This window comes from Capricornis sumatraensis, chromosome 2 (genome assembly GCF_032405125.1).
Source record: "Capricornis sumatraensis isolate serow.1 chromosome 2, serow.2, whole genome shotgun sequence".
NCBI lineage: Eukaryota > Metazoa > Chordata > Mammalia > Artiodactyla > Bovidae > Capricornis > Capricornis sumatraensis.
In genome coordinates, this window is record NC_091070.1 from 90558471 (window position 1) to 90680366 (window position 121896).

The following is a 121896-nucleotide window of genomic DNA, read 5'->3' on the forward strand; positions in this document are numbered from 1 at the left end:
TGGTGACATAGAAATGGGGCCAGCTTCTAAGTTTCCTTTGGCAAGGTCAGCGTTGTTTGTTTTTTAATAGAATGTGGGTCCCTTTATGTGGCGCCTTCCTGTTTGCCAGTCTGTGCCACACCTGATTATCAAATATATGTGAGATGTCCTTTGGCCCAGGTTCTCCCAAATAGCCCCCAAACTGAAAGTTTCACTTTCCTTACATTTTTTCGTTGCCACTAATCTCAGTTGTTTTTTTGTTGCCACTGCTGGGGATCATCATAAAGTTTTGATGAAAGTGGGCTTTTTACCTAAAACTCTCTTCCCTGGGTACACAGCCATTCCTCATTTTATCTTTTCTGGTAGTCTAGCTGGTGCCAGGATAACTCAGGAATTAGGGGAGCCAATCCTCTGCTCAGTTGAAAATCTGCCTCCTGATCAGCAGTTCCTCTGTATTCATGATTCAGCATCCTCAGATTCAACCACCAGCAAGTGGAATATTTGTTGTTTAGTTGCTAAGTTGTGTCTGACTCTTTGTGACCCCATGAACTGTAGCCCTCCAGGCTCCTCTGTCCATGGGATGTCCCAGGCAAGAATACTGGAGTGAGTTGCCATTTCTTTCTCCAGGGGATTTTCCCAACCCAGAGATGGAATCTGAGTCTCCTGCATTGGCAGGTGAATTCTTTAACACTGAGCCACCTGGGAAGCCCGAAATTCCATATTACTGTAGTATTTACTATTGAAAAAAAAATCCATGTATAAATGGACCTGTGCATTTCAAACCCATGTTGTTCAAGGGTTGTCTGAGCTTCATTCCCTCCGCCCATTGCAGTGGCCACATTCAACATGATCCCAGCACAACAGGCAGTTAACCCACATCACACAGTTCCTCCCCTTCTAAGGGCCCTGTTTATTTATGTAAAATTCAAGTCAAAGCCAGGTGACTTTTCAGATTCTTTTCTTGCAATTGGCTTAGCATATGCTTAGAGCAAAACCCAGCCTTTTCCCATGTTCTCTCTCTCTCTCTCTCTTTTTTTTTTTTTTTTTTTGCATTCCTCTTGTAATCAGCAAGCACTTCCTTGAGCTGGCTAGGAGGATACCTCTGGCTCCTGTTCCTGCCTTTAACTTCTGCGCATTCCTAGTTTCTGGAGAAATAGTGGTTTTCATTTTTGCTGGACTGTTCAGAACTTCTTTCCACCACAGGTAAAAATGCTTTTCTCAGAGCTCACAGTTCTGCCAACTTGTACAGTTTCCTGGATTCCACAGAGAAAGCCTGTAGCCAAAGTTCCTATAAATTCTGGACACCCCCAGTCTCTCAGACTGTCCTCCCAGTATGATAATTGCTTCCCAAGTTCTATTTCTAGCTCTGAACTTTTCTCTCCTCCCCTGCCTTTCCTTCAATGCCTTCTAACGGCATAATTAGCCAGTCTTTTTCAGTCAAGTGCCCTTTTCCCTCTTTTTCTTTAAAAAAAGAAAACCCAGAAACTATAATTTATGAGCACTTACTATGTGGAGTTGGCTGTGCTAAGTGCTTCATAGGCATTGTGTAATCTTTACAGTAACCCCAACAGGTAGGTACTTTGCCATTCCCATTTTATTGATGACAATACTGAGGCACACAGGTTAAATGCGAACCTTCCCGAGATCATGCCAATAGCAAGCACAGAACTGAGAGGAGGACTGCAGCCCAGGCCAAATGACAGCGGAGATCATGGTCTTTAAAGAGACTTTATTCTTCCATTTTAGTAAACTGTTTTTCTGAAAATAACTCCCCAAACTCTTTATAACCTCATCCAACTCATGGCCCTTCCCACTCACCTGACCCAACACAGAGGTCCCTTCCTCTGATCAAAAGAAGTTTAGATTCTCTGGACATACAATTAGTTACCAACAATGAGTTACTGACAGAAAACGGTCTGCCCCGTTCAGGCCATCATCCACACGGCAACTCTTAGATTGTGTGTGATCCCTGGCTTGTCCAGTCATCCTGAAACTGTGATGTTTTAAGTGGGTACGGGAAAAGGAATACCATAATTCCTGAAATAGGCAGTTTGCCGGGGTCCAGCCCCGGTGGATCCAGGGTGATTCGAAGGTGGGGACGGAGTCGGTGTCTTTGGAAAAATACATATTTAATCACAGATATAGAGAGATTAGAAATGGATAGCGTAGTAGGAAGATTAGTGGAGAAAAAGAAGCTGAATAACTTGGATTACGTGGAATAGCATCCATGCTCCAGATGGGGATTCAGCCAGAAAAACGGGAGCAAGAAAGAAGCGACATGGGGGAATCAGTCTTTCCGGAAACTGATCCGATTTCTTTATTTTTAGGTTTGCTTATATACCTTTTGTTACACATAGGGATGAATATAGAGTCACGCGGGAGTCAGCAGTCCTGACCTTTATCAAAATCAGGTGCTTCACATAAATGTATAAAAAAGGTACATCATCTTCTGGCCATGAGTGAGACCTGCTGACATTTTATGATCCTTTCTTTCTGATAACCAAAAAACTTATTCCTTCCAGGGGTGTTTTTTCTTAAACCAGGCACCACCCTCCAAATAAAGTTACATTCCTATAGGGTGAGGGTGTAGTGAGTTACAATCAAGAAAGGAATTTATTTAACCCAAGGTTAACATGATTAGTCTTAAAGGTTAATACTTCTTTCTCCTATATGCTTAAAGGTTAATGCTTATTTCTTCCTATATGCTAGTTATATTCATTATAAGGGTAGGGAACATGGAGATTTAGCAGCAAATATCAGCCCAACAAATGAAAATCCTTTCACCAATGTTCCCCTTAAGATCTATTTGGTCTTAAGATATGATAAAGTTACGTTTTTACATAGCAAGGACACAGTGATTTATAACAAAGTAAGTGATCTATTACAAAAGAGAAAATCCATTAACTCAAAAAGTCTAGTATTGCTAACATCAAAAACAACTGTATTTCCTTTTCTATATTCCAAATACATTGATTAATATATTCCCAGGTGCCTAAGGATATGGAGGCCTGGCGGCAATCATTGACTCAACAAGAAGAAAAAGCCCTGTGCTAATTAAGACTCTCAAAATACTCCAAAACTCTCTGTGCTGTTTATGGTTGAGAGGTAGTAAACAATTATGTGGCAGGAGTATGGATAATCCTGTCACACAAGCTAGTCTGTCAGCAGAGAGGTTTGACCTGAGACATCCTTGTCCCACCCAGAGCAGGGAATTAGCAGCAATTATTGACACAACAAATGAAAAACCCTTCACCAATATAATTCCTAACCAACACACTATACTAATAATTTCTAACTCCCCAAAAGAATTTGCCTTTAGTAAGTCTAAAACATCTCGTGCCTCTCAGATTTGGAGGCTGTAAACAATCACATGTGGCTGGACGAACCTATACAGGCGGGCTAGATAACCTTCAGAGGAGTCCATAAGCTGAAACACTCTTGTCATGCCCAGGAATTTTTATTGCCTTGGAGCTGCGTGTTTACTCCTTCTCTGAGAGAAATGGTTATGGGGGAGAGCCCCCCGTAAAGTCAGAGGTGTAAGTGAGAGCATAAAACAGACTCTGGTTTTGGGGTTAGATGCTCGGGAACAGGGGGTTTCCTGAGGCTTGAACACGCCTTTCCGTATGCCAAGCCTCCTTCCTCATGACCTTTGCCGTGGGCGGAGTTCCTCACGCTGGCCCCCGGCAGCAGTCTAACCTTGATTTCCTTCATCTTTGAAAGATCAGTAAGACTTCATTTGCTTCTTTGACTGGGAGAAGGTGGAGCAGAGGCCAAAGATCCCCTTTTCCTGAGGGGCTGGCATGTGATGTCTCTATGGCCCATCAGCTCCCACACACAGTTCCTGATTTAGGAGTCATACTCTGGGGACAACCCTGTGTCTTGGTCTAGACCCTTCAGGGGAAATACTCACCAGGTTTTTGGGTGTGCGGCATGAGAAGGGAGAGATGGTGGCATAAAGAAAATGTCGTGGGTGGTGGGGTGAGAGTGGTATCCAGCCCAGGAAGTATTAGACATGAGGACCTCGCTGAGAAGTTTCTATTTGATGGGAAACTCTTTGGGGCTGGACAGAAAGATTCCCCTCCCTTTTTATTTCTTACAGAAAAGCATGCTGTTTTCTCATTTCTGTTTCCTATTGGTTTGCACATCACTGTTTTATTCATCAGTAGATTCTGAAGAGGATTTGGTAAGGGCTTTTAGCTTGGTGATGATAGTAGAAATCTTTGTCCATGTAAAGCATTTTTTGGGTACAAAGTGGTATGTGACTTTAGTTTAAATGCAAGAAGGTAAAGTGGTTGTCTGAGGAGGCCTTAAAAATAGCTGAGAAAAGAAGAGAAGTGAAAGGCAAAGGAGAAAGGGAAAGATTTACCCATTTGAATGCAGAGTTTCAAAGAATAACAAGGAGAGATAAGAACACCTTCTTAAGTGAACAATGCAAAGAAATAGTGGAAAACAAAGAATGAGAAAGACTAGAGAGCTTTTCTAGAAAATTGGAGATACCAAAGGAACATTTCATGCAAAGACGGCCACGATAAAGGACAGAAATGGCCAAGACCTCACAGAAGAAGAGATTAAGAAGAGGTGATGAGAAATTAGAAAAGAATTGTACAAAAAAGGTCTTAACGACCACACATGATGGTGCGGTCACTCACCTAGAGCCAGACACCCTGGAATGTGAAGTCAAGTGGGCTTTAGGAAGCACTGCTCCAAGCAAAACTAGCGGAGGTGATGGAATTCCAGTTGAGCTATTTCAAATCCTAGAAGATGATGCTGTGAAAGTGCTGCACTCAATGTGCCAGCAAATTTGGAAAACTCAGGCCTGGAAAAAGTCAGTTTTCATTCTAATCCCAAAGTAGGGCAATGCCAAAAAATGTCCAAACTACTGTTCAATTGCACTCATTTCACACGTTAGCAAGGTAAGTGCTTGCTAACTTACCTCAAAATCCTTCAAGCTAAGTTTCAACAGTACTTGAACCTCTAGATGTACACAATAGGTTTAGAAAAGGCAGAGGAACCAGAGATCAAATTGCCAACATCCTTTGGATTATATAAAAAGCAAGGGAATTCCAAAAAGACATATACTTCTGCTTCTGCATTGATTACATTAAAGCCTTTGATTATACTACGTGAATCACAAAAAACTGGAAAATACTTAAGAGATGGGAATACCAGACCACCTTACCTGCTTTCTGAGAAACCTGTATGCATGTCAAGAAGCAAAAGTTAGAACCAGACATAGAACAACAAACAGGGTGAAAATTGGGAAAGGAGTATATCAAGGCTGTATATTGTCACCCTGCTTATTTAGCTTATATGAACAGTACATCATGTGAAATGCTGGGCTGAATGAAGCACAAGCTGGAATCAAGATTGCCAGGAAAAATACCAACAACCTCAGATATGCATCTGATATCACTCTAATGACAGAAAGCAAAGAGGAGCTAAAGAGTTTCTTGATGAGGATGAAAGAAAAGAGTGAAAAAGTTAGCTTAAAACTCAATGTTTAACAAATGAAGATCATGGTATCTGGTTCCATCACTTCATGGCAAATAGATGGGAAAAAGTGGAAACAGTGACAGACTTTATTTTCTTGTGCTCCAAAATTGTGGAGGACACTGACTGGAATGACAAAATTAAAAGATGCTTGCTGCTTGGAAGAAAAGCTATGACAAACCTAGGCAGTATATTAAAAAGCAGAGACATCACTTTCCTGACAAAGGTGTAGTTTTTCCTGTAGTCATGTATGGATGTGAGAGTTGGACCATAAAGAAGGCTGAGCACTGAAGAACTGATGCTTTCAAATTGTGGTGCTGGAGAAGACTCCTGAGAGTCCCTTGGACTGCAAGGAGATCCAACCAGTCAATCCTAAAGGAAATCAGTCCTGAATATTCATTGGAAGGACTGAAGCTGAAGCTCCAATACTTTGGCCAGCTGATGCAAAGAGTCGACTCATTGGAAAAGACCCTAATGCTGGGAGAAATTGAGGGCAAGAGGAGAAGGGGTTGACAGAGGATGAGATAGTTCAGTGGCATCACCAACTCAATGGACATGAGTTTGAGCAAACTCTGGGAGATAGTGGAGGACAGGGGAGCCTGGCGTGCTGCAGTCCATGGGGTCGCAAAGAGTTGGACATGACAGTGACTGAACCACAAAAATATCAGTATCAGTGCACAGCCCTCAGTTAACTTAGGGAAGTAGTAACATATTTCTAAGTAGTAAAAGTCTTCTCCTCCAGTTTCTGAACCTCGGGATTATAGGAACCTATATGTTTTTCAAATTAATATGTGCATATAATAGGAACCCAAAAGAGTAAAGCAAGGGACACATTACAAATAAGGTTCTCTCTAATTTATTCTTCCCCAGTTTCCACTTTTCTTGGTTTTTATAACCTACCCAACTTAAAGAATTTTTAAAAGAAGCTGGCACTTTCAGAAACGAGCTCCCAGCCATACAATTACCAATCAACTAGAGTAACTAACAAGAAAAATAGAAAATGTTGGGAAGGATGGGGGAACCCCAGAACTCTCATCTCTGCTGGTTCAGTTCAGTTCAGTCATTCAGAAGTGTCCAACTCTTTGCAACCACATGGACTGCAGCGTGCCAGGCTCCCATGTCCATCACCAATTGTCAGAGCTTGCTCAAGCTCATGCCCATCAAGTCAGTGATGCCATCCAACCATCTCATCTCTGCCATTCCCTTTTCTTCCTGTCTTCAATCCTTCCCAGCGTCAGGGTCTTTTCAAAAACTCAGCTCTTCACATCAGGTGGCCAAAGTATTGGAGTTTCAGCTTCAGGATCAGTCCTTCCAATGAATATTCAGGACTGCTTTCCTTCAGGATGGACTGGTTGGATCTCCTTGCAGTCCAAGGGACTCTCAAGAGTCTTCTACAACACCACAGTTCAAAAGCATCAATTCTTTGGCACTCAGCTTTCTTTATAGCCCAACTCTCACATCCATACATGATTACTGGAAAAACCATAGCTATGACTAGACAGACCTTTGTTGGCAAAGTAATGTCTCTGCTTTTTAATATGTCTAGGTTGGTCATAGCTTTTCTTCCAAGGAGCAAGCATCTTTTAATTTCATGGCTGTAGTCACCATCTGCAGTGATTTTGGAGCCCCCCAAAATAAAGTCTCTCACTGTTTCCATTATTTCTCCATCTATTTGCCATGAAGTGATAGGACTGGATGCCATGATCTTAGATTTCTGAATGTTGAGTTTTTAGCCAACTTTTTCACTCTCCTCTTTCACTTTCATCAAGAGGCTCTTTAGTTCTTTGCTTTGTGCCATAAGGGTGGTATCATATGGGTATCTGAAGTTATTGATATTTCTCCCAGCAATCTTGATTCCAGCTTGTGCTTCATGCAGCCAAGAATTTCGCATGATATACTCTGCATATAAGTTAAATAAGCAGAGTGACAATATACAACCTTGACGCACTCCTTTCCCGTTTTGGAACCAGTCTGTTGTTCCGTGTCTGGTTCTAATTGTTGCTTTTTGACCTGCATATAGATTTCTCAGGAGGCAGATAAGGTGGTCTTGTATTCCCATCTCTTGAAGAATTTTCTACAGTTTGTTGTGATCCACACAGTCAAAGGCTTTGTTGGAGACAATAAAGCAGAAGTATATATTTTTCTGGAACTCTCTTACTTTTTCAATAACCCAACAGATGTTGGCAATTTGATCTCTGGTTCCTCTGCCTTTTCTAAATCCAGCTTGAATATCTGGCAGTTCTAGGTTCATGTACTGTTGAAGCCTTGCTTGGAGAATATTTAGCACTACTTTGCTAGCATGTGAGATGAGTGCAATTGTGCAGTAGTTTGAATAGTCTTTGGCATTGTCTGTCTTTGGGACTGGAATGAAAACTGACCTTTTCCAGTCCTGTGGCCACTGCTGAGTTTTCCAAATTTTCTGGCATATTGAGTGCAGCAATTTCACAGCATCATCTTTTAGGATTTGAAATAGCTCAACTGGAATTCCATCACCGCCACTAGCTTTGTTTGTAGTGATGCTTCTTAAGGCCCACTTGACTTTGCATTCCAGGGTATCTGGATATAGGTGAGTAATCATATGGTTGTGGTTATCTGGGTCATTATCATCTTTCTTATGTAGTTATTCTGTGTATTCTTGACACCTCTTCTTAATATCTTCTGCCTCGGTTAGGTCCATACCATTTTTGTTTATTATTGTGCCCATCTTTGCATGAAATGTTCCCTTGATAATCTCCAACTTTCTTGAAGAGAACTCTAGTCTTTCCCATTGTATTGTTTTCCTCTATTTCTTTGCATTGATCTCTGAGAAAGGCTTTCTTATCTCGCCTTGTTATTCTTTGGAACTCTGCATTAAAATGGGTATATCTTTCCTTTTCTCCTTTACCTTTAGCTTCTCTCCTTTTCTCTGCTATTTGTAAGCCCTCCTCAGACAACCATTTTGTGTTTTTGCATGTCTTTTTCTTAGGGATGGTCTTGATCAGTGCATCCTGTACAGTGTCAAGAATCTCCGTCAGTGTTTCTTCAGGCACTCTATCAAATCTAATCCCTTGAATCTATTTTTCACTTCCACTATATAATCATAAGAGATTTAATTTAGGTCATACCTGATTGGTCTAGTGGTTTTCCCTGCTTTCTTCACTTTAAGTCTGAATTTTGCAATAAGGAGTTCATGATCTGAGCCATAGTCAGTTCCTGGTCTTGTTTTTGCTGACTGTATAGAGTTCTCCATCTTCAACTGCAGAGAATATATAATCAATCTGATTTTGGTATTGACTATCTGGTTATGTTCATGTATAGCATTGTCTCTTGTGTTGTTGGAAAAGGGTATTTGCTCTGACCAGTGCATTCTCCTGGCAAAACTCTGTTAGCCTTTGCCCTGCTTCATTTTGTACTTCAAGGCCAAGCTTGCCTGTTGCTCCAGGTATCTCTTGACTTCCTACTTTTGCATTCAAGTCCCCTATGATGAAAAAGACATCTTTCTTTGGTGTTAGTTCTAGAAATCTTGTAGATCTTTATAGAAGAGTACAACTTCAGCTTCTTCGGCCTTAGTGGTTGGGGCATAGACTTGGATTACCATGATATTAAATGGTTTGCCTTGGAAACTAACAGAGATCATTCCATCATTTTTGAGACTGCACCCAAGTATTGCATTTCAGACTATTTTGTTGACTATGAGGGCCACTCCATTTCTTCTGAGGGATTCTTGCCCTCGATAGTAGATATAATGGTCATCTGAAATAAATTTGCCCATTCCAGTCCATTTTAGTTCACTGATTTCCTAAAATGTCAATATTCACTCTTGCCATCTCCTGTTTGAGATGTCAAACACTTCCAATTTACCTTGATTCATGGACCTAACATTCCAGGTTCCTATGCAATATTGTTCTTTACAGCATCGGACTTTACTTCCACCACCAGTCACATCCACAACTGGGTGTTGTTTTTCCTTTGGCTCCATCTCTTCATTCTCTCTGTAATTATTTCTCCACTCTTCTCCAGTACCATATTGGGCACCTACGGACCTGGGGAGTTCATCTTTCAGTGTCATATCTTTTTGCCTTTTCATACTGTTCCTTGCTGGTAAGAGTACAAATTGGTACAACTCTTTAGGAAAAATGTTTGGCGGTATCTTTTGGAGCTGCACATATCTGTATCAAGCAATTTCGTTCCTGGCTGAAACATGTATAATTGTTCCTCAAAAGAAATGTACCAAATGTTCACAGCAGCCCATTCATAAAAGGCCCAAACTGGGAACTGCCCACTGATAACAGAGTGGATAAATGAATTATGACACACTTACACTGTGGCATTCTATACATAATGTGAATGATTCACTTGTAACTCCGTGCAACAAGATGGATGAATCTCACACTGTTGTGTAAAAGAATCCAGACACACAAGGGCATTACTGTAAGACTACATTTATATTACATACAGAAGCAGGAAAAGTAAACTGTGCTCTTAGAAGTCACGATATTGGTTACCCTAGGGGAAGCGGGGAGCGACAGGAAAGGCAGGGAGTGCTTTTGCTGGTAATGTTTTACTTCTTGGACATTAGTGCTCTGGGCACCATGAACTTTGCCCATACAAAATGACAACCTTGATAAATGTTGTGTGTTCTGCCTATTACAGCTGATTGGCCGTTACCCATCTCTCTCCCACGCCTTGGGCTTCTCTATTCCCTGAGACACAACAATACTGAAATTAGGCCAATTAATAACCCTGCAATGGCCTGTAACTGTTCAAGTGAAAGGAAGAGTCACACATCTCTCCACTTAAATGAAGTGTCTTGGTTTAAGCAGAGATAGGCTGAAAGCTAGACCTCTTGCATTAAACAGTTAGCCAAGTTGTGAATGCAAAGGTAAAGTTCTTAAAGGAACTTAAAATGCCCCTCCAGTGAACTCACTATAAGAAAGTGAAACAGCCTTATTTATTATAAGATATGGAGAAAGTTTTAGTGGTCTGGATAGAAGACCAAACCAGCTACAGCATTTCCTTAAGGGAAGATCTAAGCCAGAGCAAGGCCTTAATTATTTTCAATTCTATGGAGGCTGAAGTTACTGATCAGGTGTTTTGTAGAGTATCTGTCCCCATCCCTTTCTAGGACCATCCCTTCCCCTCACCTTCATTGCAAGCCAGGTCAGCTTGTTCTAGAGTTATTATTATGACACAGAAGGCAGAAATCCCTGGAAAATTTCAATCTCCAAATAGCTTCACCCATCCAGTCTTGTCTTCTTCTGGAACAAAATGAATACCACCTCTCTTGCTTTTCTGCTTTGAGCGTCCATCAGTCTCCCTTCAGTACCTCTGGGGTGGTAGAAGACTTGGTCTTTTGATCCCAGGCAACTTGCGTTTAGAAATGCCTATAGTTAAGTCTTAAAGAGCTGTGTGACTATATGGTTGGGTGAGAAGCTCAGACAGTTTTCTCTTCTTCACTTTTTCCACGTATGGTTCTTCTGTCCTGTGCTCTTGGTTATTCTGTAAGTTTCAGGCCAAAGTTTTGCCTGGAAAATCCTGCCCTGACCACCTCTTCCCATTTGACTTTAGAGTAGGAACTTTGTGCTGGCTTGGGAAAGGTCAGAAAATGTGTTTCATAAATGTAATCTTACAGTAATGCCCTTGTGTGTCTGGATTCTTTTACACAACAGTGTGAGATTCATCCATATTGTTGCACATAGTTACAAGTGAATCATTCACATTACATATAGAATGCCACAGTGTAAGTGTGTCATAACTCATTTATCCACTCTGTAGAGTAGATTGTTAATATACTCTAGAATACAGCTAAGAACTGCTTATATCTAAAACACAGTTAAATTATAAAATGTTAAAGAAACTGATATAAAATTAAGAATCATAAAAAATATTAAGGACCATAGTGTTTTTAACTGGCTTTCCTGAGATCTGGATTTGATTTCAGGTAGTTTATCTGGGATGTGACTCTGGGAAATCAGAGTGAAGAGTGGGAACAGTGAGACAAGGATGGGGTAAAGCCCAGGTGTGGTCCGCTAAGAAAGTCATTAGCTGGAGGCGGTGGGATTGCATTGCTTCTGCTGTGGGACCTCCTGCAAATCACCCAGAGTGTCTATGAGACTGTTTACTTGGAGGGACAGGATGTGGAGCATTAATCCACTGGGTTTGTTTCCCTTTGACTGAGGGCTGCCCTGAGGCTGTTTGATTGTTTGCCTCACACTTTGGTTGTTGCCCTGTGTGAAGAGAGATTTGCAGCCCATATGGGAGAGGGCCCTGGGCCAGCAGGCAGGATGACTCTGGCACCCCTCAAGGAGGGCACTGTTAGGGCCAGTAGAGTCTGAGTCACAGGTAACTGGCCTCAGTAGCTACAAGTGAATTCAGTCACGGGTATGGCGGGAATGGTACCCAGGGCCCCAGAGCTGTCTGCTGGAGTTACATGATGGACTGAGGATATGAGACAGGAGACACTGCTGTGGCTTGAAATTCTGGTCTGGAGCTCTCCACAACATCAGATTAGGGAAATTGTTCTGGGAGCTTATTGCTATTAATTCATTTGTACAAGGCCCCACATTTGATTGCATTACAGCTCTGTGGGCTATTCCAGGCAGGTATCGTTCTCCTGACTCTTTTTTTTTTTAAATTGTGGTAAGATGTAGATAACACAAAACTTACCATTTTAACTGTTTTCGTGTGTACACTTGGGTGGCATTAAGTACCTTCCCTTTGTCGTGTACTCACTACGACCATCCCTTTCTAGAACTGCTAGACCCTTTAAAAATATCTTCCCAAACTGAAACTCAGTACCCATTAAACAATTAATCCCCATTTTTGACCTTCCCTCATTTCCTGGACCATTCTATTTTCTGCCTCTGTGACCTTGACTACTCTGGGAACCCTATATAAGTGGGATCATATAGCATCTTTTTCTTTAATGACTGGCTTATTTCACTTATCATAATGTCTTCAAGGTTCATTCGTGCTGTAGCATATGAGAATTTTCTTCCTCTTTAAGGCTAAATAATATACCATTTTGTGTATATACTACATTTTGTTCATCAATCCGTCTGTCAATTTACACTTGGGTTACTTCTACTTTTTCGCTATTGTGAATAATGCTGCTGTGAACACAGGTATACAAAAATATGTTTGGGTTCTGCTTTCAATTTTTGGGTATACACCCAGAAGTAGGATAACATGATAATTCTTTTAGGCAAAAGTAAAAAGTCAATCTAAAGGTGAAATAGAGTATTTTGTTCAAGCCAGTCTGACAGATATAACCCAGGAGGCAGTCTTCAGAAAACTCCGAGGACTATTCCTTTTGTTAGAAATCAAAGGCGCAGTCTTACACATTTTCAAGACAAAGGATTATACATCAGAATGACACACTGACATTTTACATAGAGTTTACCAAAGATACATCATCCAGATAAACTTGTGCTAAGCAAGCAACAGGTCACCATGATCCTTTACAGAGCTAGGAAAGGAAAAATTAGTCTTCTAAGGAGTTACACTGACGTCATCAGAAGAAGTCAAAAGAACTCATTGATCTTAATGATCTGACAGGGATTCCTGGCTTTGATTAGTGGTTAATGTCAAATGAAGATACACATCACACATAAGGGAGCAGTGAATACAGACAGGGAATATGTTATGCTAAATTTTCTTGTCTTGCCTTAAAACTTATATTTTCTCCCATCAGTTCTATTTTTAATTTTGTAAGGAGCCACTGTACTCTTGTCCTTAATGGCTGTGCCATTATACATTCTTGCCAAGAGTGTGCAAGTGTTCCAATTTCACCACATTCTCACCAACACTTGCTATTTCTAGTGGGTATGAGTTGACATCTCATTGTGGCTTTTGTTTGCTTTTCCTTAAAGTGGTGTTGAGCATCTTTTTATATGCTTGTTGGCCATTTCTATATCTTCTTTGGAGACATGTCTATTCAAGTCATTTATCCATTTTTTTAATCAGACTTTTAAAACGTGTTGAGTTGTAGGAATTCTTTATATATTCTGGCTATTAGCCCTATTCAGGTATATGAAAATTGTCTCATTCCTTGTTGTTATTGTTTAGTTGTTAAGTCATGTCTGACTCTTTTGCAACCCCATGGACTGTAGCCCACTAGGCTTCTTTATCCATGGGATTCCCCAGGCAAGAATACTGGAGTGGGTTGTCATTTCCTTCTCCAGGGTATCTTCCTGACACAGGGATCGAACCCACATCACCTGCATTTACAGGCGGATTCTTTACCACTGAGCCACCAGGGAAGCCCTCTCATTCCTTAGTTTGTCTTTTTTCCTGACTCTCTTGTTTGCTTCTAAAATACTGGGCTGAGAGTGATTTAATGGTTTGTGAAGGTCACACATATCTTTGTTGGAGCCTTTATTGGACTTGAACATGGGTCCTTACTCTTTCCCTAACCTCCTTTTTTCACTATCTCACCCCACTCTCTATCATTTGGTCATATCAACATTAACAGTAGTTTGTCCTATGGCAATCGATACTGTATAGGCAAAGAACCAAGCAACAGAATTTTAACTGGTCCTTTGGATGACCCAGCCTCTAGTGATCCTCTCCCATTATCCACTGGTGATGCTTATAGAGATATAGAATATAGCTGGGTGCCTTTAGTTACATTAATTAGCTAATTAATTAAATTTGTTTTCAGCATCATATCTTCCTTAAAATGTTCTATTCTGTTCCTTAAAAATGTTTCTAAGAATCAGAACATGTTCTTCAAAGGCTATTTATTCACTTTAACAACTGCTCACTATTTCATGGTGATGACAGCCAATAGGTTTTTCTCCCATATTTTAAAGAAGAGACTAATTAGATGGAGTGAGCTTCTGTGCTCTCCAAATTAATCCCAAAGCGCTAATGCTAATAGATTCAGACCATTGCCTTGTATGGTGCTTGACACAAAATAGGCCTCTGATAAATATTTGTCAAATAAATGTCATGATGCTACGATGAAGGGAGAGGATTTGCAGGGAAAGCTGGTTCAATTGTTTGATTTAGCAGGGGAGACTAAGCAGCATTTTCCACATTATAGCCTCTGTGGAAATTGATTTTATTGGTCTCATTCTTCGTGTCTGAGGCTTTGGGATGCAGCATCCTTGGGAGGAGACGGGGATAAATCTCTCCAAAAGAATGGACACGGCTAGTGTAAGCAGCCTTTCTGGTTGGGTGTTGAAGGGAGCCAAGATTTGGGCTCTTTTGATCAAAGCAACTTGCTTCCCCACTCTACTGTGGGAGGCTCTGAAAAGGAGTTCTTCAAACAACAGGAAACTATTTGGCCTTTCAACATCATTTCTTTTCAACAGTGACCCTTGAGTAAATCACTGAGCTTTCCTGGGCTTCAGCTTCCTCTCATCAACAACAGTAGAGTCAAACCAGAAGAGTTATTCTCCCTGGGCTCTAAGATGTTATATTTCTATTTTCATTGGAAAGAAAATCTGGAAAAATAAATTGAGCAGATTAAGAGTTATATGTACACACTCTATTTTAAATCAGATCCTCACAGTCATTAAAGTTAATGGAAAACTTGAATAGATTTCCCCCCTCTTTTTAGTTTTGACTTCAATCATTATCTCTAACTTGAAATTTCACTTTACAACCTCAATTAGAAAGAAAGCTGAGTGCTGAAGAATTGATGCTTTTGAACTGTGGTGTTGGAGAAGACTCTTGAGAGTCCCTTGGACTGCAAGAAGAGCCAACCAGTCCATCCTAAAGGAAATCAGTCCCGAATATCCAGTGGAAGGACTGATGTTGAAGCTGAAACTCCAATACTTTGACCACCTGATGCGAAGAAGTGACACATCTGAAAAGATCCTGATGCTGGGAAAGATTGAAGGTAGGAGGAGAAGAGGGCAAAAGAGGGTGAGGTGGTTGGATGGCATTACCGACTCAATGGACATGAGTTTGAGCAAAATCTGGGAACTGGTGATGGACAGGGAGGCCTGGTGTGCTGCAGTTCATGGGGTTTCAAAGAGTTGGACATGACTGAGTGACGGAACTGAACTGAACTGAACCTCTATTATGCAGTAAGCATGATATATATATCATATGTATGGTTAGATTCTCATGTGAGAGTACCATAAAGATTTTTTATTGCTGTTTTTCAGTCACTAAGTCATGTCTGACTGTTTGTGACCTCATGGACTGCAGCGTACCAGGCTTCCCTGTCCTTTGCTATCTCCCAGAGTTTGTTCAAATTCATGGCCATTGAGTTAGTGATGCTATCTAACCATCTCATCCTCTGCTGCCCCCTTCTCCTTTCACCCTCAATCTTTCCCAGCATCAGGGTGTTTTCCAATGAGTTGTATCTATTTCTAGTCCACTGAATATTTGATTTCTCTTGGTTAATGTGGTCATGTTATCTGGCTGCCTACCAATCTTTGACTATCTTTCCTATGTTTGGGGGTAATTTCTCATTCTAGAAGTCTTGCCTCCTCAAGTTAACCACCCCCCACCAATTCACTTTCCCAGCTTACCTGACTGCTAGGATTAGCAGGCCCATGACTGAGGCCCTGCTAATCAGATACATCAGCTTGAGAGTATGAGTGAGAAGCAATGGGTGTATTGAAGCAGGCATCATGTAGACCCCTTATATGAAATGAGTGTGGCCAAAGCAGCAGTGATAGAGGGAGGTGGTCCTCATATTTAGTGTCAGCAGTGGGCTCACCCATGGACTGGTTTGAATGTTCCTTGTTAAGATCAATCTGACTCTAGTCCTCCTGAAGGTTCTTTGAACTTCTGAATAGTCTTTAATAAACCTTTCCCTGCTTCAACTTGATAGAATGGGTTCTGTTGCTGGCGCACCAGAACACTGGCTGATAATAGAATTTATTTCTAAGATAATCTCTCATGTGTCCAGGGTTTAAATATTTACTTTCCAAGGCAAAAAATAATCTTTAAATTATCTGTTCTTAAACTCAATTTTTTAAGTTCATAAAATAATATAACTGTTCTTTTTCCCTGTTGCTATATGTGTAATGTTGGGGTGTCTATTTGATGTTTCTCTTTGTTCTTGAGGTAGGATTATATTGGTGTAAACTTCCCTCTTAGAACTGCTTTTGCTACATCCCATAGGTTTTGAGTCATTGTGTTTTCATTGTCATTTCTAGGAATTTTTTGATTTGCCCTTTCATATTTTTAGTAACCTGTTGGTTATTTAGAAACACATTGTTTAATCTCCATGTGTTCATGGTGTTTTTTTTTTTTTTACAGTTTTTCCCCTGAAATTGACATCTAGTCTCATAGCATTTTTGTCTGAAAATATGCTTGATATGATTTCAATTTTCTTAATTTTCCAAAGCTTGATTTGTGACTCAAGATGTGATCTATCCTGGAGAATGTTCCATGTTCATTTGAGAAGAAAGTGTTATTTTTCTGTGTTTGGATGGACTGTTGTGAAGATATCAGTTAGGTTCATCTGATCTAATGTGTCATTTAAGGCTTGTGTTTCCTTATGAATTTTCTATTTTGATTATCTGTCTATTGGTGTAAATGGGGTGTTAAAGTCCCCTCCTATTATTTTGTTACTGTTGATTTCCCTTTTTATGTCTGTTAGTGTTTGCCTTATGTATTGAGGTACCCCAGTGTTGGTTGAATAAATATTTACAATTGTTGTGTCTTTTTGGATTGATCCCTTGATCATTATGTACTGTCCTCCCTTATCTCTTGTAATCTTGTTTTTTTCTAAAGAAGACACACATATGGCTAGTAAACACATGAAAATGCTCAACATCACTTATTATTAGAGAAATACAATGAGGTATCATCTCACACCTGTCAGAGTGGCCATCATCAAAAAAAGTCTACAAACAATAAATGCTGGAGAGGATGTGGAGAAAATGGAACCCTCTTATACTGTTGGTGGGAATGTAAATTGATACAGCCACTATGGAGAACAGTATGGAGATTTCTTAAAAAATTAATAATAAAGCTACCATAAGACCCAGCAATTTAAACTGGGCATATAGCCTTACAAAATCACAATTCTGGAAGACCCATGTACCCCACTGTTCATTGCAGCACTATTTACAACAGCCAGGACATGGAAGCAACCTAGATGTCCATTAATAGATGAATGGATTAAGAAGTTGTGGTATATGTATATATACACACACACAATGGAATATCACTCAGCCATAGAAAGGAACAAATCTGAGTCAGTTCTAGTGAAGTGGATGAACATGAACTGTTATACAGAGTTAAGTATGGGTCAAAAGAGAAAAATAAATATGATATATTACATATATATGGAGTCTAGAAAAATGGTACCATTTGCAGGGCAGCACTAGAGACACAGACATGGAGAACAGACCCGTGGATACAGCGGGGGAGGAAAGGGTGGGACAAATTGGGAGAGTAGCGTTGAAACATATACACCATGTGTAAAAATAGATACCAAGTGAGAATTTGCAGTATGATGCAGGGAGCTCAGTCGGGTGCTCTGTGATGGCCTAGAGGGGTGGGATGGGGTGGGAGGTGGGAGGGAGCTTCAAGAGGGAGGGGATACCCATGTATACCTAAGGCTGATTCATGATGATGTATGGCAGAAACCAATACAACACTGTAAAGCAATGATCTCCCAATTAAAAATAAATTTTAAAAATATGATGCTTTAGTATCAGTTTTTTATTCATTTAGCAAATCTTGTGCTCAGAGCTAAAAAGGATATGGGTGATTAGTAAGTCACAAGCCCTATCTTTGAAGGCTCACATCTGTTTCAAAGCTGAGCCTCTGTTGCTGGATGACTTAATAATTATGAGAATGCATAACATTAATGAGCACTTACACTGCTCCAGGCACACATGTTAACTCATTGAATTGTCCCAGTAACTCTATAAGTAAGTACAGCTCTTATTCCTACAGATGAGGAGAACAAGGAATGTCTCTAAGCTGAGCCACTTGTTCAAGGCCAGATACGCAGCAGAACTGAGATTCAGACTCAGGTGGTCTGTCCCCAGACCGCACATCCTTAACAACACTCCATGGCAATAAGCTTGTGCTACTGTGAGACTTTCAATTTAGATAATATTGTTAATGTTTATCATGTTTAAAACTGCTTCCCTCATTATAAAAGTGAGAATCATCCATCACGATTAGAGCAGGAAAGAGTAAGGACTCCTCCCCCGACCTCTTTTTCTTAAAGATAAAATTGAGCCCCCAGATGGGCGATAATCTTTCCTTCAGTTTCCGTGGGTACAGCTAAGAGGAATCAGAACTTTCAAAAAGATGATTTAAATCTTATACCTCTCTTTCCTTGCTCTGACATCTTTGTGGTTTATTCTCAATGCAGCAACCAAAGTAATCCCATTCTCTCTTGGTTCAAAACTCTTCTGTGTCCTCTCATACGATTCAGAGTAAAAGCCAAAATCTTTGTTAAGACTGCCAAGTCCTGACATAATGAGACTTTCCTAACTTCCAGATCTCAGCTCCTGTGACTTTCTCATTGTGTCTCCCGGTTCCTCGGCTGTTCCTCGAAAATGTGGGGCAAGCTGGCTACCTTGGGCTTTGACCTCTTTGGACTTCTCCAAGATATCCATGTGTTGCCGTCCTTATCTCCTCTAAGTTTTTTTCTTGAAAATAACCTTTTGAGTAAGGGGTCTCTCTATTTAAAATTTCAATCTGACCAGGCTCTAGAATGACCAACTTTAGCCTAGGAGAGAGGGGTTTCCCAGGACGCAGGACGTTCAGTGCTAAAACTGGGTTTGTCCCAGGCCAGCCAGGCCAGTTAATCACACTGTGAATTTCTAGAACAGTGTCTGACTTATAGCAGCCTTAATAAATATTTATTGAAGAAAATGAATGAATGAATGAATGAATAAGTAGGTAAGAGAAACATGTACTTTTAGAAGGGAGTGAAAAGGATTATTTATTGCCCTTGAAGTCAGAAAATATAGGTATATCTGTTCATCATAGCCATGTTTAAGGCTTCTTGAGCATGGAAAGAAGCCCGCATTTCATGAATGGGGAACCAATATTTCTTAATCTACTAAACAGAAAGATTTATCATTTTGCTGTTACCAAAAGTAGTTTGTGATCGTGTGTTCCACACTCATCTTCTCCAGAAACAGTTAAAATGGCTACATTGGCTTTACTTTTTTATAGACTTCAAAATGGTTTCCACATTTTAAAAAATATTTATGTATTGCCTTTTGGGTGCTCTGGGTCTTCATTTCTGTGCGTGGGTTTTCTCTAGCTGCAGGGAGTAGGAGCTGTTCTCTAGTAGCAGTGTGCAGGCTTCTCATTGCAGTGGCTTCTCTTGTTGTGCAGCACGGGCTCTAGAGGCTTGCCGGCTTCAGTAGTTGTGGCGCAGGGGCTCCGTAGTCGAGACTCGCGGGCTCCAGAGCACAGCCTCCATAGTTGTGGCGCACAGGCTTAGTTGCTCCCTGTCATGTGGGATGCTCCCAGATTAGGGATTGAACCAGTGTCCCCTTCATTGGCAGGTGGATTCCTAACCACTGGACTGCCAGGGAAGTCCTGGTTTCCACATTTTAAATGGCAACGGTGTATTTTTATAGGTGCAGCTTTTTCCCATTGGTAATGGTCCTGAGTGCAAACTGCCCCCTCTACCCTAACACTTCTTCTAGCTAGCTACTCCAGCCAGAACCTGCCTGGGGTTGCTTCCTGAGCCATTCTACTTGTATAATGTGCTGTTTAAATCCCCAATGCCTCTTATTTTCTTGTGCCAGTCTCTCCAACACCAGCTTCTTCAAAGGAACACAATCTGATGCTGGTCTGTCATATACCAAGTACTTGCTCCTCAAAATATTTTTGGCGAAGTGAAATGAAATTTGCTCAGTCATGTCCAACTCTTTGTGACCCCGTGGACTGTAGAGTTCTAATAATTCTGTATTAGACTGTATAGTTCCAATAAAATTCTCCAGGCCAGAATACTGCAGTGGGTAGCCTTTCCCTTCTCTAGAGGATCTTCCCAACCCAGGGACTGAATCCAGGTCTCCTTCATTGCAGGCCGATTCTTTACCAGCTGAGCCACCAGGGAAGCCCAGGAATACTGGAGTGGGTAGCCTATCTCCTCTCCAGTGGATCTTCCCGACCCAGGAATTGAACCAGGGTCTCTTGCATCGCAGGCGGATTCTTTACCGACTGAGCTACCAGGGAAGAGAACTCAGCAAAGCAATATAAAGACAGTGACTTACTCATCTTTGCATCCCTTGACCCTAGCATGGTTTGTACATTCGCTCGCCCACTCATTCATTCATTCCACGTATCTTTTTTCAGTTCTACAATATGTCAGGTACTGGGAATACATCAATTAACAAGACATCTTCTCTGCCCCCTCTAGTGGGGATAGGTAAGCAAACAGAAATGATCAGCAGAGTGTTAAAACTACATTGTACTTATTCATGATAAATATAGGGTACTACAGAAGCACATAGAAGCAGGGGCCAGTAACTATCAGAAGTCAAGTACTAGGAAACGTTTAACAAATGGATGAGTGAGTGATTGGTGAATGAATGAATGAATATAACTGGTATGGGAACACAGAATCTTCAAGGTGAATAGTCACCATCACATGGAAAGATGCTTCTCCAATTTCAGTATTTTGAAAAGGTCAGCTCACATGAATCCATATCATGAAAAATACAACTTTTATTTCCCCCTCTCTCCTCTTCTCTCCTTTCTCTTCTGACCAAATATCAGAATGGAATGACATGTGATTGTCAGAATGCCAGCAATGCCCGAGTCAGCAGGCCCCCATCTATTTAGCTCAAGACTCTAATTAAACTCTGATGTCAGGCAAAATTGCACCCTTCTGAAACTCTTTTCAGGGTTTTCATTATTGATTAGACAGAATATCTGCTCGTCTTCAAGGCAGCAGGCTGTACAGCCAAAAGGAGTTGCTTAACTTTGCTTGCGATTTTGCTCTAGGGTATCAAATTCCGGCTGTGTTCACTGCAAAGCAGGAATTGTTTTTCCAGCTGAACTTCGCCTCTTAGCTTCAGCACATCTCTTCGATCCCCTGTGATTGTTTCCATGCCAGATATTTGCAGGTCGGCATTGCTGATTCTACACACAGCACAGCAGGGTTTATCCAAGGGCCATCTACGGTTCCTGGTAACTCCCCAGTAAGGTAAACATCTGCTGTGGAACTGGAAAGAGCTGGTTCAAACCAGTTGTTCTTAGTTCCACTGATCATTTTTAACTTTTTACAATGAACTTTTCTTAATTTCCCTGTACCAAGTCTGAACCTGTAAGAATTTTGCTTTTGAAGAAAAGCCTCATTTTTTCTAATTTTAAAAGTTGCTTTTGATTGGAGAATAATTGCTTTAAAATATTGTGTTGGCTTCTGCCATAAAACGTCGTGAATCAGCCACAAGTACACATATGTCTGCTCCCTCCTCAACCTTCCCTGCCCCCGCACCCCATCCCTCCCCTCTAGGTTGTCACAGAGCACTGGGCGGAGCTCCCTGTGCCCGTACAGCAGCTTCCCACTGGCTCTCTGTCTTACACACGGTAGCGTATATATGTCAATGCTGTTCTCTCAATTCAGCCCACCATCTCCTTCTCCCGCTGTGTCCAAAGTCTGTTCTCTATGTCTGTGTCGCTCTTCCTCATTTCTATATGTTAAAATAATTAAAGTGAATTATAAATAGTAATTTAATATTTTAGAATGTATCAAAAATTTCATATGCATCTTTGAAAAGTAAGGACAAAATTAATTCAGATTCCTTAATACCCAGTCCATATTAAATTTTACCCAATTTGTACCTAATAGGCCTTTTATCGTATGCTTGTCAAATCTAGGATCCAATCCAGAACTATGTTGCATTGGTTTGTTTTGTACACGTGTGTGTGTCAGTTGCTCAGTCATGCCCAATTCTTTGTGACCCCACGGACTGTAGCTGGCCAGGCTCCTCTGTCCGTGGGATTCTCCGGGCAAAAATACCGGAGTGGATTGCCATTCCCTTCTCCAGGGGATAATCCCAACCCAGGGATAGAACCTGGGTCTCCTACACTGCAGGCAGATTCTTTACCATCTGAGCCACCAGAGAAGCCCTTTATACATGTCAGCTTTCCCAATACACTGACCTGTGGAATGGACCAGGCCAGCTGTCCTGTAGAATACATGATTCACCTGATTGCTTCCTTGCGGTATTATTTACCTTGTTCCTAATCATCTATATTTTCTCTAAATTGGAAGTGAGATCTAAAGGCCTGATTAAAGTCCAGTCAGGCACCCTTGGCTGGTACATCATTGATGATATAATGTTTCTCATTCTGTATCATGACAGGAATCTCATAATAACTGTTTTTCCCTCTTGCAATCAGAAATCTTGATATAAACTTTAAGATTATAAAAAAATAATTTTTTATTTCATTGGAAAAATAGTAACTACCCATATTAACATATTGGAACACTAAAAATGGTATCAGAGAAAAAAGAAGTCTTCTTCTACACTAAACTTTCAATCACAAGTTTCCCTTTCCTAAGAGGGAAGGAGTCCTCCCAGAAATATTCTACACACACGTAATGGGAGCATATTTTCACTTAGAACTTATCTTGGGGATCCTTCCATTTCCATACATGTTGAGCTCATGTATTCTTTTTCTTTTTAATTTTTGAATATTTTTTTAATCGAAGTATAGTTGATTTACAGAGTTGTGTTACTTTCAGATACACAGCAAAGTGATTCAATTATACACATGTATATATGCATATATATACATATATATTCTTTTTCAGATTCTTTTCCATTATAGATAATTACAAGATAAGTGCAAGATATTGAATGTAGTTCCCTGCGCTATCCAGTAGATTCTTCTTGTTTATTTTATATATAATATTGTGTGTATATTAATCCCAAACTCCAAATTTATTCTTCCCCAGTTCCCCTTTGATAACCACACTTGTTTTCTATTTCTATTTTGTAAATAAGTTCATTTGTACCATTTTTTAAGACACTACATATAAGTAATATCATATGATATCACAGCATGTATTCTTTTGAATGACTCCATGGTCATTATCCTGTACATGGTCCATAAATCATGTAACTAGTATTTCATTGATGGATATTTCTGTGATTTCCAGACTTGTGTGACTAAGTAAGTGAAAGTCGCTCAGTCGTGTCCAGCTCTTTGTGACTCCATGAACTGTACAGTCCATAGAATTCTCCAGGCCAGAATACTGGAATAGGTAGCCCTTCCCTTTTCCAGGGGATTTTCCCAACCCAGGGATCGAACCCAGATCTCCCACACTGCAGGCAGACTTTTTACCAGCTGACGCACAAGGGAAGCCCTTCCAGGCTTATGTGTTTTTGCACAAATATGAAAATAATAGTAGGTTACATTCTTAGAAATGACATCGCTCATCAAAGGGTCTCAGTTCAGTTCAGTTTGTTGCTCAGTCATGTCTGACTCTTTGCCACCCCATGAATCGCAGCACACCAGGCCTCCCTGTCCTTCACCAACTCCTGGAGTCCACCCAAACCCATGTCCATTGAGTTGGTGATGCCATCCAGCCATCTCATCCTCTGTCATCCTCTTCTCCTCCTGCCTTCAATCTTTCCCAGCATCAGGGTCTTTTCAAATGAGTCAGCTCTTCGCATCAGGTGGCCAAAGTATTGGAGTTTCAGCTTCAACATCAATCCTTCCAATGAACACCCAGGACTGATCTCCTTTAGGATGGACTGGTTGGATCTCCTTGCAGTCCAAGGGACTCTCAAGAGTCTTCTACAACAGCACAGTTCAAAAGCATCAATTCTTTGGCACTCAGCTTTCTTTATAGTCCAACTCTCACATCCATACATGACTACTGGAAAAACCATAGCTATGACTAGGACAGACCTTTGTTGGCAAAGCAATGTATCTGTATATGCTGTCTAGGTTGGTCATAGCTTTTCTTCCAAGGAGCAAGCATCTTTTAATTTCATGGCTGTAGTCACCATCTGCAGTGATTTTGGAGCCCATAAAAATAAAGTCTCTCACTGTTTCCATCGTTTCCCCATCTATTTGTCATGAAGTGATGGGACCGGATGCCATGATCTTTGTTTTCTGAATGTTGAGCTTTAAGCCAACTTTTTCACTCTCCTCTTTCACTTTCATCAAGAGGCCCTTTAGTTCTTCTTCACTTTCTGCCATAAGGGTTTCTGTCATCTGCATATCTGAGGTTATTGATATTTCTCCCAGCATTCTTGATCCCAGCTTGTGCTTCCTCCAGCCCAGCGTTTCTCATGATGTACTCTGCATATAAGTTAAATAAGCAGGGTGACAATATACAGCCTTGAAGTACTCCTTTTTCTATTTGGAACCAGTCTGTTGTTCCATGTCCAGTTCTAACTGTTGCTTCCTGACCTGCATACAGGTTTCTCAAGAGGCAGGTCAGGTGGTCTGGTATTCCCATCTCTTGAAGAATTTTCCACAGTTTGTTGTGATCCACACAGTCAAAGGCTTGGCATAGTTAATAAAGCAGAAATAGATGTTTTTCTGGAACTCTCTTGCTTTTCCGATGATCCAGCAGATGTTGGCAATTTGATCTCTGGTTCCTCTGCCTTTTCTAAAACCAGCTTGAACATCTGGAAGTTCGTGGTTCACATATTGCTGAAGGCTGGCTTAGAGAATTTTGAGCATTACTTAACTAGCGTGTAAGATGAATGCAGTTGTGCGGTAGTTTGAGCATTCTTTGGCAATGCCTTTCTTTGGGATTGGAATGAAAACTGACCTTTTCCGGTCCTGTGGCCACTGCTGAGTTTTCCAAATTTGCTGGCATCTTGAGTGCTACACTTTCACAGCATCATCTTTCAGGATTTGAAATAGCTCCACTGGAATTCCATCACCTCCACTAGCTTTTTGTAGTGATGCTTCCTAAGGCCCACTTGACTTCATATTCCAGGATGTCTGGCTCTAGATGAGTGATCACACCATCATGATTATCTGGGTCATCAAGCTCTTTTTTGTACAGTTCTTCTGTGTGTTCTCGCCACCTCTTCTTAATATCTTCTCCTTCTGTTAGGTCCCTACGATTTCTGTCCTTTATCGAGCCCATCTTTGCATGAAATGTTCCCTTGGTGTCTCTAATTTTCTTGAAGAGATCTCTAGTCTTTCCCATTTTATTGTTTTCCTCTATTTCTTTGCTTTGATCGCTGAGGAAGGCTTTCTTATCTCTCCTTGCTATTCTTTGGAACTCTGCATTCAAATGGGTATATCTTTCCTTTTCTCCTTTGCTCTTCGCTTCTCTTCTTTCCACAGCTATTTGTAAGGCCTCCTCAGACAGCCATTTTGCTTTTTTGCATTTCTTTTTCTTGGGGATAGTCTTGATCCCTGTCTCCTGTACAATGTCACGAACCTCCATCCATAGTTCATCAGGCACTCTGTCTATCAGATCTAGTCCCTTAAATCTATTTCTCACTTCCGCTGTATATAGTCATAAGGGATTTGATTTAGGTCATACCTGAATGGTCTAGTGGCTGAAATTCTAAATTTAGATAGATATGGCCAAATTATTTTACAAATAGTTCCTACAAGTTTACAATAGAGATGTGTATGATAATATCTTTTCCTTTACATCCTCATCAATGCCAAGTATTATCAAAAGTTTTGTTTTTGTTAATATAGAGGAAAAAATGGCTTATTCCTTTCATATGCATTTACCTAATTTTGAATGTGTTGCATATCTTTTCCTATATTTAATAGGTTTAGGAAATCTTTTTTTCTAATTTACAGGTTAAGGAAAATATCCTTTGTTATATCAACTGTATGTAAATATTTGTGGCAGGATATTGGATTGCCTTATATACAATAACAATTTATAGATTAAAAATAAAAAATTATTGTTCTTTCCCCCATCTTTTTCCTGCAATGGAAAGATGAAGAGCAAATACATTCCACACTTCCAATAAGGGTGCCTTTTAGGAATGTGGACCTTGTTTCTCCATTATATTTTGTCTAATATACTCTTATATCGACAGAGCAAGAGGGAAAGAGGTTTTCCAGAAAATCTTAAAAGATTATAGACATTGGAGAATGTAGAGAGGAGATGAGATGAGCTGCATGTGGGCTATGGGAGCTGAGAGTTAACTCCCAGAAGTTTCCCAAGAAAGGAGAGGCCCTGCTGCCTAGGAAGGAAAGAGTTAAGTTGGGCCCAGGAGGTACCACATTAAGGGATACTGTGTCAGCACTCAGAAGTTGCCTGAATTCTCTGTCAGTGCCTGCAGACTCACTACCTCATATCATCACTACCAGGTGCCCTGTGCTTCCAGGGGCACCTACCTCACAGCATCAGGCAAGGGTGATGATGCTAGCACCGACGCCAAGGCTTTGCTTGGTCCCTAGCTGTGTACATTTCCCTGTCATAACACTTGTGTGCCCAAGAACCCAGGGTGGAATTCTGAAAGCCAACAACATAGGCAGCCCCTCACAGCATCTGCATGGATGGGAGGATGCTTGAACTAAGACAGCTCAAGACCCCTAACTGGAATCGTGGTTAAGCCCTTGTTACACATTATTCCCACTTGACTTTACCTTTGTTTAGAGTATTTCAGGTTTTGTGCACACATTAAAATTTTTTATATGGTGAAATTTATGTTTTTTAATTTTATTTTCTGGCTTTTCTTTTACAGATTTATGTTTCAAACTTTGATCAACCTTGAAATTGTTCCAAGAGATCCAATTTTTTCTTTCTAGGTGATTGATCAAATGTCCAATATTATTAAACAATCCGGCTTTTCCTGACTAAACTGAAATACCTCCTAACCAATCCAGTTTTTCCTTACTGATTATCCCTTTCTCTCTCTCTTTCTTTCTCTCTTTCACTCACTCACACACACACACACACACACACACACATATAGGCTTCCCAGGTTGTTTAGTGGTAAAGAATCTGCCTCCCAATGCAGGAGATGCAGGAGATGTGGGTTTGATCCCTGGGTCAGGAAGATCCCCTGGAGGAGGAAATGACAACCATTCCAGTATTCTTGCCTGGGAAATCCCATGGACAGAGGAGCCTAGCAGGTTATAGCCCATAGGGTCACAAAAGAATTGTAGGTGACATTCTATTATCTTTCAAAAAAAAACAAACTATGTTTTAAAAACAAATTCCATATATATATATATTTTTAATTTTTATGATTGATTTTGTTCTGTATTTTTATAATGTATTTTTGAGAGTCTAACCTCTATTCTAGGTTTTTAATCTTTGCTTTTTGGTATTTGCTATCACCTTTATGAATCTAATCTTCAGTACCCATTTTCATTTAGGGATTTGATTACTGGCTTGATTGCTCTCTCCCCTTTTGACTCTCCCTTTCCTCCTCCAGGTCACCTCTATCTCCTTCCTCCCTCTCTCTTCTCTACATAACTCTGTGAATCTCTCTGGGTGTTCCTGGCTGCAGAGAATTGCTTCACCATTAATTTAGGGGTTTTAATCTTCTGTGTGGTAAGGATGGAGAAGTCCTGAGGCTACTGTAAGAGAAGGACTGAAAGTCAGAGGCAGGAAGCTTAACTCCAAAACTTTAGAATATCAGAGAACTCCTGATTCCAGGAACATTAATAGACAAGAGCTCACCCAAAAGTCTCCATACCTTTGCTGAAACCAAGCTTCACTCGAGAGCCAACAAGTTCCAGCGCAAGATACACCACACTAATTCTCCAGCAAACAGGAACACAACCCTGAACATTATAAGATGGGCTGCCCAAAGCCATGCCAAACCCATAGACACCCCAAAACTCATCACTGAACACTTAATTGCACTCCAGAGAGAGGAAATTCAGCTCCACCCACCAGAACATAGACGCGAGCTCCCCCAACCAGGAAACCTTGACAAGCCACCAGTCCAACCCCACACACAGGGAGCAGACTCCACAGTTAAGAGGAACCACAAACTTCTAGCCTGCAGCAAGGGCATCCCAAACACAGTAATCTAAACAAAATGAAAAGGCATGGAAATATTCAGCAGGTGAAGGAACATGATAAAAACCCACCAAACCAAACAAAAGAGGAGGAGACAGGGAGTCTACCTGAAAAAGAATTCAGAATAATGATAGTAAAGATGGTCCAAAATCTTGAAAACAAAATGGAGTTACAGAAGAATAGACTAGAAACAAGGATTGAGAAGATGCAAGAAAGGTTTAACAAGGACCTAGGAGAAATAAAGAAGAGTCAATCAACAATGAATAATGCAAGAACTGAGACCAGACGCATTCTGGAGGGACCCAACAGTAGAATAATTGAGGCAGACGAGAGGGTAAGTGAGGTGGAAGATAGAATGGTGGAAATAAATGAAGCATAGAGGAAAAAAAGAAAAAAGAAAAGAAATGAGGACAACCTCAGAGACCACTGGGACAATGTTAAATGACCCAACATTCAAATCATGGGCGTCCTGGAAGAAGACAAAAAGAAAGGGCATGAGAAAATACTTGAGATAACAGTTGAAAACTTCCCTAAAACGGGGAGGGCAATAGCCACCCAAGTCCAAGAAACACAGAGAGTCCCAAACAGGATAAACCCAAGGTGAAACATCCCAAGACACATATTAATCAAACTAACAAAGATCAAACACAAAGAGCAAATATTAAAAGCAGCAAGGGAAAAGCAACAAATAACACAAGGCTGACGGTTGATCTTTCAATAGAAACTCTTCAGGCAAGAAGGGAATGGCAGGACATACTTAAAGTGATGAAAGAGAAAAACCTACAACCAAGATTATTCTACCCAGCGAGGATCTCATTCAGAATTCAGATATGAAGGAGAAATCAAAAGCTTTACAGACAGGCAAAAGTTGAGAGAATTCAGCACCATCAAACCAGCTCTTCAACAAATGCTAAAGGATCTTCTCTAGACAGGAAACACAGAAAAGGTTTATAAAAATGAACCCAAAACAACAATGGGATCATACTTATCAATAATTACCTTAAATGTAAATGGGTTAAATGCTCCAACCAAAAGACAAAGATTGGCTGAATGGATACAAAAACAAGACCCCTATATATGCTGTCTACAAGAGACCCACCTCAAACCCAGGGATACATACAGACTGAAAGTGAAGGGCTGGAAAAGTATATTTCATGTAAATAGAGACCAAAAGAAAGCAGAAGTAGCAATACCCATATCAGATAAAATAGACTTTGAAATAAAGACTATGATAAGAGACAAGCACACTACATAATGATCAAGGGATCAATCCAAGAAGAAGATAGAGCAATTATATATTAGAATCCAACATAGAAGCACCTCAGTACGTAAGGCAAATGGTAACAAGTATGAAAGGGGAAATTAACAGTAACACAATAATAGGGGAGACTTTAATACCCCACTCACACCTATGGATAGATCAACCAAACAGAAAATTAGCAAGAAAACATAAGCTTTAAATGATACAATGAACCAGTTAGACCTAATTGATATTTATAGGGCATTTCATCCCAAAACAATGGATTTCACATTTTTCTCAAGTGCACACAGAACGTTCTCCAGGATAGATCACATCCTGGGCCATAAATCTAGCCTTGGTAAATTTTAAAAAACTGAAATCATTTCAAGCATCTTTTCTGATCACAATTTTAAAAAATGATTAAAAATATATTCCCACTATATATATATTCCACTGATCTTTAAAAATTCATATCTAGTGCCTTTAATCACTAGGTTATATATAGAGATTATCTGGCAAGGCCACACCTTTCTAACTAGCTCTCTTTTTCTAATTTTCTCATGAGCCCTACAGTATCTGCCCCCATGTGAACTTGAGAGTTTGCAAGTCTATTTACCCTCAATCTTCATGATTTTTCCCCTGGGATTTTATTACATTTATTAATCAATTTAGAATAACTTTGCATCTTAAAATACTGTCTTTCTCTTTATGACCATGTATATAGATTTCATCATCTTATTTTGCAACTTCAAATTTACTTCAACAACTCTTACACACTTTTTGTAATATTGTTCCTATTTAATCCTTTTGCTGAAAATATAAAATAGATCTTTGTGTCCACTATACTTTCAAAATAGTTGTTGAATGTGTATAGAGAAGTGATGACTTTTGTACATAACATTTTCAACCAGTCACTTTACTGAATTCTACTGTTGTTTGTAAGAATTTTCCAGATCATCTTGAGATTTCTAGCTATATAATCATTTCATCTACATAAAATATAATTCACTTTTACATTATTTTAAATCATCTAAATGTATTATCTAGTATTGCCAGACCAAGGTAATAACAGAGAGAAACTGAGCATACTTCCTTGAATTTTTTGGGGGGTACTTTATTGAGCTTATTAAATTGGAGTTAAAACCACATGGTTTGAAATAATTTTTCCCAACTTGTTTTTATTATTACCTAAAATTTGGTCCAATTATTATATAAATTTTCAATCTTTCAAAGTAGGAAATCTATTTTTTAAAGACTTTATTGGCTATCTGTTTGTCTCTTGGAAGTTTTATCAATGTCCATCTCATCAACATTCTATTCTGAACATTGTACTTATTATACCCAAAATGAAACCTGTGTGTTTCATAAATCTAGGCTGACTCCTGTCATCAGTTCAGTTCAATTCAGCCGCTCAGTCATGTCTGACTCTTTGCGACCCCATGAATCGCAGTACGCCAGGCCTCCCTGTCCATCACCAACTCCCAGAGTTCACTCAGACTCACATCCATTGAGTAAGTGATGCCATCCAGCCATCTCACCCTCTGTCGTCCCCTTCTCCTCCTGCCCCCAATTCCTCCCAGCATCAGAGTCTTTTCCAATGAGTCAACTCTTCACATGAGGTGGCCAAAGTACTGGAGTTTCAGCTTTAGCATCATTCCTTCCAAAGAACACCCAGGGCTAATCTCCTTCAGAATGGACTGGATAGATCTCCTTGCAGTCCAAGGGACTCTCAGGAGTCTTCTCCAACACCACAGTTCAAAAGCATCAATTCTTCGATGCTCAGCTTTCTTCACAGTCCAACTCTCACATCCATACATGACCACAGGAAAAACCATAGGCTTGACTAGACGGACCTTAGTCAGCAAAGTAATGTCTCTGCTTTTGAATATGCTATCTAGGTTGATCATAACTTTTCTTCCAAAGAGTAAGCGTCTTTTAATTTCATGGCTGCAATCACCATCTGCAGTGATTTTGGAGCCCCCAAAAATAAAGTCTGACACTGTTTCCACTGTTTCCCCATCTATTTCCCATGAAGATATCCTGGAATGTGAAGTCAAGTGGGCCTTAGGAAGCATCACTACTAGTGGAGGTGATGGAATTCCAGTTGAGCTATTTCAAATCCTGAAAGATGATGCTGTGAAAGTACAGTACTCAATATGCCAGCAAATTAGGAAAACTCCGCAGTGGCCACAGGATGGAAAAAGGTCAGTTTTCATTCCAATCCCAAAGAAAGGCAATGCCAAAGAATGCTCAAACTACCACACAATTGCACTCATCTCACACGCTAGTAAAGTAATGCTCAAAAATCTCCAAGCCAGGCTTCAGCAATACGTGAACCGCGAACTTCCAGATGTTCAAGCTGGTTTTAGAAAAGGCAGAGGAACCAGAGATCAAATTGCCAACATCCGCTGGATCATCGGAAAAGCAAGAGAGTTCCAGAAAAACATCTATTTCTGGTTTATTGATCATGCCAAAGCCTTTGACTATGTGGACCACAATAAACTGTGGAAAATTCTTCAAGAGATGGGAATACCAGACCACCTGACCTGCCTCTTGAGAAACCTGTATGCAGGTCAGGAAGCAACAGTTAGAACTGGACATGGAACAACAGACTGGTTCCAAATTGAAAAAGGAGTACTTCAAGGCTGTATATTGTCACCCTGCTTATTTAACTTATATGCAGAGTACATCATGAGAAACGCTGGGCTGGAGGAAGCACAAGCTGGGATCAAGATTGCCGGGAGAAATATCAATAACCTCAGATATGCAGATGACTTTTGTCATACATACATACATATATATATATTATAGAGAGAGAGGAGAGAGAAAAGGAGAGGGAGAGAGAGAGAGAAGTAAGAGCCTGGAACATAATAAATGCTTGTTGTTATTACTTTCCAAAAATATGCATGAAATTTAAATGTTCAAACACTCTAAAAGATAAATTATTTTTAAGTTTATTAATTATTACAAATTGATACACTGTTTTGAAAAAATAGAGAAATAAGCACATAACAAATAGCTCAAACATATCAAGAAAATATTAGACTATGACAAATTTGAACTCTGACTTTTATAAATGTCTTCTTCAGCTGCTAATCTATTTTTACTTATTTTATTTATTTACTTATTTAAAACAATCAACAATAAGTGTTTCACTGAGCATCTATTACTATGCCTGGCACAATGCTAAATACTTTGAGCAAAAATATAAGAAGCATCTGACATGGTCCTTGTCTTTAGTGGTGTATAATCTAGCTATTTATGATCTATAGAGATACATTGAAAAAATTCTGGGACCTAATACCTTTAAGTAAAATTATCTTTGAACCCAATCACTTTGGAAGGTTATATGATTATTTTTAAAAAAATCCTAAAATATTTTATGCATCTGTTCCTTTGGGATTGCCTTTGGAGTTATTATACAAATCACTCAAAAAAGGCAGACTCATTAATTTTAGTTTAGAATGCTGCTCTATCCTTCTGTACCTAGTTTAGTCACCTGAATTAATCACTGCGTTTGTTGCTCACTAACTTTGGGTTATTTTAAAATCTCACATTCACTCTAACTGACACATTTTACTGTTCTTGATGCCCTTCCAAAGCATGTCCTACAGCACCACTGGACACTCAGTACCTGGAGGACGAGAAGCCTTTCTCATCAGCTTTGCATCTCGCGCAGCATCCAGCTCTTGCTTAAGCACAGCAGGACTGTAAAACAAATCCTATGCTCAGTTGTCAGCACATAAGCTGACACTTGTTCAACAGCTGGAGACATCAGGGTGGGCTGAGGATAGAGGCACGGAAGGGCTCCAGATGGGGCTTGAGGGGGATTTCTTCCCATTCTGCTGTTTCAGTATTTTCTCTCATTACTCCTCAGGCATCTGGCTTTGACAATGAAGGACAGAGAGGTCTACCAGAAGCTGGCCACAGATTCTCCCAATACTCCCTTCTAGCCCTGTGTTTGAAAAGATATATAGTTAATCAATTAAAAGATTCACGTCTATTGTATAAGTCCATATATTATGTGTGTGTGTGTGTGTGTGTGTGTGTGTTTGTAGGCTAAATGCACCTAAGCTTGGTGGATGATCAGGCTAAAGTAGAATTTCAGTTTTAACATATACACAGAAAACCTGTGCCCATATCCATTAACTTCAGGAGTCTTTCTATATTTCTATTCTCAATAACAATCACTGGGTTTCAAATCACCTTTCAGAAAAAGACAATGTGTTTGAATTTTACATGTTTCTGTGAATTTTATTCATCCAGAAATATCTATCAGGATCCTGCTAACTCTATTCAATATTTTAACATAATGACAAGTATATGAAGCCAGTTTTTAAAATTTTAATCAATTTACTTTTGGCTGTTCGGGGTCTTCCCTGGTGTGTGGGGTTTTCTCTAATTGCCGTGAGCGGAGGCTGCTCCCTAGTTGCGGTATACGGGCTTCTCACTGCAGGGTCTTCTCTTGCTGGGGAACACAGGCTCTAGCGTGTGCAGGTTTCAGCGGCTTCAGTTCTCGGGCTCAGCAGTTGCGGTCTCCGGGCGCAGAGCGCAGGTTCAGTCGTCGCGGCGCCTGCCTTAATAGCTCTTAGGCACGTTCGGTTCTCCCTGACCACGGACTGAACCTGCGTCTCCGGCACGGGCAGGTGGAGTCTTTACCGCTGAGCCCCCGGGGAAGCGCCTGAAGCCAGTTTTTCACATAACGAGACAAAGTAAAATTCTTCAGAAACTAACTAAAAAAAGAATACAGATTGCTCAGTATTTGTATCTTGTTTTTAGAAAAAGAAAGAACATAAGGTTCCTGGTCACAGACTTTTGTGTTGAATATATTTTTACAGTTTTTTTCACTTTACCTATGAAACAACTAATAAACCAGTTTTTTTTTTTGGATGATGAAAATGTCAGAGGTCTATAGGTTTTTGGGTAATCGCAAATTTTTGTGAACATCAGTATGTTTGGGAGTTTAGGGTACAAGAAATGTCTGCCTTTAGTCTACAGAATAATGTTTTAAGTTGCTAATAAATTTCAAAGATCCTTGGACAATGTATATTAAAATAAGCCATTTTTCACTTATCTGAACTATTTTAATTATCATCAAAGTATGCTTTCCTCACCTTTTAATTATATTTCTATTTAGTCTTTTTTTTTTTCTATGCATGAGACCTTTAAAAAAAATCTTTCTGGATAAATATCCATACATTTCAGAAGAAATATTTACCTAAATAATTTCTTGCCTACATCTACAATCTAAACATATTTGCATTCAGAAAATTGTCCCAGTTCAAAAATGAAGACTATTCTAAATCTCTTCCCCACTGAAATGGATAAAGTACAAAAATGGATTAAAGACATAATAGCACTGATTAGAGAAGATGGCAGAGAAGATAGCTGGTTTATGAAAGATGGAAAAGGGATGGCATTGTTTGACAGGAGAAAAAGAGGGAGAGGGAGATGGGAAGAGGATAATTCAAAACCAAACAGTAATTTAAGGAGCCTCCCAGAAAAAATGTCTCCAACAATAAAGTGACTGATTGTAACAAACAGCATAATTTAGATACTGTAAAACCTTAGAGAAGAGGGAGGCCTGTTATTCTTCTTTCAAAAATAGAAAAGAAAGTTAATTAGACTTTCCTGTAAAACCAAATGTTGTATAAAGGAAGTTGTAGTCCATCTATGATGTAAATTAAAATATCTGAATTTGGACTATGAATGAAATGTAAAAGGAAAGATTCAATTTGACCTCGATGCTTGGAACATTCTCCTACACAGGGCTCAGGTTCTGTGAAATAGATTTATTTCTATTTCTCTTGGTTCTGTAATGAATAATGTTTAGAAAATCATGACATAGTACCAAGATATTAGTTTGGAAATTTGATTAGTGGCACAAGATACGGTAGAGATCAGATGTTAAAGCAAGACAGACATTGCAGAATTTTCAGAGTAGGTGGCTAAGAGCCAATCAGCTGACTCACTCATTGACTCAACACTGGAAAATCAGATCACAGAGACCAATGAGTTGGATACTTTGCTTGTGGTTAAATTGAGATTAGACCACACTCTTAAAGAGTTCGTCTCCATAAATGAAGGGTGAAAAGTCTTATAGCCAGTTTTGAGCCTAATAGGAGAGCGTGCGCCTAAAATCAGGCTCAAGAGAAACACCAAGAAGGAAAATAAGACTCTCACAAATAGGGTGTATCTGTAGTTGACCTGTTGAGAAAGTCAGGATCTGAGGGTGAAGCAGAGAAAAAAATTTTACAGAAAAATGCAATGCCTGTGGCATGAGAAATAACAGAAGTTCCTGGTGGAAACCTCTGAAGAGCTGTAAATACACTCATAAGGACCTGCCAGGCCCAGGGAGCGTGGTCTTATAACAGTGTGCCCGTCAGGCAGTAGCAGTTTATTGCTTTTCCAGCCTCTCTCCTCACTCTTTGAATCTGAAGAGGTCAGAAACAGTGATCAGCAATATGGGAGAAGGGAGGGATGGAAGCACAAGACAGAGAAAGAGAAAGATCAGATGAGCCATCCCAGTTTTCCTACATTTTAAAATCTTCTGCCAGAAAAAAGGAGAATTTTAAGCTTGAAACAAGTTCCAAGTTTTGATTTCACATGGAATTGAACACTTAATTACTGAATTGCTGTTGTGTTTTCTTACACTGTGTTTAGTTATAAACACTGATGATCTAAAAGGAACGGTATACCATAAAGAGGAGGAAAAACGGAAGGAAATAGAGGAAGTCAACTCTTATTTTACAGAGAATGGAATCAAGAGATACTGCCTCATATTAATGGATTAAAAAATAGGTGGTTAAATATGAAATTCCACCTTGTAAAGATAACTAAAAGAATAAGCAAAAATGTAACAAGGCAAAATTGGCCAAAGGAGAACAGGGAAAGTGGAAAGATGATCTGATTTAAATTTCTCAGCTTTCATAATTACCACTTAAAACTGACGAAACAGAAGTTAGAGGAACAAGACTTCAAAATATAAATGGCGAGTAGGTTATGCCTGGGATAGGATGGATGTCAGGAATGGAGTGGCTTTTACCCTTCATTTTATACATTTCTATACTTAGGAATTGTTATTACCATGTGCATGCCTAATGTTAATAATAAATGAGATTAGAGGAAAATAGTAATGTTAATTTAAAAATTCCTACCTGGCTCTAATCCAGGGTTTGGTATGCGTATTGAGACCACTTCCCCAGCTGCCATGTTTTTCTGAAGCTGGTGGCAAAAATCCTCTCTCCGGGGTCAGCTCCTCTGCAATCGCTCTAATGTGATAGAGCTCAAACCCACAGCACCCGCCTCTGTACCTGACCCCCGGGCTGTAGGCTTCTCTGGTGTACTTTTGAATATCCCAGCTGGTTGCAACTCTGGGCTCCAGTGCTGTAATACAATAGACATGGTACTTCTGTTACCACCTCTGTTTTCAATTTTTTTTTTTTTCAATGACAAAACTAAATTTTAGAGTATGAGTTCTTCGGATAGCTCATTTTTGGTTGACATTGTATGCCTTTTTCTTATGCAATCTCATATCATAAATCTGTATTGTATTATAGTTGTTCCTTACAGTCATTTCTATTTTGTCACAAGAAATCACAAGGTATCCAATACGTTCCCGAGCTCAGCAAAGGGATAGTCAGGGATATCCAGAAACCCTCTGTTGCCACAGTCAGGCATGTGGAACCCCAGGGACTGCACCATCAAGTGTTCTTTCAGCCCTGCAGCCTGGAGGGCTTCCTTCATGAGGCTCATCGTCTTCAGGCTGGTCCAGGGCCCAAATCAGCAGTTCACACCAACAACTGAAGCCCCTGCGCAAAGAAATACATTTATTTACTTGTTTTACAGTTTATTTACTTGTTTTACAGTTTATTTGTTTATTTTTTAAAATTGAACTCTAGTTGATTTACAATGCTGGGTTAGTTTCAGATGTACAGTGAAGCGATTCAGTTAAACATATATGCTGCTAAGTCGCTTCATTCGTGTCCGACTCTGTGCGACCCCATAGACAGCAGCCCACCAGGCTCCCCCGTCCCTATATATAAATATATATATATATTTTCAGATTCTTTTTAATTATAGGTTATTACAAGATATTGAATATAGTTCCCTGTCCTATACGGTAGATCCTTGTTGTTTATCTATTTTATATATAGGAATGTGTATCTGTTAACCCCAAACTCTTAATTTATCTCTCCCTACTTCCTGTTCCCCTTTGGTAACTATAAGTTTGTTTTCTAAGTCTATGAGTCTTTTTCTGTTTGGTAAATAAGTTCATTTGTATTATTTTATTAGATTCACCTATAAGTGATATGATATGATATTTGTCTTTCTCTGTCTGACTTCATTTCTGTAGACTAACAACAAAACATCAGAAAGAGAAATTAAGGAAACAATCCCATTTACCACTGTATCAAAAAGAATAAAATACCTAGGAATAAACCTACTTACCTAAGGAGGCAAAAGACCTGTACTCTGAAAACTATAAGACACTGATGAAAGAAAATGAACATAACACAGACAAATGGAAAGATATATAGTGCTCTTGGATTGGAAGAATCAATATTTTAAAAATGATCATACTACCCAAGGCAATGTACAGATTCAATGTAATTCCTATCAAATTATGAATGGCATTTCCCCCAAAACTAGAACAAATAATTTTAACATTTGTATGCAAACACAGAAGACCCTGAATAGCCAAAACAATCTTGAGAAAGAGGAACAGAGCTGGAGGAATCAAGCTCCCTGACTTCTGTCGGTACCACAAACATACAGGTTGGTACAGTTTGTACCACGTACAGTTTGGTGAAGTGAAGTTGCTCAGTCGTGTCCAATTCTTTGTGACCTCATGGACTGTAGCCCGCCAGGCTCCTCCCTCCATGGGATTCTCCAGGCAAGAGTCCTGGAGTGGGTTGCATTTCCTTCTCCAGGGGATCTTCCCGAGCTGGGGATCGAACCCCAGCTCGGGAATGGGGTCTCCCACATTCCAGGCAGATGCTTTAACCTCTGGGCCACCAGGGAAGCCCCTGTACAGTGCAGCTTGGTACTGGCACAAAAATAGACCCAGAAATCTTTTAATAGTTGGAAAGTGCCTTAGAAATTAGCTATCCCCCTCCACTTCTTAAGGTTTACTGATAAATCAATTCCAATTAATGATTTTATTTCCAAACTGTTCTCCCAATCTTAAGAAACATTGTTAAATTTCATAAATAATAACTGAACTGTTTATCACATCGTGGGTCCACATTACCTGCCTTTACCAGCTTCACAGCACATTCTCCAGGTGTTACACCGTGCATGTCTCCCTCTGGGCCTATGCACACAGTGGCTGCCACAGGCTTTCCAGATTCTTTTAAGACTTCTACAGCCCACACAGCTTCTACAGCATGTTCAAAATACTAAGAGAAATTTAATGTTTTTCTATTGGTCCAAATAGAAAGCAGACTTTAAGTGGTAGACCATAAATGTTGCAAAAAACAGTCATAAAAATTACCAAATATATGTAATAAAATGTGCTAAGAAATGTGTCTCTACCAGACTGACTAAAGAATATTTTTTCTGAGTAAATTTTAATTCTTTTAACAATAACATATAGATTTTCATTCAGATATTATACCACTAATAAAAAAAGATTTTAAAGTAATTGAGTACTTAAAATTATGATTTTGAAGGAACAAAAGTTTTGCTTATAAATTTTGGACTCTTTTTTTTTAATGTAACTAGGGTGGTCTCTGAAGAATAGTGAATAGTTTTTTATGCTTTACACTTCAAAATACTCTTCTATTCACTTCTAGTTGGGTAGTCATATGCTCATGACCATGTTCAGTCTCTAAGTCGTGTCCTACTCTGTGTGACCCCATGGACTGTAGCCCACCAGGCTCCTCTGTTCAGGGATTTTCCAGGCAAGAGTACTGGAGTGGGTTGCCATTTCCTTCTCCAGGGGATCTTCCTGACCCAAGAATTGAAACCATGTCTCCTGTGTCACCTGCATTGGCAGAAGGATTCTTTACCACCGAGCCACCTGGGAAGCCCTGTTATTCATAAGTGCTCCATAAAACAGGAATGGAAATATGATTATTTCCCCAGGTGAGAATATTAAGGCACAGAGAAGGGAGGGGTATCTATTGAGTGTCTTTGCTGATGGTGGAGAGGACACCTTGTGTCCACCTGTGTTGGTAAACCCAGGTCATTTACTGGGGTGCTTCTCCTGGACTTAAGGAACCCCCTTAAGTGCCACAGTTGAAGAGCTGATCTTAGTTTAAGTAGGTGGAGAAAAGCTAGCAGAAATCTCTGTGTTTCTTCCTTCTTGACTTAGATTCTGCAGTAGCAATGGAATCGCGCAAAGGAATCGTGGAGAAAGTCAAAAGAGAGGCTTTTAAAAAACAAACTTATGTTCTCACCCATGTGCAGAACGTACAGGGTGGAGTTTGCCTTCATTTTTGTAGATGACTTTCCAGGTGCATTAGCCAGGCAAGGGTAGCCCTAAGCCTTAAGAAGGATGATGAAGCAAAGTTTCTCATAAATTCAGTAGGATGACTGGGGAACTAGCAGTTGGGAGGCTATTGTCTTTGTCAAGGGTAAAACCTGGGTTGAGACCTTGACTGGGGATCAGACAATAGCAATCATGATGGGAAATAGGGAGATGGGAGCAAGAGACTACTCCGGGACTTCATGTGTAGTCAGTGACAACTTTTATTGATTCTAACTTCAAAGTATTGCTCATGTGTTACAACTTTAGTGAAAGCGGAGAGATGAGGTGAGCAAGGCATGGACGGAGGTGGGCAAGTAAACTACTGCTTGGCCCTGAGTGTTACTAGGGGGCTTGGAGGAGCCCCGGCAGCTGCCTATCCTCTAGGTTTTGCTCCCCGACAGCGTCGACTCCCCAGCCCCCAGCTCCTTCTTGCCCTGCCTCTCCTGTAGGAGAAGATGTTCCCAGAATCCCTGTCCCCGTTCGCTTACCCTACATTGTAGGGTCCCCCAAGAGTCAGCTGCTACAACCACCCAGAATAAAACCAAAGGCTACATACAGGTAGGCCTCTCCTGTCTCTGTTCTTTGTCTTCACAGAGAATCTAGCACACAAGCGAGAGGATGTTGGCCTTGACCATAGCGCATATAAGCAAACCTTTGACCATGCACAGGGAGGGAATGAGGGCACAGGGCAGTCCCATACTCTTATGAAAGTTGAAGACTATGCAGTTATATCAAAATAGAGTTCATTTTTTCCCTATAACATTGGCTTACCTCTGCAATCAAGAAATCTACATTTTTCCTGGCAAAAGTCTCTAGCTGTAGTTGAAAAAGCTTTTTAATTCTAACTTCATCCTTGTGGTGTGCGTACAATGATGTCTGGCAGATCCCCCCTGCTACCAAAGCATCCCCTTTGTCAGCTACTTCTCTGGCGAGGTCACAGGCAGCGGTGTTTACAGCTTCCCACTGAAGTTAGAGAGCAAGAGTTCACATGGGGAGCCTGGCATTTGAAAGGTGGAATGTAATAAGTAACAAAGAGGGCAATGAGCAAGTGGCATGAGTACAAGTGACTGGTTTAACCTGCAATTCGAGAAGACCAGCAGAGTTGGGTACCATCTCCTGTACTCCCAATGAGCTTATATTTCCATTATTGTACTTACCACACTGGACCTTGGTGAATGCTCATTTTTGGAGAATCCCGTGGACAGAGAAGCCTGGTGGGCTACAGTCCGTTGGGTTGCAAGGAGTCAGACACGACTGAGTGACTTAGCACACATGCATGTGCCTCCCCACTGGGCTGTGAGCCACTTCAGAATAGAGTCTATGCCTTTGTATCGTCCCTGTATTTGGGACAGAGAATGGACTATAACAGGTACTCAGTAAATGTTGGTTGGTTGAATGAATAAATGGGCATTAACGTTGCAAGTATTAATACTTTCCATTTGCAGAATATCTCGCAATATTTCCATATCCTTCACCTTATCTGTTTTCCCCAACAACCCAATGCATGCAAGCATCAGTTATCACATAGATAGTAGACGGCAAAGTTGGGTGTCAAACCCAATTCTCCTCATTCCTAGCCAGTGATGCTGTCTTTTCTAGAACCATCCTGTCTGCAGATGTCAGAAAAAAAAGAATGTGAAATGAGAAGGTAAAGAGAGATCTGTAGTGTCCTTTCTCAACAAAAACATAGCACAGAGGATGGCCATGCCCTTCCAATAGTCTGTTTTCCCCCAGTCCCATCCCCTGCCCTTCCCCTAGATAAACAGACAAAAAATAATTATTTTTTACATAAGTTTACATATGATGAATTACTTAATGAACATTCTATGTGGAAGAATTTGTAATAAAGCATAGTACCACATCAGGTCGGCTCTATGGATTCTCTTCAGGAGGTTATCTCTATTATAGGCGACCCCTCTTCCCACCCTGCCCCATCCCCAGCTGCCACGCTGTAGTCTACCTGGCTTTCCATATTGTCTTCACTGGCAGAAAAGGTGAAAGTCTGCATGACATCTGATCCTGCCCTCAAGAATTCCATGTGAAGCTGACAAACTGCAAAGGAGTTGTTTTTTTATTTTCCATTGAAATTTTTAAAAAGTAAAAAATCACAGAAACTCATTTTTAGCAGCAGCTCATCCACTCACATCTCTTTCAATCATACACACTTCCAAACCAAGTACTTATACAGAAATTGCAGACTTAGGTCAGTAGAATTCAGGGATGGGAAAAGGCAGAGTCCACACCAAACGGGGGCTGTTGAGAGTAACCTCATGTTGACCTGCCAATGGGCCTCTTGGCCTGGTGCAGTCACAGGCAGGCCGCAAGGCTGGGTTGGCCCACTGATCCTTGGCCTAAAGAGGGTCTATTCATTCGCCAATGTCAAGAAGGATGTAGCTGGTCTACTTATAGTCAGCAGTGGGAAGCCCTCCAAGTAGAATGAGGGAATTCTCACAGTGGGCAGAATGCAGATGGTAGAGCCCCCACCAAACGGGGTCAACTCGAGCAGCTGGGAGACGCGGCCAGAGAGCTTTCCTTGTCCATCAGACAGACATGCCTTCCTCTCGCTCTTCATCCCTCTCTCCCCCACTTCAATCTCCATCCTACTATTGCAGCACTTTCTTCCTGAGAGCGCAAAAAAGATCTTCTAAAATTAAGAATGAGTTCTTCTTGGGCCAGATGAAGTCTCCCTGCTAACACCAGAAAGACAGAACTTTGTCCTACCATCTAACTCTCTGAGTGTCTGATGGAACAGTAATTGTGGCCATTGGGCATTTCATGTGGGTTAACTCATGAGTCCTCACAAGCAGCCCATGCCATGCTCCCATGTGACAGATGAAGAAACTCATTCTCAGAGGTCAAATGACTTGTCCAGGGTCACTCCGCTGGTCAGTAAAACCCACATTTGTCTGATACACTCTGCATGTATGAAGAAAGGAGAACAAATCAAAAGTCCCATCACAGCTAGTATCCTGTTTCACCCATTTCTTCTTTGGCTGTATTTCCCACTTAAATTTAGGAAGCAAATACAAAAAAGAGCAAACTTTACAGGAATAAAAGTTTCCATTTGATGTTACCAACCAATTCTATCACAGTTTCTACCTCCAACTCTTTTTGTTTTTGTTTTTGCTTTCAGCCAAGAGGACGAAGTGTTTATTTTTTTACCCCTCTTCTCCCCACAACAGAACCTGGCTATCTGCTGTCTAAGCTTTGTTAAGTGCCGGGGGCCAGCGTGAGGAGCTCCGCCCATGGCAAAGGTCATGAGGAAGGAGGCTTGCATACGCAAAGGCGTGATCAAGCCTCAGGAAACCCTCTGTTCCCGAGCATCTACCCCCAAAACCAGAGTCTACCTACTTTACTGTTTCATGCTCTCACCTACACCTCTGACTTTACAGGGGGCTCTCCCCCATCACCATTTCTCTCGGAGAAGGAGTAAATGTGCAGCTCCAAGTCAATAAAAATTCCTGGGTGTGACAAGAGTGTTTCAGTTTACGGACTCCTCTGAAGGTTATCTAGCCAGCCTGTATAGGTTCCTCCGGCCACATGTGATTGTTTACAGCCTCCCAACCTGAGAGGCACGAGATGTTTTAGACTTACTAAAGGCAAATTCCTTTGGGAAATTGTCAGTATAGTGGGTTGGTTAGGAATTATATTGGTGAAGGGTTTTTCATTTGTTGTGCCAATAATTGCTGCTAATTCCCTGCCCTGAGTGTGACAAGGGTGTCTCAGGTCAAACCTCTCTGCTGACAGACTAGCTTGTGTGACAGGATTATCCATACTCCTGCCACTACGCACATGATTGTTTACTACCTTTCAACCATAAACAGCACAGAGAGTTTGGAGTATTTTGAGTCTTAATTAGCATAGGGCTTTTCCTTCTTGTTGAGTCAATGATTGCCGCCAGGCCTCCATATCCTTAGGCACCTGAGAATATATTAATCAATGTATTTGGAATATAGAAAAGGAAATATAGTAGTTTTTAAGGTTAGCAATAAACTAGACTTTTTGAGTTAATGAATTTTCTCTTTTGTAATAGAACACTGTACTTTGTTATAAATCACGGTATACTTGGTATGTAAAAAGGTAACTTTATCACTATCTTAAGACTAAATAGATCTTAAGGGGAGCATTGGTGAAAGGATTTTCATTTGTTGGGTTGATGTTTGCTGCTAAATCTCCATATTCCCTGTCCTTATAATGAATGTAACTAACATATAGGAGAAATAAGTATTAACCTTTAAGCATATAGGAGAAATAAGTATTAACCTTTAAGATTAATCATGTTAACCTTGGGTTAAATAAATTCCTTTCTTGATTGTAACTCACTACACCCTCACCCTATAGGAATGCAACTTTATTTGGAGGGTGGTGCCTGGTTTAAGAAAAAACACCCTTGGAAAAAATAAGTTTTTTGGTTATCAGAAAGAAAGGGTCATAAAATGTCAGCAGGTCTCATGGCCAGAAGATGATGTAAAACCCCTAAGACCTTTTTTTTTATACATTTATGTGAAGCACCTGATTTTGATAAAGGTCAGGACTGCTGACCCCCGCATGACTCTGTATTCATCCCTACGTGTAACAAAAGGTATATAAGCAAACCCAAAAATAAAGAAATGGGATCAGTTTCCAGAAAGACTGATTCCCCCATGTCGCTTCTTTCTTGCTCTCCGTTTTTCTGGCCGAATTCCCATCTGGTGCATGGGTACCCACCAAGTCTACTAATTTTGCCTGGGCTTCTAAGATCGGACTGGGGGGAGGCCTCAGTGCCTCCTCTCCTTCGGGAGAACGGGAAGACGCCTGCAGCCTACGTAGGTGGTGATTGGTATTCCATGTGAACCAAGTTATTCAGCCTCTTTTTCTCTGCTAATTTTCTAATCCCTCTCTATCTGTAATTAAATAAGTTATTTCCAAGGATGTCGACTCCGTCCCCACCTTCGAATCACCCTGGATCCACCAGGGCTGGACCCCGGCAGTTAAGTTTAAAAGTGAAAAGTGAAAGTTGCTAAGTTGTGACCAACTTCATGACTCCATGGACTGTATAGTCCATGGAATTCTCCAGGCCAGAATACTGAAGTGGGTAGTCATTCCCCTCTCCAGGGGATCTTCCCAACCCAGGGATCAAATCCAGGTCTCCCACATTGCAGGCAGATACTTTACCAGCTGAGTCACCTGGAATTACCATTAATCATCCCTATCAAACATACTGTTTTAATATCATATGCAAATTAGCCAGATGGATGACTCCAAAGCAATAATAGTTTTCTTGTGTTACAGAAACTCTTGAATATACATAAGGTAAATAAATATTCATGGAACAAATATTAGGATATATATTTTAGCACTTCCTATACATACAGATGCAAGTGTGTGTGTGAGAGAGGGAGAGAGCTCAAGCACACAAGCACGGAGTGGGGAGGATGGGAGAGAGAGAAGCCATTTCTTCTATTTGATTCATTTACAGCCAGTATCACCATATCTTTGCAATTCTGGCAAATGAAACAGTCCTTAGAAAACACTCGCTGTTTAGCTTCTCTCAGCCAGATCTAAGCAATTGTCACCCAGGTAACCACTGAGGGTGATGCTGGCACTGACCTGCATTTGGATGCTCTACTACGGCTTCTGGAGTCCAGAGCCCGGCCTTCACGTAGCCCCTCTTCTCCAGGGTTAGGAGATAGCTGCCATCTCCAACCGCAACCTCCCCACTATCCAGACGTTCCAAAAGGCCCTGAAGAATAGAAAGAAAAACCACGTTCCTTTTATTCTTCCTAAAAGCAGTTCCCAGGTGTAGGAAAGGTGGGTACAATGGTCTCACATCTCCAGTTTTGTGAAAATCATCTGTGCCTGATAGTATTTCAGAAAACTTGAGTAGACTCTATTGGACAATCCAGGTACTTGTTTTGCCCCAAGTTCTGTGAGTATTTTTTCTTAAATACCATTTAATCTGAATCAAATTATAGTGAAAATGCTGATTCCATGATATTTTGGTTTTTCAAGATGTTTGTGGTAGACACTGCTTATCGCCTAACGTGCATTTTTTTCTCCTCGTGTTTGCTAATGTATTTTGTTTGGGGAGACAATGTCCCAAACTTAAAAAAAATTCTCGGGTCTCAGGCTCCTTTGCTGTGGGGGACTGGCCATGTGATACAGTGGTGGCCAATGGCTATAAGTGAAAGCCTGCTGAAAATTCCTGAAAGGGATTTGTTTTCCTGATAGAGATGCCCTCACCCTTCTATCTTGTCCCTTTTTTTCCTTTCTGTCTGGAATATCAGCTTAAGTCCTGGTGCCACAGCCATCATCTTGCAGCCATGCCATAGAAAGCCACGTGCTAAGGCCGAGGGCACAGGCTAATAACTGCAGCCTGGTATCTTGACGACAGCTTAGAGGGGCTGCAGAGGCCATGGACTGTGACTGCATTTTTTAGGTGAGAAAAATAAACCTCTTTTTTGTGTGAACCATTGGACATAATCCTACTAGACACAGCATTTCATAGTTCTGCCTTGCATTTTCCAGCATATTATCATCTGGTACTCTTAACAAGTCTGGGAGCTAGGCAGGGCAGACAGTTTTTATTGCAATTTTATAAATGAGGAAACTCAGGTTCAGAGAGGCTGAGTGAATTGCTCAAGATCATAGAGCTCAGTAGATAAAACAGTAGACGTCAGACCTTCTAAATTTCTAATCTAGTCTCTATTTTGCCACCTTTCTAGTCAGCCCACCTATAACCTGAATAAAAGACTGCATCCAGAGCAGTTATCCAAGGGCTAATGGCGTCCACTGAGTACAAAGTACATCCCCAGATACCTACACGGTTCATCCTCTCATTTCCTTCAGGTCATTTGTCAAGTGTCATTTTCTTTCAGAGAGATCTTCCTTTTGATTTATAAAAACTGCAAATACCCCCATGGGAATCCTTATCCTTCTTACATAGACTACGTTAGTTGAAGATATAACCTTTTCTCTTTTTCTTTTTTCTTTTCTAAATTTTGAAAGTATGATACCACATTTACAGGAGACTTGGAAAATACAGAACAAAGTTATGTATAGTTTATTTTTTAAGTAGATAAATTAATATTTTTAGTTGGGGTTTCAATATCAAATTCTCAAAAATTAGTCGAATGAATATACAGAAAGACAGAAGAATATAGCAGATCTAAAAGGCACCAAGTGTCTCCTAGTTTACAGTCTATGGGAACTTGAATAAAATTTGTGCCCTACTGTTGTGTGAAAATTGTATGAATCTTAACTAGGTTGAATTGGTTTGAAGATACAACCTTTTAGTGAAAATATCAGCCAGTTCATCTCAGCTCTGCCTATAGCTGGACATAGAGCAGTGCATGAATAGGGGAGCTGCCCCTCGGACCCAGTCACATCTGCAGCTCAGGAAGGGACGTCAGAAGTGGCTGCCATGAGGCTAAACACCAGGCCTCCTTCCTCCTCCATTTTCCTGTGGAGGGAAGTGGAACGCAGCCCAGCTCTGTCAACCAGAAACACTATTTTGGCAGAGAGAGCTCCTGACTCTGGTTACTTTTCCATACTTCATATGGAAGATAAATTTTAGCTGAATGTAGAAGAAACGTTAATGTATTCTGATTCTCACCCCTCTCCCTACTCCCTCCATAGAGTGGAGTTTGCTCCTTTCATTTTGTACTTTTGAAACATAAAAAGGACTTAAACTTTCACTGAGACCTTCCTACATACTCGATCCAGTTTCTAGGCCAGAGGGATAAACATTGGAATAACAGTCACTGCCCTCAAGAAGCTCCAAGTTCTGGTTGCCTTGGGGAAGGCCATTATATCAACAGACCATCATAGTACAGGGTAATGACTAAATGCTGTGGAGGGACGTGGAAGAGAGAATCAAAGTCATCATCATTTGTCTAAAATTCCAAATTGAAAATCTAACACATTTCAATGAAGCTAACTTTGTTAAGAGTTGGATTGAATATTACACATTCAACAATTCTAGAGGGGAAAATATTAACACACAATCTGGCTGTTATAGGTTAATCTCTCACCTCCCACATCCGATCTGTCATAGGGTTACACCAAGCATATCTATTTAACACACCTCACATATGCCCCCTCCCCCATCCTTACTGCCCTGGACTATTATAATGGTCTCCAGTTCACTCCAGCCCACTCTAAACTATCTTCCACTGCTGCCAGAACAAAGCCTTGTCGGACCTACTCTTATTTATGATTACATCCCCTTTTGTCTCTTGCTGAAGTTCATATAGCTTCCATTCCTCCATCCATCATCTGTGTTGCATATCTGGTTACTTACCTGTTGCCTGTTTGGCTGTAAGATGCTTGAGGCTCAGGTGACAAGCCTGTCTTATCACCTTCTTATCTCTCCACCTCATACAGCACCCAAAGTGAAGTGAAGTGACAGTCGCTTAGTCGTGTCCATTCTTTGGGATCCCATGGACGGTAGCCTGCAAGGCTTCTCTGTCCATGGAATTCTCCAGGCAAGAAAACTGGAGTGGGTTGCCACTCCCTTCTCCAGGGGATCTTCCTGACCCAGGGGTCGAGCCTGGGTCTCCTGCATTGCAGGCAGATTCTTTACCATCTGAGCCACAGGGGAAGTAGGCCCTTAATAAACCATGCCAAGAGTTAGGAGATGACTGGACTGTTTTGAAAATGTCACGTGTCTCATATGTTACAAGTTTGGTCCTGACAAGGAGGGAAAAAATAATATTCTAATAGAAAATTAGCTAGGGTTTTAAGAAAATGATGGTGGAAATTTGACTGTTGCCTTCATGATAACAAGTAAGACATTTTGATCTGTCCTCTGGATGTTTGTCCAGTATTTTAAAATTTCGCCAGTTTTCTAAACAGCTATTAGCAAAATCAATGATCAAGATATGCATTCAGAGCATCTTTTAGACCCTCGTTCACTGCTAGACTTACCACCTCAGTTAACTGCTACACCTTTACAATCTAAATATAGCTCTAAAATGACAGAGGACTGTGTAAAATAAAGAACACTGTAAATTATTTGCACTATGTCTATATTTTCATTCCATCCTCCCTTTCTGTTTGGCAGTGACTCCCTGGGATCTGAGTGGCTCTGAGAGGCACTGATGCCCTCTTCTTGCAGATAGCAGTATCTAGACCTCTTGGATTTAAGATCTGGCTTCAGGGCACCTTTATTCATATACAGAGTAGGGCAACTTCACTTTGGGGCAGGAAGCTGCCAGAGGTCCAGTCTGCTTAAAATATCTCTCCATCTGCCTGAAATTGCCACTGGGACGGCTCATTTGCATTAAAGAAAGCAATTGGAGCTGTCCTCTGTGGCAGTTAAATGACTACTTAAGATGCACCTGTTAGCTGAGAAGAGTGGTGAGCTTAGCTGTACCCTGCTAACATTTAACTCCCAGGCCCACATTAGCATGGACTCGCATATGAAAATCTTGGTGTTGCAAAGAGCAGAGGCCAGCAGGGAATAGAACAGGGAAAGCCTATTCAAAAAAAAAAAGAAAAGAAAACCTTTAAAGAAATGAACTAAAAAGTAAACATAATATTAGAGAAAGCTTAGAGAAAGAAATCAGCATAAGGTTCTTCTTTTTACCATGCTTATTTCCTTCAATGCCCGTATTTTACTTTTATAACCAGAAAAATATATCCAAAATATGTTTTTGTTAAGTTTTTAAAACTCATATTCCACATCTTACGTAATTACTATCATTATTGTGTCTTTCTGTACAGTGTGTGTATAAATATTTTTATGTAGCTGGGATCAGTCTGTGACATTTCATATCTCCTTTTGTAACTTATTGCCAAAGCACTTTGCCTGTTTCCACACTCAACTTTTTAATTGGCTGCCTAATAACTTATTAAGTGAATGATCTTTGTTTACAGAGCCCAGGACGGTGGGGCATCTTGATTGCCCCTGTCTTTTTAGTATAAATGAAATGGTGGTGCACTTTTCCACTTCTATACTGTCACTGCCTTGCACACCCTCTCTTCTGAATTACCTGGCACAGGTGGCTTGCTTTAAGGAGTGTGGAGATGCTCCGCACCCAAGTTCACGCCCTTCCTAATTGTGTTTTGTCACCTCTCCTCCCCACCACACGCACGTCTAGTATGAAAATGGGGGAACAGGGCGACAGCTGGCAAGCACATCAGGAAAGGGGAGCTAGGAATCCGGTACTGCAGGACTACACGAGGTGGAGCCCCTACCCCTCCGCCCAGCACACCCCCACCCTCCATCCCCGCCGTGTCCGAGACCGGTTTCAGGCCAGTACCGGGCTTGGGGGGTTCAGACAACCGCCCTTCCTCAAACATGAGAGGAACGCGCTCTGGGACAGTTGAGTAGAAGAGCTGTGGCTGCAGGTGGGCTGAGGGTAGAAAACGTGAGCGCCACCTAAGTCTGAAAGGCTGTATTTCAAATACCTGCTCCACCTGGATCCGATCTGTGAGCCTGAACTAGTCTGCTGACTCTGAGCTTCAGTTTCCTCACCTGTAAAATGGGAATAAAAGTGAAGCGGAGATAATTTGCATAGAGCACTACCGCGGTGCAGGTACCGAGGCGAGGCTCCATAACTGGTACCCAAGATTGCTGTCGCATCCTGACACCGAGGCGGTACTGTAGTCCTGGCGTCTCGCGAGGAGGTAAACGGAGGCTCAGAGCCCTCCAGGTGCCTCGCCCAGGCCGCAGAGATTGGCCAGGGACTGAGGTGGAGTCCCCCGGCCAGGAGGGCTGAGTACCTCCCGGGCTCCCCGAAACTCACCTTCTTGACTCTGGGCCCCTCGATCGGTGCCATCGCGCCTCTCGGTGCTGCACGGGGTGGCGGGAGCGCGCGCAGCCAGGAGCCCGCCTCTCGCCCGGGGGAGGGTCCCGCCCGCCTGCCCTTTAGTCCGCTGGCTTGGGAGGCGATGCCCGCGCCCTCGCCCTCAGCCTCGCCATGCTCCGTCCGGGCATACGGCGGCTGCGGGGCCTCAGGCTGCTGGGCTTCTCGCTGAGGGGCTTCCCCGGCCGCCCGCGCTCAGTCTGCAGCAGCCAAGGGTGAGTGGGGCCCGTCTACGCGGAGATCCGCGCCTGGACAGCTGCGGGGTTGCAAGCGAGGGGCTGAGACGTCCTCCGGCTATGCGCACTTGGGCACTTCTGACCTCCAGAAATGGGCATTTGGATTTCTTCTTGAACTATGTATGTTTTTTTTTTTTTTCCTATGCACAACCGTCCAGAGAGAATCAAAGGGTTTCTACTGCAAGGACTCTCCTACCCTCACCTTCTTCAGTCAACCGTAGTGTCTTCTGTATTTACCCAGAGATGGTCCGTGGGAAGGCAAACACAGGGGTATATCTGGTCTTCCTTGGCTTATTGTACCTTGTTTCTTTACAGTTCATCCTGGAGAAACTCATGATCTAGCTAGCTAGGAAGACAGTCATGCATATAAACATATCCAGCCACTGAGCAATAATTATAATTAGAGAAGCAGGTACATGGGGAGAACACCTTAAGTGAGGAAGACCATTGCACTCCTGGCTTTCTTCAACCTGGAAAACACTGGAGAGAGGAGGTGATCCAAGATTTATAGATAAAGGACCTCATGATGATTATGGTTTTTCATGGAATAAAATGATAAGTGTGTTTTAAAAGTAGATTGAGACAGATTATTCTCTATGTTTCTTTACAAAAAAAGAAGTCATCTGCTCAGTTCTTTAGCTCTATTAGTTATCTATGATTGGTCAGAATTACGGGAAATGGGGTTCAGATCCATCCTTCTCCCTTTCCTGGCTAAGTCAGGTTGAGGCTCCCCAAATGATTAGATCAGTAAATGCAAATCTCCTAGACACTAGATGTTAAGTACTAGAAGGATAAATAAGGAGACTCACACTAGTCAGAAAAAGAAAAAAACAAACAGAAAACTGTAAGTATCATAGCCTAGTAAAGCTATTATTAAATGAATTGTCTTCCAGAGAGGAGAACCCACCCTTATCTGCAGAATCAAGATGGAAAGACAGAGCAGAAACAGTGATCATTGGAGGTGGCTGTGTTGGTGTGAGTCTGGCTTATCATTTGGCCAAAGCAGGCATGAAAGATGTGGTCCTTCTGGAGAAATCAGAGCTCACAGCTGGATCCACCTGGCACGCAGTAAGGAAACACCTCAGCACTGTCACAGGCACCAAGTTATACACTTTGCACGACTGGTTTCTTTTCCATTCACAGCTCCCCACTGTGAGCTCGTTAGAGTGAGTTCCCTTTTCATAGTGTTGGAAAGCGCAATCGCAGCTTAGTTGATGGACTTCCAGGTGGGTGATCAACATTTATGATGTTGGTCATCTTGATAAGATCATCTTGAACATACGGCTTCTGGATTCACAACCTGCTTCTGTCCTTTTCTACTTATGTGACTTCCAGCAAGTTACTTAAGCTTCCATTTTCCAATGTGTGAAATGGGAATATTAATAAGTGAAAGTGCAAGTTGCTCAGTCACGTCCGCCTCTTTGCGACCCCATGAACTATACAGTCCATGGAATTCTCTAGGCCAGAATACTGAAGTGGGTAGCCTTGCTCTTCTCCAGAGGATCTTTCCAACCCAGGAATTGAACCTAGGTCTCCTGTATTGCAGGCAGATTCTTTACCAGCTGAACCACAAGGGAATATTAATGGTCCCTACCAAATGGGGTGATGATGAAGATTGAGTTGATATGTGTAAAGTTTTTATGGTGAGTGATTAGTAAATGTTAGCTTTTGTATCAAAGGATAGTGGCTGAATATAGGCCTAAGACCTATGTACCCTCACCTGGGTTTAATGCTAGGTGACAACAGCTTGGCTTCATGAGGGCTTAACTATGACAGCTGAGAATGTGTGACACAGCTCTCGTGTTAATTAAGACACACAGCCAAGTTTATCTTGCATATTTAATGGTATGCACGATTGTTCCAGTTCTGTACAATAATTGGGCTTACATGGAAAGCCACTCAAGTAAATGAGGTGATTGACACTGCTTTCATACTGCCCACCTAGTTATTTCTGAAGTCAGGATGGGAAAGGAAGTTTTTAACAACATTAGATTCCATTTTTGTTTGGAGGAAGAGTTGGGATAAACAACAAGGTCCGACTATATAGCACAAGGAACTGTAATCAATATCCTGTAATAAACCAAAATGGAAAGAATATGAAAAAGAATATATACATGTCTATTTACATATATTTGAATCACTTTGTTATACACCAGAAACTAGCACAACATTGTAAATCAACTATCAGTTCAGTTCAGTCGTTCAGTCGTGTCTAACTCTGTGATCTCATGGACTGCAGCATGCCAAGCTTCTCTGTCCATCACCAACTCCCAGAGCTGGCTCAAACTCATGTACATTGAGCTGGTGATGCCATCCAACTGTCTCATCATCAACTATACTTTGATTAAGAAAAAAAAGTTGGGTAGTGTTAGCTTCTGCCTGTCATCCGATTGTCATTAGCTTTCCTCCACTGAGACAAGAGGAAACGCAGCTTTTAGAGGCCTTTTGACACCCAGAACGTGCTCATGGTATGGGATATAGTTGGATCTCCTTTCTCTAGCTGAGTTTGGGGGAGGACACTGCCCAGACTCAAGCCTAGTTTGCTCCAGAGTCCCCATGGTCACGTAGTCAGACTATACCTGCCCACTGGATGGAGACTTCTAGAAAAACAGCACCAAGCCCAGCTTCTCTCCCTTCTTTCCTTTCCTGCCAGCCCCCTCACCCCTCAGTCTGGGCTGGAGGCCTGGTCCTCCTTGAGTGTCTCTCTGTTTTTTCCCGAGTATCTCTTCTGCGCCTCCGCTGGCACACTTGCCTCTCGTGTCACTGGTCCTGCCTCAGCATCTTTCCTGCTACCTGGGGAGATGGTCCAGGAAGCTGTGGACACCGCTGGCTCTTCTCCCCTCCCTGAACCAGACTTCCTAGGCAGGCTTCCTGTTGTCATGTAGTAGAAAGGTTGTATTTTCCCCCCACCTTTCTCTAACTTCTTTTTAGCAGATATTTGGTTATTCTTTCAACAAATATTTATGAAGAGCCTGTATTGCGTCGGGGCTTCCCTGTGGCTCAGTTGGTAAAGAATCCGCCTGCAGTACAGGAGACCCCAGTTCGATTCCTGGGTTGGGAAGGTCCCCTGGAGAAGGGATAGGCTACCCACTCCAGTATTCTTGGGCTTCCCTGGTGGCTCAGCTGGTAAAGAATCTGCCTGAAATGCGGGAGACCTGGGTTCAGTCCCTGGGTTGGGAAGATCCCCTGGAGAAGGGAAAGGCTACTCACTCCAGTATTCTGGCCTGGAGAATTCCATGGACTGTACAGTCCATCGGGTCACAAAGAGTCGGATACGACTGAGCGGCTTTCACTCACTTGCTGTATTGTGTCAGGCCAGAACTGTTCTAAGAGATGAGGACACAACAGTGCCCAAAAGAAAGCCCTGCTCTCATGGAGTCATATTCTGATGGGGCAGATGGAAACCACATCAGTGATGCTCTTGAGTAATCAGTGACAGAAGAGTAGAGTGGGGTAAAGGGATTAAGAATGATGGGGGCTGAAGAGCCTGAAGGCTACTTTGGAAAAGTGACACTTGAGCAGAGATGGGCAGAGGTGAAGGAGTGGGCGGGCCGTGAGGCTGTCCTGGTGAGAGCAGGTAGGCAGATGGAAAATTTTAACGAGTGGGAATACCCGAGAGGGTAGGCTTACACCTTTGTCACACTTCTGGATTGTAAAAGGAAGGTGTGCATTTTAACATTTTAATTACTAATTTGTTCATTTATAGTTGATTGATTTGATGTAACCTGCATTTTAGTTACTGGATTCCCTGCACTATCACTTCTTAAACATCTCATGCATAATAATGATGACAATAAAATGGCATATCCTTAGCCTAAGATCTTTTTAAGAAAAGTGGGCAAAATTTTTAAGATGAAAGCTTCTTGTTAAAAGTTGACTGTGCAAAATAATTTCTCCTTAAGCAGAGAGATACCAACATGAGTTGGAAAGGCATTATCTGCTTTGTGAACAAAGTTGTAGACTCGGCTTCACAAAATGAGGTTCATACAGTATAAACTGAAGGTGGACTCAGGCATGAGAAGCTAGGTTATACGGGTCCCTGCAAATACAGACAGCAAAAACAGAATTGCCCTAGGAAGCTGATTAGAGGAATTCTTGCAAATCAAGGGGTCCCCCACCAAGAAGCATCATGAAGATATCTCACGTTAGAATTTTTTGAGATATAACTGACATATTAGTTTCAGGTATACAGCATAATGATTTGATATTTGTATATATTGAAAAATGATCACAATAAGTCTAACTAACATCCATTACCACACATAGTTACAAAACTTTTTCTTGTGAAAAGAAAAACGTTTAAGATTTACTCTCTTAGCAACGTTCAAATATGCATTACTGTGTTGTTAGCTATAGTCACCATGGTGTATGGTACATCCCCTGGGACTTATAACTGGAAGTTTGTGCTTCAACTTCACTTTCACTTTTCACTTTCATGCATTGGAAAAGGAAATGGCAACCCACTCCAGTGTTCTTTCCTGGAGAATCCCAGAGACGGGGGAGCCTGGTGGGCTGCCGTCTGTGGGGTCGCACAGAGTCGGACACGACTGAAGCGACTTAGCAGCAGCAGCAGCACCCATTTTACCCATCCTCCAACCCCTGCCTCTAGGAACCATCAATATCTCTGAGTTCTGCTGTTTTGTTTGTTTGTTTTTAGATTCCATATGTAAATGAGATCATTCAGTATTACGTATTTGTAGTTCTTTGCCTGTTTTATTTAGCATAATGCCATCAAGCTTCATCCACATTGTTGCAAATGACAACATTTCTTTCTTTTTTATGGCTGACTAATATTCCATTATATATATATATAATTATATATGTGTGTGTGTATACATATATATATCTCCATTCATTTTTAACACAGAGAAGTTTTGGAGGAGATACGGAAATGTGGAAGTTTGAGGGGCCAGCTGGAGGGACAGACTACAAAAATAAAGGTGGTTTCACTGAAGTACAAACATGGGCTCAGGACTAAACATTTCTGGAGCAAGGGGAATCAGATGCTTTGGGAGGAAGGCGCAGCTTGTGTGACTCCATATTCAAAATGGAGTCACAAATCCCCAAAGTCTTCAGGTTTTGCTGTATTTTAATGAGACTGCTTTGTCAGCACCTGATACTACTATTGATACTAATATAGAACATTTCTTGTAGGATGGAAGGAAAGGGGAGAGTATGGCTTAAGAAGTGGTTTTGGTCCAAGGGGTCCCTGGGAGGGGCTGCCCCTGGGAAAGGTGCTGAAGAGGATGTTTTGGAGGGCTGAGAACTAAAGATGCAAAACTTTCCATTTAGGGTATAAGAAAACAATATCAGGCCTTTCTATTTATTTTATGTAAAATATAAGAGAGAAATTAATCTTTATAGATCTCTATAAGAAGCCCTTGCCTTTGATGTGGTTGACATATTGTGTATGATGACAAGGTCGGCCAGGGAGAGGTCGACACTCCACAATGGAAGCACCCTCATTCTCTCGTTTGTCTTCAGTCAGCCAGGACATATTGCAGATGGCGTGTTGTAGGATATCGACAGGATACTGAGCTCCAGGATATTGTGATTGATTTTATAGAAACAAGGCTTTAAATAATATTGTTTGTGATGAAAGGGAGAGTGAATGACTTTGAGAGTATTGTACTACACAGAGATTAATTGGTCATGCTGTAACAGTAATTAAAAGAGTTGTAAAACTTAAAGTTTTTCTTTTGAAAAAAGACAAATGTCCCCAGTTTGGTGATCTTTGTAGTGATGGAAATAGCTGTCAGGCAGTCTATGTAGTATAAACATATAAAAAAATAGACATAGCCTATTCCTTCAAAGTTAAGGTGATGTTCACAATAAGTGGAAAACAACGAATTTTTTGCAAAATAGTCCTGTTGGAAAGAAAGCATTTTGAGAAGGGATGCTTGGAAATGTTGATATCATGATTAGATTTTTTTCTTACAAAAATGATATATCACCTAGAAAAATTCTCATGTATACAAGAGATACATTTAAATTTAAATACATTTAATATTTTCCCAAATAAGGAGTTTCAGTGGGGTTTGTATCCGTTTGTTAAAAATATAAAATGTGAAAGTGTTAGTCACTCAGTCGTGTCTGACTCTTTGTGACACCATGGACTATAGGTCACCAAGCTCCTCTGTCCACGGGATTTTCCAGGCAAGAATACTGGAGTGGACTACCATTCTCTTCTCCAGGGGATCCTCCCAACCCAGGAACTGAACCCAGGTCTCTCACATTGCAGGTAGATTCTTTACTTCTCACTGCCCTAGCAGCAGGGAAACTAGGCTAGTGTGAATTGTTCAATGGAAATAGTTATTCTAGTTCAGTAAGAAAGATTAACTTTTCCTTCACCAGAAATGCACAGAAGGATTTTTTCCCTAGGCAAAGGATATTGGGCTAAATATATTGAGTAAAAATTTTACAAAAACAAATCCATGTGACTCTTCCAGAAGAGAGATCATTAACTCATTCTGTGAAAATAGCTTCCTAAGGTAGGGAAGAAAAAGACTTTCTGGTGGCCTGACTTAACCTAGGTTACACTTAGAGGATGTTGAGGAATGAATGATGGGCAGAATCCTAGGCCCAGGCTCATGAATGAATATACATTTTCTCAACTGACACAAGATTTAAGGGAGACAAAATTGAGTTCTCTAGAAGATACCCGAAAGCCAAAGATTCTCTATTATTGAACTAGAAATGTTCATATCATACTAGATACCAATCATGTAAAGAAGGATGAGATGTTTGGCTAAAAGTTAGGGAGTCTGACTCACAGTTACATCATTGTGGGGCTGGACTATGAGAGAACTTGTACGTTGGGGCAACATTGTTTTTAGAAAAGTAGCCAAACACTTGAACAAGTACTTGATAGACACCCCAAGATTCTGGTCCATAAAAGATGATTGATGAGCTTTAATGGTGTTTTTTTTGTTTTTGTTTTTTTCAATATAAGTAGAGTTGCTTTACAATGTTGTGTTAGTTTCAGGTATACTGTTAGGTTGGTACAAACAAACTTGCAGTTTTGGACCATGAATTTTAAATCATTATAATTAGACTTAAACACATCCTTATTAATCAAAATAAAAACCATTACAATCAGAACATTTTTGCCAACAAGAAATAAGTATGTTTTTTCCTGTAGCATAAAAGTCTGTGCTTCAGGGTTCAGTGAACTCTTGGAAAGCATTTTCTGCTTACTGCCAGTTGTAGAAGTGTTTTCCCTGTAAAAAGCTGTCAAGATGCTTGAATAAGTGTAGTCAGTTGGCAAGAGGTCAGGTGAATATGGCAGATGAGGCAAAATGTTGTAGCCCAGTTTGCTCAGCTTTTCGAGTGTTCGTTGTACAATGTGTGGTCAGTCATTGTTGTGGAGAAGAACTGGGCCCTTTCTGTTGACCAGTGCTGGCTGCAGGCATTGCGATTTTCGATGCATTTCATTGATTTGCTGAGCATACTTCTCAGATGTAATGGTTTCACCAAGAAAGCCGCAGTGGAGCCAATGGGCAGCAGACCATCAGACGGTGACAATAACGTTTTCTTGTTGCAAGTTCAAAGTTCGGCTTTGGAAAGTGCTTTGGAGCTTCTTGTCAGTCCATCCTCTGAGCTGGTCATGACCAATCGTCATACAAAATCCACTTTTCGTTGCATGTCACAATCCAATCAAGAAATAGTTCATTATTTTTACATAGAATAAGAGAATATGACACTTCAAAATGATGATCTTGTTTTTATTTTCAGTCAGCTCATGAGATGCCCACTTATCAAGCTTTTCACCCTTCCAATTTGCTTCAAACACTGAATGGCCATAGAACAGCTGATGCTGAGTCTTCAGCAAGTTCTCGTGTAGTTTTAAGAGGATCAGCTTCAGCAATTGCTCTCTATTGGTCATTGTCAACTTCCAATGGCCAGCTACTACGCTCCTCGTCTTCAAGGCTCTCGTCTCCTTTAGAAAACTTCTCGAACTGCCACCGCACTGGGCCAAATGCATTGTTTATGTTGTGAGCTGTCTCTGCTGCTTTACGACCCATATTGAACTCAAATAAGAAAATCACTTGAATTTGCTTTTGTCAAAATCATTTCCCTAATCTAAAATAAATATAAAATACATAGCAAGTAGTAAGTCATTGGCAAAAAAACATAAAGTGAGAAATGTGCATTGGAATGATGTATAGCATAACCACACTTATTTCAGAATGTATTCCAATATCAAACGGCGAAGTTCAACAATGCAAAACTGAAATTACTTTTGCACCAACATAATACAAAGTGATTCAGATATATATATATATTTTTTCAGATTCTTTTCTATTACAGGTTATTACAAAATATTAAACATAGTTCTCTGTGCTAAACAGTGGATCCTCATTATTTACCTATTTTATATATAGTAGTGTGTATCTCGGAGAAGGCAATGGCAACCCACTCCAGTACTCTTGCCTGGAAAATCCCAGGGACCGGGGAGCCTGGTGGGCTGCCGTCTATGGGGTCGCACAGAGTCGGGCACTACTGAAGTGACTTAGCAGCAGCAGCAGCAGCAGCAGCAGCAGTGTGTATCTGCTCATCTCAAGCTCCCAATTTATCCCTCCCCCAGCCCTTTCTCCTTTGGTAACCATTTGTTTTCTACATCTGTGAGTCTGTGTCTGTTTTGTACATAAGTTCATTTGTATCTTTTTTTAGATTCTGCATCTAAGTGATATCATATGATATTAATGGGGATGTCTTTGAGTTCAAGAGAACCAAATGCCCAATATAATCCTAGAAGAACCTTATAAATACTCCTAAACAGATTGTGTTTGGATGAGCCTTCCAGGGTAAATTAGCTACAAAATGGGGCCCCAGACATTTAATTGAGAGAATCTGCTTTATATCCTTGCTTCAAATTCTTTGTCTGGATGCTATATCATATCTGCTAGAATTGATAGAAGAGGTTTTGGAATGTAGTATGTAGATATTTTCTTGAAACAGATTATTCAGTATTGACTCAGGAAATATTTGTGGGGTAGAGTCTACATGCTCATTCATGAAACTGATTAAGCTATGACCAAAGCCTGTTTACCATTCAACAGACTCTAGTTCTTGGGAATGTTCTAGTTCTTCAGTTTTGGAAATTTTAAGAAAGGAACCAGGAGGGCTGCTCGATTCAAGGGAATGGTGGGGACTGGGCCCAGGAAAACTCTTTGCTTGCTTGTTCATAGTTCTTCTCCTTAAGGGAAGGCACATGCTTTGTTAGTTTGAGTCCACATTTTATGTCACCCCCCATTCTTCCTAATAGTGTATATTCCTAACCTAAGTGATTCCATCTAAGTCATCCCATTTCTGAATCTGCAAACAACTTTCTCTAATAACTTTTATGGACTTAATGTATATGTTTGTTGGCCGGTTCTTGCATTATTTATGTGGTTCAGATGGGTTCTTATAACTGTCATGAGCCTTAAGCAATGTGTGTTCAAACTGATTCTGATGTATTTTCACCCCCAAAGGACTGGCTGGTACGTCTCAGTTTCTGACCAACAGTAATTTAATTCTTAACAGATAAACTATTAACATTTTGAAAATGTTAATTTTTTTTTTTTTTTTTTTGTATTTCCTTTCCTTCCCACTTTTAAGGCAGGTTTAACAACTTACTTTCATCCTGGAATAAACTTAAAGAAAATACATTACTATAGCATCAAACTTTATGAGAAACTGGAAGAAGAAACTGGACAGGTAAATGCATTTAACTTGAACTTATCTTTTAGGTCAGTTTCTGAAATACAGAAGATTACTGAAGGATTTTGATATCATCATGTTTCACTGTCTGTAGTGACATCTATGGCATGTGAAATGTCTAATGTGGTAGAAGATTCTGATGAGAGTTTAAGATGAGAACCTCTAGAGCTTGCTTTTCAATCGATTGAATTTCTTGAAGTATATTACCCATGTAACTACCTGCTCTTCTTGATTTTTTAAATGAGAAGAGAATAAAAAGCAGTCTTTAAAAATATCTTTGGTCAGCTACTATATCTGGAAACTAAGAGATCAGAGCCTTTCAGCACTGGTTTGCAAAGGATCTGATGATTGTACAGGCCAGATTGTCACATGACTTTGAAAAGTGCTTCCCTTAAAGCCCCTTACTTTTATTTTCATCTCATCTCATTTGTCTTAGTACTTTCAAAATAAAGTGGCAGGCAAAAAGTATCCATAGACTAAGACTGAAGTCTACTTAAAATTTTCATGCCATTTCCCTTTCCTAAAACCATTACACGGCTCCCCACAGTGTACAGGACAAAAGCCAAAGAGGGACCTTTATAAGCTAAGCCCTGCCTGCTTTCCCAACATTTTCTCTTGCCACTCTTTGCTCTGCTTATATGCTTCAGCTATTTTTAATTATATGCAGTTCTAGAACGAGCTGATCTCTGTCCCTGAGACGATATTCCCTCTGGTCCCCGTTTCAGCATCACCCTCCACCTTCCCGGGAGTCGTCTGCTTTGAGAAGCCATCCCTAACTTTCTTCACCCAGCAATCAGATGGGACTGAGCGTGCATCTCTTGGCTCTAAGACCATGAGTGCACAACCCCCTTATAACATGAATCTCTCTCAATTGTGGTTGTTGTTTTATTTACTTTATTTAATTGGTCTTTCCTACAGACTCTGAGCAAGGCCAAGGACAAGGACCACATCTCTGTGGCTGTTCTGGGTCTTCACTGCTGCGCGGGCTCTCGTTGCTCCGGGCAGGGGCTGCTCTCTAGGCACAGTGTGCAGGCTTCTCAATGCAGTGGCTTCTCTAGCTGCCGAGCACAGACTCTAGGGCACGTAGGCTCAGCAGTTACAGCTCATGGGCTTTGCTGCTCCACAGCGTGTGGAAGCAAACTCATGTCTCCTTCACTGGCAGATGGAGTCTTAACCACTGGGCCACGAGGGAGTCCAAGGACTTCATTTTTGATCTCTGTCACTCAGGGCCTCACTGAGTGCTTGGCCAAGTAAAGAATAAATGCCAAATGAACGTTTCTTTCAGTTCATACTTATTCTCCTTGTTGCAACATTCGAATTCTTCATGTTCCCTCTTCAACTTTTTCTTTTTTCACATAATTTTCTTCCACTCTGTAGATGAACACTATCTCATGTTGTAATTATGCATTTAGCTGTCTGTCTTTACCTGCAGACTGTACGCTCCCTCCAGGCAGGGTCTTCCTCTCTCTTGTTCAGAATAGCATCTCTAAGGGCTTAGTATGGTGCCTGGCACAGAGGAGGCACTTAGTGCACACTCCTTGAATGAATATCTTTTTGTATGAGGCAAACATGGTGTATAGTTCTCGCTGTCATGCATAGGGAATCTCTTTTCTGGCACACCTGCATTTTCACTGTGCTGGAGAAGAACCATGGTTGAGTGCCAAATCATCATTTACTTATGAGTTTTTATTGGCATCATTGTTGCAGGTGGTGGGATTCCATCAGCCAGGTAGTATCAGAATTGCTACCACTCCTGTAAGGGTAGATGAATTTAAATATCAAATGACTCGGACTGGCTGGCATGCAACAGAGCAGTACATTATTGAACCTGAAAAAATTCAAGAAATGTTTCCTCTACTCAACATGAATAAGGTATTTATCTTAAGGGCATTTTCACCATTTGTTAATTTTAATTAAGATTAGAAAATGTTATTTTAGAAAGTTAATTAAAAATAGAAAAACTTTGTGCATACATTTTGAATGACAAAATTAGATATTTAATGCTGAAATTTGGGTAAATGAGAAGGTGGGATATTATGTATGTTAAATAAAGTAAAAGTAACAAACAATCTGATTAGTTTTCTACCTATGACAACCAAGGAAATATTTTCAGTACCTCTCTATTACTGTGTCCCTCAGCTCTAGAGATTTTTATAATAAACCTTCTGTTTGAGGCATGCAAAGAAAATAACTGGGTGTGATAAATGTGTGTGTAGAAAGAATGTATTATTAATTTTTAAAATAAAATCAAAGATAGAAATACATGCTATACCTAATATATATTGCTACACAAATATCCCCTAACTCAAATAACTAGCTTGACAATCTCTGTATCAGGTTATTGATCTAACCAAATTTGGCTGAGAAAATCCATTTGGATATTTAGTGTCTTTTTGCTGAGTGATAATCCCTTTTGAATAATAGTAAAAATAACTAATACTGCAGTACCTAACACTACAGCACACAATTATATACTGGGTATTATGCTCAGCCTTTTACATATATAATCTCATTTAATCTTCACAATAAAAATAAGAAGCATTTGGGCTTCCCAGATGGCTCAGTGGTAAAGAATCTGCCTGCCAAAGCAGGAGACACACAAGAGAGGTGGGCTCATTCCCTGTGTCGGAAAGATCCCCTGGAGTAGGAAATGGCAACTCACTCTAGTATTCTTGCCTGGAAAATTCCATGGACAGAGGAGCCTGGCAGGCTACAGTCCATGGGGTCACAAAGAGTCATACTGGACTGAGCGACTGAACCTACCCACACCCACACACCCACATACACACATTATCAAGAAACAGGAAATTGCAGCGTGGTTCACAGAGTGGGCCCAAGACCATGCAGTGAGAAAGCTGGAGCAGAGATTTGTGCCTAGGCTCTCTGACTTCCAGATCAAAGCTATGAACCCTCTTGGATCAGAGTCACTGACTCCTTAATGCGTACTGCCTCAGGGTATCGGATAGGGCTGTTCAGGCTTGTGTTTCTCCCTGATAAGTCCGGCAGTGTCTCTGCCCAGGAGAGTCCATAGCTTTGATCTGGGAGCTGGGGTTGTTTGCCTCTGGGAGTCTACGGGCTGCTGCACTGCCTTGTCTGCAGTTTTGTGTGATTCCAGTGTGACAGCAGCTTGGTGTTACATCGCATCGTCTGCATTAACATTCTGCCACCACGACTGGGAAGCGTATTCTGTTTATATGTCAATCTTGGGGTGCTTTGCTGCAAGGCCTCACCTTCACAGATTTTTCTCAAGAATATTAGGCTGTGGAAATATGTGGGAAGAGTATTCTCTGCATCTGGGCAGGGATCCCAATCAAATAGATACAGGATCACTGCATAAGGACATATCCATTATAAAAGACCAGTGTGATGTTTGCGTGTGTGTGTTAGTCACTCAGTCCTGTTTGACTCTTTGCAACTCCATGGACTGTGGCCCACCAGGCTCCTCTGTCCATGGAATTCTCCAGGCAAGAATATTGGAGTGGATTGCCATTCCCTTCTCCAGGGGTTCTTCCCGACCCAGTCTCCTGCATTGTAGGCAGTTTCTTTACCACCTGAGCCACCAGGGAAGACAAGTGATATTTAGAAGTTTACAATAATACAAATGCTATTGAAATCAAAATTCTCTTGCACTAAACCTGTAACCAGAGATTGGATTAGTAATCCAAAACTTCCCACAAAGGAAAGCTGGGTCCCAGATGGCTTCACTGGGCCCAGACATTTAAAGAAGAATTAGTACAATTCTTCACAAAGTCTTCCAAAAATAGAAGAGAAGTGAACCCTTTCCAACTTATTCTATGAGGCCAGAATATATACCAAAACTAGACAAAGACATCATGAGAAAAGAAAGACCTGTATCTCTTATGAATACTGATGTAAAAATCCTCAACAAAATACTATCCAATTGAATTCAGCAACTTAAAAAAAAAGATTCTTTAGCATAACCAAGTGGAATTTATCCCTTATGCCGGGTTAGTTTTAACATCTGAAAAATCAATCAATGTACCATTGCATAAATAGAATAAAGGATTAAAAAAATACATGATCATCTCAACAGATGCAGAAAAAAGTTGACCAAAGCCTCTTGCCCATACTTGGTGCTTAATAGATTTTTGCTGAATAGATGAGAGCTAACTATATATTTCACTGCTCCCTCCTTGTTCCATCTGAGTTGGATTCTTGTTTGTTTCTCCCTCAGTATCTCAAGCCCTAGCACAAAGTAGGTACTTAAGAACTAGTTGTTGAATGACTGAATCAAGTACACATTTCCCCGATACCAGTTACATATTTAGCACGTGAATTTACTAATAGTATTAAATAATTAAATATAAATAATTGATCAGTTAGTGTTAGATTTGACTACAAATGTCAGAAACCAAAGTAATAATGCTTAGACAAGATAGGTGTTTACTTCTCTCTTATTTAGGTAGTCCAGGGCTTGAACGGTGACTCCTCCATGAAGGCTTCAGGGACCCGGTTGCCTTCTAAATCACTGCCCTGCCATTCCTAGGGTGTGGCTCTTTTGTTCTTATTCCAAGATGGCAGCTAGAGCACCAACCATCATGTCTGCATCACAGACAGCAGGGTGGAGCAAGGGACAAAGAGGGGACGAGAGGCACATGCCAGTTGTCTTTTTCAAATGATTCGTGTGACCATGATACTTTCATTTGCATTTCATTGACCAGAATTTAGTACCAGTTTTAGTTATCAGCTGGGACTAATGGCTGCCAGCTATTGGACACTCTTTGTTCTTAGTGGTTACGTGTCTAAGAAAACATGTGTCTTCCCTTGCTTTCTGGGGGAGGGAAGAATGAATGCTGGAGACAGTTGCAAACTTCTTTCAAATAGCTTGTTTACTTGGCTCTAAATGTGACTCCTACCTAGGTCTGAACTTGGACAGGGAAAATAAAGCGAAGATGGAGCAATCTGATGCCATGATGCGTTTTTAAAGTTAAGCTTTACTGAATATTTGCTGGCAGGAGACTGAGTGAGTATATATATAAATTCATTTGACTATTGACTCTTGTATGATCCATTTAGATTTTAGCTGGACTGTATAATCCTGGAGATGGTCACATTGATCCTTACTCTCTAACTATGGCCCTGGCGGCTGGGGCTAGGAAATATGGTGCCCTTTTAAAATATCCTGCCCCAGTGACTTCTTTGAAACCAAGGTCAGATGGAACATGGGATGTTGAAACACCGCATGGATCTATGAGAGCAAATAGAATTGTGAATGCTGCAGGTAAGCGTCTTTTCTAATAGTGGGTTTTTTTTTTCAAGCGGCAAAGAAATAAGATATTTAGCTATAAAGTAATGTTTTATACTCTAAACATTGTTATGAAACACTGTGATGCTCTCATGTTGAACATTTTGTCTGTTTCTGAGCTACAAATCTCTCCCTCCATCACCTTGTTCTTCATATGTGAGATATGACGCTGCCCTTGGTTATCCATAAGAAGTTGGTTTTCCATCTTATTCTGTTCCGGGTCATATTTTGCCAAACTATGCTTCTTCTTCCTTCCTAAATTTTTGCCTTCTTTACAATAATAACCAAATTCTAATGTTCAAATTCATGAGCATTGTCTTTTTGCTTTTTAGAGCAAATTTGATCATTTGTATCCTTTCTCATCCATTTTGATTACTTGACTCTATTCAAAAAACTTTTAACTCGTTAAACGTATTGGATAATCTTTTCTCTAGTATGCTTTGTTACAATTTAGACTCAGAATGTTGAAGCCAAAAGGGATATTTGAGATAATCTAACAACTTGCTCATCTTCCATTTGTGAAGATCAAAGTCCAAGAAGTTTATGTTTATTGCAAAGTGACAGTTATGCTAATTGGCAAAATGACAGTTATGTCAAAACCAGGACTTGAACCTGGGTCTTTGGAGTCTTGAGTTAACACACTTTCTATCAGGTCCTTCGCCTATGAAGTAATTTTCAAATAACACACTAAAAATAAATTCTTGTGCAAATGAAACTGCTTGTGCAGTCTAACCTGGGATAATAATTTATATTTACCTATGGTACATAATGGTTAATTTAAAACCTAAAATAAGCATGAGGCAGCTGTAGATTTTCTCGTGGTCTGCTCTTTGAGTCATTGCTTATATTTACAAAGTGAAAACAACCTTTATATTTATCAGATCAGATGATATGCCATGAGAACATGCCAGAAGCAAGTACTCTTGGGATTCTTTCCTTTAGATTGTATCTTCTGTTTGATGTTATTTTTTTAACAAAACATTTTGAGTGACCCTGGAAAAAGTAATATCTTCAATATTTAAGAGTTTATGTTAGTATTTCTGACTCTTTCTAATCCATGCTCCCATTTGTAAAGCATAAAAATCTCATTCTTTGACATCATTTGAAATTCTAAATAATGTAAGATGACTTGCCTGAAAAATAAAAGCAAAAGCACTGATTTGTTTTTGAACTTCACTTGCCCCGCCCCAAGGAAATCTCCATCAGGAACTCCCTCCAACCCCCCCCCCACCCCCACCACTGTCCTTGGGCACACCTGGTCTAAATTCTGCCATAAGATCTAAGGCAATAAAACCGTTCCTTCTCTTTTTCCAAGTAGGAAAAATTCTTTGTCATCTTGCAACTTTCTTTATGGTCTCAAGAATTCAGCCTCTAAAAGCATTTGACAGTTTTCATAGTGATAGTAAATACTAAACAGACATTCTCTGACTTCTTATCCAGCACCTGTGACAGACATTGCTCATTGATCACTGAACTCATTTCAGAGAGACTTGGACAAACCCCATGATTTTTCTTACACAATGCTTCAGGCAGCCACATCCTCTCAACTGTTTTGAGAAATAACATAGAAGACCTTAATTTTACACATTTATCTCTTATTTTCCTAAAATGGATAAATATTTATTCATACAATTCATTGCCATCATAGTCTTTCTTTTTTCAAAAGCACAATTTGTGAGGAATAAGGAATCATTGAAGAGAAAGAATAATTTCCAAAGAGATCTGACCTAAGTCTAGGACACTGGTTACCATATGAGGTATTCTGTGCAGCTGTGCAATCTTGTGGGGTGGCCTGGGCAGAGGAGAACAGGGGCAGGAGGTCCTGGAGAAATATTTCTGGTGCTGGCCTCAAAAAACAAATCCCAGAGCAGCATCAGGAAAACTGTTCTTCAGATGTCCTGCTTCTGAATGCCTTTGCTCCTGATGCCTTTAACTCAGCCACATCTGAGTTCCATCCTCAGGTCTTGATAACTCCAGGTAGCTCCTTGTTCACAGTTGTATGAAGAACTGTGTGCTTGTGCACTTGGTTGCTCGGTTGTGTCTGACTCTTTGCGATCCCTTGGACTGCAGGCCACCAGGTTCCTCTGTCCATGGGATTTCCCAGGCAAGAATACTGGAGTGGGTTTCCATTTCCTCCTCCAGAGACTCTTCCCACCCCAGGGATTGAATCTGCCTCTCTTGCTTTGGCAGGCAGATTCTTTACCACTGAGCCTCCTGAGAAGCCGTACAAAGAACTGTGTTGTCTCAATTCTCAGTTCTTTATGCCATTCAGATCACATCTCAGCCCCATATCATTTTTTTTCCTTTTTATTCTCCATCTCTTTTCTTCCATTGGCAAACATTATTGGAGAAAATCTAACTTATCACATATTAGTAGTCTGTGGAAGGTATGGAGGAGTGTGTGCTTATTTATGTCTGTTTTTTTAAAAAAAAAAAACCTTTTTAAAGTATGAAGGTTCCCCTAAATGTAAGCCTTAGTCATTGTGGGTGAAGTTTTGGACAAATCCTCTTCTATTCTTAAAGCTAGCAATGATTAATTTTATGAATAAAAGCAACCATCTGCAGAAGGCATTGTGCTGACGTGATTTAGAATGTGTATCTGATGGAATGTTTCCCAGAATTATTTGGTGAGACCAAGATGTCTCATAAATTTCAGAGCTAGCCTTCTGGCAGCTCTGAAATCTAATTAACATCACTGGGATATAAACTTGGAAATATAACCAAAACGTAAATGATGTAAAGGCCACTATTAGTTACTCAACTGTACCATAACCTGCTAAACGTCTCTTTACATGGAGTCATAACGAAAGGCTGCTGAGTCTTCAGGATACCACGAAAAGGGAAGTCTAAAAGCAAGAATTTGTTAGTTTTCTGATGTATCTCCAGCACTGTCCAGGGCAGTGGGGCTCTCTTGACCAGAGACATGCTATTGCCAGCTGTGTGACCTAGGCAAGTTACCCATTTGTAAAACAAAGATGTGTGTGAAAGTGTTAGTCATGTCTGACTCTTTGAGACCCCATGGACTGTAACCTGGCAGGCTCCTCTGCCCATGGAATTCTCCAGGCAAGAAGACTAATTGCCATCTCAACAAGTTATTATGATCAGTAAATGAGCTAATAATGTAAAGTACCCAGATAAGAGACTTCCCTAGTGGCTTAGTTGGTAAAGAATCTGCCTGCAATGCAGGAGACCCAGGTTCCATCCCTGGATGGGGAAGATCCCCTGGAGAAGGAAATGGCAACCCATTCCAGTATTCTTGCCTGGAAAATCCCATGGACGGAGGAGCCTGATGGGCTATAGTCCATGGGGGTGCAAAGAGTTGGACACAACTTAGCCACTAAACCACATAGAAAGCACTAAACAAATTCAGTAGAATAATGATAATGTTGATTATTATAGTTATTTCCTGGAAGGCCTATGCCCTGGTCTGGGAAACACTAGCAGTGGGTGTATAGGTTCTTGGTAGCAGCCTTGAGATTTCCCTGCTCCTTTCAGTTGCTCTGTGATCACCCAGCACACATTCTGCTGGTAACCCGACTTCCCACAGAGCTTGGTTTTCAAGCTAGGTGCAGAAGAGTCACCATGAGAAGTTTCCCAGGTGGTCTGGCTGGGAAGCTGCATTTTAAACAAGGCTCCAGGTAGTACTGTACTGTCTGCACCAGATGGACTGTAAATATCTTTGGAGAAACACTGGTATATCAGTGTTTCCTGTATATCTTGTTCCTACAGATGAGGGAACGTGGGAAGCTTTTAGCTGAGCAAGCAGAGCTGAGGAACTGTTTCTCACCCTGCTGACCTCTTGGTGTGCAATAGGCTAACCTGCCTTTAGTGTTGCTCTGAACACAGCTTTGCTCATCCTTGGGGAGCCAACCTGAGCTCCAGAGCAGCTCAAGGGCGAGGGCAGGAGATATTTGCTGTGATGCCTGATGATGAATGTTTCTCTTGACCTCATTTCCAATCTACTCATTAAGCCCACGTTAACTCTGTAAACTTTACTTCAGAATTTTCCTAATATGGTAAGTCAGAAATGTGACTGGGTCATGCCAACATGAAGCCCAATATTCAGCCGAAAAGAAGTGCTTAATTTTGTGCAGGCTTTGCCTCAGAGAATGTCACTGTATAAACCATCTACTGGAAGTAAACTTGCCCACAAACCCGTACTGTTCATTTAAACTCCATTTCTATTAATCACTGCATTTTAAAATCGGAAGCCATTTCTAATGATCATTTTTATTGACTTGTCTATGTTTTTCAGATGATGTTGGTAGATTATAGAAGATTCCTCCACACTTGTTTCTCTTCCCTTTGAACTCGGTTAGTGGGTGATCTAGCAAGGGTGAAAGTGTAATCCTGGCAAGATTTAGGTTAACTTGATTGACGTATAGAGGAAGAGAATGCCAACAAACACCACCACAGTGTAGCGGAAAACAGTGTAGGGCTTGCTATGGGGTTTGGAGTAAGATAGTTGTATGATGCTTATGCATACGTTTCCGCTTTATTATAATGATGAAGTGTATTAATAAGCAAACAGTTAGGTTCAGAAATTTGTAAATATGTTTGAGTAGGACAGAATTTGTACAGTTCTTCTGTGTATTCTTGACACCTCTTCTTAATATCTTCTGCTTCTGTTAGGTCCATACCATTTCTGTCCTTTATCGAACACATCTTTGCATTAAATGTTCCCTTGGTATCTCTAATTTTCTTGAAGAGATCTCTAGTCTTCCCCATTCTGTTGTTTTCCTCTATTTCTTTGCATTGATCGCTGAGGAAGGCTTTCTTATCTCTTCTTGCTATTCTTTGGAACTCTGCATTCAGATGCTTATATCTTTCCTTTTCTCCTTTGCTTTTTGCTTCTCTTCTTTTCATAGCTATTTGTAAGGCCTCCCCAGACAGCCATTTTGCTTTTTTGCATTTCTTTTCCGTGGGGTTTTTCCAGTGGTCATGTATGGATGTGAAAGTTGGACTGTGAAGAAAGCTGAGCACTGAAGAATTGATGCTTTTGAACTGTGGTGTTGGAGAAGACTCTTGAGAGTCCCTTGGACTGCAAGGAGATCCAACCAGTCCATTCTGAAGGAGATCAACCTTGGGTGTTCTTTGGAAGGAATGATGCTAAAGCTGAAACTCCCATACTTTGGCCACCTCATGCGAAGAGCTGACTCATTGGAAAAGAGTGTGATGCTGGGAGGGATTGGGGGCAGGAGCAGAAGAGGATGACAGAGGATGAGATGGCTGGATTGCATCACCGACTTGATGGATGTGAGTTTGAGTGAACTCCGGGAGATGGTGATGGACAGGGAGGCCTGGCGTGCTGCAGTTCATGGGGTCGCAAAGAGTTGGACACGACTGAGCAACTGAACTGAGGACAGAATTTATTTTCTTTAATTTTTCTTTTTAATTGAAATGAGCTTATTAACCACTACAGTGGTTTGAAATGCTAGGCTAAATATTTTGGCTTTTTATATTTTAAAACTGCTCCAGTGCATATAACTAGAACATGTGGCTTTACTATATCATCCTGCAAAGTCTTGATAGTGATAATCTACATCTTTCTATTAGCAAGAATAAATTAAATCTTTAAATGATTCAAAGACCAGCGGGCAGCTCTAATGCCCCCAGGTAAGATTTTTGGTTTGCAAATGGACACCCATTTCTGTTATCCAAGTGTGACCAGCTTAGCTGTTAGGCTAAAACAAAACAAGAGAATCCAAGAGTGATGTTTGGATGTCACATAAGAGAACATCATCAGGGTTCTCAGATTCGATTGATAATTTGTGTCTGGTTCTGAACTTCATAGTGACAGAGACTTCAGGACTCCTTACCAGGTTGCCCCCCACCAAAAAAATAACCAACAATACCACCCAGAAATGGTTAAAAGTTTAGAGAATGCAACCTCTAAAGAAATAACTTGGGGAAGATTCCCTAATCATTAGAATGATCGTTCAACATTATTATGAAACAAAGAAGCAAACAGGACCTACCATCCCCCCAATAAATCATTGGTGGGTCAGGTGGCCCTGTATCCCTGACAAATCATTGTTTTTGTCATTTTAGGTTCTAAAATACCTTTATGCAGTTGAATATGTCTTGGATTTTTAGAATAGTCTTTCTGTAGCCAGAAAACCAATAGGATGTGACCACTCCAGGGTCTCCCAGTATGAGCTTGGGCATGTCTCCTTATCATTTTGGACTTTAGCTCCACATCTGTAGACTGAAGAGTCACTGGGGAGGGGAGAGAATCAAGGGTCCTTTCAGCCACAACTTATCTGGTTCTGTCTTTTGCAATTAGAAAAAAGTAATATTAGTTTCCCCCAAGACGACGCGCCTGTGCACACTGTGGAGGGAGAAACAGGTCGTGGGAATGCTCACTTACCTATGGGCCCGCTCCCCTTTGCTGGAGCACTGCCTCCCTCCTGCTCAAGATGCCTCTGCCTTTGCAGTAAAGGGTCTTTTTACAAACATATCCAAACTAAACTTGTAATATAACAGAGAACTTAAGTTGTTATCTTTCCCAAAGAATATACATTTCCAAATTTTAAGTAGACAGAACAATTCTGTATTTGTAGAATTTTAGGCTCCCAGGATTTGGAGAGACTAGAGTCTGGGGGATAGAGGGCTGACTACCAGGGTTTTATTTTGCATATTATTATGCTGATCACAGCTACACTGGGTCTCTTTCATTGCCTGACCTCCCTGTTGTACAAGTAAGGTCAGTCCATTACTGTCTTTTTAATATTTGTGGCATTTTATATATTTGGGTTGTTTATTTTTTCCTTCAAAGGGTTTTTTCCTCATACCTTTGCTTATGGGCAAAATACTTTTTCAGAAATGGAGTTCCCTTAGATTCTTCAGAACTCTGGGGTAGTATAAAATATTGTCTCCTCTTCCCCCATTCAGTTTTGCAATGACAAAAAGTTTAAAGTTGTTATGGACATTCATTTCTTAAAAATTAATTTTAGGGAAGTATAGTTGATTTTCAAAGTTGGGCTAATTTATTCTGTACAGCAAAGCCATTCAGTTTTATATATATATATATATACACACATATACACACATACATTCTTTTTCATATTCTTTTCCATTACGGTTTATCACAGGATATTGAATATAGTTCCCTGTGTTATACAGTAAAACCTTGTTGTTCATCCATCCTATACACACCAGTTTGCATCTACTAACCCCAAACTCCCCTTCTGTCCCTCCCCCTTGGCAGCCACAAGTCTGTTCTTTATGCTGATGAGTCTATTTCTGTATCATGGATAAGTTCATTGGTGTTGTTATGACATTCTTTAGACTTTGCCATGAGTACTGAATTCTTCTAAATGTTTTCTTTTAATTGAAATAGCCATATCGATGGCCATCTGTGGTACGTTTTTATGTGAAGTGACATCTTCTAATACCTTTTCTTATTTCAGGATTTTGGGCTCGTGAAGTAGGTAAGATGATCGGACTAGAACATCCTCTCATTCCGGTTCAGCATCAATATATTATCACATCGACCATCCCTGAAGTGAAAGCTTTAAAGCGAGAACTCCCGGTGCTCCGCGACCTGGAAGGATCGTTTTACCTCCGACAGGAAAGGGATGGGCTTTTGTTTGGTCCATATGAAAGTCAGGAGAAAATGAAAGTTCAGGACTCATGGGTCACCAGTGGAGTCCCCCCAGGTGGGTTCGGCAAATAGAAGCACGTGCAGGTCGGACACGTATATGCGGTCCTTCCCGACGCTCTGGGTTGTTTGTAGAATAAGATGACACTGTGATACTAGACTATCAGATAGGTAACCTGGAACATTGGAGGTAAGGGCTTTGAGGCAAATTCTGCTCTTATCCCTTTGAACAATCACAGCAGCGAGTAAGGAAAGAGAGTTGGTGGTAGAAAAGCTGAAAGAATAGTGCTCCCCGCTGCTTTGGAAAGCCCCAGCTAGTTTTTACCTGGCCATACCAACCTCCTGCTTCCCCTCTTCCTTCTCACTCCTCTGCTTACTTGATCTAGTTTCTAGATTTGTATACAGCTCCTCTTGTGCTTTGACAGTTGGTAACACAACAGGTATCAGAGCTAGGCATGCAGCCTGTTAAGAATGAAAGCCTTGAAATCTACAACAGAACAGGGCAGGCTGAACTGCGAACTGAAGCTGTCTCCTGCTGCATAAATGGATGTGGAAAAGGCTTAGGCCTCCCTGCTAACTCTGGAGGTACCATAGTTTCTCTTTTAAGTTCTGTAAGAGAGAAAAAAAACCTGTTTTATTTATTTACTTTTATTTTTTAAAAAATTTTTTCATGAAACTTTTCTGCAAAGCCAGATGAAGGATTGGGTCACCTAAGGAGGTATCTTGGGTTTTAGTCTATAGAAGGAGCTAAAATGTCATTGGCACACAGATATTATAGAGAATATGAAGAAATGCAGATGATAGTGCTTTCTGGAATTATACTTTGATAAGCTGCTTGGGCTACAGAATGAATCCCTCCCTCCTAGTCTTCAAAGAACATCTTTGCCCAGTTACTGCACATGATAAACCAACTTCCATAGACATCAGGCCAGCCAGTTAAGTGCTTGGCTTTGCACAGTGGGCTCTGCATGTTTGGGCCTGAGGGGACTAGCTCCCATCCCAGAGGGCGGGCTGAGCTGCTACCTGGGAGCCTACCTCTAGGTCCTTCCTCTGTGCCGGCAGCCTCTCCTTCACATAAATGTTGAAGAAATATTTAAATAATTCTGGTTGGAGGAAGAGCCAGATTGTTGGCTGGCCCTGGGTGCCCACATGCTCGGGTCTAACCCTCGTGATCTGCAGGCCTCCCTGACCCGACACACTGTCCACAGAGGAGCAAGAAGGGGCTGGCTGGCTGCTGTGTGGGAACGCCGCCAGCACCGCTGGAGGCATTTTTAAGCAGCTCATCCGTGCCCTGCCCCCAGTCACGGTGCCTTTCACAACAGAGGAGATGACTGTGTCCCAAGACCTTGACTCTTCACAGTGTTCTAGTCCTCGGTGTGTGTGTGGCAGGGGGCTTGAAGAATGAGGCCTCCTTGCCATTCCTTCCCTGCTGAGAGTTAAAAGGTATCTAGAATCCATTATCTGCATCTTAAAGTGGCTTTCCATTTATCCCCAGTGTCCTGACACGACTTTGTCAACTCCCATTTGCCCTCACCTGAGAGGATGAAACAGAATTTTGTAGTTAATTGAAGGATAAAAGATCTCTCTTGACAAACCAAGTTATTGTTGGTTTTTAAAATTGTGATCGGATTAAATACTGGAAACTGCTAATATGAATAAAATAAAATTTTATATTATAAAGGTTATCTTTCATGATTTAATGTTTCAAGAAATAATATTATTATTCTCAGTATATAATATGGTAATATAACAATACTCATCTGTTGATAGCGAATATCAAGCATAGAATTTAAAAAGAAAAAAGAAAAGTAACTTTCTCCTAGGCCATCTTTAAATGTAAGCTTGGATTCAGGGATTTAAGTCACTTTGGAGTGCATGCCAAGACAGGTGTGGTATCCTCACCGCAGTGACATTTCTTTTTTCTTTTTTTTAAACTTTTTATTTTGTACTGGGGTCTAGCTGAAAACAATATTGTGATAGCTTCAGATGGACAGCACAGGGACTCAGACATACGTATACATGCATCCACTCTTCCCCACGCTCCCTTCCCATCCAGGAGGCCACGGAGCATTGAGCAGAGTTCCCTGTGCTATACAGTAGGTCCTTGTTGGTTATCCACTTTAAACAGTGTGTACATGTCCATCCCAAACTCCTTAGCGATCCCTTCCCCCCGCCCCCGACCCCTGGCAACCATAAGTTCATTCTCTAAGTCTGTGAGTCTGTTTCTGTTTTGTAAATAAGTTCATTCGTATCATTTCTTTTTAGATTCCACACATTAGGGATGTCACACGATGTTTCTACTTTTCTGTCCGAACACTGGCATTTCTTTTCAGGTTTTGGAAAGGAGCTCTTTGAGTCTGATCTAGACCGAATCATGGAACACGTTGAAGCTGCCATGGACTTGGTTCCAGTCTTGAAAAAGGCTGACATCATCAGGATCGTCAACGGGCCCATCACCTATTCTCCTGACATTCTGCCTATGGTGGGGCCCCATCAGGGGGTCCGAAACTACTGGGTGGCTGTAGGTTTTGGGTGAGTATCTCTATGTAACTCAACATTGATTAGAGTTACATATTTTAGAGAAGTCTTGCCCCATAATCTCAGGCCAAAAATGGAAAACAGGGCAGAGGCAGAGAGTTTTCTCCCTTTCATGAGCAATGATGTGAAAGGAATAAAAATTTCCAGTCTTAAAACTTTGGCTTGTATAGGTTTGACAGATTTGTTCACAGAAGGGCAGTGATTTCCTGGAATTTTCTCTTTGCATATTTCTTGCCACTTCCATTATTTATGTCTCCTTTCATGCTGCGAAATGTTCAGATGAATGAATTTGCCCCACTTTTACACGGATGTTTTCATAACACAATATGACAAAGATAATTTAAAATATCAAATGTGTAATATATCTGATGTAGTTTTCACCATAATTCATACTTGTTCAACATGATTTGTTTCTTTATGATTACTCAAGCTGCTTACTATTTATGGTTCCATTACCCGTTTGATCTTTCATCTCTAACATTTGTCCCGTTAATTTGGTGAATATTAATGTCAAGCCTATTTTACTGTCATATCACAGTTTCTAATATTCTATTTTTCCTTCCCCATTTTGTTTGCCATTTATTCAACTGATGATTGGTGATTGGCCAGCTTTGTGCCAGGTCTACTGCTGGGCACTGGGCTACAGCTGAGAACAAGGCAGGAAGTCTGACCAGAGGCACGAGACTGCTTGGGGTGCTGTTCTTCTAGGACAGTAGAGAGTTTGGGGTCTGAACTAAGGAAGCAGCAGTGGGGACTGAGAGATAGGAAGCAAAATTACTTAGATTTGGTGACAGGCTGCATTAGGTTTTAAGGGAGAGAGAAAAGGAGCAAATGATGGCAACCTTTCCAACTTACTCCTGTGGTTGCTGAGGTCAAAGGAAGCAACAACCAGGAAGATAATGAGTTGATTTGTGACAGTGTTAAGTTTAAGTCTTCAGAACATTCAGAGGTAGAAAACCAGACGGAGCTGTGAGTCTGGAAGGTATAATGGACCTGGGAGCCTAGGGAATCACCTACAGAGTCAACACGCAGGCCTCTGCATGTGGGAGTGTTTCTTTTGTGCATCCCTCATGTATCTTCTTTGGAGAAGTATCTGTTTGTATACTTCACCAATTTAAGAAATTAGATTATTAGTCTTTTAATTGTTAAGTTGTAAAAGTTCTTTAGTCTAGATATAAGACCCTTATCTGATACATGATTTGCAAAATTTCCCCCCTTCTGTGGGTTTTAAAATTTTCTTGATGATATCCATTGAAGCACAAAAATTTTAATTTCCATGAAGTCCAAAATGTGTATGTGTTTCTTTTTTTTGAATGTAGTTTTGATATCATATATAAGAAACTACTATTTAATCCAAGTTAATGAAGATTTATACCTTTATTTTTTTCTAAGAGTTTTATAGTTTTAACACTTACATTTAGGTCTTTAATCAATCTTGAGTTAATTTTTGTATGTGCTGTGAGGTAGGTATGCAGCTTGATTCTTTTGAGGATAGCCGACTGTCCCAGCATCACTTGTTGAAAGACTGCTCTTACTCACTAAATAGTGCTGGCATCTGTGATGTCTTTTTTTCTGATGTTACTTCTGACACCAGCACTTAGTTCTCCAGTTCTCGGACACCAACTGAGTGTCCAACAGTTTCAATTCAAACCTGCTGCTCACTCTCAGAGTGCAGACCCCACTCAGTCTCACAAAACCATCCTCACTTCAGATACCAGTTTCAATTTCCAGGTATCACCTGTCCTTCTGACTGAATGGCTACAGATTTGGAGGTCACAACCCCTCCTCAGTTTTGCTAATTCTCTAGAGTGACTCTCAGAACTCAAGGAAAACTTACTTAGTTTTACCTGCTTATTCTCCAGAATGTGACTCAGGAAGAGTGTGTATGGAAGGGAAGCGCAGGGCAAGGTCTGGGAGGGAGGATCTGCTGCAGGGCCTTCATGAGCCTCTCTGGTGCATCATCCTCCTGGCACTTCAGTGGATTCACCAACCCAAAGGCTCTTTGAACCCTGTGGTTTGGAAGTTGTTGTGGAAGCTTCATTACATAGGCACAATGGATTAAAACCATTGATCACTGGTGATTAAACTTCTGGTGACCAGCCTCTATTCTGAAGCCTTCTGGTTCCTCTGCCCCCTCTCCATGGAGCTAACTGTTAGCATAGCATACAAAGAATATAAATTCCAAAAGTGTTAGGAGCTCTATGCCAGGAACTGAGGACAAAGGCCAAATATTTATTTTTTTATTGTCCCACACATCCTTGTAAAAAATCAGTTTACTGTATAAGTTTGGATTTATTCCTGGACTTTCAATTTTATTCCATTAGTCAGTGTGTCTATCCTTAGGCCAGTACCATGCTGCCTTGATTACGGTAGTTTTTCACCAAGTTCTGAAACTGGGAAATGTGACTCTTCCAACTTTAGTCTTATTCAGTATTGTTTTATCTATTTGGGCTTCTTATATTTTTGCGTAACATTTAGGACCAGCTTGTCAATTTCTCTAAAGAAACCACCTAGGATTTCCATAGGGACTGCGTTTTTGTAGATCAACTTGGGGAGTGCTGCCATCTGAACAATATTGAGTCTTGTGATTCACACAAAAGGGATCTCTTCCATTTGTTTGTGTGCTGTGTGTGTGCTTAGCCACTCAGTCGTGTCTGACTCTTTGTGACCCCATGGACTGTAGCCCACTAGGCTCCTCTGTCCATGGGGATTCTCCAGGCAAGAATACTGGAGTGGGTTGCCATGCCCTCCTCCAGCAGCTCTTTCCAACCCAGGGATCACACCCAGGTCTCCTGCATTGCAGGCAGATTCTTTACCAGCTGAGCTACCAGGAAAGTCCATTTGTTTAGGATTTTTAAAATTTCTTTCAACAGTGATTTGTAGTTACGAGAGTATAAGTTTTGCACTTCTTTTGCTAAATTTATTCCTAAATATTTTATTTATTTTTGATCCTGCAATTAACTGAATCACTGAATATTGATTTAGTCAATACATTTTGTGAATCATTGCTCTTTATCTATGAACAAACAGACAGTATACCTGGTCTCATGATATTTATACTTTAATAGAACACCTATTACTAAGGTAAGCAGGAAGTTGCTTTCTTTAGAACACTAGTTATTTATCACCTAGACATTGTATCTGCTTGTGTGGGGTTGATGTCGACATCCAGCTCTGACTGTTCTGAGCAGTTTCCCCAGGTTGTACACACTGTGAGGTGAGTGGGAAGGACAAATGGTAGGGACGGATCAAAGTGCCTCACTCTCTCTGACCAATCTGGCCTAACCCCAAAAGGCATGTTTGTTATTTAAAAGTTGAGATTGCTAAAATAGTTCTCACGAAACACGGTGGAATGCTTATGTTGACTGCCCCTTCCACCTTATACCAGGGATCCCGTCCATGGTTCTGAAGGCCAGTGGTTTCCATATATGTGGCTGAGCACCAAAATCACCTGTTGTTGTTGAGTCACTCAGTCGTGTCTGACTCTTTTGTGACCCCGTGGACTGTAGCCTGCCAGGCTCCTCTGTCCATGGGATTTTCCAGGCAAGAATACTGGAGTGGATTGCCATTCCCTTCTCTAAGGTATCTTCTTAACCCAGGGATTAAACCTGAGTCTCCTGCATTGCAGGCGGATTCTTTACCACTGAGCCACCGGGCTTGTTAAAAAGCAAAATCTCAACTCTGTCCTTGGTTGCATGTGTTTTTCATCCTCCTTTGCATCTTACCTGTGAAATTCCTATTATTTGTCATTAGAATCCATGAGAGATGTGTTGAATTGGAAAACCAACAAGCAAACGTAATTCCCATACAACCCCCTTCTATAGATTCTGATTCAGTAGTCTGGAGAGGGGCCCAGGGATCACATCTCAGTATTGTCTGTTATTCTAGTCCAGAGAATAGGTATTTGCAAACTGTCTGCAGATATACCAGTGCTCATTTTCATTACTCTAGTCAAAGCTGTTTTACTTTTGTCCCAAATATAGCAAGTTCTCCTGCTTCTAGGTGACTAACACAGTACTCCCCAGATGTTTAATGAGTTGTGCTGAACCGAATCTAGTTATCTTGGCTTAGAACAGATTACAAACAGCAAATTTAAAGACAAGAGAGTGCTGTAAGATGTAATGCCTGACAGTTTAAGAGTTATTATAAAAAAAGCAGACACAAACACTCAGAAGGCATAGCAGCTGGGCCATGTAATAATGGGTTATGCAGATAAATGCTAGACATAGAAGAAAAGCCTAACTCTTCTTTCCTCATCAAGTTCCCTTTCACTTCCATGTTATACATTACTTCCTTATGAAAATCTTGTCCATTGGGCAGAGGCATACTCTGTTGTTGGTCATGCAAGGACCCAACAGCCACCATGTATCACTTGCCTACTATATGCTTTAAAATGCCATGTCAAGTAATTCTCCACCAGCACCATAAAGTGTGCATGTGAGGAGACTAAAGCTCAGGGTGGTCACACACCTTGCAAGGTCACACAACTGGTAGTGGCAGAACAAGAATTATACCCAGATCTCTCTTACGCTATGCATTTCACTCTCAATTACTCTGGGCCCTCAATAGATGTTTCATCCATCTCAACAGATGTGTTGTATGAGATTTTACATATAACTTAATAAAGGTTATAGGGCTAAAGTTTGTGGGAATTTCCTTTTTGCTATGTTTAAAATGGTTAACCAACAAGCACCTACTGTATAGCACATGGAACTCTGCTCAATGTTATGTGCCAGTCTGGATAGGAGTGGATTTGGGGGAGAATGGATACATATATGTGTATGACTGTGTCCCTTCTCTGTCCATTTGAAACAAATCACAACATTGTTAACCAGCTATATCCCAGTATAAAATAAAAACTTTGAAGTTTAAAAAAAAAAAAACACATTTAACATGAAAATAAATAAATAGGTTATATGCAGGATTTGCCTCAAGCAGCAGCACTCTGGCCTATTTATTTACCCATATGCACTGTTGAAAGATAAAGAATATGATGGTCTGGTAGTGAGTCCACACTAAACCAAAGTACAACCCTGGCTATGCCCTAGGAGTCTGCCAAGGATATAAATTCTGTTATGTGTGTCTTGGCAGAAAAAAGAAAAAAGAAGGACCATGAAAGAAGTAAAGTCCAGTAACAGAGTGTGTACTGGGGTCAGATGACTGAGTTTGTATCCTAAATCTGCACTTTGTTGCAGTGTGACAGCCTTATTTAACTCCTGTGTGCAGGTTGGTTTTCTCACTGGTAAAATAGAGTTGCGAAAGCATAAATCAGCTGGTAGATGTAAGGAGGAAACAATGCCTGGTAAATGGTAGCTCTCAGTGAATGCCAAAAGAAATTTATATAGTTTCAAGCCTTGTAAACAGTATCTCTAGCTCTCAAAAATGATAACAGTTGTAGTCAGACACTGGAACTGGTTAAGTGAATAAACAGTTTATGCAAATAGTTCACAGTTATTTTAAGCATATATTTAATTTGTTTTGCTTTCTTGATACTTAGTGAGATTGTGGGTGATTTGGATGAGCCAAATCAAGTCTCTTTTCAAAATTATCTAGAGAAATATAAATTGCTATCTCTTTATCCTGCTTAAGAAATGTCCTTATAACAAATATAAGGAAATATATCATTATAACAAATGATATAAATCATTTTTATGAAACAGTAAAATTGGTATCTTATAGAAAAAGGTAGTTAGCATTTCCAGTCTTTGCTAAGGTCCTCCCATGTTTTTAGAAGCTTCAGTGCTGGCTAAGTAGTTGTCATCTGGGGTACTGGAATTTCTTACATTTTGACGTTTGCTCATGTGGCTCCTTTTTGCTCCTAGTCCTCTCCCCATGACTCGCTACTCGTCCAATTTCTTGAAAGCTTTTCTTGACTTAAACCACAGATGAACCACCCGAGACTTTATCCATAAGAGTGAGTGGGTAGAACCTCACATGAGTGATATTAAACCCTGATTCTTCCATCTGATATAAAATTACTTGCCACTTATGTTCTTGGTCTTTTAGAAACTAATTATTCATTTGAGTTTGACTGCGCTGGGTCTTCACTGCTACCTGGGCTTTTCCTCTGGTTGCAGCAAGTGGAGGCGACGCTCGCTGCGGGGCACAGGCTTCTCACTGCGGTGCTTCTCTTGTTGAGGAGCAGGGGCTTTGGGGCACACAGGCTTCCGTAGTTGCAGCTTCAGGCTCTAGAGCACAGGCTCAATAGATGTGGCTGTGCTGTTCTCTGCTTAAGTCACTCAGTCGTGTCCGACTCTCTGCAGTCCCATGGACTGTAGCCGACTAGGCTCCTCTGTCCATCAGGATTCTCCAGGCAAGAATATTGCAGTGGGTTGCCATGCCTTCTTCCGAAGGATCTTCCCAACCCAGGGATTGAACCCAGGTCTCCCCCTTTGCAGGAAGATTCTTTACCTTCTGAGCCACCCGGTGGGCTTAATTGCTCTTCAGCTTTGCATAAGATCTACAGCCACGCTCCCTGATCTTAGCTGCTTCCCAGATTAGGGATCAAACCTGTATCTCCTGCATTGGCAGGTGGATTCTTCACCACTGAGCCACTAGGGAAGCCTGTGTTTTTGGTTTCAAAGTATCTTCATGTGGGTATAGAAACAAGCTAATCCTCCACACCGAGTGACTCACTGGTTGCAAAATACAGGTGCCATTGTTTCTCCTCTTCTTCCCCTCGAGTCCTTGGGTGACTGCCTCTTTGTCTGTGTGCCTCTGTGATAATGGCCAAGTCCTTGTACAGAGATCGTTACTAAAGGGACCTAAACTAAACTGAGTCTGAGAAGGGATGGGTGTGCCACACCAGAGTGCACATATTTCTCTTGCAAGATTCCTATTAGTGAGAATAATCATAGCTCAACATAATGTACCAAGCACATCTGCCTGTGTGCTTCCTTGTCTCTATTTTCCTAGAGTGAGATCCTTACTAGCTAAGTCTCATAGGCTATTTTACAGACATGCATCTCTTGAAACTGTGGAAACTAACTAGTTATCAAGTCAGGCACATCTAATTTGGATGCTTAAACTTTTTTATTTTTTGAGGAAAAAGATTATAAAGATTATGTTGATTATGTTAATTGTGTGTTCTGAATAGCATAGAACACTCCAGCTTTGAGGCCTTGTGAAATATTTGGACATGTTTCATTGCTGGAAAGTAATATGTGTTAATAACAGGGTATTTATTTCTACATTTGAAAGATACGGCATAATCCATGCTGGTGGGGTTGGGAAATATCTCAGCGACTGGATCCTGCATGGAGAACCACCTTTTGATCTGATAGAACTGGATCCCAATCGCTATGGCAAATGGACGACAACTGAGTACACCGAGGCCAAAGCAAGGGAGTCTTACGGATTCAACAATATTGGTAAGGTACAAATTTACCGCTGTCTGTGAAGTTCAGAATTGTCTGTCTGTTCAGAACTGACTTACAGCACCTCTGACTCTAGATGCTTTTTATTCTGTGCATCACTGGGGAATGGTTAGGGAGTCTAAAAAGCATATGCTTCTAAAACAAAAAAGGAATCTATGTGGATATATGTCTTTAATGTGAGGAATGCATCAGTGATTTTAACTTTTAAACCTATTTTTACTTTACCTTTGATGATCATTATAAATGATGGTTTTGGTTTCTTGAAAATGTAAATTTAATATGTCTTATTATATATGCTTATGTATTAAGCTTATATATGTTTATTTTACATACATGCTATGTGTATGTATGTGTATATATATATATATATATATATAGCTTCTGGATTTTTAAGTACTGTGTTTTCTGTTTTCTGAATCCCTTCAGAATACTTTGTAGTTTTGGTTCTATGTTATTTAGGGTATGAGTTTTCCTTTTTTCAGTTGGTTATCCTAAAGAAGAACGATTTGCTGGGAGGCCAACTCAGCGAGTCAGTGGGCTTTATAAAACCCTGGAGTCTAAGTGTTCCATGGGGTTCCATGCAGGCTGGGAGCAGCCACACTGGTTCTACAAACCAGGCCAGGACCCTGGGTACAGGTAAATGAGTGACTTAACCTACCCGTGGCTCTGAATGCAAAGTGAACTTTGGCAGTGGGATGGAGGGACCCTAGAGAAGCCCCATATCCTCCACACTGGCTCTACAAGCCAGGCCGGGACCCTGGGTACAGGTAAATGAGTGACTTAGCCTACCTGTGGCTCTGACTGCAGAATGAACTCTGGGACTGGGATGGAGGGACCCCAGAGAAGCATCATATCCTCCCCCTACCCCTTCACTCTACCCTATTCCAAACAGCACTGAGCCTTTTTCCATAAAAATAATTTCTGTGCAGCCGACGCCTTAGTTTATCCCATGGGACACTGGCCCACATTAAGGACCCATGTGGCCTCGAGAAACTTACAATCAGCCCAAGTGAAGCCTCTGCTTGGAATTTTCCAACTGCTCAGAGGAACCTTTCCCACCCTCTCCAAATCCCCTTTATTTGGCTTTTCAAGGTTTACCTTTATTTAAGATGCCTGGTCAAATCACATAGTATGAAAACAGTATGGAAATATGGATTTTCTGTTTATAAGGGAATAGCTGAAAGCTACTGCTTTCTAATGTGTGTGCAATGAATTATGCAAATTATATGGACTGTTGATAAACTAGGGAAAAAGGTCATTTACTTCCTATTTTAGGTTAAGCTAAAACATAAAGCATATAACGGAAACGATTCTCTGATTTCCTCTAAAGTTGTTGACATAGTGCTTGGGTCGCATACCATCCTCGTATTTAGGATTAATAATGATTACATACTTTTTTCTCATGAGAAGACACAAACCAAGAGAAAGCAAGTTTCCAAGTTGTTACCTTTTTTTGAGTGTTACTTTGCTTATTTAAGCAGATTTTTATGTCTACTTTACAATCAGACCTAAACGGCTCAAAGTATAGCAGTGGGCCAATTGTTGATTAATGAATTTGGACTCTGTAGTCAGCCAATGGAGATCACCTGGGGACAAAATACTGGCTTGGTTTTTTTTTCCTAAGTGACCCAGATAAATGCCAGATCTATTCTACATGTTGTACTATTTGGACCTGGTCTGTTTTTTCTACTATTTTAATAATTAAACCACTGAAAACATATCCTCCTCTGAAGTTAAAATACCACATGAATAGTCTACTCCGTAAAGTAGAAAGGCCCCTGCATAATGAGTCAGTCAGTAGACCTTTGCTCCAGGCCCCGCTCTGTCATTAACTAGTACAAAGGCCTCGGAAGTCACTTTGGCCTTTTCTCTAAAAACGGAAGATATTGGGCCAGATGCTTGCTTACTCCAGGTGGCCAGCATGAGCATTACATGGGAGCTTGTTAGAGGGCAGCATCTGGTACCCTCCCCAGACCTGCTGCATCAGAATCTGTAACAAATACAAGCGACGTATTTACAGAAACACTTGAGAAGCACCAGACAACATAGCTCTACCCCCCATATATCCTGCTTTATGTCCCCCAAACTAGTATTTTTAAAATACTCCACCAGGTGATTCTGATACGTAACAAGGTTGACAACTAAAGGACTGGGTGACTTTTAAGCTCTTTTTCAAATCTGAGAGCCCACATAGCCTACCTTATTTTCTAGCTAATTAATACTTCATTCACTGTGAAATAGGTCAAGGGATAGATGAGTAACTTAAAAAATCAGTTTCCAGTATATGACTTGTAGAACAGGTGGCATTTTTCCCCCAAATGAAAATGTCTAGACAAGTAGAGCTTGTTAGGGCTTCTCGGGTGTCTCAGTGGTAAAGAAGCCAGTTGCCAATGCAGGAGAGGTAAGAGACACACATTTGATCCCTGGGTCAGGAAGAGTCTCTGGAGTAGGAATCTGGAGAGGCAAGCCACTCCAGTATTCTTGCCTGGAAAATTCCATAGACAGAGGAGCCTCGTGGGCTATAGTCCATGAGGTCCCAAAGAGTCGGACATGCTGGTGCACACAAAGCTTATAAAAATATTCTGAATTTTTTTTTTAAACAAATAACTTGTTTTGTGTTTCAGGCCAAGTTTTCACCGCACAAACTGGTTTGAGCCTGTGGGCTCTGAGTATCAACAGGTTATGCAAAGAGTAGGGGTGATTGACCTGTCACCGTTTGGCAAGTTTAACATCAAAGGCCAAGACTCCATTAGATTGTTGGACCATGTCTTTGCAAATGTTATTCCCAAGGTAAATAACATTATAGGGGTGGGGGTATAAGGTCCAGGATCCTGGCCTGCTTAATTTTCTATCCCCTCATTTTCAAAAAAACCAATGTGTTATTTCAGTTCACCTAATGATTTCTGTATGAACATGAGAATTCTTCAACCAGTGAAGGGCAGTCTAGCTAATTTTCAAATTTAAATTTTTGTTGACTGAATTATTATCTAAGGATCATATGGCTTTGTTTAATTGTGTCAACAGGAACCCCCAGATTGGTTGAAATGTAATTTTTGTGATCAGTAATTATAATGATCATTTAAACTGCAAACTTCAAAATGAATGGGTTTAGGTTTACAGATAGTTCACACAATTGATATAAAAGATTCAGATGTCTTACGTTGTTGACAACCACATTTTTATTTCCATGTGGCGTTGAAAGGATACATAAGATTTTATTCTTTTCTGTAGGTGGGTTTTACAAATATAAGTCACATGTTAACACCAAAAGGTCGAGTATATGCTGAGTTGACTGTCTCTCACCAGTCTCCCGGGGAGTTTCTATTAGTAACTGGTTCTGGGTCAGAACTTCATGATCTTAGGTAAGTGTACATGTACTAAGAAAACTATATGCATTATGACTGATCCAGTCTTGCACCGAGGGTACTTATGTTTTGTGGGCTTTTTAAATCAGTAATTGAAAACACAACTTAAAATCTTTAAACCTTATTGTTTTAAATAAATGTTATGTCTTTCATAGGAAATTACTCAAGTGAGGGTCCCTATAACCATTCCTCTCCCAAAGGTAAAGTAAACCAGTGGGTTTACTGGTTCTAATAATATTAACTCCTATCTATTAGGGATCACTCATATGTCAGAACCGTTTTTACACATTATCTCAGTAAGTTCTTTTAGTAGACTTATCTGCAGGGTGTTTATCATGCCCATTCTCAGGTGAGGAAACTGAAGTTTGGGTTAAAGTGACCTGCTCGAGTTAGCCTTGTTGATTCTGATGCTCACATTTGGTTCATGTCAGTGCGTTGCTTCCCGGGTTTTCTTCCTTTTTCTTTTCCATGTTTGTGCTCCCTGGCCCATTGCTGTGTTGAAATCATTGATTTGCCAACTCTGTCCTTCACATAAATCTTCAGCCTACTATTTAGTCTATTCTAAAATACATTGTCTTTAGTATTTCTAAAATGTTTGGAATATTGTTGCTTGATAAACCTCTTACTCCAACAGACTCACTCTAGTTGTAAGGTGATGCAAATTCCATCCTCCTGTCCAAGATAACGTTAGGAGCCATCTTAGTCACTTAGCTTTGTGTCCGTCCAGATCATTTTATGACAGACTTGTGTAGCTCCAGGGACTGCTCAGTAAATTGTAAGCAAACCCTCTCTCACTGGCTTCCAATCAAGACTCAGAAATTGAAACCAGTCTTTAGAGTTTTAATCTTCTCCTTGTGATTGTCAAAGCAAGCATGTGTCTGGTGGCAGGCACATTATTAACCTTTAGCAGCACAATTGTGTCTCCTATGTATGGGTATTAGAGAAAATTTGGATTTAAATTAACTTCCCAAGATGGACTCATTAGTTTAAATGCAGTAAGGCTGTCACTGTTTGAAAAAATTTTGTGACAGAGCTTGTTTAAATGGAAGGATCCTTCTGTAATGTGAAAAATCACCCGCATATTTGTAAGTGAGTAGCTTAAAAAGAATCATTTACTATCTCTGAGACTCAGTTTCCTCAAATTTAAAAATTTGTTGATTATATGAAATGACACTCTAGGGATTTTCTGGTGATTTTAAACACACAGTATATCTTCAGAGAAATAATCTGTTACCAACATGTGTTATTCCAGCAAGACTTAACACAGTGTTTATGAATCTCAAATGCAGATGGATTGAGGAAAAGGCAATCAAAGGTGGATGTGATGTTGAAATCAAAAACATAACTGATGAGCTTGGAGTCCTTGGCGTCGCAGGGCCATATTCAAGAAAGGTCCTACAGAAACTGACCTCTGAAGATCTTAGTGATAATGTTTTCAAGTTTCTTCAAACCAAGTCTTTAAAGGTTTCCAACATCCCTGTCACTGCTATCAGGATATCTTACACTGGTAAGAATTGGAAACCAACTGAGAGTAAGTCTCTAAAATTTAGAAGCACCCGGAAATGTGTGCATACACACATGTTCAGTCTCTCCAGTGTAACTTTGGAGGACGATTTCTCCTGCCCAAGTCTTCTGACAATTCTGTTTTTTCACTCCGAGTCTGAGAAAGTCATTCTGCAGATTCCCAATTGTGGTTCCAGGCCCATAGATAGCTGTCTACCATTCAGAAAGGTAGGTGAGAAAGTGCAAAGAGGACAGTTGTTGGAATAGCTGGAAGGGATGACAGGGTGTTCAGGCCAGCAGACTCTGTGTTGTTGTTCAGTTGCGCAGTCGTGTCTGACACTGTGACCCCAGTGGGGTCACTCACAGTGACCAGTGTGGACTGCATACAGCACGCCGGGCTTCCCTGTCCCTCACCGTCTCCTGGAGCTGCTCAAACTCATGTCCATTGAGTCGGTGATGCCATCCAACCATCTCGTCCTCTGTCGTCCCCTTCTCCCGCCCTCAGTCTTTCCCAGCACCAGCGTCTTTTCTAAATGAGTCGGCTGTTCCCATCAGGTGGCCAAAATATTGGAGCTTCAGCTTCAGCATCAGTCCTTCAGTGAATATTCAGGATTGATTTCCTTTAGGATTGATTCCATGTGGGAGAATTCAAAGTGGTCTCCCTTAGAGAACATCTTGAATGTGGCAGGCACTGCCCTTAGAGCATTACCGCTGTTCATCTTTCTTTCTAAGTGCGTTAGAGAAGTCTTCCTTGGCACTGATGGCACGTAGCAGGAACTAGAAACAGGGAAGAATGAATGCTCTCCAGTTCCCCACGGGCTCTCTGGCTCCCTCCTAACCTCCTCTAGACTCCTTGTCCCTTTGCAGGAGTGCTAGGCGCCCAGCCTTCACTCGGGTACGCGGTGCTCGTGTCCTGGAGAAGCGCCGCATCGTTAGCCCTCCGCGCGGGGAACAAGATGAGCACACGGCATAAAGGCCGTAGCTCTTCCCTAGGCTTCTCTTTTCCCCCTCCTCCCTCCAGCCAACCTCGGAAAACTGCCGACCAGAATAAAACATAAGCAAAGTAAAAAATAAGCCGACTCTTTGAGTTGGGTTTCATTTTCTTTTCTTTTCTGCCTGTGGTTCTAATGGTGAATGAAATGATCAAGTAGGGGAGGAGGAAGCGGGGGCCATTACAGGCTCTGGCTATCCCACAGTGAGGAACATCCGAATAATTGTCATCAGTGGCCTGTATGTTTAAGCCTTGCGAGCTGGGGCCAAGGAGTTGGGGGTTGAGGTGTTTAAACCTTGAACTCCTTATCTTGATCAACTTTGCCATGCTAATTGCTCACAACATTATGAAGCCAAGGTGAGAATTAAGAGTAAGTCCTGAATCACCATCTGTCTGAGTTGTCTTAAATGCTGCTCTCTGTGGGGGAGTGGGGGGGGTGGGCAGTATTGGGCCCAGAAACATCTGTTATATGGCAGGCTCCTTTGCAGTGCGGCTTGGCTGCAACTTTTTTGGGAACCAACCTTTTATCACTCTACAGTGTCTGTTTTGCAGAAGTGGAACCTCTCATTTGTTGATGTGTTTTAGCTAATGCACATTAGACCTAGAGATTGTCATTCTTACTCTGGTGCGGCCCTTGTGGGTGTATTTCAGGCGAACTGGGCTGGGAGCTGTACCACAGACAAGAAGATTCTGCAGCGCTTTACGATGCTATCATGAACGCAGGCCAGGAGGAGGGAATTGACAATTTTGGAACCTACGCCATGAATGCCTTAAGACTGGAGAAAGCTTTCAGAGCCTGGGGGTTAGAGGTTTGAAATGCGATCATCTTTATGAAAATTTTACATGTGTTGTATCTGATTTTTATGCAAGGGTTAGTTTAACTGTGTTCACATTGGCTCTGACTGTAAGCGAAAGAATGTATTGTAAGAAAAAAAAATTTTTTTTTTTTTTTTTTGCCACATTGGACAGCAGGCCAAATCTTAGTTCCCTGACCAGAGCTGGAATCCACACCACCTGCAGGGGAAGCATGGCGTCCTAACCACTGGACCACCAGGGAAGTCCTGAAAACTTTATTTAATTAGGGACAAAGGTTTTTCCCCTCAATTTCCCAGTTACAAATTCAGGGGAACTGAGATGCAATGTTTATTCTGCCTTAATTCCCCTTGCTTGGCAGAGAGCCCTGGACATCTGCCTCTCTGTGCTGACTTTGGCGGCCCCAAGGGAGCCTGTCTACCCCCATGGGATTTGGGGATCACCTTTCAAAATTCTTCCTTTTCCTCTGTCATATTGTCTATCATCATTTCCTTCTTATTCTGCACCTTTTGGGGAAGTAACAACAAAAGCCGTCTTTCTGAGGGGCAAGGTTGGTGGTCTGGAATGTGCTGGTCCAGCCCCCACCCATCGTTAATAATGAGAACTCAGGAGTTTCTATTTGTGTAGTTACACACAGTTTTCATAGGCATGATGTCATCTACCTGCTCAGCTCTCCCTGAAGAGGGTATTATTGGTGATTCTTGGGCAAGGAGGTGGGAGTTACACACACAGTCACGCTAAGAAACAATAAACAACGTGGTCCAGATTGCACAGAAGTGTCCAAACAGTGGTTCAAACTCTGTTCTCTCATTTTATCTCCAATATAGCAGACTATCTTTAGATCTCGATTTTCTCAGGTCCGCTAGTTGTTTTCTTGGAATGCATTGAGGTTTTAGGTATGAGAGCTTAGATAAGGGACCTTTGTAAAGGGTGTACTTCAGGGTACGGTCTCTGCGGTTTGAATGTATCCTCTACCACATATTATGTGGCCTTAACCCTCCAGAGACTTCACTTCTCTGTAAGAGAGAGAGTCTTTATCCTACAGAGTTATTGTCAAGATTAGGTAGTCCGCAAAGTGCCTAGGACATAAAGCGTGAATTTGAGGGCAAAGTGGGTTTGAAAGCACAGGCAGGGTCCCTAGGACATTTAGATCAGGGGCAGAAGAAAATGGGTTTTGAGGTGGACAACACAGCCTCCTGGAGTCACTGAAAGAACAAGAGCCCTGGGGCAGTTGTTGCTTTACAGAGGATGTGCTCTGTTGCAGGGATCCTCAGAGTCCTCAGAGGATGCTGTTGCAGGGAAAGACGGAGAGGACAGCTATGCCTCCACTCTCCCCAAGGAATGAGCAGCGTTTCTCTGCTCTCCCCCTTTCATTTCCTTCTGTTTCCATCCCAGGCGCTCTAATTTCCCAGCGGTGCCAGCACGCCCTCTAGTGTTATTAGAGCAATCAAGCATCTGGACTTAAAATTTTTCCTGGAATTCTGAAACATTTTTAATCAATGAAATATTGTCTTAAAAGTAGACTTTTTATCATAGAGCACATGCGGGCTTTAGAAATGCCAGTGTGGTAAGGACAGCATCTTAAAATCAACAAGATGGTATTGCGTGCTATAGTAAGCATGAGGTTTGGGGTGAGACACTGAGAAAACCCTAAGTAATAAATTCTCATCTTGTTTCTGGAATTTTGAAAATTTGAGCAGGTAAAAAATAATCTTAGAGTTGCTCAGATTGACTAGGAAATATGAGGTCAAATTTTATATCATGTAAAACAAGTTTATATCACACATCTAGGTCATGCGAAGGCTGTGTTTTCTTTTGTTAAGTTTGGCTACCTTTTATGGGGTTTAGATCAGTTCTCTTGGTGCAAAAGAGACTGATGACTGCAAAACAAACAAAAATCAGATCTAGTCCCAAATAATGGCTTTAGCTCCCCTTGAAGTATATTGTAATGACAGCCAAATTCAACCTCTTTTTTTCCCCCTTTTCCCTCTCCTGATCTCTGTGGAAACTATTTTCCTACCATATGCTTTTTTCCTCCACTTATCCTGATTTCTGGATGATTGCAAGATAAATTAATTACTTAATAATGTTTCAAAACATATTTATGTAGAATTTTTAGGTAAAAGCTTATGAGAAGCTTGTTTCTGGGAAGAACATCATTGTTGTGGCATCCCTCAGATGTTTATTATACCAAAAGAGCCTTGGAAACAAGCTGGGAATTTTAACATCTAATTTGCTATTAAAATAACAGTATTTGCTGAAAGGCTACATTTGAATTTTAGATTTAAAAAATTACTTTAGAGGCCAGTTCACAATCTATATCTATGTCTATCTGTCTATCTATATATTTGAAATGAAAAAGTATTCTCTTTAAAAAATAAATGTGAAAGTGATGTTACTGAAACCACTTGTACTCATCTAAGATTTAAAATGCATGTTTCCCTTTTAGATGAACTGTGATACAAATCCCTTGGAAGCTGGACTGGAATCTTTTGTGAAACTAAATAAGGTATGTTTACATTCCAAAGTGTACTTGAAATAAATCTTAAAATTATGCTGTTTCATGACAGAGCCATGCTTTAAAATTTAACCAAGTGTGACTTTAGGGCAAATGAGTTGAACATAAATAGTAAGCATTACTTAAGTGCTTCCTGTTAAGCTTTGTCAAAATTTGATATCAGTTCAAATGATTCTAATGTGCCTGTCGATGCAAGAATCCATCAATGTTGAAGACCAAATCTAAATTCTAAGATAAAAATCAGTAAGGATAAGATGTCAGCAGGCAGTCTTGTAAATCCTGGTGACTTGTGAAGTCACAATTAGCTGATGAGACATACTGCATTAATTGACTCTTCCTGGGTGCTCAACAGCATGAAGCAGCCTCACCCAGCAGATCTGTCCATCTGCTTATTGAGCATCTTGGTATGCAACATCTGCATATAAGCAACTGACACATTTCAAATATGTTCAGCGTAAGAGTTATTACTGAGAAGCCAATACAGGCCCAGAGAGTCATAAGTGATATTGACATTCTGAAGGGAGCACCTGCATCAGTGGTTCTCAAACAGATAGCATCAGTGTCATCTGGGAGCTTGCTAGAAATACAAGTCCTTAGTTCTCCACCAAATGAGGAACTGACTCAAACCTCAAACCTACTAAATGAGAATCCCTAGGGTCAGGCCAAGTGCTCTGTGTTTTAACAAGCTTCAGGGGATTCCAATGCACCTAAAGTCTGAGATGCACCAGCGTGTACAATCATTATGGAAAAGTGTATTATAAGACAAGTTTATTACAGTCTAGCTCACCTATTGCAAATCCTACAAATATAAACTAGGTTATCCCATTATGGACTAAGTGATTATGTCCCTCCAAAATCCATAGGCTGAAGTCCTAACCCCCACATGGTGTTATTTGGAGGTGGGGCCTTTGGGAGGTCATTAGGGTTAGGTGACATCATTCTTGGGGTCCCCACATTGGGGTCAATGTTCTTATGAGAAGAAGGAGAGAGATCAGAGCTTGCTATCTGCCATGTGAGGATGTAGTAAGATCATGGCTGTCTGCCAGCCAGGAAGACAAACCTCACAGGGAACAAAACTGGCCCTGGATCTTGGACTCACCAGTCTCCAGAACAGTGATAAGTTCATTGCTGTTGTTGTTTAAGCCACTCCATCTGTGCTAGTTTGCTATAGCAGCCTGAGCTGATTCAGATACTTATTAAGCAGTGTCTTAGTTACTATACAAGCACTTAGTGGAGGTACAGTTGGTGGTAATATTGAAGGATAAGGACAGCAGCCGTTTTTGTCTAGGATATTTGTTAGAATTCCAAAATTCCTGTCCTGTGCTGCCTTAGGTGTTAATCAGCTAAAGGAAAAGCTGTTTTCATATTCCATGGAAATATGTGAACACATGAATATGAATCAGGCTAAGGAAACTTTTTTAATGCCCCGAATCAGTTCCAAATTCTAAGCTAAGATATTAACATAAACATGTATATTTATGGCATTAGATTTTAGGGAAAAGAACCTCTTAAAAGGTTTTAAAGGGAATATCTTTCTGTACATTTTCCCCATAACTTTTATTTTTACAATGTACCATCTGCCTCCAGACCAGAGAAAGCAGGTGCTTGGAGTTCGGGCAGACCCTGGCAGCAGATTGCTCCTTCTGCTAACATAAGTCTTGGTTTAGTCGTGTAAAACTAAGGATCAAAATGGCCTGGCTCCTGAAAGCGCTAAGCTTCTGTTGTTGGTCACCAGTAGGTAAATAGATAACTGACTTCTTTGCTTCAGTGTTTGGGTATTATTGTTTATTTGATTTTTAAAACTCCCTTTATGATTTATAAGCAGGTGTGGATTGACTTGTGTGTTTATTAGTTCCTTTAAATTAGTTCAGTAACCAAATCTCAGCTTAGAACTGTTAGTTGTTTCATAGACAGTGGCTTTGATTTATGTTATTTTTATGATTTCTGAATTGTTTGTTCTCATTCGGGTGTCATAAAGTTAATTTCTAATGCTTTCACTGGGGCAAGGTCCATGCAGCACAAGGACCAGGACCTAATCAAGCCGGTGCTTTTCAGTTGCATAACTCAGGTGGTTAGTGGGCTTCAGCCTAACCATAGCAATGCTTGCTAACTTCCAAGACAGGTGAATAGGTTGCATCAGCTTTGTTTCGAGCTTGTTTGGTGGTTTCACAACAATTTTATCTTGGTTCCGTAGCAGTCTCTAGTGCGAAACAGGTTCCTGAAAAACTTACTTGTATTACAAACTGAACCGTGTCACTTGATAAGTTGATTCCTGTGCCAGGCTGTTACCCAGCCTGGTTTCATACCTTTTAAAGAATAATATAATGCAAGTCCACATGGCTTGGGGAACCTGATGTTATATGAAAACCAAAGCAGCAAACGGAGAACACTTGTATTTAAAACAAAACCAACCCCCTAGATCCTGGCATTCTCCAATTATTATAAATCATTTCTTTCTCTTTTTTTACCCTTCAAAGCAAATATGTAGACTTCCCTGCTTGGCCCTTCTGTGTCTGCACAATGACTGTATACGCCATAATGTGAAGACAAATACAGAGATGCAGGCTGTGTCAGAGCTAGGAGGACACCTACACCTCTTTATTTGAGGATGAGGAAACTGAAGCACAGGGAAGTGACCCAGGTGCTGTGCCGTGTGTTGCCCAGGTTGAACTCTGACCTTGCTGCAGTGAGTGCTTTCTCACTCACCACTTTCTCAGCCAGGGCTTTGTTGTTGTTATTCTGTTGGTAAGTCATGTCCAGCTGTTTGCTACCCCATGCCAGGCTCCATGGGGTCCTCCAGGCAAGAGTACTGCAGTGGGTTGCCATTTCCTTCTCCAAGGGATCTTTCCAGATCAGGGATTGAACCCAAGTCTCTTGTGCTGGCAGGCAGATTCTTTAGCACTGAGCCACCAGGGAAAGCTCTATAAAGAGCTTATCAGCCTTGAAAAACTGCCCCCAAATTTTCTGGCAACGTGTATCATAAGATTTGCATTGTTATATTTTATCAGTGAGTACCTCCCACAGTCATGTTTTGGTTATAACGAATTTTGTATCTTGTGGTAGGATCAGAATAGCTGCTTTGGCTATTTTAAGAAGGAAGATGGGTGAGTGAGGAGATGAGCCAGCCTCATTAGGGTGAATTGTGTTCTTTTCAAAACTGGTACAAAAGTAGGGAAGGGAAAATTGGAGCACTGAAGAAATCTTAGATCATAAAGATGGCATTTGTCTACCTTAACTCTTAAAACTCTCCAAGTCGGTCTCCCAGTGGTGTTGGCTTATGTGAAGCAAATACACCTGTGTGTACACACTCATCCATCTAGTCAACATTTATTAAGTACTATTTACTGAACACTTTGCTAGACCACAGGTCTAAAAATTAAAGAGATGGCTCCTGATGGCTCTTAGATCTCATGAAGCTTGAAATGAGTGGAACTTTAAGAACTAAAGTTGTAGGATGTATTCTTAACCTTGATTCTAAAAATAATTCTCTGTATGAGGTGGGTTGTGCAATAGCACATATCAGAACCATCTTGTGAAGAGATGGGAAGTGCTATGAGACACGTAAGAACTACTGAATGTTTCCTGTGAAGTCTAAAACCCCTTGACCTGAAGCAAGTTATATCACTGTGCTTAATAGTATTATAATTTTTTCCCGAGGAAGTTACTTTCTGGGGAAAAAAGTTAGTGGTTTTTCATTGTTGTTGGAAATGAAAGAAGTGCATTAATTAAAAGCAAAAGGAAAATCAGCTGCCTTTGGTCAGAATCATAAATGTTCTTGGAATTTTCCTCTGGGAATTACTGAATCTATAAAACCCCAGCCAAGGCCCACAGAGGATCGAATACTAAGGGGGAAGTATTAAGATCAAAAGATTTTTTTTCCCCTTATAAAATGCCCCCTGGCCTTTCTCTCTCTCCCTCTCTTTTCCTGTCTTGAGTTTCTCGCCAGTAGAAACAGAATAAAACATGATATCTAATTCAAGAGGGAGGAGATACATATGCATGTGCTGTGCTGTGCTGAGTTGCTCAGTCATGTCCGACTCTGCAGCTCCACGGACTATAGCCTGCCAGACTCTTGTCCGTGGGGATTCTCCAGGCAAGAATACTGGAGTGGGTTGCCATGCCCTCCTCCAAGATATATGTCTTCCTACAACTAATTCACATTCTTGTACAGAAGAAACAAAATATTGTAAAGCAAGTATCCTCCAATTAAAAAATGTAATATTCATTAATAACAGATTGGAAGACAATATTACTTTTAGAAATTAAAGCGTCTCTCTGAGGAAAAAGGATTTAAAGCATAACCATTCAGTAAGCAAAGCCTAACCTAGATAGCATATTAAAAAGCAGAGACGTTACTTTGCCAACAAAGGTCCGTCTAGTCAAGGCTATGGTTTTTCCAGTGGTCATGTATGGATGTGAGAGTTGGACTGTGAAGAAAGCTGAGTGCCGAAGAATTGATGTTTTTGAACTGTGGTGTTGGAGAAGACTCTTGAGAGTCCCTTGGACTGCAAGGAGATCCAACCAGTCCATCCTAAAGGAGATCGGTCCTGGGTGTTCGCTGGAAGGAATGATGCTGAAGCTGAAACTCCAATACTTTGGCCACTTCATGTGAAGAGTTGACTCATTGGAAAAGACTGATGCTGGGAGGGATTGGGGGTAGGAGGAGAAGGGGATGACAGAGGATGAGATGGCTGGATGACATCACCAACTCAATGCACATGAGTTTGGGTGAACTCCGGGAGTTGGTGATGGACAGGGAGGCCTGGTGTGCTGTGATTCATGGGGTTGCAAAGAGGCGAACACGACTGAGCGACTGAACTGAACTGAACTGAACTGAACCATTCAGTAAGCAATGCCTAACCATTCGGTAAGCAAAGCCTAACCATTCGGTAAGCAAAGCCTAACCATTCGGTAAGCAAAGCCTAACCATTCAGTGAGCAAAATGGATCAAAAAGACGGTAAAGAGGCAAAACCCTCACCACCAGGCCTACTACATCCAAGTATTCAATAAATATTAGCATTATTAAAACATCAAACTGGAAATTAATCATTGTTCATGGACAACAAGTTAGAAAGGAATTTCTATTATGTTATAGTGGTGAAAGTACCCAGCTCTGGGGAAATTTTAGGTAAATGATAATAGGATTTGAGGAAGCAGAATATTTTCAGCAACTCTCAGTTTTGACTACATATCAGAATCATCTGTAATATCATTCCTTTATATCTTAAAACCTTTAAAAAAAAGCCTCAACATTCAGGCTGCATCCCAGATCAATTAAAATAGAAGGTAGAGACTTAGGCAGCAGTATTTTTTAATTTTTTTAATTCTCCAGGTGATTTCAAGAAAGATTGAGAATGACTGTTTTTAGGCAAGTGATTTTCAACTGTCTAAACATTACTATCTTGGAGAACTTAAAGAAAAGTTACCTGATGCCTTACCCCCAGGGGTTCTCAGTGTGGTTCACAGACCAGCAGCATCAGTGTGACCTCAGGATTTATTTGAAATTCAAGTTATTGAGCACCATTCCAACTCCCCAAATCAAACTCAGGAATAGTGTCTTTCCATGTGATTTTGATGAACACGAAGTCTGAGACCTGCCCAAACCAACTGGATCAACCCTAGGGGTAGGATCTGGTTTCTTGTTTTTGTTATGCAATGAAGACTACACCAAAGCCTTTGACTGTGTGGATCATAACAAACTGTGGAAAATTCTTCAAGAAACGGGAATTCCAGATCACCTTACCTGCCTCCTGAGAAATCTGTATGCAGTTCAAGGAGCAACAGTTAGAACGGGACCTGGAACAACAGACTGGTTCCAAATTGGGAAAGGAGTACGTCAAGGCTGTTATTTCTCACTCTGCTTATTTAACTTATATGCAGAGTACATCATGAGAAATGCCAGGCTGGATGAAGCACAAGCCGGAATCAAGACTGCTGGGAGACATATCAATAACCTCAGATATGCAGATGACATCACCCTTAAGGCAGAAAGCGAAGAACTAAAGAGCCTCTTGATGAAAGTGAAAGAGGAGAGTGAAAAAGTTGGCTTAAAGCTCAACATTCAGAAAACTGAGATCATGGCATCTGGTCCCATTACATGGCAAATAGATGGGGAAACAATGAAAACAGTGACAGACTTTATTTTCTTGGGCTCCAAAATCACTGCAGATGGTGACTGCAGCCATGAAATTAAAAGGCGCTTGCTCCTTGAAAGAAAAGTTATGACCAACCTAGACAGCATATTAAAAAGCAGATATATTACTTTGCTAACAAAGTCCATCTAGTCGAAGCTATGGGTTTTCCAGTACTCGTGTATGGATGTGAGAGTTGGACCATAAAGAAAGCTGAGTGCCAAAGAATCGATGCTTTTGAACTGTGGTGTTGGAGAAGACTCTTGAGAGTCCCTTGGACTGCAAGGAGATCCAACCAGTCCATCCTGAAGGAAATCGTTGGAAGGACTAATGCTGAAGCTGAAACTCCAGTATTTTGGCCACCTGATGTGAAGAACTGACTCATTGGAAAAGACCCTGATGCTGAGAAAAATTGAAGGCAGGAGGAGAAGGGGACGACAGAGGATGAGATGGTTGGATGGCATCACCGACTCGACGGACATGAGTTTGAGTAAGCTCCGGGAGTTGGTGATGGACAGAGAAGCCTGGTGTGCTGCAGTCCATGGGGTCACAAGGAGCTGGACATGACTGAGCGACTGAACTGAACTAAGACTGAGAACTGCTGTTTTAGTTCTTTTAACTTCATACCAGCTATGGTCCAGTGAATAAACAGGAAAGTGGAAAAACAGCCTGGTCAGATGATTGGCTACCAGTTAATATGTTGCTTAGTTGTGTCCAACTCTTTTGTAACCCCATGGACTGCCTGCTAGGTTCCTCTGTCCTTGGGATTTCCCAGGCAAGTGCTGGAGTGGGTTACCATTTCTTTCTCCAGGGAACCTTTTCAACCCACAGATCAAACCCGTGTCTCCTGCATAGCAGGGGGATTCTTTCCCACTGAGCCACCAGGAAGCCCACCAGTTAATAAATTCTGTCCCAAATCTTGTTTTTAATAGAATTTTTAAAAATGTCACCGAATTCTAGCTCTTTGAACTTGGGGAAGCTATTTAACTTCATTTTCCAAGTGAGATTGCTATTCTGTAAAATAAAGGCTCCCTTTCATGTTTAAGATTCTACGTAGTCCCACCTTGCAGAGTGCTTGGATACTCTATGTTATCATAGCAGTCTTGGAGACTGCTATGTTATCTATATGAGCTGCATGATTATATTATTCTAATTAAGCCATCCTTAGTCTCTTACCCATTTCTGTTGCTGAAAGAAAAGGGAGGGAAAAAGAGAAGAAAGAAAAAAGGAAGTGAAATCAAGTTTGAGATTTAGTTTATCATCCTTGAAACATGTGTCAGAGTATATTAAACTAGCAGCCATTGAATCATTCAGTTCAGTTCAGTTCAGTCACTCAGTCGTGTCCGACGCTGTGCAACCCCATGAATCACAGCACGCCAGGCCTCCCTGTCCATCACCAACTCCCGGAGTTCACTCAAACTCATGTCCATCGAGTCGGTGATGCCATCCAGCCATCTCAACCTCTGTCGTCCCCTTCTCCTACTGCCCCCAATCCCTCCCAGCATCAGAGCCTTTTCCAATGAGTCAACTCTTTGAATGAGGTGGCCAAAGTACTGGAGTTTCAGCTTCAGCATCAGTCCTTCCAGTGAACACCCAGGACCGATCCCCTTTAGGATGGACTGGTTGGATCTCCTTGCAGTCCAAGGGACTCTCAAGAGTCTTCTCCAACACCACAGTTCAGAAGCATCAATTCTTCGGCGCTCAGCTTTCTTCACAGTCCAACTCTCACATCCATACATTACCACTGGAAAAACCATAGCCTTATCCTCATATATATCCAATTTCTGTTATAAAACTCTATTTCCATCCTAAAATCTTAAGTATGCTATTTAGCTAATTACTTTCTAATTTGGAAATGTATGGGAACCCTTGGCTAGGAATGAATTGAAGTAATTCTTTAGATTGCTTTTATTTTAATTATTTTAACAGTTTCCTGCATGCATGTGAAGGTGCTTCAGTCATGTCACACTCTTTGTGACTCAATGGACTGTAGCCCACCAGGCTCCTCTGTCTGTGGGATTCTCCAGGCAAGACTACTGGAGTGAGTTGACATATTTAAAATGTACCACTGGATAAGTTTGGATGCATGTCTGTACTCATGAAAGCATCACCACTTCAAAGATGGTGAATGCACCCCTCATCCCTGAAGTGTGTTCCTGCGCCTTGATAATCCATACCTCCCAGCCTTCCCTACACTCTACATGACCCCAAGGAACTTTTCATCACTGCAGACTATTTTGCATTTTGCAGAGTTTTATATAAATTGAATCATACAATATATACTCTTTTGGGTATATGAAGATATAATACACAGCCTGGGGAAAAATATTGGCAAAGTATGTACCTGACAAGGACTTGTATCTAGAATGTATGAAGAACTTTCATAATCTTTTGAGCCTAGATTCAGCATAATTGTAGAAGATTAGCTATTACCAAAAACTGACTGTAAACATCCTTGTAGAAGTATTTGTATGGACTGTGGCTTTCTTTTGTCTCAAGTTAATCCCTAGAGGTAGAATAACTGGATAAAATGAAAGGGATATGTCAACTTTATAAGAAACTGTTTTACAAAGTGATGTACCATTTTTCATATTTTATGTTCCCACCAGCAGTATATGAGAGTTCCAGTTTCTCCATACCCTCGTCAAACACTTGCTGTGATCAGCCTGTTTAACTTCAGTTATTCTAAGAGATGTGTAGTGGTATCTTATCATGGTTTTAATTTGTTTCATTAATGACTTTATGCTTAACATCTTTTTTATGCCATTCCTGTCTCTCTTTTCATCAAGCATCTGGGCAAATTTTTACTCATTTTAAACTGGGTTTGTTTTTTCCCTTATTTTTGAGTGTTGAAAGTTCTTCATACATTCTAGGTAAAAGTCCTTGTCAGGTACATACTTTGCCAATATTTTTTCCCAGGCTGTGTATTATATCTTCATTTGTCCAGTAGTGACTTTCAAAAAGAAGTTTTTAATTTTTGAATTTTTAAACTCCTTATCAATTTGTTCCTTTATGGATCATGTTTTCATGTTGTATCTGAGAAATTTTTGCCTAACCCAAAGTCACAAAGATTTTCTGCTATTTTTTTCTACAGGTTTTATCATCTTTTTACATTTAGATCTGTGATTCAATTTTAGTTAATTTTTCTATCTGATAAATGATGGAAGTTTATATTTTAGCATATAGATGTAAATTGTTTACAGCACCATTTGTTGAAACAGACTATATATTCAAACTACTTTGCCTTTGTACCTTTGTCCAGAAAAATTGTTCATCTAGGTTTAGGTCTGTTTCTGGACTCTATTGCGTTGTATTGACCTATTTATCTTTCTTGATAAGGATACCATACTGTCTTCATTATTGTAACTTAAATTAGGTTGTGATAGCCCTGAAATTTTGTTGTTATTTTACAGTGTTGTTTTAGCTACTCTAGGTCCCTTGAATTTCCATGAATCAGAAAGCCTCCTGGGATTTTGATTGGAATTGCATCCTATCTATAGGTCAGTTCAAGTCTTCTGTCTCACGATGAGGTCTATCTCTCCATTTATTTAGGTTATCTTTAAGTCCAATGACGTTTTGAAGTTTATGGGTCTTGCATATCTTTTTACAGATCTATCCTTAAGTATTTTGTATTTTGATAGTGAGCTTCCCTGGTGGCTCAAGTGGTAAAGAATCCACCTGCAGTGAAGGAGTCTTGGGCTCAATTCCTGGGTCAGAAAGATCCCCTGGAGAAGGAAATGGCTACCCACCCCAGTATTCTTGCCTAGAGAATTCCATGGACAGAGGAGACTGGTGGGTTATAGTTCATAGGCTCGCAAAGAGTTGATCATGACTGAGCGACTTATAAATTTTTAACTTCAATTTTCAGTTGTTTATTGCTAGTATGTAGAAAACAATGGGTTTGTATATTGATCTCACATTCTGCAACATTGTTAAACCCACTTAGTAGTTCTAGTACTTTAAAAAAAAATTTCCTTGGATTTTCTACAATTGTGTGTATGAAGATAAAACTTTTCTTGGTCTTTTGTTTCTAATCTGGATGCTTTTCATTTATTTTTCTTACCTTATGGTACCAGCTAGAACCTCTACTGGTTGAAACAGCAACAAATAGAAGTGGTAAGAGCAGACATGCTTATCTTGTTTCCCAGTTTTAGATCCAAAACACTCACCACCATCATCATCAGTCTTTCATCATTAAGTATGCTGTTGGCTGCACGTTTTCCATAGAGAAAGCTGTAGGATTTTCACAGATGCTCTTTATCAGGTTGAGGAGACTCCTTTCTGTTTTTCGTGCTAGAAGTTTTGCGTTTTGTTTCGTTTTAAAATTAGGAATGTTAGATTTTGACAAGTGCTTTTTCTGGATCCATTGAGATAATCATACGGCTTTTCTTTTTTACTTTGTTATGTGATGAATTGCATTTATTCTCAAATGTTAACCCAATTTTAATTTTGGTATAAAATCCATGTAGTAATGATGTATTATGTATTTCTATGTTATTGGGTTTTATTTGATAATTTTTAAAAGAAATTTTGTAGCTGCATCCTCTTTATAGGACCTGTTACAGCTTGCAACTATTTTGTTCGTATTTCTTGATCTTTTGATATAACCTTCTTGAGTACAGGTTCTGGTATTACACAATACGTTTTTACCATTCCATCCCCAACACCTATCAAGGCTGGCATGTAGCAGATGAAGATAATGCCAGAGAAGTATTGGGACCTCATCATGCAGGGTCTCATCTGCCAGGCTAGGGAGTTTGGAGTGTATCCTGGAGACCCTGAGAAGACTTTAAAGGATTTTGTGCAAGGAATGACATTGTAGTGACGGAAAACAGATTAAGAGGGATTTACCCTGATAAGTGGGAGATCATCTTCCCAAATTGAAGCAATCCAATGGAGAGATGTTGAGGGCTTCAACTAAGGCGGTGGCCATAGGATGGAGAAGAAAGAGGTATGAATGATAATAAGAAGCTAGGATGGAGACCACATGAAGGACTGTTCGTGAAGGGAGTGGAAAATAGGACCCAGGATATTGTTAATGAGCTAGGAAACACAGGTGGGGTGTGACCGAGAGGTTGGAAAGACTTGTGAGATGTGGGGGGACTATGGGACAGCCAAGTGGAGAGTCTCAGTGGCAGCTGAGCACATGAGTTTGGAGACTGCTCTGAGCACATGGATTTGGATCATTCATATATAGGTGGCAATTAAAACCAGGGGAGTGCTGGGATCCCTTCTATAGCGCCCTGTACTTACCTCTACTATGATATTTTCACACCCAATAGTACTGGCTGCCTCCTCAGCAAGACTCTGAGCTCCTTGAGGACAGAGGCCAAGAATCCTCAGGGCTGGTACTGTGTGCTATAATTTGTATAGTCTTAGTAAGTATTTGACAGGTTTGAACCACGGCTCTGCCACCAACTGGTTCTAAAATAAACAAGTTGCCTAATCTAAAAATGCTTCAGTTTTATCATCTCTAAAATGAAGAAAACATCCACCTTTTAAATTTGTTATAAATATTAGATGAGCCAAAGAACATTTGATACCTCAATAAATGTTAGGCCTCTTCCAATCTTGTTGAACGGAATCTGATCACATCTTTTATGGAAAACCAACTATAGAGAAAACCCTTTCAGTTTTTGAAGACCCTAGCTTTATTTCTTTGTATTTTCTTTAAAAATTATTTACTTTGCATTTAGGCTTGAGTGCTCTACTTAAAACACCAAATAAGCAATTGTTCGTCACTATAATCTAAAGAGATGAAAGCTATTATGAAACCTCGATATTCTAATTGTTGCTAATGCAGTTAAGCATGAAAGTACCTCTGAATCACTTTGTTGTACACCTAAAACTAACACACCATTGTTAATCAACTGTGCTCCAATTTTTAAAAAAGTACATTCTGACAAAGCCACAAGCTCATTTCCCTGTTTTCTTATGAATCAAAAGACTCAAAGACTAAAAAGTATGGTTTTCTTTGATATTGAATATATTAAAGTCATTAAACATACGCAATGAATGCTATTTTCGTTTTGAAACATCTAGTTTGGATCAGATGCTAATTAACCTAATTATTGGCCTGGCTCATGAATCATATTTTAATTATTTTCTCCAGGTTTTGATGTATCTGCACCTTTCTTCTGGTTAACAGATTCCCTTTTCTAGTTGTATCAGACTTTTTTGAGAAGGAATGCTTAATTGCTTACCGGTTATGGTTAGAAAAATGCTAGATGAATTTTTTGTTTTAAATATGCCAAGAGTAGAGAATAAAAAACCATATGAATATGAGAATATTCATTTCTAGCCAATAATAACAGACTGGAATTGCTATAGTCATAGTTTAATATTTTGCTAACAAAGAGATAGGAAAATTGTAGTTATTACAAACTTACATAGACTGTTATAAACTTCTGCAAAGAGGAAAAGGAATCAAGAATGGGAAGTCTGGTTCTGAGGTTTGGTGTTAACTCACTTTGTCACTTTGGGCAATAATCTCAACTATGGGTCTCAATTTTCTTACATAAAAAATGACCTTGGACTAAGTTTTCTGCCTGCTTAAATCCCGTATGATTCTAATTGTGTGATAATGAAATGAATGATGGTATCATTTGTTTTGATGGGGTGGTGGGCTGGTCAGATCCGTTCCCTCAATGGAACAAACCCAGGATGTGACTTTATCAATTTAACTGTAAGACAAACATAGATGCATATGGTATTTGACAAATGACCAGAGAAAGTTCATTATAAGGACCATAGGTTAGTCATAATTAACTAACCTCTTCCAACAACACAAGAGAAGACTCTACACATAGACATCACCAGATGGTCAACACTGAAATCAGATTGATTATATTCTTTGCAGCCAAAGATGGAGAAGCTCTATACAATCAGCAAAAAATAGACTGGGAATTGACTGGCTCAGATCATGAACATCTTATTGTAAAATTCACTTAAATTGAAGAAAGTAGGGAAAACCATAAACCATTCAGGTATGACCTAAATCAAATCCCTCACAATTATGCAGTGGAAGTGAGAAATACATTTAAGGGACTAGATCTGATAGAGTGCCTGATGAACTATGGACGGAGGTTCGTGACATTGTACAGGAGACAGGGATCAAGACCACCACAAGAAAAAGAAATGCAAAAAAGCAGAACAGCTGTCTGAGAGGGGTTACATATAGCTGTGAAAAGAAGGGAAAAAGCAAAGGAGAAAAGGAAAGATATACCTATTTGAATGCAGAGTTCCAAAGAATAGCAAGGAGAGATAAAGCTTTCCTCAGAGATCAATGCAAAGAAATAGAGAAAAACAATAGAATGGGAAAGAGTAGAGGTCTCTTCAAGAAAATTCGAGATACCAAGAGAATATTTCATGCAAAGATGGGCTCAATAAAGGACAGAAATGGTAGGGACCTAACAGAAGCAGAAGATATTAAGAAAAGGTGGCAAGAATACACAGAAGAACTGTATAAAAAAGATCTTCATGACTCAGATAAACATGATGGTGTGATCACTCACCTAGAGCCAGATATCCTGGAATGTGAAGTCAAGTGGGCCTTAGGAAGCATCACTACAAACAAAGATAGCAGAGGTGATAGAATTCCAATTGAGCTATTTCAAATCCTGAAAGATGATGCTGTGAAAGCGCTACACTCAATATACCAGCAAATTTGGAAAATTCAGCAGTGGCCACAGGACTGAAAAAGGTCAGTTGCATTCCAATCCCTAGGAAAGGCAATGCCAAAGACTGCTCAAACTACCACACAATTGGACTCATCTCACACGCTAGTAAAGTAATGCTCAAAATTCTCCAAGCCAGGCTTCAACAGGACGTGAACCATGAACTTACAGGTGTTCAAGCTGGTTTTAGAAAAGGCAGAGGAACCAGAGATCAAATTGCCACATCCATTGGATCATCGAAAAAGCAAGAGAGTTCCAGAAAAACATCATTTACTTCTGCTTTATTGACTACACCAAAGCCTTTGACTGTGTGGATCACAACAAACTGGAAAATTCTTAGAGAGATAAGAATAGCAGACCACCTGACCTGCCTCTTAAGAAATCTGTATGCAGATCAGGAAGCAACAGTTAGAACTGGACATGGAAGAACAGACTGGTTCTAAATTGGAAAAGGAGTACATCAAGGCTGTATATTGTCACCCTGCTTATTTAACTTATATGCAGAGTACATCATGAGAATCACTGGGCTGGATGAAGCACAGGCAAGAATCAAGATTGCCGGGAGAAATATCAGTCACCTCAGATATGCAGATGACAGCACCCTTATGGCAGAAAGTGAAGAAGAACTAAAGAGCCTCTTGAAACTGAAAGAGGAGAATGAAAAAGTTGGCTTAAAGCTCAACATTCAGAAAACTAAGATCATGGCACCTGGTCCCATCACTTCATGGCAAATAGATGGGGAAACATTGGGAGACTATTCTGGGCGGGCTCCAAAATCACTGCAGATGGTGACTGCAGCCATGAAATTAAAACATGCTTGCTCCTTGGAAGAAAAGTTATGACCAACTTAGCGTGTTAAAACACAGAAGGCAACGGCAACCCACTCCAGTACTCTTGCCTGGAGAACCCCATGGATGGAGGAGCTTGGTAGGCTGCAGTCCATGGGGTCGCTAAGAGTCGGACACGACTGAGCGACTTCACTTTGAGTTTTCACTTTCATGCATTGGAGAAGGAAATGGCAACCCACTCCAGTGTTCTTGCCTGGAGAATCCCAGGGACAGAGGAGCCTGTTGGGCTGCTGTCTATGGGGTCGCACAGAGTCGGACACAACTGAAGTGACTTAGCAGCAGCAGCAGCATGTTAAAAAGCTGAGACATTACTTTGTCAACAAAGGTCCGTCTAGTCAAGGCTATTGTTTCTCCAGTAGTCATGTATGGATGTGAGAGTTGGACTATAAAGAAAGCTGAGCACTGAAGAATTGATGCTTTTAATCTGTGGTATTGGAGAAGACTCTTGAGAGTCCCTTGGACTGCAGGGAGATCCAACCAGTCCATCCTGAAGGAAATCAGTCCTGAATAGTCATTAGAAGGACTGATATTGAAGCTGAAACTCCAATACTTTGGCCACCTGATGTGAAGAACTGACTCATTGGAAAAGACCCTGATGCTGGGAAAGATTGAAGACAGGAGGAGAAGACGACAACCGAGGATGAGATGGCTGGATGACATCACCCAATGGACATGAGTTTGAGTGGACTCCGGGAGTTGGTGATGGACGGGGAAGCCTGGTGTGCTGCAGTCCATGGGGTCGCAAAGAGTCGGACACGACTGAGCGACTGAACTAACTGAACTAGTTTAGTCATGGCCACGTGCTTTCGAAGGGAGTCCCGTGAGAACTGTCTTTAATGCGTGATTCCTGGCATCATTTTAAATAGGAGTTTTTCAGGAATGTGTTAAGGGGCAGTGGCGGAAGTCTGTTACCCCGGTTTTCGTCTCTGCTCTGTGACTGGCGGTAGATGTGCTGAGCGGGCTCTCTGCCACTCTCCCCATGTTTCTAAACGTCAGGGTGTGACCCCCACGGGTGCTATACCTGGTTTCCAAAGGGACTTTCTTGAAACCCAGTGTATTACACTGACTCCCTTATGGTTTTGGAAACTTTTAAAAGGATCTGGGCCAAAAGTTCAATCACACCAATGGCTGCTTTCAATTTTCTGATGGGTTTTGACTCCAAATATATGAAACAGAAAAGGTCCAAAAGAAGATTTTAAACGTTTCTTTCCCAGTCTGTAGGAGCCCACCACCCTGACTTCATCTCAGAACCTTCCTTCCACTGCTCTTTTCAAGTTCACTTTAGCTACATGTGTGAAAACCCTCCACTGTTCTGAGAATCCCACCCTATATATACTGGTTTAATTGATTTCATTTCCATGTGCCTTTTGGTAATATGTGTGTTTTTAATAAAGCTAAAAAGAGATGATTAATTACATTTCACTTAAAATCCACTTAATGTTTTCATCTGTGTGGATGTTATATTTAGGATATATCACAGGTGACTGCATTAATGACTCATTGCTTTTTAAAAATTAATAGATTAACAATATAAGCCAAAACTATTTCAAGGTATAATTTCAGTGCTCCAGAAATGTTTCTCAAAGACTTTAACAGCTATTTATGTAGTTAATTTGGTAGTGACTCATTAAGAAATACAGTTCTGTTCCCAGGTCATCCTGAAGATACCAATTTTAATCCCAGCACTTACCTTCAGACACATTTTCCTCTCTCATTTGTAATGAATAACTATATAATAAAGCCTATAATCTTGGGAGGAAAGGCAAGTAAAATGAGAATGGACTGCTATCACCCCACTTTAAATCTTCCCAAGTCAGGGCCAAGGTTAGCTTCAGTTCAGTTGCTCAGTCATGTCTGACTATTTGCGACCCCATGGACTGCAGCACACCAGGCATCTCTGTCCATCACCAACTCCCGGAGTTAACTCAGACTCATGTCTATTGAGTCAGTGATGCCATCCAACCAGCTCATCCTCTGTCATCCCCTTCTCCTCCTGCCTTCAATCTTTCCCAGCATCAGGATCTTTTCCAATGAGTCACTTCTTTGCTTTAGGTGGCCAAATTATTGGAGTTTCAACTTCAATATCAGTCCTTCCAATGAATATTCAGAACTGATTTCCTATAGGATTGACTGGTTTGATCTCCTTGCAGCCCAAGGGACTCTCAAGAGTCTTCTCCAGCACCACAGTTCAAAAGCATTAGTTCATTGGTGCTCAGCTTTCTTTATGGTCCAGCTCTCAAATCCATATATGACTACTGGAAAAACCATAGCTTTGACTAGACGGACCTTTGTTGACAAAGTAATGTCTCTGCTTTTTAATATGCTGTCTAGATTTGTCATAGGTTTTCTTCCACGTAAGCATCATTTAATTTCCTGGCTACAGTCACCATCTGCAGTGATTTTGGAGCCCCCCAAAATAAAGTCTGCCATTGTTTCCCCATCTATTTGCCATGAAGTGATGAGACTGGATGCCATGATCTTAGTTTTCTGAATGTTGAGTTTTAAGCCCACTTTTTCACTCTCCTCTTTCACTTTCATCAAGAGGCTCTTTAGTTCTTCTTCACTTTCTGCCAAAAGGGTGGTGTCATTTGCATATCTGAGGTTATTGGTATTTCTCCCAGCAATCTTGATTCCAGCTTGTGCTTCATCCAGTCTGGCATTTCAGATGATGTACTCTGCATATAAGTTAAATAAGCAGGGTGACAATATGCATCCTTGACTTACTCCTTTCCCAATTTGAAACCAGTTGTTTGTTCCCTGTCCAGTTCTAACAGCTGCCTTTTGACCCACATACAGATTTCTCAGGAGACAGGTAAGGTGGTCTGGTATTCCCATCTCTGGAAAAATTTTCCACAGATTGTTTTGATTCACACAGTCAAAGGCTTTGGTGTAGTCAATAAAGCAGAATTAGATGTTTTTCTGGAACTCTCTTGCTTTTTCGATGATCCAGCAGATGTTAGCAATTTGATCTCTGGTTTCTCTGCCTTTTCTAAAACCAGCTTGAACATCTGGAAGTTCATGGTTCATGTCCTGTTGAAGCCTGGCTTGGAGAATTTTGAGCATTACTTTACTAGTGTGTGAGATGAATGCAATTGTACATTAGTTTGAACATTCTTTGGCATTACCTTTCTTTGGGACTAGAATGAACACTGACTTTTTCCAGTCCTGTGGCCACTGCTGAGTTTTCCAAATTTGCTGGCATACTGAGTGCAGCACTTTCATAGCATCATCTTTCAGGATTTGAAACAGCTCAATTGGAATTCCATCACCTCCACTAGCTTTGTTCGTAGTGATGCTTCTTAAGGCCCACTTGACTTCACATTCCAGGATGTCTGGCTCTAGGTGAGTGATCACACCATTGTGGTTATCTGAGTCATGAAGATCTTTTTTGTATAGTTCTTCTGTGTATTCTTGCCACCCTTTCTTAATATCTTCTGCTTCTGTTAGGTCCATACCATTTCTGTCCTTATTGAGCCCATTTTTGCATGAAATGTTCCCTTGGCATCTCTGATTTTCTTGAGATCTCTATTCTTTCCCATTCTATTGTTTTCCTCTATTTCTTTGCATTGATCGCTGAAGAAGGCTTTCTTATCTCTCCTTGCTATGGCTTTCCTGATAGCTCAGTTGGTAAAGAATCTGCCTGTAATCCAGGAGACCCCAGTTTGATTCCTGGGTTGGTAAGATCCCCTGGAGAAAGGATAGGCTACCCACATTCTTGGGCTTCCCTTGTGGCTCAGCTGGTAAAGAATCCGCCTGCAATGTGGGAGACCTGAGTTCGATCCCTGGGTTGGGCAGGTCCCCTGGAGAAGGGAAAGGCTACCCAGTCCACTATTCTGGCCTGGAGAATTCTATACAGTCCATGGGGTCACAAAAAGTCGGACATGACTGAGTGACTTTCACTTTCACAGGTTAGCTTAGGAAGCAACAATTGTTTCACAGGACAAGTGTTATCTCTTATCTGTATTTTTAAAGTATGTGTTCCTTACATTTTTATTGTTTGAGTATTAGTTTTCATTCATCTGAGAATGATATTGCTGACAAGATCATTTCTTAATTCAGGGATATATAGGCATAGAGGTTAAATTTCATTAAAATATTAACTTCCAGGACATTTTCAAATTCTTTTGTATAGTAAAAATATTACTGTGTAGTGAATGTCATCCAAAATAGGTTCAGGGTACTGAGAAATAATACTTTTAAGTAACTGATTTATTTTGTATTGAAATATAATTCATTTACAATGCTGTGCTGGTTTCAGGTGTACAGCAAAATGATTCAGTTATGCATTTTTTTCCAGATCTTTTCTCATATAGGTTATTATAGATATTGAGTAGAATTTCCTGTGCTATACAATAGGTCCTTGTTGGTTATCTATTTTATATAGTAATGTATATATGTTATTCCAAAATTCCTAATTTATCCCTCCGCCGTTCCCCTTTGGTAACCATACATTTGTTTTCTATGTCTGTGAGTCTCTTTCTGTTTTGTAAATAAGTTCATTTGTATCATTTTTTTTGGATTCAACCTATATGTGATATCATATATTTCTTTCTAAATGACTTAAAAGAAACATTCTTTAGCTATGCAGGCCAATGATAGACTCTAGGCACAGTCATTTAAAAAATTCATATGGATAAAATCTAAAGCTGAGTCTCGTGAAAGGCCCTTACTTAAGTTTTCTAGGCCTTCTTTTCATAAGCTGGGCATAAAATCATTGGTCCTATAGAAACCTTGTGAGGATTAAATGAGCTCATGATTGTAAAGCCCTGGGCATAGTGTCTGGCACAGAGCAAATGCCTAATAAATTATAAATATTAATACTACTTATCTATTATGAATCTGTCACTTTAAGTTTTCTCTTTTAAAGGAAGTTTTCCGGGGTTCCCCGCTTTCCTGTTTCTTGTGATTAATGGATCCCTTACATTCCTGCTTGCGTGTATTCGGTTGCTAAGTTGTACCAGACTCTTTGTGTCCCCATGGGCTGTAGCCCACCAGGCTCAGACTCTGTCCATGGGATTTCCTAGACAAGAATACTGGAGTGGGTTGCCGCTTCCTTCTCCTGCTTAGACTTAGTTAAAATTGTGAATTTGGTGGAGTTGGGCTCCCCTTCCAGCACACCTTATTCCCCCATGCGCCAGCACCCCCTAAAGTCCTTCTTCTTGGAAATTGTGGTCATGGGCAGCTTTCACCGCAGCTCCGCTCAAGATGTGGCAGATACTGGCTTAAACCGCTCAGTGAATGCAGCTCAAAGTAGATGAAGAGAATGGGGTTTGAACTCCTGAGATCTTGGTTCACTGTCTTTGTCTAAGTTAACTCAAACTTCTTTTAGACCCCAAATCCACCTCTATGAATGTTGGGAAGATCGACTTATAAGTGCAAGGGCTTTTGGAGAAGGTTATTCAGACGATAGTTATCAGGAAGCCCCATCTTTCAAAATCTTTACAAAACTGTAGCTGATGACAGAAGGGTGCCCCAGCCCCCCTCTCCTATCCCAGAAAGAGCTAATCATACTCCTTCTTGAGCTCCCGCTGTATATACCTCTATCATAGCATCTGTCTGTGGGCCTTAGACATGCATTAGACATTTTTCTTTGTTTTAAATTTTCAAAACACTGTGATTTTAACACTCTTAGAACAAGCAGAAGTAACATTGAATCACATTTCAAATTGGTATAACTTATTTGTACATGTCATATTTTACCATGTTTCCAGTAATCTCAAACTATTCTTTTTTCTGCTGATATGTTAAAACACTAAGCAGATGAAATAATTTCAGCACTGAGCATGTTGTAATGTGGAGGGGAAGAGGTCATATCTCCTGCGGGACGTCCCAGAGGCTGCAAGACCCTGTGGTTTTAGCTCTGAATACCCGGTATCTAGTATCTGATACACAGCAGGGGCATGACAACAGTTGAGTAAACAGTGGAAAGAAAATTCTTTAATAGGGACGCAGGAGAACCTCAAACCTTCAAGATCTAAGTGAATCTCGTAGCAGCAAAGATTCAGATTCCATAACAGGAGGTGAGGACTCTATTCAGGGTTTCCTAGAGCTCCAAAATTACACTGAGTGCATAGCCACTCAGCATTGTGTGCTTTTCCACACAAGAAAGTGTGTAACCTCTTTTCATTGCAATCATTCACTTCCTATATAGACAGTAACTCTAAAAAGCACTCCTTGTCATCGTATATCCACAATAGCAAGTCTTCTTTTTAAAAAGATAATAAAAATTAAAAAAAAAACCCTGTTGTAGAATTCTTTCTGTATTTAGACAAACATTCTAACTATAATGAACTTGGTTTTTTTTGATTTATGTTATCCTGAATTTATCCTACATAGAATTCAGATGAACAAACTCTTCCTGTGTTTGTTGCTTTGTTTAACCCCAGTTGTCCCAACTTAAATAACATGGATTCTAGTCTTCTTTGAATTTTTATCTGGCTTAATAATAAAGCTTGTAGTTGGTCCTCACTATCTGGATTACAGTGGAGGGGAAAGAATTGGACTTCAGTTTTATAATTCTTTTAATCTTGGCCAGTGGAAGCTTTCTTTAGCTTCTTGTGTAATGTAAAGCTGAACTATCCATAGAAATCATACTGCATTGTGGGCTTGTCCTAAGAAGTTCTGAGTCAGTAAAGGAGTGAGTTGGGAGGCTCTCAGGCAGAGGGGGTGTGAGGACCGCCCCTGCTGCTTCACTGAGAGGTGAAGCAAAAGTGAAAATTGCTCTTTGCGACCCCATGGACTATGCAGGGCATGGAATTCTCCAGACCAGAATCCTGGTAGCCTTTCCCTTCTCCAGGGGATCTTCCCAACCCAGGGATCGAACCCATGTCTCCCGCACTGCAGGATTCTTTACCAGCTGGGGCACAAAGGAAACTGAGAGGTGAAGGGCTTAATACACCCAATCCTAAATGATTATGTGCAGAAAGAGCTGCATAAATCCCAAATGTTGGTAGCGGAGGACCTGTTTGGCATGAAAGAGCATTTCCTTTCTTCTTTGACCAGTAAAGAAATAAAAATTATTGTTTCCTTCCTTTTCTTTCAGAGAGTAGTTAGTCTAGGAGAATTGTTTAGAGAATTTTGTCTTCCACATTATAAATCTAAGTCGTCAGAGATGTGACTTGAATATCACACATTCTTTTCCCCCTTAAGATAAGAGATGGACACTTATGTGTCGAAGCCTTCTCCCAGCGCCTCACCTGGGTCAGCCTTCTCCCTCTGCACGCTCAGTGCTCTTAGCCTCTGACTAGTTTCTCACGTCTGTCCCGTGTCCTTGGCATTCTTGTCGCATAGAGCTGTGTCTCCCTTACTAGTTATGTGTCTCCGCTGCGGAGCCATGGCTCACCTGTTTGTACGGTTGGTTACTAGTAAACACGAAACTCCTGAAGTTTGCATGATTCCTGCTTTTCTTAATGCATGAGAGTGGACTCAAGGTCATCCCTATAACACTGTCCCTCTCACTAGCTTGCACTGCATTGGGAAGAGCCCTGAGTGTGCCCGGGGGACTGCACTAGGCATGAGAGTGTCATCTGTCATGTGTTGTGGGAAAGGAGGTGGGGGGAGGTTGAAAAACACAGCATTAGAGAATAAGCTCTTTAATCAGAATGTCTGTATCTGACTAATTTTGTAGCACACCCAGGGCTCAGTGTGATGCCTCTCACAGCATGAGCTCAATATGTTTCCTGCGTGAACTGACAATGCAACCCAGTGAGTTAATACATTCCAGAAACCCTTATTCTGAAGAAGGGGGAAAAGTAGGCATTTTGGAGTTGCTTTAGCATCATATTTCAAAAAAGTGTATTTCCTTCTTAGGAAAGGCTTATTTGGGGTAGAAATTGAGCCACACCTTGCGCACTGCCCACCAGTCCCACTGTCCAGAATCATCGGGTGCAAGGGTACCTTTCATAACCCACCATCACAATATCAGGCCTCGTGTGTTTCTGCCTAGGTAGTTCTGGTACAATTATCAGAAGTTATTACCCTTAAGTCTCACCTATTCTCAAGCAATACATGGCTGATGCTGTCATCTGAGGACTAAGAAATATTTGTCTAGACGTTTGATCCAATCTGTATTTTTATTTAATGTGTAATTGGCGAGAAAATAGCAAAGACAAATTTAAATGCTTGCATCTCTAACCTTGTCACAGTGTCTGAGCATTCATTCATCATCATTATCTTGGATTCCTGCAGCCAGCAGACTTCATAGGAAAGCAGGCACTGAAACAGATTAAAGCCAAGGGGCTGAAACGGAGACTGGTCTGCCTCACCTTGGCAACAGACGACGTCGATCCGGAGGGAAATGAAAGCATCTGGTATGATGGCAAGGTGAGTGCTGAAGCCCCATAGCGAGGGGCCACTGCAGTTCTTCTGAAGCAGAAACCCCTTGTCTGTGTTTCTGTTTACGGTTTTTTTTGCTAGGTATTTATCTACTGTTGAGATAACACTGTTTTGGATTCAGAACTGACAGTCAAGAGACAGAGATTACTTACCTGAAAGGAAAATGTGAAATGTTGCCCATTTTGGAAAACATCATGTTCTATATGTTTTAATGAAAGACAATAAACTGTGAAACCTGAACACACTGGTCAGTGAGGAAGGTACGATTTAGAAGGTTAGGAGGTGAAATGGCCTATTGACTCGCCACATCCGTATCAGTGAATACAAGAGAAAGATTTTATAAAGAACTTGGTGTTCTGACTTAGCTTCTCTGGGATCTTTCAGAAGGAGGCAATTCTGACCTCAGCACATTAACAGAAAAAAAAAAAATTCAAATGAAAATTTTTATGACAAGGGAGGGTAGAACCTTAGAAAGTAAAATGGAAATCTTTCAGTTCTGCAGGAGCAGTTAGATCACCTTCTTCTCCCTTTGGGATGCTACATTTCATTTTCTCTCCTGGTAAAGCTAGAGTTCGATAACTTATCAACAGAACTTCACTTCCTCCCTCTTTTATGACTAGTTATAAAACCCACTTTGGCTCAGCATTTTGCTGTGTTTTACCTGGTGTTGCCAGACAGTGTAAAGAATCTGGCTGCAATGTAGAAGATGGGGTTTGATCCTGGGGTCAGGAAGATTCCCTGGAGAAGGAAATAGCAACCCAATCCAGTATTTTTGTCTGGGAAATCCTACGGATGGAGGAACCTGGTGGGCTACAGTCCATAGGGTCGCAATGAGTTGGACACGTCTTAGTGACTAAACGACACACAACAACAACAAAAACAACAACCAGACAGGGGTTATCAGGCAGAGACAGTGCGGCAACCAAGGGGCCTTTAAGACTCATCTAGTAGCTGTTCTGTATGGAGCAGGGTCTGCTCGGCCAGCACGCACAGATTCAGAGTTTCTGTGCTAAAGTCTTTTCTCACGCATTGCAGCCTACTTAATATTTGTTTCCATTTTCCCATCAGTTCAGTGACAACAAGCACTGGTAGTGGGGAGAGCCAGTGGGACCAAATCTCAGCTTTCAGTTCACTAAAGAAATGCCATCTGGGCTAAGGGGTCACTTTGACATGGAGCTAACATGTACAGATTTCCTTCTTGTGCTGGATAATTTTCATGTCATTCCATTTACTTTTATAACTACCCTCTCAGATACGTATGATCGTTCCCATTTAAAGATGAGGCTTTGGGATTCAGAGAGATTAAGCAACTTGCTGGAGGTCACACACTATGACATGTGGCTGGCAGAGGTGATTTCTGACCCAGGTACCGCTGGACTTAAAATTGCTTATGCTCTCTTCTAAGCCGTGTTGAATCCCCCCATTTCCTCCCTTCTCTGTCTCCGATGGCCTCTGTATTCTCCTAAGCACTTCGTTGTATACCCACAGATCCTGCACATCTCGGTAACAGATGGATGTCATAGTCGATACTATGAAGCCAGTGGATCTTTTCTCAGATCTGGAGCTTTTTCTCAAATGCCTCAGCCTTAACTGTGTTGAGTTTGCTCTTCTGTTTGTACCGTACTTACTCTTAACTCACAGTCTCCACTTCCCCTTTCTGTTCCAGATCCCTGGTTCAATCCTCTTTTCTTAATATGTTCTTTTTCTAGTTTCAGATTTGCCCATGATTTCCACTTAAAATCCCTCTGCCATTAGCTAACTGCATGAGCCTCTCTGAGTCTCGGTGTTCTTATCTGTAAAATGAAGCCAGTGAGTGCGATAATGTCTAAAGTTCTTTCTGCCTCTAATTAATTTTTCCCTTGTCACTGTACTTCATCCCCCACCTCATCTTTGAATTTGTTCTACATTTTGCACTCTATTCTCATTCAACTTTCTTGGTCTTCTGATATGGTCCACACCCATCCTTCTGGCTGTTTCACTTGGCCGTGGAATGAAGGACAGATTATGTTGTAACATTCTGTATGCAACCCCACCCCTGACCATGACCCACTGACAGATTTGTAGTCATCTTAAATATGACCATACCCAAGTTAAAAAACCTGAAATCCTGTACCTTAAACTTATACAATGTTATATGTCAATGATAGCACAACAAATCTGGGGGAAAAAAGAAAAACCCTGGAAACCCAAGTTCTATTTTTAAATTTTATTTCCTTTGCCCTCTCTGTGTACCAAATTATCTTGTTATATTTTTCATCTTTCCATTACATGCCATCTGTTTATAGAGCTGCCAATCCAATTGCAATTTAAGTTATTAATAATATTTCTCAGGGACTCCCCTGGTGGTCGAAATCTTGGGCAAATCTGAAACTAGGGACTTTCCTGGCGGTTAAGACATTGCCTCCCAAGGCAAGGGTTGTGGGTTCAATCCCTGGTCAGAGAGCTAAGATCCCACGTGCTACATGGCCAAAAAGCAAGACATAAAACAGAAGCAATACTGTAGCAAATTCAAAAAAGTCTTTGCAAAAATATTTTTTAAATGCTTCTCTTAAATTTCCTGATATCAGCGTGATGCTTAAATCGTTTTATCATGGGGGTAACCCTCTTTGACCTACTTTATACTCTAGAATGATATGAAATCTTTTTTTGATTTTTATTTCCTGACTTTATATGAACTTACACTACCTTTGGTATTTGATATTATATTCTTGCAGGTAGATATTTGCAATGCTAGCAATAGGATTGATTGCTAGCATTGCAAACATTATTAATTTGTTTGTTCAACAAATCTGAATGTCTGCTAAGTGACAGCAATATTCTAGGTACCGAGGGTGCAGCAGTGAGCAAATCAGACAGTCACTGTCCCCGTGGAGCTTATATTCTAGGGAGGGGAGAGACAGACAATGAACATTAAATAAAATAAATAGCATGTCACAGGGTGATGGGTACTTTGGGGAAATGTTAAGTCTCACTGGGAGATGGCAGTGCTGGAGGAATGGATTATAATTTTAAGTAAGGTTTCATTTTTAAAAATCAAGGCAGAAGAGTATGCATGCTGCTGCTGCTGCTGCTAAGTCACTTCAGTCGTGTCCGACTCTGTGTGACCCCATAGACGGTAGCCCACCAGGCTCCTCTGTGCCTGGGCTCTCCAGGCAAGAACACTGGAGTGGGTTGCATACTTCTCCAAGAGTATGCATGAGAAGGGTTTTAATTAGTTTAAAAAAAAAAACACACAAAAAAACAGCTTTGCTGGGAAATAAGTTTTGAAAAAAAACTTTTTGATAAGGAAGTTGGGAAAGTTTAGAAATTCTTCTTTTTCATTATTAATAAACTAAAACACACAGGGATAGCCAAATAAATATATCATCCAATTTAAATTATGTTCCCTCTTTCAAAGACTATTTACCATGTTCTCTTCTCTATGTCTGTTACAGGCATCTTTAAGTCTAATAATTAAGAAAAGAATGAGACAAGGCTAAAAATAAATGAAGCTTGTTTACGTTGGTAAAAAGAAGGCCGACATTTGAGTTCACAAAGAATATGAGACTCTATTAGGCAGAGGGTGAAGACAAGTTGTTCTCATGATTCACTGAGCAAAATGAAGCAATGAATTTGATTGAATTTGGAAAATGTTAAAGTAGAATGATATAAAATTTATGCTAGGGAAACCTTTCCCTGGAGACATAGTAATAAGATCAAAGGAAAGACTAGAGTTCTAAAATACTCTGAGATACCAATTCCTGGATTAGAGAGAAATTAAGGGAGAAATAAAAGTAATCAAACAGAACACATTCAATAAATATTTTAAGAATAGCATTCACAAAATAAACATGCTATTTAAGTTACTAATGCAGAAATAACTGCCAGATGAATTATTGGTGGATTTTAAGAGATGGGGAGACCTGAGGAAATAGGGCATGCAATCTCTGAAGAGGGATTGTAGGCTTTTGATCCAGTGAGTTAGGGAATTTGACCAAGAGATTCGCTTAGGATTCTTCCTGTTTTCTTAAGATGCCCAAGAAAATCAGGTTAACTTTTCCAGAGTTCCAAACGCAGATCTCTGTTTTAGAGATTTGGAAGTGAAGCCAAGTTATCAGTATCTTTCAAAAAGCAATGGTTAGAACTCCAACTACCTTGACCCAAATCCCAGCTTTATATCATGGAACTCTGATCTAGAGTAGAAAAACCATTTTGAAACATGTGTGTTATTTCAGAAATACCTTAGCAGCTAATAATCTACCAGAGAGAAGCTTTTACTAATGAATGCATTCACTTTATAAATCACCATAATAAGTTCAGAAATTATATGGAGAGCTTCTGATTTGGGGTTTCAATGAGATAATTAAAAACTGGAGCTGCAGAGATAGGAGGCTGTATTTAACGTCATAAATGTGTAAGCCTCTAAAAGACTAGAAATGCTGTGACATGACTGTTGCCTGTTGTGGGCCCTTTGCTGAGGCAGCTAAAACATCACCAGGCTGCTTCTTGCTCATGGATGTTTTCAAGCACGAGCTATACACAACCACTGTGCTAGGCAGCGAGGCTGTAAGGATTAGTGAGACATTGTGTAGCCAGGAGAAGCCGTTTTGAATTGGGCTATATATCATATTTTGCTTTTGTTTTCTTACTTTTAAGATATGTGGCATTTAAATCTATATTGTAATTTTTTTGGCATTTGACTCTTTCTTGCATCTAGAGCTAAGGAAGATAAAGTTAACATTTATTTAAGTGCCTAGCAGTTATCAGGAATTGTTAAATGCTCTATATATTCATATGGGCTTCCCCGGTAGCTCAGCTGGTAAAGAATCCATCTGCAATGCGGGAGACCTGGGTTCGATCCCTGGGTTGGGAAGATCCCCTGGAGAAGGGCATGGCAACCCATGATGGCATTCTTGCTTGGAGGCTCCCCGTGGACAGAGGGGGCTGGTGAGCTACAGTCCATGGGATCTCAAAGAGTCAGACATGACTGAGCAACTAAGCACAACAACAGCAATATTTATATAGAAGATTCACTTTATGTTGACTGTTGATATACTAACCGTTTAATTCAGCACTCTTCTGACAGGTCATTTTCTAAATGCTAACAGGAACAGTTGGCTAGGTTTGCTTTAGGATTTTTAGGTTTTCCTCCTTTTTATCTATTACTGCCATGCTAGTCTGATGGAAGAGAATTTTTTGAATTTTAAAATGGAAATATGTCATTCTTCCTATCAAATCACTTGGCATGAAACTGAGCAAAATAAATAGATCTATATTCTGAGAAGTGTTTTTCATAATTTTAAACTTTCATTAATCTGCTAAAAAAAAGTGAAGTTTTTCCTCTTGGTATTATCCTCACAGACAGCATATCATAAAACTTTGTAAGTTGAACATATCTTTTGAGAGTTTTCATCTAAAGAGGAAGCACACAGTTCAGTTCAGTCGCTCAGTTGTGTCTAACTCTTTGCGACTCCATGAGCCGCAGCACGCCAGGCCTCCCTGTCCATCACCAACTCCCGGAGTCCACCCAAACCCAAGTCCATCGAGTCGGTGATGCCCTCCACCCATCTCATCCTAGCTGTGAGCAAGATGCCGAGGGTGGTGGGGCCTTGTTTTTCAGGTGGTTGGCAACACGACCTCCGGGAGCTATAGTTACCGCATCCAGAAGAGTCTGGCTTTCGCGTATGTTCCTGTAGAGCTCAGTAAAGTGGGACAAGAAGTTGAAGTTGAACTATTGGGCAAAAATTACCCTGCAGTTGTCATACAAGAACCCTTGGTGCTAACAGAACCAACCAGAAGCCGGCTTCAAAAAAAAGGTGGAAAGGACAAAATTTGAAAAGACTTTGAAGAGGCAAATGTATTATGGTTGCAATATGCTTGTACTCAGAATTATAACTAACTGGCTGGGGAATGGGGAAACCAAAGGTTTATTTCAAAATCATCAAAATCTAGATTAAGAATTCTAAAACCTTTCTCTTGTTTTCTAAGGAAGATAGAATAATGGATGAATGATTTACATTGTTTCAAATAAAGATACTTGAAATCAATGTTTTTGTTATCGTATATTGTTGTTTATGAAACTCCATTAGCAAAACATTTAAGTGATTCTAATATAGAAAACATTATATAGTTTTAGAAACATTTGCATATGGTTCTTGTTAGCTGAAAACAAATTATGTTTTACA

General features: G+C 40.6%; 2 protein-coding genes across 2 annotated transcripts; one reads left to right on the top strand and one right to left on the bottom strand.

Moving 5' to 3' along the window:
• Positions 1-32644: 32644 nt before the first annotated feature.
• BHMT2 (betaine--homocysteine S-methyltransferase 2) lies at positions 32645-50834 on the bottom strand. The gene is given in 8 exon segments (XM_068964186.1): positions 32645-33519; positions 36722-36951; positions 37194-37375; positions 38818-38965; positions 40810-41001; positions 41999-42090; positions 45628-45760; positions 50769-50834. Coding segments are annotated over 8 exon segments (1092 nt in total). The 5' UTR covers positions 50802-50834; the 3' UTR covers positions 32645-33437.
• Positions 50835-50942: 108 nt separating this feature from the next.
• Positions 50943-121683, top strand: DMGDH (dimethylglycine dehydrogenase). The gene is made up of 16 exons (XM_068964983.1): positions 50943-51043; positions 51958-52132; positions 60668-60766; positions 62477-62641; positions 65807-66011; positions 73448-73696; positions 75972-76170; positions 83377-83546; positions 84035-84188; positions 86177-86342; positions 86784-86914; positions 88207-88424; positions 90063-90220; positions 92674-92733; positions 115586-115720; positions 121332-121683. Exons 1-16 carry the CDS (start codon positions 50943-50945, stop codon positions 121545-121547), a joined length of 2601 nt encoding a protein of 866 aa, XP_068821084.1. The 3' UTR covers positions 121548-121683.
• The last annotated feature ends 213 nt before the right edge of the window (positions 121684-121896 follow it).

Coding starts and splice junctions, on each gene's coding strand:
- DMGDH (XM_068964983.1), top strand. CDS start 50,943: ATGCTCCGTCCGGGCATACGGCGGCTGCGGGGCCTCAGGCTGCTGGGC. Junction 73,697..75,971: donor CACCAGTGGAGTCCCCCCAG/GTGGGTTCGGCA, acceptor ATTTCTTTTCAG/GTTTTGGAAAGGAGCTCTTT. Junction 76,171..83,376: donor TGGGTGGCTGTAGGTTTTGG/GTGAGTATCTCT, acceptor TACATTTGAAAG/ATACGGCATAATCCATGCTG.